Here is a 142,130-nt window from a genome sequence, read left to right on the forward strand (position 1 = left end):
TGTCAAATAAATAAATAAATAAATACAATAAATAAACACTCTGTCAAATAAATAAAATAGTTTTAAAAAAATAAAATAAATGGAATCACACAATACTTGTCCTTCTGTGTTCTGGCACATTCCACCGAGTATAACATTTCTTAGGTTCATCCATCCTGCAGCATGTATCAGCCCATAACTCCTTCTTAAGGCTGGATAATATTCCATTACATAAATATACTACATTTTGTTTGTCCATACAGGGATCAATGGACCTTTGAGAACAGGCATGCAAGGAGCCTTTCTAGTTACTCCTTTCAACACTTTGGGGTATATACCTGGAAGTGGAATTGCTGGATCATATGGTAATTGTTTCGTTTTTAAAGATTTTATTTATTTATTTGAAAGAGAGAGAGCGTGAGTAGGGGGAGCGGCAGAGAAAGAAGGAGAAGCAGACTCCCCGCTGAGCAGGGAGCCCAACGCAGGGCTCTATCCGAGGCCCCTGAGATCATGACCTGAGCCGTAGGCAAACGCTTAACCGACTGAGCCACCCAGGCGCCGCCATTTGATACCTTCCTTATGGAAATGTCTATTCAAGTGCTTTGCCCATTTTTGAATTTTTTTCAAATTTTTTTTCAAGTTGGCTCCTTGTCTAATGTGGCACTTGAACTCACAACCCTGAGACCAAGAGTCTGGCACTCCACCTACTGAGCCAGCCAGGTGTCTCCCTGCCTGTGTATGTGTGTGTGTGTGTGTTTGTTTTTAAGTGGGCTCCACACCCACTGTGGAGCCCAGTGCCGGGGTTGGAATCACGACCCTGAGATCAAGAGTCTGACGCTCAAGGGACTGAGCCACCCGGGCACCCCTCCCTGTTTGTCTTTTTGTTGTTGAGGCATACGAGCTCTTTCCTCTCTTCACTTATAACTGTGTCTTCGAGCAGATTCCATAACCCCACTGTGCTACAGCTTCCCCAACCATAATAACAATTGTTTTCACCTATTACTTCCTACTTCCAAGAGCTGTCGTGAGCATTCAGTAAGCTAGCAAGCAGAAACCAACCATCAGTGTGTCCGATGGTTAAAACAACAGCTAACCTTCACTGAGCATTTGCTGCAAGCTGGGCACTGGGCAAAATTCTTCATATATATCAACTCATTTAATCCCCGTAACACTCCAATAGAGCTCTGAGGACTAATACTGCTTGCACTTAGGGCCTGAACCCTAACTATGGCTGCTTCCTCCCTGGACTGGCTAAGCACACATGTTCGGGAGTGGCTGCTAGTCTGGAGGCAAGGCAACCTTTGACCTCGCTGATGCCAGGCTTTATCAGAACCCCCTACACAAATCTCCAGAGATCACCCTGCACTGCCACTGTGCCTGGCCCAGTGAAACGTCTCTAATACCTGCCTAGCAGGCTTCCAGCCTTCTCTAAACCAAGGGACTTCACACAATCACCCACATATCCCATCTTGAATCTGGAAACCATATCCTCTACCCTGGGTGGCCCAGCCTTCCCCTGGCTCTTGTCAAGCTGGATTCTGTTTAATCATCCTGCCAAGTTGGCTGCCTTGGGAAAATCCTGGACTCTGTTTTCCCCCTATCCAATGACTGGAAGAGGAAGCTGGATTTCCAGATGCCCACAGCTGGCCCCAAGCACCAAACTGGCTCCAATGATCTCCCTGAGAGTCAGCCTGCCTGCCCAGCCTGGCCTGCTGGCACTCCAGACACCTGGAAAGAGGCTGGGGCGAGTCGCTAGGCTCTGCCTTTCCCTCTGGCGTGAGAATGAAAATAGCAGCAGTTTAGAATTAATTCTGCAGATGGACATTTTCAGTTTCCCAGATTTGGCAATCATGCTCCCCCCCCCCATCTCATTACGCGCCTTTTCTTCCACTGAAGTAGAGAAGTTGAGGAAGATGCATGGTTTTCCCCCTTATGCAGGCTAAGCGGGGACTGGATAGAGCGCAGGTTCCTGACTGGGGTACCTGCCTGACTCCTACCAATCTCTGCACCCTCATTTCCTGCCCCTTCCTCCATGGACATGCACCCCAAGCAGCCATGCATTTTCCTGTTGCCAAGTGCAGTCATGTTCCCACCACTTGGAATGTCTCTGGCTCCTGGACTGCCTAGCAAGCTCCTATTGATCCTTCAAAACCCAGCTCAAGTATCATCTCATGGGACAAACTTTCCTCCATTCTCTTCCTGCTCCCCAAACAGATTTAATTGTTCCTACCTTCTGCTACTATTAAAAAAAAATATTTTGGGGCGCCTGGGTGGCTCAGTGGGTTAAAGCCGCTGCCTTCGGCTCGGGTCATGATCCCAGGGTCCTGGGATCGAGCCCCGCATCGGGCTCTCTGCTCGGCGGAGAGCCTGCTTCCTCCTCTCTCTCTGCCTGCCTCTCTGCCTACTTGTGATCTCTGTCTGTCAAATAAATAAATAAATAAATAAATAAATAAATAAATCTATCTTTAAAAAAAAATATTTTATTTATTTGCTTAGAGAGAGGGCAAGCATGGGGAAGGACAGCGAGAGAGAGAGAGACAATCTCCAGCAGACTCTGCAGAATGTGGAGCCTGACACAGGGGTCGATCCCACAGCCCTGAGAGTATGACCTGAGCCGAAACCAAGAGTCAGACACTCAACTGACTGAGCCACCCAGACGCCCCTGCCTTCTGCTACTTTTGGGTTGGAACATTATTTTCCTATGCTTCTATCACATTCTGTTCAGATGGGGCTTCTGAAAACTCAGATCTGGCTGTAGTAATGGTCAATAACCATTAACCTCTTTATTTTGTCAACGAAGCTGTAAAAGGCTTGGGGATAAGTATCATCACATCTGTACATCAGGAAAATAGAAACTTCTTTCATTTCATGCCATAGCATGGCCGACTTCAGCTCTCGGTTGTATTCTCGGTCTTCTTGAGTCAAGGTGTCAGGAAGGTTCCAGTAAGTAAATGCAAACACCCCCCTCCACCCAGGCCAACAGTCCCTGCTGTGCGCACCCGTAGTGCCACTGGCCTTCTCACACTTAAACTTACTTCTCTCGTGGCTGTCCCTTTGCTAGAGAGTGAGCTCTCAATAGCAGCGATCATGACTTTCACATTCAGTGCTGGGTGCCCCGTACCCAGACTGAGCCTGGCACATAGGAGGCACCCCATATATGGAGGGATGGATGTTGACTGAGTTCCCGAGTGTAACCCTACTCTGGCAGATTTGGGGGAACACTACCTGGACAGGTGGGACTCCTCCACCATGCAAGGTTTTCTGGAAACCCTGCTCTTAGAACACCTAAACACCTCTCTTTGGCACTGTAGCTGGGGAATGCGGGAGAAGGCAGCAGTGCTGTAGGGCTTTCATCCAGGGAAACAATTGCCTTGGCTCAAAACCCAGTTCTGAGACCTTAATTGAGTCACTTCACCTTCCTGAGCCTTGATTTCTCTCATCTGCTTGGGGATGACGGGAGTTTCAATATTCCAGCAGAGCCGTAAGGTGGAAAGACCGAGCCCAGTACTGAACACAGAAGATGATCAGTAAACAGGGTCCTCTTCCCTTCAGCAATTCCTCATACCTGGGGTTTGCGAGGACTCTGTTCTCTGGACTGCCATTCCTGACGCGAGGGCAACCTGGGGCGGAAGGTAGCCCAGTTGCACAACGGAGTGGGTAAAGCCCAGGTCTGGGGTTAGACCCAACCTGGGTTTGAAGCTCAGCTTTGCCACTCCCTAGCGAGGCCACTTTTCCTCTCCCTCCCGTGCCAGTGTCCCAGGAGGAAGCACGAGACGTCTATCCACCAGGTAGGATTCCAGAATTCCAGGGAATACGCAAAGTGCCCAGGATGGGGCCAGAGCCAGAGAAGCCGCTGGCGAATGGTGAGTCCCTCCCCGCCCTCCGGCTGGCACTCGGCCCCTCCCCGCTCTGGCACGGCCTGCCAAGTCCCCAAGTGGCTGCTGCAGCTGTCATTCTGAAAACGCATTCCCTGGCTGCTTTTGTCTCCTCATCCAAGTCTTCCCCAAAGCCTTAGACATTCCCACATCAAGGGTTTAAGAAGACAAAAAGCCAGAGCTGACCTATCCACGCTGCTGGTTGGCACATGTCCCAGAGGATCTGGCTCTGCCAGTCACTGAGCTCGACATTCGGTTCCCTCAGTCAAATTCGCTCACATCCGACAAGATCAATGAGAAAAATAGAGAGCGATGATCAAAAGGGCCGACAAAGGCTCTTGGGGCAGCTCTCCCAGCAGGACCGCACACCACACAAAAGTGCATGCAGGGACTATTTCATAAAAACTCCTCCACGCACAGGCATCCCTCGGGCCCGGAGACCAAAATCCGGTTCCCATGACAACGCCGCAGCAAATGTTATATATAAATGTGTGTGTGTACACAGCCACACGGAGACGCACAGAAATAAACTCTTGGCAAAATTCTTTCCTGTTCCAAACACGAAATAACCTGCGAGGATTGATTGCTGGAAGAGAAAGCAAGGAAGCTTTTGAACAAACATGCTTCCCACGGGCTGGCTCTCTGTGGATGACACCTGTTTTGATGCGGGTTTGTTTAGTTTCTGCACCTGGAACATAGTCGTTACCCAATAAATACGCAATTGTTGAATGAACAAATGCGTGATGGTTAAATGGAAGAAAGAAAGAAGTGGGGGGTAGCAGGGAGGGAGATCGAAGCAGCCTGGAACATCAGGACTGAAAGGGCTCCTGCTGAGTTAACAGTCTAATCCAACTGCCCATTTTTTCTGTTGGACAAACTGAGGCTCAGAAAAGGGAAGGACTCCCCCCATCCAAAAAAAAAAAAAAAAAAAAAAAAAGAAAAAAAGAAAAGAAAAGGGAAGGACTCTTGCTGAAAGCCACTGAAGGAATTACTAGCAGAGCCCCAGTCCTGGAGATTCAAGTAAGCACCGAAATGAGTGTGAGTCCAGTTTCTAGCTGGATAATAAGCGTACACTGAACAATTACTATGTGCCAGCAACTGTGCTAAGTACTTAGGGACATTATCTCACTATGCAACTATGCAAGGGATGTGTTAGGGTTCTCAGTTAACAAAGATGGAAATTGGGACTCTCAGGATCTGAAGTCACTTAACCGGGGTTAGCTTGGCTAATTTGTGGTTAGAATGGAAAATAACCCCAGGTGGCTCAGACACCAGGTTCTGAGCCCCAACATGGCACAGCCTCTCTCTGAAATGAAGGCCTGGGCCAGACCGGGAAGCAAAAGGGGAAATAGGAGCAAAAATTATCTCCGTTCTTGCAGACACCGGCCTTGGTGATGTAACTTGGCTAAGTCAGGGAGTGGCGGGGAAGGGGCTAGAACTTGACTTTTGAGGATCCCAGCCCAGCATTCCTTCAGCTTAATCACTGCTTTCTCACAAAACACCCTCGGGACTGAAGTCTGGTTCCTGTCAACCCTAGAATCAGCCATCTAACTGGACAAGGAGAGGGGTCCACGTGTGGCTGCCCAAGTCCTAGGACGCAGTCCCGGGCGTTGGACCCAGCTCTGAGCCCAAGCGTCTCGTTAGGGTTTTGCGCCCTCTGGTGGTCATATGTTAAAACTAGCAAGAAATGGCGCTCTTCGACTCCTCTGGAACCAGTTTTTTTCCTTCTGGGTGCTGGAGGGACACGGAAATGGTACACAGGGTCCAGGTACAGGCTCTCTGCTGCCCTGGATCTGCCATGCGCCCCCTTTTTTCTCTGCTTCCTGATTGGTCTCCCTGCCTCTGCTCTGGCCTTTACACAACCCGTTTTCTGTACATCAGCAGAAGAACTTTTAAAAACCCCAAATTGATCATATAGCTCCCTGCTTGTACTCTCCAATAGTTCCCATTGTTCTCAGGATAAACCCCAATCCCCCTTATGGCTGGAAGGACACTGCTCGTTGACCACTGTGTGTGTGTCTCTCTCTCTCTGCAGTTTTTCTGGCCTTCTTACACTTGCTTATGTTCAAAGGAATCCAACAAGCCAGACTCAGAAATGATTCAGTTGTTAAAACAATTAGACAAAGGAATTGTAAAAAAAAAAAAAAAATCTTTTTTAATTTTTAAATTAAAAATTAAAATTAAAAACAAATTTTAAAGATTTTATTTATTTATTTGACAGACAGAGATCACAAGTAGGCAGAGAGGCAGGCAGAGAGAGAGGGAGGAGGAAGCAGGCTCCCTGCTGAGCAGAGAGCCCCATGCGGGGCTTGATCCCAGGACCCTGAGATCATGACCCGAGCTGAAGGCAGAGGCTTCAACCCACTGAGCCACCCAGGCACCCCTAAAATTTTTTAAATTATTTATTTATTTGTCAGAGAGAGAGAACGCACAAGCAGGCAGAGTGGCAGGCAGAGGCGGAGAGAGAAGCAGGCTCCCTGCCGAGCAAGGAGCCCGATGTGGGACTCAATCCCAGGACCCTGGGATCACGACCTGAGCTGAAAGCAACGGCTTAACTGACTGAGCCACCCAGGTGTCCTCCCCCCCAATTTTTTAAAAAATATTTTATTATTATTATTTATTTATTTATTTGTTAGAGAGAGTGAGCACAGGCAGACAGAGTGGCAGGCAGAGGCAGAGGGAGAAGCAGGCTCCCCGATGAGCAAGGAGCCTGATGTGGGACTCGATCCCAAGATGCTGGGATCATGACCTGAGCCGAAGGCAACCGCTTAACCAACTGAGCCACACAGGCGTCCCCCACAAAATTTTTTAAAGTAAACTCTGTACCCAATGTGGAGCTTGAACTCATGACCCAGAGATCAAGAGTGGCATGCTCAACTGATTAAGCCAGCCAGGTGCCCCTAGATAAGGGCTTTTATTTATTTTTATTTATTTTTTAAGTAGGCTCCATGTTCAGTGTGGAGCCTTACATAGGGACTGAACACATAACCTTGAGATCAAGACCTGAGCTGAGATCAAGAATCAGACACTTAACCAACTGAGCCACCCAGGCACCCTGATAAGAGCTTTTAAATATAATCATGATTTATGTTAAAAGTGCTAGTAGGAAAGATGGACCACATGCATAAACAGATGGGGAATTTCAGCAGAGATGGAAGGTGTAAGAGTCAAATGAAAATTCTAGAAATTAAAAAAGAAAAAAAAATCATAGTAGCAAAGATGGAAGGATGCCTTTATGGGCTCCTCAGTAGACTCAACAAAACTAAGGAAAGAGTCAGTAAACTTGAAGATAGGTCAACAGAAACTATCCAAACTGAAACACAGGGAAAAGTAGTGTAAAATAAGAAAACAGAATGGAGCATCCAAGAGCCACAGGACAATATCACATTATCTAATATACATGTAATTGAAATCCCAGAAGGAAAAGAGAGAGAGAGAATGAGCAGAAGAAATATGTGAACAGATATTGGTTAAGAATTTTCCAAAAATGGTAGAAGACATCCCTGTAAGTCTTAAGAATCAGAAACACCCAAGTAGGACAAATTACCCTCCAGCAAAAAAAAAAAAAAGGAAAAATAATATCACCTAATACATCATAGTCAAAGTACTGAAAACCAAAGAGAAAATCCTGAATGAGCCAGAGAGGGGGGAAAAAATCACTACTCACAAATGCACAAAGATAAGAATTACAGAAGACTTCTACTACTGGGTATTTAGCCTAAAGATACAAATGCAGTGATCCAAAGGGCATGTGCACCCGAATGTTTATAGCAGCAATGTCCACAATAGCCAAACTCTGGAAAGAGCCTAGATGTCCATCAACAGATGAATGGATAAAGAAGATCCGGTATATACATACAATGAAATACTATGCAGCTGTCAAAAGAAATTAAATCTTGCCATTTGCAATGATTGGATGGAACTAGAGGGTATTATGCTGAGCAAAATAAGTCAATTAGAGAAAGATGACTATCATATGATCTCCCTGATATGAGGAATTTGAGAGGCAGGGCAGAGGGTTTGGGGGGTAGGGAAGGAAAAAATGAAACAAGATGGGATTGGGAGGGAGACAAACCATAAGAGACTCTTAATCTCACAAACAACTGGGGGAAGGTGGGTAGGGAGAGGGTGGTGGGGTTATGGACACTGGGGAGGGTATGTGGTATGGTGAGTGCTGTGAAATGTGTAAGCCTGATGATTCACAGACCTGTACCCCTGGGGCAAATAATACATTATATGTTAATAAAAAATAATTAATAAAAAAATAAAGAGAAAACAACAACAAAAAAAGAATTACAGCAGACTTCTTATCAGAAACTATGTAAGCAGAAGACAATGAATCAGCTTATTTGTTTGTTTATGGTTTTTTTCAGTAAGCCCTAGGCCCGACATGGGGCTTGAACTCACGACCCCAAGATCAAGAGTCTCATACTCTACTGATTGAGCCAGCTACTGCTGAAGAAACTGCCAACCCAGAATTCTATATACAGTAAAAATATCTTTCAAAAATGAATGTGGTGGAGGTGCTTGGCTGGGTTAGTCAGCAGAACATGCAACCCTTGACCTCAGGATCATGAGTTTGAGTCCTACATTGGACATAGAGTTTACTTAAAATAAATGAAGGCGCTGGTGACATGAATCTATATATCACTGCGTGCAAATACACACACCATACAAGTGAGTGCAAAAACTGGTGAAATCTAAGTAAGATTCGAATAAGTCTGCTTCATAATATTGCCATAATGTTGAATTGAGAATAGGCTTTGATATTGTACAATAGTTATATACGATGCTACCACTGGGCAAATCTAGGTGAAGAGTAAGCAGGATTCTATGCTACTTATTTTTTTTAAATATCATATATTTATTTATTTGACAGACAGAGATCACAAGTAGGCAGAGAGGCAGGCAGAGAGGGGGGGAAGCAGGCTCCCCGCTGAGCAGAGAGTCGGATGTGGGGCTCCATCTCAGGACCCTGGGATCATGACCTGAGCTGAAGGCAGAGGCTTTAACCCACTGAGCCACCCTGGCACCCCAGTTTTTTTCTTTTTAAATGAAAGCACAACTATTCTGTATCCTGATTTTGGTGATTATATGATTTGACATGTCTCGAAACTCAGAGTTCTACACAAACTCAATTTTACTGAATATAAATTTTTTAAAAAAGAAAGACTTTTTCAAATCAACAAAAGCTGAGAATTCATTACCAGCAGAACTGCACCATCAGATCTTCAAGAAAGTTTTTCGAATGGAAGGATACGATACCAGACAGGTACCTGGAGCTACACAAGGACACATTAATTTTCAGAAATGGTTATTAAAGTGAAAGTAAATATAAAAGACATGTTTAAATTATTTTTAATCACCCTAACAGGGAATTAACTACTTAAAAGAAAAATAATAGCACCATAATGGAGATTTATAGTGTATGGAGAAACAGAGGTATGGGCTAGCTCAGTCGGAAGAACATGCAACTCTTGATCTCAAGGTTGTGAGTTTGAGCCCCACACTGGGTGTAGAGATGACTTAAATAAGTACAACTTTTTTAGAGGGAGTAGGGACTGAGGAGCAGAAGGAGAGGGAGACAGAGAATCTTAGGCAGGCCCCATGCCCAGCACAGAGCCCAACATGGGGCTCCATCTCAAAACCCTGAGATCATCACCTGAGCTGAAATCAAGAGTTGGATGCTTAACCAACTGAGCTACCCGGGTGCCACTAAATAAACAAAACTTTTTAAGAAGTTTATATAGTGTATAGAAAAATAAAATGTGTGACAATAATACATAAAAGGTGGGAGGGAAGAATTGTGAGTATACTGTTGTGAGGTTCACTATATGGGAAATAGCATGGTATTGTTTGAAATCAGGTTGAGGGGCTCCTGGGTGGCTTGGTGGGTTAAAGCCTCATCCTTCAGCTTGGGTCATGGTCTCAGGCTCCTGGGATCGAGCCCCGCATTGGGCTCTCTGCTCCGCGGAGAGCCTGCTTCCTCCTCTCTCTCTGCCTGCCTCTCTGCCTATTTGTTCTCTCTCTCTCTCTCTCTCTCTCTGTCAAATAAATAAATAAATAAATAAATAAATAATATTTGAAATCAGGTTGAGATTGATGAAAGATGCATATTGTAAGCCCTAAAGCAAGGATTGGCAAATTATGTCTATGGACCAAATCTGTCCCACTGCTGTTTTTGCACAACTGGTAAACTAAGAATGTTTTTACATTTTTTACACGGCTGAGAAAAATCAAAAGAAGAGTTCTATTTCATGATTCATGAGCTATAGGAAATTCAAATTTCAGGGTCCATAAAGAAAATGTTATCGGAAAATGCTCTCATTTGCAGATCGTCTAGGGCTGCATTTGTGCTCCAGGAAGAAAATCACCTAGTTCTAACGGCGACAGATGGGTCTGCAAAGCCGAAAGTGTTTCTGATCTGGCTGTCTACAGAAAATGTTTGACAACCTCTGCTGTATGAATCCATGGAACAAATATTCTGGATTTAGTGTTTTAGCACAAGGAATTAATAGGACTCTGCAGTTGGGTTGGTTGAGTGAAACAGACCCGAAGTAGTCCCATCCCAGACAAAATGAAGTTGAAAACGCCAGAGCTGCCTTAATATGCGGCAGAGAATAGTATCCGGAGGCTTAGGGAGATCTGACTGTCAGGGTGGATTGTCCCAAAGGCTTACTTACCCACCAAGGGAGGGTCCAGGGGACGTCCCTTTCACCACTGTGGCAAACACATTTGTGAGAGGAGCTCTAGCAGCTGTGGCCTCTTTTCTCTTTGGGTCAGAAACTGCAGTGGGAATTTCTACTCCTGAACTTGGATCTCTAAATACATGGAGATAGGGACGCCTGAGTGGCTCAGCTGGTGATGCGTCTGCCTTTGGCTCAGGTCAGGATCCCGGGGTCCTGGGACGGAGTCCCGCATCGGGCTCCTTATTCAGCCGGGTTCCTGTTTCGCCCTCTGCCCGCTGCTCCCCCTGCTTGTGCTCTCTCTCTCTCTCTGACAAATAAATAAGTAAAATTTAAAATAAATAAATACATGGGGCTGAGATCCTGGAGTGGCAGGGGTCTAGTGGTGGTATCTACTCACCGAAGACAAGGTGCACCATGGTTACTGTGATGGACGGCATTGTTGGAGCAGCAGTCAAAACAGTCTGATTTACAGAACCATCTGCATTGGCTGGTCGATCACAGTGCCCCTGGAAGAGAAGAAGGTGGGCCATCTATGAAATCTTTTCTGGATCTGTACAAGCAGATTTCCAGATTTCAAATTTCAATTTCCAGATTTCCAGATTTCCAATCTATTTGAATCACAAAAACAGAGAGTCATGGTCTCTTGATCAACTCGTAGTCTTGAACCAGTTTACAGACCCAGAACCGCTTGAATAAAGGGGAGGATGGTGTCCCTTGAAGGAGGATCTGCTAGGGTGACAAAATTTTATACCAGTGATCTTTCTCCCACCATTCGGCAAGGGACCTATGGATGTTTGCCAGAATGACTGTGTACTGGGGGAGAGGAAATAATCAGTCTTTCCAGAAATTCCCAGATACTGGCTCTGAACTGATCCAAAATGTCCCTGGGTTCCATGAGTCAGACTAGGGACCGTGGAGGTCAGGTGATCAATGGATTGTTAGCTCAGGTCTGACTCATAGTGTCCCCAGTGTTTGCTCAGATCCATCCTGGGGCTGTTTTCCCAGTTCTGGAATGTACAGCTGGAACAGAGAGACTCAGCGGCAGGCAGAATCCCCACCTCCTAATACCATCACGTTGGGGCTTAGGATGGGCAACATATGAATTTGGGGGGATTAAGACATTCAGTCCATACTATCCTGGGACCTGGTATACAGCTACTGACCTGGCAGATGCTTTTTTTCAATACATGATAGCAAAGAGCACAGGAAGTAGTTTTCTTTCCACTGGGAAGGTCAGCAATATATTATACCCCCACTGTCCCTCCTCAGGTGCCTCTCAGCTCTCCAGGCCTATGTCGTGATTTAGTCCCCAGGAGTTTTGATTGCCTTTTTTTTTTTCCTCTCAAGACATCATGCTGATTGATTACTGATATTAGGTGGATCGGCCCCAGAGAACAGGACTTCACAGCTACTCTAGACATTGGTTAAAAACATTTGTGATTTGTGCCATCAGGGGCACCTTGCTGGGTCAGTGGGTAGAACCTGACTCTGGATTTCGAGGTTATGAGTTCAAGCCCCAAGTCGGGTGTAGAGATGACTTAAAAATAAAATCTTAAAAAAAAAAAAAAAGATATTTGTGTACCAGAGAGTGGGGGGAGATAAATCCCACAGAAAGCAGTCTACCACTTCAATGAAATTCCCAGAGGTCCAGTAGCTTGACTTTGTCAGATAAGCCTTCTAAAGTAAACGACAAATTCTTGCATCTGTCCCATCCTATAACCAAAAAGGCATAACACCTAGCAGGTCTTTTTTGGATTTTGGAAGCAACGTATCCCTCATATAGGTTTGTGACTTAGGGCCATCTACCACGTGACCTGATAAACTATTAGACTTGAGTGGGGCCCAGGGAAGTCTCTTCAACAGGTCTTGGGTGCTGAGCCCGCTGCCCTGCCACTCAGGTCACGTGATCCGGCAGATTCCCAGGCTGCCTCAAGGGTCACCGGCAGAGAGAGATGGAGCCTTTGTCAGGTCCCTTAGCACAGACCCTTAGGGTTTTGGAACAAAGCCCTCCCACCCTCCGTGGATATCTACTCCTTTTTTGAGAAACACCTTTTGGCTTGCTATTGGGCACGTGACCACGGACCTCCAAGTTACCATGCGATCTGAGCTGTCGTCATGGAGAGGGTGTTGTCTGACCCCCAAATCCACAAAAGCACACTCATTATCAAATGAGACTGGTGTAGGGGCGCCTGGGTGGCTCAGTCGGTTGGGCATCCGATGCTTGATTTCAGCTCAGGTCATGATCTCAGGGTCCTGGAATTGGGCCCCTCGTTGGACTCTGCGCTCAGCACAGAGTCTGCTTGTCCCTCTCCCTCTGCTTCTCCCCCCACTCGCTTGCGCGCTCTCTCTCAAATAAATAAATAAAATCTTTTTAAAGAAATGGGATTGGCATATTTGAGATTGGGTTTAAGGAAGCCCGGAAGACACAAGTAACTGCATGAGGAAGTGGCACACGTGCCTGTGACCTCTACTCCCACTACATTACCTCCTCTCTCCAAGCCCATGATTACAGCCTTCTGGAATGTTCTCTGCACCATGCTGACAGAGGAAGAGAAAACCTAGGTCTGACTTACAGAGGGTTCTGCACAAAGTGGTAATGTGTAGCACGATAACCCGTTTCTGGGACATCCCTGAAGGGCAGTGGTGAGGGGAAACCCTCCCACTGGGCAGAACTTCAAGTGGCGCGCCTGACTGTTCATTTTGTCTAGAAGATGAACGGCACAGAGGCCTGATCTATAAGGATTCGTATGCTCTGCCCAATAGTTACCTGGATGGGAAAGGACATGAGAAGAACATGATTGGAAATTGGTGACAAGGAGGTCTGGGGAAGAAGTATGTGGACAGACTTCCCTGAGTGGGCAGAGTCTGAAGGTATTTGTGTCCCTGTGGATGCTCACTATTGTCTGTTTTAGGTAGGGGACTGATGTGTCATTGGGTGCACAGATCTTTGTCACTGTTATATCTCATTGTGAAATGTGGTTTTTAAGCATTCTAACATGTCTGTCTTTGCCTCAATAAATGTTTTCTTTTGGTTGAATTCTGGTATCAGGGGCTGCAGACTCCGCTTTTTTGTTTCCATTTGTCTCATAAATCCGTGTCCCTCCCTTCATTCTTCATCTTTTTGAATCACTGTGTTTTGGTAGTGTCTCTTGTAGACACCTCAGAACTGAGTTTTATGAGTCAATTTTTTTTTAAGTAGGCTCTACGCCCAATGCAGGGTTTGAATTCAGGACCCTGAGATCGAGTCCCATGCTCTATCGACTGAGTCAGCCAGGTGCACCCCCCTTTTTTTAATTAAAAAAAATTTTTTTAAAGATTGCATTTATTTGACAGACAGAGATCACAAGTAGGCAGAGGCAGGCAGAGAGAGAGAGGGGGAAGCAGGCTCCCTGCTGAGCAGAGAGCCCGCTGCGGGGCTAGATCCCAGGACCCTGGAGCTGATCCCAGGACCCTGGGATCATAACCTGAGCCGAAGGCAGGCTTTAACCCACTGAGCCACCCAGGCACCCCTAGGTGCCCCTTTATCAGCCTATTTTATTTTACAGACAGCTTTCTTTTTTAGAATATTTTATTTATTTATTTGACAGTGAGAGAGCATGCTGGAGAGAGCACAAGCAGGGAGAGCAGCAGAGGGAGAGGGAGAAACAGGCTCGCCACTGAGCCGAGAGCCTGATGTGGGGCTCCATCCCAGGACTCTGAGATCATGACCCGAGCTGAAGGCAGACGCTTAACCCACTGAGCCACCCAGGTGGTCTTATGAACCAATTTTAAAATAACTTTCAGGGAGACCTGGCTGTCTGGGTTGGTACAGCGTTCGACTCTTGATTTCCGGGTTGTGAGTTCAAACCCCACATTGAGTATAGAGATTACTTAAAAATCTTAAAAAATAATAATAATAGTTTTCTTCTAATAAGTGAGTTGGTTACTAGGTTTTTCAAGTTTTATTTATTTAAGTAATCTCTACACCTAATGTGGGGCTTGAATACACAACCCCCAGATCTGGAGTCTCACGCCCTGACTGAAGCAGCCAGGTGCCCCTATACTCCAAACATTTATCATCCCTGACAACAACTCTGAACACATTTAACAATGACTACCTCTTCCCCCTTCTCCAGCCCCTGGTAATCTCTACTCTAGTTTCTGTCTGGGAATTTGCCTGTTCTAGGCACCTCATACAATGCAATTTATATTTTAAGTCTGACATTAGCCTTTATTTTATTTCACATTTTTGCCTGAAGGCCCTGATTTTCTATGTTTAAAGTGCATTAGCTTTACTTGGATATATCTTAGGATTGATGACTCAATGTCAGTTTCATAGAGTAGCTGGCGAGCCTTTTTGATGTGTATGTGGAGTCAGACAGACCTTTTATTTCTGGAAAGTCTGCTTAGATTATGGTCTGAGATGTTAACTCTTTTCCATTTTTACCTCTTTATCTAGCTTTCATTCTCTTGCTTGCTTCTCTGCTTTTTCTTCAGTGTCCTCTGTAAACTTTTCACTGGAATCTAGTCTTCCTTGGGCACTTGGGCCTTCCATGTTTAAAGTTCAGCTACAAAATAATTTTGTTTTTTCTTCTCTGAGATCAATTCTCGCTTCCTTCCCTTCCCCCTTTTTTAAAAATCTGTTTCTCTTGTTAGTTTTTGTATTTTTTAAAAAGATTTTATTTATTTACTTGACAGACAGAGATCACAAGTAGGCAGTGAGGCAGGCAGAGAGAGAGGGGGAAGCAGGCTCCCTGCTGAGCAAAGAGCCCGATGCGGGGCTCGATTCCAGGACTCTGAGATCATGATCTGAGCCCAAGGCAGAGGCTTAATCCACTGAGCCACCCAGGCCCCCTAGTTTTTGTATTTCTGATTTGAGGTGTTTTCCCATATCCCCAAATCGTTATTTGAGAATATTTCATTCAGTCTAGAGTATCGTGTTACGGTTTTCTTCAGCTTTATGCTCGACTTTGAAATATTCTGAATTGTATTTCTTTTTTCTTTTCTTTTTTTAAGACTCATTTATTTTTTTGGAGAGAGCGCTTGCATGTGAGCCAGGGAGGGGCAGAGGAAGAAGGAGAGAGAATCCTCAAGCCGACTTCCTGCTGAGTGTGGAGCCCGACTTGGGAATCCATGCCAGGATTTTGAGGTCATGACTTGAGCCTAAATCAAGAGTCAGCTGCTTAACTGACTGAGCCACCCTCATGCCCCTCTTTGTCTTTTCCTTTCTTTTTTGTTTTTTTTTGAAGATTTTTTTTTAAGTATTCTGTACACCTCATGTGGGTGTCAAACTCACATGCTGCCCTGGCTGAGACAGCCAGGGGCCCCTATTTGTCTTTTTTTTTTTTTAATTTTATTTATTTATTTGACAGATGGAGATCACAAGCAGGCAGAGAAGCAGGCAGAGAGAGAGGAGGAAGCAGGCTCCCTGCTGAGCAGAGAGCCTGATGTGGGGCTCGATCCCAGGACCCTGGGATCATGACCTGAGCCGAAGGCAGAGGCTTTAACCCACTGAGCTACCAGGCACCCCCCTATTTGTCTTTTTAAAGATGGCTGTGCCAAAGCTATAAACACATTGTGTTATATTTTATCTAATACTTCAATGATTTTTATATGCTTAGGTCTCTGGTATATGTAGTATTTATTGCTGTGACCCTGTGTGAGAATTGTGTGAGGAATGGGAGGTCGAGATTCATTTTTTCCCAAGTGGATATCCTAACACCACTTGTTACCTGGCTCATCATTCCTTGACTGATTTAAAGGGTTTCCTTTATCCTACACTAATACCCACATATCCACAGAATTGCTTCCGGCTCTCTAAAAAATTCCATTTGTTCAGTCCCCTTCTCTGGAGACCAGCCCCACACACCATTATTTTTTAGAGCTTTGTAACAGATTCTGATGGCGCCGGCTCCCACATTGTTCTTTTTCTAAAGACTTTTTAAAAATTTTTATTTGTCAGAGAGATAGAGAGTGTGTGCGTGCACGAGCAGGGGGAGCAGCAGGCAGAGGGGGAAGCAGGCTCCCCGCTGAGCAAGGAGCCTGATGCGGGACTCAATCTCAGGACCCTGGGATCATGACCCGAGCCAAGGGCAGAAGCTTAACTGACTGAGCCACCCAGGCGTCCCTTATTCTTTTTTCAAACTTGTCTTGGTCATGGTGTGTTTTCTCTTCCACGTGAATCGACTTATAAAGTTCCATGAAAAACTGTTTTGGTTGAGAGAATACTGACATTATAGATAACCTGGGGAGAATCAGCTTGGATTACAGCGAACCTTTCCATTCGTGACCAGGGTGTCCGTGTGTGTTTGTTCCTTCAGTGAAGTGTCCTAGCTCTTTCTGTAAAGGTCTTGCCCATTTCAAATTGGGTTCATTATTGCTCTAGACTCTTTGAAGTTCAGTATCTTCTCCAGTGCCTCCTTTTTGCGGTTTCTCAACGCTTCCCAGGAGCCTCTGCTGAACCCCTTTGCTTCCGCAATGACTTCTCGCTAGAAGTCCCATATGGCGTCTGCTTGCGTTCCACTGGCATCTGGCAAGTGTTTCCTCACCTCAACTGTAGGGTAAACTCCTAAAGGGCTGGGCTGGGGTTTTCATTCCTGCTCAGGGCCCCAGAGCTCAGAGCAGGGGAGAGGAAGGGGCCTGTTCACTTGGTCATTGGGGAAGGCATGAGGTTGGGCGTGACCAAGGTAGCCCTTGGCGGGGAAAAAATGGTGTCTACACTCTTAGGTACCTCAGTGTGCATACGTGTGTGTGTGTTCTCCGGGCCATCACTGGAGCCTCTCATGCTTTCCCCAGCAGCAACTTGCTAGCAGCCTGGTTCAGAACTCGGCTCTGCCACTGCTCCCCGCTGAGCTGCGTGATAGAGTAGCTGTCTCGGAAATTGGCCATGAGCATTCAGGGAGAGGTTGTGTGGGCACACAGCACACAGTCTGATCAGCAGGAGGCACACAGTGTGTGGGAACTTTTTTTTAAGATTTTAGTTATTTATTTGACAGAGATCACAAGTAGGCAGAGAGACAGGTGGGGGCGGGGAACAGGCTCCCCGCTGAGCAGAGAGCCCGATGTGGGGCTCGATCCCAGGACCTGAGATCATGACCTGAGCCGAAGGCAGAGGCTTTAACCCACTGAGCCACCCAGGCGCCCCAGTGTATGGGAACTTTAAGAAAAAAAATACATGTAGTCACTCATTCATCCCTTGGCGAGGGTGTGTGGAGGACATTCCAGTCTGAAGGCAGGGAAGGACATGGACTGTGTAAGGTGCAAAAAGAAGGCTCAAGGTGGCAAGAGGGGGACCTCCCGTGGGGGCAGTTCGGGCAGAGTCCAGGTCCTAGGGCAGGTAAGTGCAGTGGGGAGCTGGGGAAGGGGAGTGATGTGATCTTTGAACAGGCTGCTCGCCCGAGGGCCAGCTGGTTGGAGGGGGTGAGCTTGAGTTGATCAGGTGAGAAGTGCCGTGCTATGAGCTCATGCCCACACCCAGGGTGGAGGTTCTGAGGGGTTCAAAGTGCACCACTGTCCCGAGCATCCTTCTATCTCCCCAGACATTGTGGGTCACAACAAAGAGAAGACAGAGATAAGTGTCCATTTTATAGCTAGAGAAACTGAGAAATGATTTACTCCTTTTAAAGCAAGGGAGGGTGAGTTTTGCCCCTTGAATAGGTGCTTGCTCAGGTCATCACTCTGTCCAGTTCAGAGTAGGAACCCTGATTCTCCCCCTTCTGTCAAGGATCAGCTGAAATCTCTGTCCTCAAGGAAGTTTTCCCTGGTTACCCCAGCCCACTGGGCTCATTCTCTCTGACATCGGTGTGTTTTGGGATGGCTCTCTTGATGATGCATTACTTATGGCTAACTGTCCATTCAGCCATCGCTCCATTCATCACTGACCCATCCACCCATCCATTTACCTATCTATCTATCAACCTATCCATCTACTCACCCATCCACCATCATCCATCCATCCATCCATCTACCCATTCCTCTACCCATCCATCCATCCATCCACCCACCCACTCATCCATTTGTCTACCCACCCACCTACTTATCCAGCAGTCACTGAGCTCTACACTGTGGCTGGTCTGTGCCAGGCACTGGGCTGCTAGAGATGGTACGGGCACTTTCACAGCCTAGGGAATTGGAACCTCTGCGTCACAGGTTGAATTATGTCTCTTCAAATTCATATGTTGAAGTAGTAATGCCCAGCGCCTTAAGAGTATGACTTACAGGATCACTGCAGATGTCATTAGTTAAAATGAGGTCATCAGGGTGGGCCCTGATCCAATATGACTGGTGTCCTTATATAAAGAGGGGGACTTCGGACATGTACTGGATACGCACACAGGGAGAACACATGTGTGAAGACGAAGGCAGAGACCGGTGATGCTCCTGCAAGCCAAGGAGCGTCAGAGATGGCCAGCAGACTGCCTGGATCTAGGCAAGATGCCCAGAATAGATTCTTTCTCACATCCCTCAGAAGGAATCAACTTGGTCGACACCTTGAACTTGGGACTCTAGCCTCCAGAACTGTGAGACAATAAATTTTTATTGTGCGAGCCACCATGGTCGTGGTACTTCGTTACGGTAGGCTGGAACTAGTATACTCTGGTAGGAGAGGGAAGCCTGTGTGATGGCCCCGATCTGGAGGTCAGGAAGGGCTCCCTAGGAGAGGTGATGCTATGCTGGGCATGGAAGGACGAGTAGGAGTTTATCAGGCAGAGGAGTCGGAGAAGAGCATTCTAGGCAGAAGGACGAAGATATGCAAAACCCAAGGGGAGGCAGGAGTGCACGTCAGACACTTTTCCTTGAACCTCTTTGAATTCACCTACTCCCGTTGGCCCTGCCAAGCATCGGAGGCCCGGCCACCCACTGCTGACACCCTTGGCTCCAACACCATGGAAAAATAGCTTTTACCAGGATGCTCCCTGGACACAGCTGGCACGCCTCATTCTCCCCAGAAGGGAGTGCTCGGGTGATCATACCGATGAAGGAAGAATGGCCCAATGGGCACAGGCCCTGAGTCACCTTCCGGCATTTGTTGGGGTCCAAGGCCTCTGCAATGGGGAGCTGGGGAGGGAGCAGTGAGCCCTGCTGCATGGGCAAGGATGGGGCGCTCTGTGTTGGCCAGGGCTCCCCAACCCCCCACAGCCGCACAGGATGCACACCAGCCCCAGGAGGACACACACAGTCACACACCACTTGGTACAATATTTTATTTGAGTTACAATAGTGCCACACCAAAACTACAGTAGCACAGAACATAATAATACAAACACAGATTCCCAGCTCCGAAGCGCATGTCCGTGTACCCGCAGAGAAGCCAGCCCTATGGCTCCCTGGGCCTGAGGGGGATGGGCGTCTTTCCGAGGACAGCTGCCTATGCCCTCGGCCTTTTTTTAAGCTCTGGAGGAGTAGGGACAGTGGGGGCAGCTCACTTTGCTTCCATCTCTGTTGGGCCTGAGCCCTCCTCTGCCCTGGCCCTCTGTCGTTCCTAGGGCACCCCCTCCGGCTGAACCCTCAGCCTGGGACACTTGCTTCTGGTGGGGAGGCTCCAGGCTGTGGTGCCATCGGACTGTCTTGAGGACTGTGAGTTCCATGGGGAAGGCGGGATGGAAGGGGGCGCAGCGGGCTGGGGAAGCCTACCTCTGTGTGGCGGGGTGCGTGCGCCAGCCCCTGACTCTGGCTTCTTCTCTGGCTCCTGTCCTACCTTCCTTCTGAAGAGCTACCAGGCCTGGTGAGGACCGGGGGCCTCATCTGGAGCCCATCCTGCCTCAGTTCTGACACGGATGTGGCTGGTCCTCTTGGGCAGGGAGGATTCTGGTTGCCGGGCCGAGGCGAGTGCCGTGAGGGAGCACGGCCAGACCGCGGGAGCCATGAGACGACTGGCTGCTCTGGCCTCGGCTACAGGGGCCTGCTTCCCCCAGACGGAGCTCCTGAACCGCGGCCTCGGAGAGGGACGCCATTCCTGGTTCCTGACACCACAGGCTGGACCGACCGTGTTGGGGAAGCCTTTCCCTCACAGTCTTCCTTGGCTGAAAACACCTCCAAGTGAGGAGTCCGTCTAGCTACAAGTATTGTCTTGATCCAACTGAAGAGGCTGAGGGTGGGATGGGGCTCAGGACAAGTTCAAGGGTTTGTCAGATTCCCGACCTTGGTGCCCCAGACCTGCAGGCTAGAGCTCCCGGGCTGCCGTGCAAGGCCGCTCTGTGGACACCGGGAAGAGGGGTACGGCCTTGTGTTACAGTTAGGACACTTGAAGGCTTCACTGAGGAGGCAAAGGGGCACCTGGCGGACAGCTGTCTCCTTGGCGTGGATCCTGGGCTGCAGCCTCAGCTAAGGCACTAAAAGATGGAGGGCGGGCAGGCGGGCCCGGCTGTGGTCCTGGGAGCCAAGCCCAGGCCTGGGGTGCAGGATGGAGCCCAGAGGGAGGATCCGGGCCCTGTAGGGCGGGAGTGGTCTTCCCTTTTCTTCTTCCCCTGGGGAAGAGGGTCCGTAAGGCAGACCCCGGAGTTGCTGAGATGGGAGGGTTGCTGGGCACACGCCACACAGGGAGCGGCCAGGAGAGGGATGGAAAGAGGCCAACTACGGCATGGCAGAGCGCATCTGATGGAGGGCTAGGTCTCTCAGGGCTCCTGCCCTCCAGGTCCAGGGTGTTGGGTGCCCCGGGGCTGGGTTGGAAGGCCACGAGTTGGCCTCACCCTGCCGCAGCCATCAATTTCCTGCTGCGACTTTGGGGATCAGACCGTCCTTGTTGGGGTTCCCACTGTTGGACTCCGGGGACGGAGGCAGGCCAGCTGTGAGGGGCAGTGTCTGGGAGCTGGCCTCTGCCCCTTCCTGGCCTCCACACCTCCTCTCTTTATGCCCTGTGACCACAAAACCAGCTGACAAAGGCTGAAATTGCAGACACCGAGAGCGGGGGCAGCTCTCTACTTGGGGACATGCTCAGTGGCGGGAGATGGCTGCCCCAGCCGACCCCACAGCAAGTGAGGAAGGAAGGGGTCAATCAGTGGGGCTTCCCTTATCCACAGGTTATTTAGAAAAACAGAATATAATAAATATACCAATCCTTTCCTTAAAAAAAAAAAAGTGTTTTAAATGCATTATTTCCCTGAAGACTTCCAGTGTATTCCACAATGTTTAAAAAATAGTTTCCCCAAAAATATATCTTTAAAGCATTCGACACAGTGGTATTTGTGGTGTTTCTGACGCTGGATATGGGCAGGCGGTGCTGTGTCCCACCGCCCTTGTCGGTGCGGGGCCCAGGCCTGGTAAGCCACCGGCCTGACACCCAAATGCCCATGAGAACTGACGCGTGTGCCTAGGATGACAGGGTCTTCACAGGGGATCAAATCTCGGATTGTGTTGAGAACCCACATCAGAGGCTCAGTTCCGGCTGGAAACCCTCCAGTGCGGGGTAGGGGGCCCTGGGCGGCCAGGGGGCGGGGCGACACCCCAGAGCCGGATGGCAAGGCGGCCTGCCGGGCTCCACCTGGGCTCATCGTCGGTCCTGGCTCACGGTGCTTTCACCCTCACCAGACCTCACACTTGTGCTGAGGGTTCATGGGGGAGCCGGGCGGGCAGTGGAAGTGTTCTGAGAACTCCCTGGAGTTAGAGACGGAGCCAATGACCCGGAAGCGGGAGGGGCTGTGAGGATCGGTGATGAGGCCTTCGTGGGAGCTCTCGGGCGTGCGGACAGAGCACCAGACCTTTACGAGGCGACAAGGGAGAAGCTGGGTCACTGTGGGGCCCTTAGACCACCAGACCACCCCCATCCAAGACAGCAGGGGAATGAGCCCTCACCTGGTTCTGAGACCCTTGGGAGTCCCGAGGGGGACTTGGTGGGTAGGGAAGAGACCGTGGGCTAGTATGTCCCCCATCCCAGCATCCCCTGCTGAGGTCACCTCTGTCTGTCCTGGGCCTCTGCATTAGGTTTCCTGAGAATAAAGTGTTCTGCCCCCAAACCAGTCTGAAAACCTTGAACTGAGTCCAGGTCACTCACTTCCTGGACAGAACAAAAACTGTCTAATGGCCTGGTGGCTCTGGGCACTAACAGAAGACTACACATGAATGCCAATTCAAGGGACATCCCGGAGCACCTTGAGTTTAGGAAATTTCTAGAAACCCTGAACAAGAGGGCCCTTAGCACTCACTTGGCCTCTCATCTACCTGACACAGGAAACTTTTCACAGTCTCCATGGCCCTTAATCAGATTTCTCTACCGGCAGGAAGCTCGCCTTCGTACAGAGTAGATGCCCTACGGACAGTCCAATGAGCTAGAAGGTTCTCAATTGAGGGGAACTTGCCTTTTGGCTCTCAGAGCTCCTGGAACAGTCAGACGGCAGAAATGTGCCTAAGCTTGGTATATTCTCTACAACGAACTCACCTGCGCAAAGCCCAGGAAGAAGAGCTGGTTATTGGTGAGGCCCAGCGTAGGCAGCGTCTGCTCAGCCCCGTTCTTCTTCACCCAGTTCTGGTAGGCCTGGGAGCAGAGAAAACAGAGTCAGGGGCTCCCACGACACAGGAGCGAACAGGGCAACAATGGGGGCGCAGGGTGGGAGGTCTCAGAAGCTCAACCCTGTTGCGGCAGGGACTCGTTTGGGTGAGTCTGGGCCCCCCTTGAGGGACCTTCTTCACCAGCACTCGCTCCGAAGGGCTTGAAACACCATCTGCATGGCCACGGCTCTCAGGTGCCTACTCTGTACACTCACGGCTTCAGCTGGACTTCCAAGATGTATCCAGACTTAATACGGCACAGACAGAACAAGGGGTTACATACACACACGCACACACCCGCGCACGTGCTTTCCGACCACGGTAAATGGCACAACCAACCACTTAGTTCCTCTGGCCCTGACCCCAGAGTTTCTCTTTGAGCTTCTCTTTCTTTCCTTTTTTTTTTTTTTAAGATTTTATTTATTTATTTGACAGAGATCACAAGTAGGCAGAGAGGCAGGCAGAGAGAGGGACAGGGGAAGCAGGCTCCCTGCCGAGCAGAGAGCCTGATGGGAGGCTCCATCCCAGGACCCTGAGATCATGATCTGAGCCGAAGGCAGAGGCTTAACGCACTGAGCTACCCAGGTGCCCCTCTTTTTTTTTTTTTTTTTAAAGATTTTATTTTTAAGTAATCTCTACACTCAACACAGGGCTCGAACTCATGACCTAGAGATCAGGAGCCACACACTCTTCCGATTGAGCCAGCTGGGCGCCCTGAGCTTCTTGTTCAATTATCCAAACCACCTAAATCTGGCCACTTCTCACCCCTGCCGTGGCTTCATCCCTTCTCTTGCCTGGACAATCTCACAACAGCTTGCTAACTAGACTCCTTGACTCGAGCTGGTTCAATTCCAGTTCCCTCCGACACAACATCTTAAGTCATCCTTGTAAAGCTGGAGTTGGCAGACCTTCCCGCGAAGGGCCAGAGAGTAAATATTATCAGCTTTGAAGGCCAAGCAGTCTCGGAGCAACTCCTCTGTGCTGGCACTGTAATGGGAAAACAGCAGGGGAGAGCACGGAGCCCAGTGGGCCTGGCGGGGTCCCCCTACATTTTTATTTACAAAACCAGGCTGAGGGCTGGATTTGGCCCACAGGGTGTCTGTCGGTTTGCAGACCGTTGGGTTTTTTTGTTTTGTTTTTTTGAAGTTTTACTTATTTAAGTAATCTCTACACCCCATGTGGGGCTCGAACTCACGACCCCAAGATGAAGAGTCGCACATTCTTTCCCACTGAGCCAGCCGGGCGCCCCTGCTGACCCTGGTTTTAAAGGATAAATCAGATCATATCATTATTCTATTGAAAATCCTGTGGCAGCTCCCACTATACAGAACAAAACCCAAGCTCCTTGATCAGCCGACGCAGGCCCGGCGAGCTCTGGCCCCAGCCCCTCCTCTGACCTCTCCTCCTTCCACTTCACCCCTGCCCAAGAATAGCAAGTGGAGGTGGACACAGTCTGGCAAGGTCAAAGCCAGGAAGACCAGCTTGCCCTGCCTCCTCTTCCTCCTCAGGTCTCAATTCAAATGTTATCCCCTTCAGAAGGCCTACACTGGCCTCCCCACCTTTTTGTTCTGTATTAACTTGCCCTCCTTTATACTCTTCATCCTGTCAGTACCTGAAATGATCTCCCTTATTTGTCTGGGTATGTGCTGGCTTTCCTCCCTCCGCCCCAGCCCCACGCAAACTGAGCTGGTGAGAGCAGGACCCCTGTCTGTTTTGGCACAAAGTCTCCACTGCCCGAGACAGTCCGTGGTTGCTAGAAGGTTCACAGTGCAGTTTCACCGACTCATGGCTTCAGGTAGGTTACCCAGTGTTTCTGGCCTCAGTTTCCTCACCTGCCAAATGGGGGTTGTAATACCTAATGGTAAAGTTGTGGGGTACAGAGCAGAGCCTGGCACGTAATAAGGTCTCAACCAATGGCATTTCTAAGCTCTTCCTGTCACAATGAGGAGGCGCCTCTGTCTTGCTCTGATAGACACCTCCTTCTCCTCTCATGGGCTCCGTTCTCTCTCCCTTACAACTCAGCTAACCTTTCTGAGTGTCCCCCTTGCCCAGGCTCTGTGCCCAAGTTGTGTGTCATCCTTCTGACAGCCCAGGGACACAGGGAGTGGGTGTTTACAGCCAAGCTTGCTATGGCTCAAGGAGGCTAAGTGACCTTCTCCAGCACCAGGACTAGAACCCGGAACTGGCTCCCTGACCAGTGTCCCTCCCTTCCTTTGCCCTCCCCTCCCGGGCCCACTGCTGCCTGATTTAGTGATGCCCATCCCTGCCAAGGTAGAACCCGCAGATCGTCAGGTGACTCCAGCCTAAGCCCTTTCCTCTGTCTATCGGGCCGGACTCAAGCCTGGAAAACCCTCTGCGCGCCACGCTCCATGCGAGGGACTTCCGCAGACCTCTCCGTCGGCCCCCCCTATCCCCCCATTTCGCAGATGAGCAAACAGGTCACGTAGCCACTGCAGCTGGTCCCAGCTTGTCCGTAAAGACCTTTCCGGAGCAGGCCCCTGCACAGACCCAGGCCCGGGCCGGGCCGTGTGCTCTTACCCGATAGGCCGCCTTGAGCCCCCCGTTGTCGGCAATGTTCTCCCCCAGCGTGTGCCGGCCGTTCACCGGCTCCCCGTTCACGCTGTAGTTGCCGTACTGCTCCACCATGCACTCCGTCTGCTGCTTGAAAGCCTCCACGGACGAGTTCTTCCACCAGGGCCGAAGGTTCCCGTCCTTGTCATACTCTCGTCCTGTGGGTTCCGAGGGAAGCGTCAGGCCAAGGGGGAGAGGGCGAGGAGGAGGCCGCGCTCACTGCACCTCACCTCTTGGTGAGAAGCGAAGTCACTTACCCATCCCCCTCGGGCTACCCCGCCCATCCCCCCCCCCACCTCTACGCAGCAGCACCCAGTCGCACCGGGGAGATGATGCCGGTCTGGATGCCAGAGGGGCTGGGAGAATGAGCCAGGCAGCTGGGGGGTGGATGGGGGAGAGAGGATGGACAAACGTGAGGCAGGGAAAGGGTCAGCATGTTCATGGTTTTGGTGGAGCTGGATTCATTGTCAAGGCTGGCTGAGCGCCTTGGACCCTGAGCCCAGGAAGGGGGAAATGGGAGTCAGCCACACTGGGCTCACAGGACAAGCCATGACCTCTAAGGTCCCATCTCCTCCTTCTTGGCCTTGGAGTCCCCGCAAGGTGGAGGGAATGAGGATTCTGAACGTTCTGGTGAGGAGGCAAATGACTTCAACTCCTCTGACGGCAGGTGGCCCAGAGAAGTCTCTGGAGTGCCGAAGCAATGTGAGCTCCCTGCCGACTACTGACACCCACACCTGAGTATGGGACACCTTCCAGGAACCCTCTGTGTCTAACACAGTCCCACAATCAGCATGAAGCTGCACTCATCATGCCCATTTTACAGACAAGGATGAGGAGGCCTGGAGAAAGGACAGGACTTGTCCTGGGAATTCAGTGGGCAGAGGCAGGGCCAGGACTGAAGCCAAATCCATCTGTCCCCAGACCTCTGGAAGAGATGAGAGCAAAGCAGAGGCAGTAGGGCCAGGAGCCGATGTGCCCCGTCTGAAGGGGATCCCAGGAAGCAGTACCTTGATCATCGAAAGCATGAGTCAGCTCATGGCCCACGACAACACCAATGCCACCAAAGTTTAAGGCCCTGGGGAAGAGAACACAAAGGTGAGGGTGATCCCACAAGGGGACATCACTTTTCAGGTCCAGAGACACAGCAGGGTCTCAGGGGCTCTATGGGGACATGGCCGCAGCCTGAGCCTCCAGCCAGACCCCAGAGGCTAGTCAGAGGCTAGGCAAATGGGCTGTGGTCGGCCTGTATGCCCCGGAGGCCAAGCACTATGCAAGACACTCCACCGAACTTCACTGTCCTCTTTGGTCCCCTCAAAAGAGTTTGGCATCAGTGACCCACTGTAGAGATAAGCAAACCGCGCTGCGAACAGTTCAATCACTTTGCCCAAGTGTCATGCAGTCAGCGAAGAGGAGACCTGGGATTTAAACCCGCACTTTCTCACACTTTCCACCCATCCCCAGCTGCGACTATTCTAAAACACTGCCAGAGGGGCATGCCCCTAGATAGGGTACCCGACTTCACGGCACGCCCCCAAGTTCCCACTGTGCAGGGGCTTCTGGGCCCCGGAGACCCCAGAGGGAAGCATGGGGAGTGAGGATGTGGTTTTCTCTGCGACATCTCTGAGCGTCCCAAGCTCTCTGGGCTAGTGGGACAAAAAGCCCTCAGGGAGACCAGCTGGCTCACGTGGTCAGCTGCGGGCCCCGGGGCTGGGCTGGGTGTCCACGGAGGGGCGGGGAGGGGGACAGGGTGGGAGCACCACAAGCATCCTACTTGGGCGAGGAGCGGGTGTAGAAGGGCGCCTGCAGGATCCCGGCAGGAAACACGATCTCATTCTTGGTGGGCGAGTAGTAGGCGTTCACCATGGGCGGGGTCATGCTCCACCTGCAGGCAAACACGCGTGAAACCCAGGCCCGGCTGGTGGGGAGACAGGTGGGGCCCGCCCATCCGGCAGGTGTTGAGGGCCTGAACCCCAGCCCCAAGGCACGGGAGGACAAGGACATCTTTAGCAGCGGTGTTTTGGGGGGAAAACCAGAGAACACCCACGTGTCGGCAAAGAAAGGGATCCGCTGAATCCAAGGTGCACAAGGTGGAACAGCAAGGCGCTTACGGACCGCCAAACGGACCATTATGTAATGAAGAGGCCACTGCTGCAAGCGGTTCTCAAAGTGTGGACTGTGGACATCTGGAGGGGCCCCCAAGTCCCTTTCAGGGGGTCCGTGAGGCCAAAACTATCTTATTATCTTCTATAATAATACTAAGACATGAGGTGTCTTTTCCACCGTGGTGACGTTTGCCCTGACGGTGGAAAAGCAATGTCGGGTGGAGCTCCCTGAGCCCGTGTGTGAATCAAGGTGGCAGCCCCAACTGTTCCGCTGGTCCCCGCCTTCCTCACCAGGAAAAACAAGCCCATCTCATTGAGGAACATCACTGATGAAGTAGCACAAGTACTTCATGTTCTTTTACGTTTTATTTATTTACGTCATCTCCACACCCAACGTGGGGCTAGAACTCACGATCCCAAGATCAAGAGTCATGTGCTCCACTGACTGAGCCAGCCAGGAACCCCATGATTACTTAATGTCATTAAATCTAGACCCTTGAGTAGAAGTGTCTTGATAGTCAGTGCGACCAGATGGGAAGTCCACATAAGTGCTTGTGTTTTTCTCATGGGACCCCGTTGGTACTGGTGAGGGTGCCTGGCAGAGTGGCATTTCAGACGCGGCTGACGTCTGGCACCCGGCAGACATCTTGAAAATGAAGTGAGCTTATCACCTCAAGAGTAACCACTGATGCCATCTGTATGTCATCTGTTGCCAGAGATAAAAACTCAAGGTTTAAAAAAATTTGGGGGACACCTGGCTGGCTCAGTTGGTAGAGCATGTGAGTCTTGGTCTCTGGGTTATGAGTTCAAGCCCACACTGGGCACAAAGTTTACTTAAAAAAATAAGAATAAAAAAAATTTTTAAAGAAATTTGAAAATTACAGGCACATAGGTGACTCAGTCAGTTAAATGTCTGACTTTGGCCCAGGTAATGATCTCAGGGTCCTGGGATGGAGCCCCAGCTTTGGGCTCCCTGCTCAGTGGGAAGCCTGCTTTTCCTTCTCCCTCTGTCCCTTCCCCTGTTTGTGCTTTCTCTGTCTTTCTCACATATGTAAATAAAATCTTTAAAAAATTTTTTTAAACTAAAAAAACTTAAGTTTTAAGTTTAATTAAAATTAATTAGTAAAATTAATTACAAGAACTTGTATTGGTCACCATAAACTAGATAGCTTCCTGACACTGAAAGATTTTTTCTTTCTTTTTTTAAAGATTTTGCTCATTTATTTGACACAGAGAGAGAGAGAGCATGAGAGGAGAGAGGTCAGCGGGAGAAGCAGACTCCCCATGGAGCTGGGACCCCCCCCCCCCGATCCAGGACTCCATCCCAGGACTCCAGGATCATGACCTGAGCCAAAGCCAGTTACTTAACCAACTGAGCCACCCAGGCGCCCAACTTTTCTCTCTTTTTTTAAAATTTAAATTCAATGAGCCAACATATAGTACAACATTTGTTTCAGATGTGGAGTTCAATAATTCATCAGTTGCTAAAGACGTCTCTCAGGAGGTCAGCAGCGGTAAGAACAAAGGTGGATTTTCTTGGATATGGTATAATGAAAGTGTCACTCTCCAGAAGTATATAAAAGTCAGCAAGCCTTGTCCCAAATGACAATGTACAATGTTCCAAATCATGGCTAAATAAAAGACCCATTCAAGGTGCAAGACAGACTGACGGACTTCAGTGCGACAGAGCAGGAAGAGTTCATGGCTATGTGTTCAGACTCCATGGTGAAACTGACCATTAAGAAATCACTACTCATCAGGCCCCTGGGTGGCTCAGTGGGTTAAGGCCTCTGCCTTCGGCTCAGGTCATGATCCCAGGGTTCTGGGATCGAGCCCCGCATCGGGCTCTCTGCTCAGTGGGGAGCCTGCTTCCTCCTCTCTCTCTCTGCTTGCTTGTGATCTCTGAGTGTCAAATAAATAAATAAAATCTTTAAAAAAGAAATCACTACTTATGGGGCGCCTGGGTGGCTTAGTGGGTTAAGGCCTCTGCCTTCGGCTCAGGTCATGATCTCAGGGTCCTAGGATGGAGCCCCGCATCAGACTTTCTGCTCAGCAGGGAGCCTGCTTCCCCTCTCTGCCTGCCTCCCTGCCTACTTGTGCTCTCTCTCTCTCGCTCGCTCTGTGTCAAATAAATAAATAAAATCTTAAAAAAAAATTACTACTTGCTGAGTTTTGGTGTAGTTATCAATGAAGGATGTGCATGAGTAACAGAAAAGGCTTCTAAAGCATCTCTCCCTTTTCCAACTTCATATCTGCATGAGACTAGATTTTCTCTGGAGGGGAGGGGCAGAGGGAAAGGAAGAGGGAATCTTTTCTTTTTTAAAGATTTATTATTTTAGAGAGAGAGAAAGATAGAGTGCGTGCGAGCATGCAGGGGGGAGGGGCTGACAGAGAGAGAGAATCTCAAGGGGACTCCCCGCTGAGCACAGAGCCCAACAGGGGGCTCAGTCCCTCCACCCTGAGATCACAACCTGAGCTGAAATCAAAGAGTTGGAAGCTTAACTGACTGAGCCACCCAGGCATCCCTGAGAGAGAATCTTAAGCTGGTTGCACACCTAGCGTGGAGCCTGATGAGGGGCTCGAGAAGATGACCTGAACCAAAATCAAAAGTCAGATGCTGGGCACCTGGGTGGCTCGGTTGTTAAGCGTCTGCCTTCGGTCCAGGTCATGATCCCAGGGTCGTGGGATCAAGGCCCACATCTGGGCTCCCTGCTCGGCAGGAAGCCTGCTTCTCCCTCTCCCACTCCCCCTGCTGGTGTTCCCTCTCTCTGTCAAATAAAGAAATAAAAATCCTTTAAAAAAAAAAAAAGTCAGATGCTTAACCGACTGAGCCACCCAGGAGCCCCCAGATTGTCCTTATATATTTCAAAACAACATATTGCAATAGATTAAACACAGAAGCAGATATGAGAATCCAGCTGTCTTCTATTAAGCCAGATAGTAAAGAAACATGCAAATAGTAAAGTGATACTTTTTTCACTAAAATGCTTTTTTAAAAAAAGTCATTTTTCATAAAACTTACATTAAATTAATATAACCTCCATACACAAAGAGACTCTTTGGGGTCCAGTAATTTTTCAAGAGTGTAGAAGGGGGTGCCTGGCTGGCTCAGTCAGAAGAGCACGCGATTCACGGGATTGTGAGTTCGAGCCCCACGTTGGATGCAGAGATGACTTACATAAATAAAACTTATTAAAAAAAAGAGTATAGAAGGGACCCTGATGGTAGAAACATTTGTCCACTCGATAATTTTTCTGGCGTGAAGGGGAAGGCCAGTGATGAGTGGAGTGAGACAGAAAGGACATTTTCTCCAAGAGCTTAGACAGTCACTTTGTCTCCCCCAGGTGAGCCTCAAAGAGATGTGTTGTGGGGTACTGAAGCCATGGGAAGATTCAAAAACATCATATTTATATTCAAATAATCATGGCTCCATACATTAATCGGCAGGAGGCAGAATTTATTTTTTTAAAAAGATTTTTTATTTATTACAGAGAGAAAGATCATGAGCGGGGGGAGGGCAGAGGGTGAGAGAAAAGCAGACTCCCTGGTGGGCAGGGAGCCTGATGTGGGCCTCCATCCCAGGACCCTGAGATGACCTGGGGATCAATCCCAGGACCCCCGAGATCATGACCTGAGCCAAAGGCAGACGCCTAACCGACAGAGCCACCTGGGCAGCCCCAGGAGGCAGAGTTTAAATGCAAAATTTTAAGCTAAGTTAAAAGACTTTGATAAACTCAGAATGTTCTGGCAGTACCTGTGCCATATTCTGGAGATTAAAAAAACGCCTTCTGGTGCATTTAGGGGAAGGAGTTCCTCTGTAGGAAACAGCAATCTTAAGAGGAGATGTTCAAACCCTCATTGGCCACGAGGGGGCGCCAGAAGCAAAGAGAATTCTTGCCTCCACCTTTTGGTAAGATTTATTCTGCAAAACGTTTTAGGCGTGGAGGAAGCCTATTTTGAGAGCTAGAGCTGGGGTGACAACATATGAGTTCTCTGAGGATACTGCCCAAAAAAATGACAGAAATCTCATTCCAGATTATTTTAAGAAGGTTTGAGGTCCAGGAAGAAGCTGTATTTTAAAAAACTTCCCCCAGGGTGTGCCTGGGTGGCCTAGTGGGTTGAGCCTCCCACTTCTGGTTTTGGCCTGGGTCGTGATCTCAGGGTGGTGGGATCGAGCCCCCTCTCGGGCTCCATGCTCTGTGCAGAGTCTGCCTGAGATTCTTTCTCCCTCTCACTCTGCCCCTCCCACTTGTTCTCTCTCTCAAATAAATAAATCTTAAAAACAAACAAAAAACCCTCTCCAGAGGGTCCTGATGTGCAGTACGGTTTGGGAATCACAGCTACCGGGGGCCCATTCGGGATCTTCGCTAGCTGAGGGCCTCCTCTGGGCCAGACACTCCCGCTCACACTTGACTGTCACACGCTCCTCCAGTCTTATCTGCAGAGAAGGAGCCAAAGGCTCCCAACTCTGAAGCAGGTGAGGCCAGGCCACTCTGGCCACCAGAGGGGTATCAGGGGCACGTGGACCTGGGCCACTCCCAGCTCCTGGCTGGGCACATCTCCTCGGTCCCTGGTTTTTTCATCTGAGGAGTGGGAAGGCAATGGTACCCACTCGTCAGATGGCACTCACGACAGCTATGTCTGGCATCTGGTGTGTGTGACAAAGGCACGCTCCGCCCAGAGCAGCCCCGTGTCCCAGGAGCCAGCGCCCTCCCAGCAAGGCCCCAGGGACTCACTGGTCTCTGTTGGGAGCTTTCCTGAGCTGGTCGGCAGTGACCCTCCAGGAGAAGTTAAAAAACCGCATGGCGTTCTCAAAGTAGAGGTCCGGGACGGCCGTGTACTGGACAAGAGGAAACAGAGTCACGAGATGAGAGTGTGCCCAGGCTGGCGGCCCCTCGGCTCCCCACGTGCAAACCCCTTGTTCTAACGCGGAGGAAGCTGAAACTCCACGAGGTTAAGGGATTGGTCCACAGGTCAGAGGCTGGAATGGAGGGCTCGGGACTACAGGCTTGGGTTCTTGCTTGGCTCTGACCTCGCTGGGGCCTGGTGTCCTCTCCTATTTGAGGCCACACCAGCAGCTTCACGGGGCTGCTCAGCACCCAGCAGTGTCACAGGAATGCACCAGGGCCTGGGCCTTAGACAGCGAATCTCCCCAGTGCTGTCCAACAGAACTTTCTGCGAAGACAGGTGTGTTCTACACCTGTGTGACCCACTATGGCAGACACTGGCCACATGTTGCTACTGAGCATTTTGAATGTGGCTGGTGTGACTTTTCAATTTAGTTTTAATTAATTTCGATTTCAACTAATTGAATAGTAGTGGCTAGTAGCTACCACAATGGGTAGCACACAGATTAAGCGTGGGTCGATCTCTGAAATGGCAGGAGACAGGCATCATCGCACACTTTCCTCAGCACGGCCCAGTTTTTCAGCTCTTTTCAGGGGCAAGGTTCTCCATCAGATCTGCTCCAGGGCTTTCTGGCTTTCTGTCAGGGCTCTGGTAAAATACTGGGCCCTTGGGGACAGGACTGTGACCCTGTGGGCTGTGCCTGGGCTGTCCCCAGGAGCCTCCGGGTCTCGTGTCATGATGCCTCAGAGCATCTTAAATTATTCTCAAGGAAAAAGGCTGTGGAATGAGTCACTCCCATATTCTCAGAAGTAATTTTAATATTCTTGGGTTTTAAATAGAGCCTTGACAAGAGGTTATTATAATTGCAAAAATGCCTGAATTTCACAAACTTCAATCACAAGAAAATATAAGACTATCCTTCTGGGCAGAAGCACAATCCCTTTACGGGGATAACCTGCCGAAAGTTCTAACCACCAGGAATATATCAAGTATCCTTGTTGCCTCAGTTAAGCGTAAACGTGCATTTGGGATTCACACTTCCTTTTTCCCATTAGCATTTCAAGATCCAAATGAAGTCCAGGTTTCTCTGGGAAGGTGGGGGAAGACCCTGGGGAGAGGAGGCAATCTGGGGGTCCAGGAAGGAAGAGGTGACCTGAGGGGCTCTACTCCTCATTCCCCTCCTGCTGTTTCAGAGCCTGCTCACCTCCATTAGCTGGAGCGTCTAGCAGGGCACACATGGCACCATTTGGTCCAGACTGCTGGGCACTGACAGTGGCCCCAGGGAGGCAGAGGCCTCAACCGGGCCCAGGAGAGAAGGGGCACAGAAGAGCTCCCTTGTGCCTGATCCATCCCCATACCCCACACTGCTGCATCTCGAGATGCCCTGACAGTCGAGGTACCTCTCACATCCCAGCCTGTCTCTGCTCTTCTCCACGTGGGGACCTCAGGGACATTTGGGAACACAAGGGGGCAGGGTGGGAGCCACTCACGTCATTGAACACTTTGTCGAGCTCCTTGGGGTCCATGATAAAGTTGGGGTAGCCTATCATGTTGTAGATTGCGTCTGCCTGGACAGGAGAGATACAGAGGACACTGAGTGCCCAGCAGGCCTGGCTGGACTCAGGCTCTGGGCCAAAAGGAAATGGCCAGTCCCCCACCCTCGTGGCTTCTGCCTCTCTTCCTGGAAAGATCCTTCTCTGGCCTGACTTCTACTTACCCTTTGGTTCTCTGCTTCCCCAGAGGGAAGCCTTTGCTGGCTGCCACCCGCTGGACTATATCAGATCCTTCGTTCTCCGTTAGACATGTCACATCTCCCTGCATTTGGCCCTCACACACTCAACACAGTTTATTTTTATGTTGTCATTAATGCAATCGTGTATTCAAGGCTATCCCTCGATCCTGCTGAAATATTCACCTGTCTAAAGGCAGGACAGCTTCCATGCTATGCTCCCCACATGTGACCGGTCTCCTTTCATGCACCCCCCTCCATCTGTGGCCACGGCCTCTAAGTGGAAAGCCTCAGCCACCCCTTCCGGCACCGGGCCAGCCTTACCTTTTCCTTGGCTGATCTCCGAGTTTCTTCGTCCATCCACTTCAGGGTGCTCAGGCTTTCCTCAAATGCCTTCTTGATCTCTAGGATTATCTCGCTGGCCTGAGGAGACAGAAGCTGACCAGTGAGGTCTGGGAACTGGATGGGTACACCATGTGGAAGGAGGCCAGAGTCTAAACTCAGGAATCAGCTCAAAGCCTCAGGCTCCTCAGTGCCCAGAACGCTTATGTCCTCCAAGGTAAGACTGGACTTCCATAAACCGGGCATCCATGCCACAGATGCTTAGGACAAGATTTGGGAAAGTTGGAAAAGTCTCTCCTCTGCAGGACTTTTCAGAGCCTTTAGTGTGTGACACGAACTTCGATTCTTTTGGAAAGTGTAAAATTTTTGTAGCCTTTTTCAGACTTACTAGACCATAGGATCCCTTTTTGATAGAATAGGCTTTAAAATCTAGAGAACCCGAGTTCTGACAAGCAGTTTCAGGCTGGAGATGAACAGCTGTTCTCGAGGACAATAACGTCACAGGCAAACTTGGAGCCCAAAGATTCTAGAGCAGAGGAAGGAAGTCGCACAGCAGAAAGAGCAGAGGGGCTGACAGCTGACAGAATTAGACAAAGACTCTTTATCAGCCACTGACAGGCCAGTCTCATAAGGAAAGTCTCCGTTTGCTAGCATTCGACTGCAGATAATAGCTACGTAATTCAAGTAAGTAATAAAAACTGTAAAAAAAAAAAAAATAGCTACCATTTACCAAGCCCTCATTTTCTGTTGGGCTTTCTCTGTGTGTAGCATTAAAAAAATATTTTTAATTTATTTATATGACAGAGAGAGAGAGAGTGCGCACAAGCAAGGGGAGTGGCAGGCAGAGGGAGAGGGAGAAGCAGGCTTCCACTGAGTGGGGATCCCGATTTGGGGCTTGATCCCAGGACCCCAGGATCATGACCTGAGCCGAAGGCAGATGTTTCACCGACTGAGCCACACGGGTGCCCCAGGTGTAGCATTTCATTTCCTGTCCTGCTATAGGATGGAGAGCCCCGCTTCCAAGTCAGCCAGGAAGGGAGAAAACTGTCTCAAATCACCCAACCAGGAGATGATGGACCCAGGATCTGAACTGGGGCCTGGCTGTCATCATGTACCTAGCCATGATGTTCCTCTAGGGGTCCGGACATGGGATTACCCCCTGGGGTAAGGAAGATGTCACCTGTTAGGCCAGAGCTGCTCTGCCAACAGGATGTCGCTGGGCCCTTTGCTCCCCGTGGGGGTGGAGGTGGAAACAGCTGGGAGGGGCTTGCAAGGTTTGTGATAATGTAGTTCAAGCAGCCCACGCAACACAGTAGCTCACGGCAGTCATTAGAAAACAGGACAGGACCTTTGAGTGAAGGCTGGAGCCCTGGCCTGGAGCAGGAAAGGTCTAGAGAAGACCAGAGCCTGGGCTGCCAAGTTCACGAGAGGGAGTGCAGGTGCACCGTCCCACAGGGAGGTACTCACTATGTTCTTGCTGTCTTCGGCAAAGGTCGCTTTGACAAACATGGGGCCCAGGGCGAAGCCCAAGTTGTTCTCTGTGTCGCTCACGCAGAACTTCCACCGAGGAAGACAGGTCTGGAAGCACAAGGGAGAGGGGTTACCGGCCCCGTCCTTCTCCCCAACCCCTGTCCATCTGGGGGGAAGCAGCAACAGCTGGGTCCCGTACTTCCTTTGAGAACCTCAGGGAGACTTTTTGGACACGGTAGAAGTTATTTTAGACACTGGACTAAGAGGCCACTGAACATTGCTTATCGCCACCATCTACTATTTCCTGAACGCCAGGCTCTGCGCAGGACATCAGGAATGGAATCTTCCAGAGCCATCGATATGAACCTGGAAGGCAGGGCTGTGGGCCTCGCCAAACGAGGATGCGGACAGACACTCAGCAAGGGGCTGTGTGGGGGGGGACAGCCGTGGGACTCTGACCTGCCTGACCACACACCCCCACCCCCACCTCGCCCTGGCCGCTGGGGAAGTGGAGGATACTGGTGGCAAAGACTTGAGAAGTTACCTTGTCTACCCTCGTGCACCAGGAAACCCTTCCCAGAAGGCCAGGACCCAACCCCATTGAAGGCCTTGCAGAGGAAGGGCCCAGTGCTGCAGGGTGTGGATGTCATGGTCACCCGGGGTCTCACCCACAAGCTCGCCAGCCCGCCCCACACCACGGTGGAGCTGGACGTGGGCGCCCCGCAGGCTGCAGCCTCATGGAATGGGGCTCCGGCAAGCACACCCACGTGGGTTCCCATCCTGCTGGCTCACCTGCCCTCTGTGACCACCAGAGGTAGCCCTGCCCCCCACATCCCTAAATCCCCCATGGGGCCTCCTGACCCCGAAGAACAGGTGGTAGAATCCACCAGGTTCAGGGCAGCCTGATTCAGAAGTTTTCCAACTGAAAACAACCAACAGGTGGCTGAAGAAACAAAATGTGGTATTTTTATACAACAGCACGCTACTTGGCAACAAGAAAGAGTGAACTACTGAAAATCGCAACATGGTTGAAATTCACAGCCATTAGCAGAGAAGCCAGACACGGAGAGTTCCGGGGGCACAGCCGCGCCCCCGCCGGGCCACACCCACCCAGTGGACCTTCTGCTTCTCTATGGTGGAGGGATGATTGCGAGACAGGAATGTCTCTGTTTGGAGTGGGGTGTTGGTTTCCTTTGTCTGAAGGAACACATTTCCTTTGTGCACTAAACTGTGCACGTGGTGTATCCTGCACACTTTACAGTATGCAGATGACACCTCAGCGGGAGAAATTTCCTCCATGAAAGAAGGGAAGTAAAGGGCATCTCAGCTTTCCCTTAGTGGCCCAAGTTCTAAGTTTTCCCACCCATTTGTCCGTTTAGATGCCCTCCCCTCCCCACAACCCACCCACATCTGGCAGAGGCTGCCCACGCAGGAGGTCAGGACAGGGGGGACCTTGAACTCATGGCCCTGTGGGGGCCCCAGGCCCTGATGGCTGAGTCAGAGGCGGAGTGTCACCGCCTTCTCAAGAGAGCATTTGCATAAGCCCACTCACTCACTCACTCATTCGTTCATTTGTCCGTTCGTTCACATGGCCAGCGCCTTCTGGAGAGTTCTGCACCTGGACTGTGTTAGGTGTTTGGAACTGAGAGACAAATTGGCCCTGGGCCTTGCCTGTGAGGGGCTCAATGGAAACACCCAGGGCACCCAGTGGGAGCGACAGACACGTAATAACAGCAACAGTGACAGCCACAGTAGGTTGTGCTTGCTGAGTGTCTGCCGGGTGCAGGCCCTAACCCAGGTAATCCGCATTATAGCCCCAGGAGGCAGGTGCTCCCTGTGCGCCCGTGTGTGGATAAAGAACATGGCTTGGAGGGCTCTGCCTTTGGGACGGACTTTTGGGGATCCCTTCGTATACTCCCAGATGACCCCGGTCAGCAGGCTAGGGACTGGTTACTCCTTTGGAAACTTGGGAACACTGAGCCCTCTGCTCCAGGGAAGGGATTGGTCTAAGGCTGGAAGAACATTGCAAACACAGACCTTCTGAACCAAAGTTCCGTGCTGTTTCCTTACACCACGCACGGGGCACGTAGCGACTCGAGTACACAATCTCCCACCTCTAGGGTCTTCCAATGCCCTTGCTTCTGCCAAAGCCTCCCTGCCAGCTGGGAGCATCGCACTGGTTGGAGCAGACGGCTGCACCTGGAGCCTGGCCCAGGAAATCTCCCTTGCTTGCTCGCCCACCCTATCTATCATAGGAAAAGAGACCTGAGATTGAACATTCTAACTGTTGGTGGTGTCAGGCATATTCCTCCCGGTGTGCAAACAATCTCTCACTAACGTGAACCTCCACACCTATTAAACAACTCCCCATAGCCGCCTCCCTGCCCCTGCCCCTGCCCCCCACCCCCGCAACCACCAGGAGGCGCAATTTTAACTTCTGGCTCCTGCAGAGGCGAGGCTGATTGGGGCAGAACTCACGTGTGGGCGGTCGAATCAGATGTGCTGGGACTGAGAACACACTCCCTACTTACGAGCTGTGCAACTTTGAACAAGTCCCTTCCCTTCAGAGAGCCTCAGTGTCTTCATCTATAAAATGGGCTGGTGATAACAGCTCCTCACATAGAGCTGTTATAGGAACTCGGCGACATAATGCTTATAAAGGGCAAACAACTAACAATAATATCTTTCATCATCATCATCATCATCATCACTAGTGAGTGGCTGAAAGTGCCAAGTAGTCATGGCCATCCAGAGCTGGGTTTGAACTTGAGCTTGGCTGCGTCCTCGCTGGGTGACCTGGGAAACCCTTCACTGCCTGAAGCCTGTTTGCTCCTCTGCACCTGGGTGGGTAAGCAACGAGGCAGGCGCACACTCCACGCACACAGGTGTCTCTGTGACGCCCATCCCAAGTCCTGCTCACACTCCTCCCATATAAAGTCCCCTGGGAGGCCCTGTGCTCCAGGGGACAGAGTCATGCCTTGTCACACCTGTGACCCAGGGCTCACCCAGGCCCGGCCCACGGTAGGTGCAGGAGGAGCGGGAAGGCAGGCCCTCCCCTCGTCCTTCTCTGCAGGGCCAGGTGGCTTTCATGGCTTTGGCCCCGTGGTACCCTCAGAAGCGTCTCTTATGCCCAGCCACCCTCTCCCTCAGTCCCCTTCCTGCCACAGGTGCGTGTACATGCAGATGGGAGAGAAAAGGAGGACCCTTCGCAGGACAGACTCCGGGACCAGAGGCAGGAGCCCATATCCTGTCATTCTCTGCCAGCACTTATCTGGCTCTGTCCACTCCACTGGACTCCAGGAAGGGACGCAGGCGCAGGGTGTGTTGGGAGGGCTCTGCAGCTGGGGACCTGCCTGGGGCCCTGACTTGGTGTGTCCCATCAGCACATCTGAGGATCTCTGGCAGTGGACGCGGGCCCTGGGGGGCACAGACCCCACCTCACTTGTCTCTGTGTCCCTACACAGGACTCTTGTCCTGTTGGCTGCACGAATGAGAGGGGGACAGCCACCTTCTAGGGGAAAGAGCAGAAGTGGCCAGGAAGCTTCCTATCTGGGGTGGGGTCCTAAGGGAGGGAGTGAGGGTCCTGGAACCCTGGGACCTCTGGAAGAATGGACCCCCAGGGGTCATGGTGGGGGCACTGGAAGGAAGGTGGAGACCACCTGGTCGGCTGGGAGGGTAAGAGCAGGGAACACGTGTGCACTCTTACCATGAACCAGGGGCTACACCAAGTGTTCTGTGTTTATGGGGAAGGGGCAGTATTCCTTAAGGTCCCCTGTATAAAACAGGGATGATGATCCCATCCAGTTCACAGGGATATAAAGATCACATGAGTTACAGGAAAGTGTTTATTATCAACATCACTGAGAAGGGGTTGGGGAGAGAAAGAAAAGAAACCACCTTTTGCTGTAAAGAAGCTAAACATCTAAGTTTTTTTTTTTTATTTAATTAATCTCTATATCCAACTTGGGGCTCGTAACTCAGACCCTGAGAAGCATGCTTTTCCCACTGAGCCAGCCAGGCACCCCTCTAAGACTCCTCTTCATCCATTAAGACCCAGTGTAATCATCTCCTTCTAGAAGCTTCTGTCCATCTCAAACTAGCTTAGATCCAGTCCTGTGTGCCCTGGGACATCCGAGGGGACCCCTTCAGAGGCCCTCACCATTCTCTGCCTATCCTCCACCTCCCTCACAAGTTCCATGGCTCCAGGGGACACCGAGGTCGCATGAGCCTCCCACCCAGGGCCTGGCACACAGCAGGCACTCAGCAGGTGAATGGGAAAGCACAGTAACAGGCTCACCTTCTTGGTTCCGTACATGACTTCCATGAATTTCTCGTCGGCGTCCTGAAAGCGCTGATCAAGGAAGGAACTTGTCTTCCGCACTAGGTTCCAGATCATGTAGTTGTTTAGCAGGCTGGGGCAAGAGCAGATCGGACAGCTCAGAAGGGCCCAGAGCTGGGGGCATCACAGCACTTCCCACACTGACCTTTAGGGGGCGTGCAAACCTGGCCTTTGGCTTGCAGGCTCTTTCCACACCGCACCCCCCCACCCGACTTACCCGCCCTAGTTTGGCAGATTACTGCTTACTAAGCACAGAGAATGTCAGCTCTTCAAGACAGAACCCAGGTCCTCTTTGAACACCCCTCGGTGCCTAGTGCAGTGACTTGTGTTTGTCGCAGAGCTAGCTGCCTTTCGTCTGGGAGCCATGGAGTCACCGCATGGAGACCTTCCCCCGCCCAGCCCCCGACCGGGTAGGGGGGGAGCGGAGCAGTGCTACTGGACTGGAGCAGGGAGGAGCTTGGAGATGTCCCGACCAGAAGCCCAGAGATGGGAGAGGAGGTCTCAAAATAGGAGGGGCAGGAAAGAGAACTTAGCCACCATGCCAAGGTCTCCACGAAAGAGAGCTCAGTGCCCCCTCCCCTCAGGGCACAGAGAATCATCTGTGGCCATTGTCACCTTTGCAAAGAAGTCACTTGAGCACCAAGAGATGTTCACTGTTGTGAACATCTAGCCTCAAACTGGAACCACCCTAAATGTGTGACAGGAGGGGTGGGAGTGAGTCAATAATCCTACTACGTGTACTTGGTGGGAGGATGCACAGCCAGGAAGAATGGGGTCTGCAGGGAGTGCAGGATAACACGGGGAAATGCTCTTGATGAAGGTCAAGGGGAAAGCAGATTACCCACGTGGTCACAAAGATGGGGGGAAAAGGAACCATGTATTAGAAAATTCACTTCCCTCTCTCTCACACACACACAATCTTTCTCTCTCTTTCACACACACACACACACACACACACACACACCCATAGAATCAACAGTAGTGTCTGGATAATACTATTTTCTATTTTTTTTCTGTAGTTTTCAAAAACCTCCACAACAAGTCTTTAAAATTATAACAAAAATCATAAATATTACCTACAAATTCAGCGAACATTGAGCCCCATTCCGTGTCATTCCCTCACCCGGTTCTCACATCCCCACAAGGTAGGCGCTATTTCCACCCCCAGTTTAGGACAGGAGTGCGAACCAGAGAAAGGGCAAGAAACTTGCCCAAGGCTACAGAGCTGGTGGGCGGAGGGGTCAGGCTCTGAACCGGCTGCCTCTCCCCAGGGCCCACTCTCCCGAGTCCGTCTGTCCCCCGCTGCCCCCGCCTGTCTGGCCTGAGCAGAGCAGGGCAGTGTGGGACCCCAAGGGCTGGCTGCCACTGGCCATCCTTACCATTTGTCTGTGCTGCTGATGAGGGCGGAGACCTGCCCCAGGTACTCCTTGTCGTAGACAACAATGGGCTCGGACTCATTGATTTCCACCGGGTAGAAGATTGTATTGAGAAAGGGCAGCCAGTGGATGGCAGGTGCCAAGGCCTGGAAGGGAAAGAGACAGGGTGACTCCGGGGGGGCTGCCGCTCATCTGCACCCGGGGCCTCCCTCGTGCCTCCAAGGAGCTGGGCGCCAGCAGTGCACCGGGCACACACCACACTTTGGCTGCCTGACTTCTGTCAGAGAGGCCAGGGACAGAACTCTAAGGAGCCAAACAGCAACTTCAACTTGAAATGGAGCTGGGATGGAATACAGGGGACCCGAGGACAGCAGCGGTAGCTGCCGTGCAACAAGCCCTCCCATGACAGACACCCCTGCAAATGATTCCCATGTCCTCACTCAGTGGAACCTCAGAACAGGCCTAGGGGTAGGTACCATTATCCCCACTTTATGGATGAAGAGACAGTCCAGACAGGCCTATCATGGAAAACTGTGGAGCATCCGGAGCCAAACAGCCTGGGTATATGTTCCAGGGTTCTTCCCAGCTGAGCCACCTTGACTAAGCGGATCAATCTCTCTGGGCCTCGGGGTCTCATCTGAAAACTGGTTTCCTCATCATAATAGAACCCACCTCACAGGCTTGGTGTAAGGGTTAAATAGGTTAATAGTGTCTGTTCCACTCAGCACGTGCTTCTGTAATATCAGTTAGCTTCCATGCGACTTAGTCTACATGACCGGTAAATTCAAGAATGACAGCACTGTCTAGTGTCAACGCGGGACCCCTGGGTGGTGAGGTCAGGTAAGCCTTCGGCTCAGGTCATGATCCCAGGGTCCTGGGATCGAGTCCTGCATCGGGCTCCTTGCTCAGCAGGGAGTCTACCTCTCTTTCTGCCTGCCCTGCCTGCCACTCCCTCTGCTTGTTCTCTCTCTCTGACAAATAAATAAATAGAATCTTTAAAAAAAAATTAATAAGGTGCCAGTGCTTTGTCTCACAGGTGATTTTTCTCAGGCATGGGGTCTGAAAAAGCAAGCTCAGAAGGACAACCTTCAGCAAGAAAGGGAAAGCCCTCAGCTCAGCTGGTGTACAGGAAGCTGGCCAGTGCCATTTTTAAAAATAAGATTTTATTTATTTATTATTGGGGGAAGGGGCAGAGAGACAGAGAGAGAGAGAATTAGAGAATTCTAAGCAGACTTGGTGCTGAGCATGAAGCCCGATGCACGGCTCGATCTCAGGACCCCGAGATCCAGTCTGTGCTGAAATCAAGAGTTGGATGCTTAACCGACTGAGCCACCCAGAGGCCCTGGTCTGCTCGATTTTTTTTTTAAAGATTTTATTTATTTATTTATTTATTTGACAGTGAGAGAGGGAACACAAGCAGGGGGAGTTGGAGAGGGAGAAGCAGGCTTCCTGCTGAGCAGGGAGCCCAATGCGGGGTTCGATCCCAGAACCTTGGGATCATGCCCTGAGCCTAAGGCAGATGCTTAATGATTGAGCCACCCGGGCACCCCTGGTCTGCTTGATTTTAAGATAATTTAAAATGAGTGCCTGTGCCGGAGCTCGTTCCCCCAAGAGGCAGTGGTTGGCCTGGAGTAACTTGCAGCTTCGAACAGCCAGCTTGCTCTCGGCCCACTTGGTGGTGGCCCCACCGCCCAGGGCTCATCTGTCTGCAGAGTCTCTGTGTGCACAGTCAGCCTTTCCACTCCCCGCTGAGCAGCCTCCACTCACGCTGTGCTCTCTCCCCAGGTTTCAGTGACTGCTTTGATTACAAACTTGTACAACTTTTGGGTTTAATTGTGGTAAGACACACAAATGTACCCTCTTAACCATCTTTAAGTGCCCAGGGCAGTGGCCTTAAGTACATTCACGCTCTTGGGCAACCACCACTACCATCCATCTTGATTTCATCTTGCAAAACGGAAACTTCTACCTATTAAACGATAATCCGTCCGGCTCCCTCCCCGGAGCCCCCAGGAAGCATTATTCTTTTTGTCTCTGTGAATCTGATGGCTCTAGCTACCTCGTATAAATGGAACCATACCGTGTTTGTGTTTGTCTTTTTGTGAGTGGCTTATTACACTGAGCCTATTACACGGTCCTTAAAGTTGCCCAACTTTGAATCTAATTGTAAGCATTTATACAATTAACGAGAGCTTCATAAACTGTAGGCGCCTGGAATGAAGTCCTGTTTTTCCCATATGCTTTGTTATTTTTAGTTAATTTCTTGTCCTGTGATTCTCCAGAAGGCGGCGTTTTCCAAGCCACATGTACTGTGTGATACAGCAAAAGTGTTTCAGTGCGTTAGTTACTTAGAATGGTATCTGGTACGTAACGACCACTCAGTGCTCAGCCGATATTAGCTATTGTCATCATTCTCAAGGTCTCCCAAGAGTGGGTCTGGGCTTGAACGATTCTGAATTCTGTTCTCTATGAAAGAGAACTCTCTATGAAATTCTGTTCTCCATGTTCTCTTGAAAAAAGGCAAAAGGGATGGGGCGCCTGGGTGGCTGAGTGGGTTAAGCCTCTGCCTTCGGCTCGGGTCATGATCTCAGGGTCCTGGGATCGAGTCCCGCATTGGGATCTGCTCAGTAGGGAGCCTGCTCCCCCCACCCTCCGCCTGCCTCTCTGCCTACTTATGATCTCTGTCTGTCAAATAAATAAATAAAATCTAAAAAAAAGAAAAAGGGCAAAAGGGAAGACAAAGAAAGTGAAAGACACATTACACGTGACCTTCAGATGGGAAGATCTATCGATAATGTAAATTCAAACCACAACATCAGATGCATCTATGACCCGCTGGTGAATCCCTACGACGCCCTCAGTGAGAGAACAGTCACAAAACCCTCCACTTAACGATGCTGACTCTGCAGACAGCTAAGGTGACCATCCTGCGGTCACATAGTTAACCAGTGACCGTGCCTGTCCACCATCCAGGCTCACTCGTCTCTCCGGGTTCAAAGGGCAGCTCAGCTGCAGGCAGCAAGGACCTCAGAGGACGGAGAAGGGCAGCTCCCACAGGCAGCGGCGTGCTGGCTCTCGGGGGGCAACCCGAGTGGCCTCTCTCCCTAACCTGCCCGTTTGCTCTCTCTTCCCGGCACGAGCCCCTCAGGCGGGTCAACGTCTGGGGCTTCTCCATAACGTTTCCGGGGCTGTGAAACTGGGAGTGTCCAGGTGAGATGGTCAAATAGGGCTTGGCAGCTGCAGGACCTGCTGGCAAAGACGCCTGGGAAACTCACCAAGTTGACAAAATGTCATTGTTTATACAATTAACGAAAGCTTCACAGACTGCAGGCGACTGGGACACTCTCATCAGGGCACAGCCATCAGGTGGTGATAAATCCCTGTGTACTTATCACAAGCCTGTTTCTGTAGGGAGAGCAGGTGTTCTGTGCGGGTAAATTCCCATAACTCCAGATAAGGTGCGTGTCAAATACCAGAATTTTCACATTTTCTATCTTGCTTTAGTGAATGCCTAACTTAGACATGTGTGCCTCGATCTGTCTCCATGGAGATGGCGGTTTTAACTAACCAGGACATTCCACTTGTGACTCAAATCCTTTGGGGCACACCAGTCAGCTCTATTTTCCAGACCTGCAGCCAGAGGGTACTGATGGTCACCAACCAACCAGCCCAAGTAGGCTTGCAAATAAGAAAAAAGAAAGATGCTCTCAGATTTTATCTCAGCTGGAGAACTAAGAGCAAAGAATCAGGCTCATTCCCAAATAACTTTTGATGTGGAAGGTCCCAGAGAGGAATGAGAAGGTCCTCAGGCCCCCGAGAAAAGCAACGAAGGATGTCCGATTCATGGCTCTGAATTCAGACTCTGTTGGGGGCTGGCCTGGAGCCACTCTGTATTCTGAAGGGGCTAGCCTAGAACCATACTGTGAAGGTAGGCGCACTTTTCCCAGAGTCACCTGGGGTGTAGGAAGAGAACCAAATTTCCAGACACCAGGGAACACCAAGACAGTCTCTGTCCAAGACTGGAAGGATCAGACTGGTTAAGTGCTGGAACTGTGGGCTGTCACCAAGAAAGCAACATGCGAATAAGGCTTACTATAGGACATCTGACTTGTCCGTGTCTGTTTACACAGTGACATCCCAGGTAGAGATTCTTTTGGCTTCAGGGATCCAGGACTTAATCTTTAAATGTTAGACATAATTTCTATATCAACATATGCCCAGTTTCTCTGGGAAACACTCCATAGTTTTCAACTTGTTTTCTAAGAACGCTGTGGCCAGAGTGAAGAACCACTGCCCCTTATGGGGACAGGGGCTGCCCCCATCCCTCTCTGTGTTCTGGAACACAGCAGGAGCGAAGGAGTGAGTAGAGCCCCATTTTACAAGGAAGGAAGTCGAGGTGCAAAGAGGGGGGTCATGTGACTTGCCCAGGGTCACACAGCTCATCCCAGCTCATCCCAGCCAGAGCAGTCTTCTGACCCCTCGAGGGCGGCCCCATACACACCTGTTAGAAGGAGGGATGGACGCAAAAAAAAGGTAGGGACCTAGATGTTCTTCCTGAAAGGAGAGGAAATTTGCCGGGGCTCGTCCCTCTGCAGACATCGTCCCCACCCCAGCAGCTCTGCAGCGGCAAAGGAGGAGGAAAAGAGAAAAGCTGTGTGATAGGGTGCCCAGGGGTGGCAGCAGGAAGCCACGCTGGGCCGGATGTGCTCAGGGCCACCAAGTCTTCTCTGCCACTTTTGGGGTAGAGTTGGCTGGCACCATGGCCGCTGTGGGGGTTACTGGGCGGCTGCAGGCGGCCCGCCTGGGCTGAGAAGCCGGCCCCTGGAGCAAACCAAACTGCACGGCACAGACGGCATCTCCCTCGACCTCTGGGCCTTGGGGCGGAAAAACAGCACCAGATGGTAGCCAACAGCCTGGTGATCTCCGTAACAACCACACGGCCCGCTCACCCCGATGCCAACATCTCCGGGGACCTAATGGGAAGCTGGCACCCAGAAGCGGCCCTATCGCCCTCAGCCCCAGCTCTGCCTGGGCCACAGCTCCACCTGGGACAGCCGGCCAGCCTCCAGACTGCTGGCCCACTCAGCAGATCCCCTTCCCTGACTTGGCCCTATCCCTGCCCTAGGGCCCTCCTTTTCCCAAAGCACTCAGCAGCGAGTCCGGGATTGTCTCCTCGTTGGTGTGCTTCCCTGACCTGGAAGTACCTCCGGAGCAAGGCCTCGAGGGCGGCCCCATACACACCTGTTAGAGGGAGGGATGGAGGCAGAAAAAAGGTAAGGACCTAGATGTTCTTCCTGAAAGGAGAGGAAATTTACCAGCTCTAATGGATGGGAAGGACCTGGTTGGCCAAGGAGAGCAGGAGAAAGGAGATGCCCTGGTGGAACTCCAAGTGGCCTACCATCCTCCCCAGCGGGCAAGCAGTCCTCCCCGGGCATTCCTAGGCAATGGCAGGAAACAGGAAGACTAGCCAAGGCTACTTTGCTGATTCCTCTGTGACCCTGGGGACCTGGGATAAGACCAGATACCAACACATGGTGAACTGGAAAGATGAAACTGGCAGGTGATCACCTCAACTCACCACCTGCAGGTACCAAGGAGCCACCAGGGGGCAGCCTTTGGCAGAGGGGCTGCAGGCTTCAGAGCTGGGTTACACTCAGTGACAGGGAGCAAGCAATCCCATTATACCTCTAGGAGGTTGCCAAGGGTCATGTCAAGAGCAGAGATCCTGTGAGCCAAGCCTGAGTCCACTGTCCAGCTCCCTTGATACTTAGGGAGCCTCGGGGCCTTGAACATGTCATTCAACCTCCTGGCCTGGCAAAGGGAGAAGTGGCTACAAAACCACCCCTCACACCCCCTGCTGTACACCAGGCTCCACAGGACTGGGGCTTGAGACCAGAAATGCCCAATCAGTGTGGGTGATTATCATCATGACCCTAGAGCCTCCCCAGGTAAATGCTGTTACAGAAAAGCTGTGCGGCCTCTAGCAGGTAACTGAATGTCTCTGAGCCTCAGTTTTCCCATCTGCGAACTGGGGTAACAACCATCCCTGCTTCATAGGGTTGTTCTGAGGACCTGATGAAGTGGGTACAGAAATCCCGGCCCAGTGCTCTATGTCCTGAAGCCCTGGGTGTGTCCCAGCCTCCACATTACCTGCAACTCAGCAGCGGTCACTTTGTGGTAGATGAGCTCCTCATCCCGGCGCTTCTCCTGGGGGATGGTGATGTTGGCCAGCGCCGTCTCAAAGTCCAGGATCTGCTGCATCTGGGGCCGGATGGCGTCTTCATCCCCGCCACCCAACAGCTTGCCCAGCTGGACCATGTAGTTCAGGTACCCCGTCAGCACCTGTGGGCCCGGCCCCCGAGATACGTCAGTGCTGTCACCCACACACAGCCCGCTGGACAAGGGTGGAGGGTGGGGTGGGGCCAAGCCACCATGGGAAAGGTTCTGGCTCTGCGCTGCATTACTGGCTGCCCACAGCACTTAGGACAAAGACCACAGGTCCCCGGCAGGTGGGTCCCTGCAGTCCCAGCCCACAGCACTTAGGACAAAGACCACAGGTCCCCAGCAGGTGGGTCCCTGCAGTCCCCCCTCTCGGATGCCCGTCACATGAAAGTTACCAACAGACCGTCTTTCAGTTCTTAGAACACAGTTTTCTGAGCTGCACTTCTCTACTGTGTCCCCAGACTGGAATTAGGTTCCCGGGCTCAACTTTCTCAGCTCACCCTTGAGTGACCACAACTGGTCACTATGCCTGTTAACTGGGTGTTTAGTTAATGAACGCCCCCCTTCCCTGCTAGACCCCAAGCTCCGGGGGCGGGGACATGCTTGTCCTGGTCACCAGTATCCACCCAGCAGCAGGCACGGGGGAGCTGCCTGCTCAGTGCAAGTGGGCGGATAAAGTAGTGAGCGACGATGACCCGCAGGCGAGGTTTCCCCAGGACATCGTGAGACACATGGGTTTTGGAGTCAGTGGGTCTGGATGTGAATCTCAGCCTCACCGCTGTGGGACCTTGAGTGGGTCACTTAGCGTCTCTGAGCCTTGCTCGCTCCTCAGTAAAAGGCAAGGTAAAAATAATGGCCACCAGGCAGGTGGGGGGAATGAAGTTCAGAGACGTTCTGTACCTGCAGGGTTACTGGGAGGGCCAGAAATGAGTCTGTAAACGACAGTGGCCATTACTGCTGTCTCGCTCTACAGTCGGACAAAGGACACCTGTCCCCTGCCTCTTGTGCCCATGACACCTGAATGTGAAACAGCCAGTCTGGGGGGGGGGTCCCCTTCCCTGCCAGGGACTGCCTAGCACCCATCAGGTAAGTGACACATCTGTGCAACTCCAGCTTTGAAGACCCACGTAGGTGTGGACCCTCAGGAGACACTCAGCGGGTAAAACGCCATGGGTGTGGGCTGGGAGCCACTCTCTCGGCATTACACTCACCTTCTCATTTTCCGTTTTGTTCAGGTAATAGTCCCTTGAGGGTAAGCCCAGGCCAGACTGGTCGACCTGGAGAGGAAGGCAGGAGTGAGGGGGGCTCCTGTCACACGTGTACACTGTCCGCTGTGGGGAGAGCTGGCACATGGCAACACGGGACCACCCTGGGAGCCAGCAGGAGCAGGAGCTGGTGGCGGAGGCCACCTCTGGGGTGTGCCCACTCAGGGCAGGGGCAGGGACAGACACTTGTCTGGCGGCACACCTGCCCAAACACAGGGATTCTGGGCCCTTCTGAAGGGTCAGAGCCACCCTCCTCTCTTAGCCTCTCTGAGGCTTGGCACAGCGCTTCTACTTAACTAAAAACTTCCCAAGATGGTGTGGTGGTTAACAGCCACTCACACCCTGCCTGGCCTTCGTCAAGCTACCGAAGCTTCCCTCTGGGTCTTCCTCTGGAAAATAGGGGAACTAGGATCTCCTGCTGAGCTGGAGTGAGGATCAGAGGGGAGGTCGCGGGGAGAGGGTGTGCGGAGGGTGTGGCAGGTCGGGGAGCCTCAATTCCTGACCAGCAGTCCGCACAGCCTCATGGGTGCACCCAGGCCAACCTAGAGTCAGTGTTACTACAGTTCCTTTGATTGATAAGCAAACTGCGGCTCAGAGAGGTCACTTGCCGAGGTCATGCGATGAGGGAGAGACAGAGCTGGTTAGGACAGAGCTGGGTAGGAACCTCAGCCCAGCCTGGGCTCCTGCCTTCTGCATCGCAGGGTGGGCAGACTAGGGGCTTCCCTGGGTGCACTGACACCAAGGCTAGGCCAGGCTCCGGCAGGAAGAGCGGGACTCAGGGCCACAAAGGCCGGGAGCCAAGTATGGGGGACCCAGAAGTTGACATCACTCTTGGGGCCCACAGTGACCAGTCTGAATCTCAGAGATTCATCTGTGCTATGGTGACTGCCCCTACCCACCCCGATCCCGCACCTGAAAACAGCAGGCTGCACTTTCACGACTTCTCGCCTATACAAATCTCACGGTTCAGAGCCTCAGAAATAACCCCAGCTCTGAAACCTGGAGGCTGTCTCCCAGGGCAAGTCTGCCCTGAGCCCTGGCACTTGCAAAACTCAGAACAAGTCATGAGGTGAGACTCAGGACATGCCCATTCCTCTTCCTGGGGCTCCAGGCTGGCTCACCTGGATCACGTTGCTGTTGGAATTCTTGGAGTCGGCACTGACGTACACAGAGAAGAAGGGGGAGGTGCGGTAGTGAGAGGTGACTACCTGCAGCGTGTCCTGGAAGTTGTCTTTGTCCCAGGGACCGGTGATGTTCCAACCCCCTAGCTGTGGGGACCAGAGGGAACAGCGAGGTGATGAGGTGTCAGGGAGACCCTGGCATGAATTCTGCATCTACCACTCACCGGCTCCGTGACCCTGGAGCGGTCATCTGACCCCTGAGCCTCAAGAGCCCGGGCAAGGGACGGTCCTCACCAGAGTTTCTGACCAACACACAGGAGACGCCGCTGGGGCAAGACTGATCCTGACCAAGCACACCAATGACACACAGCACGAGTGAGAGAGAGAGAGAGAGAGAGAGAACACAAGCAGGGGCAGTGGGAGAGGGAGAACAGGCTTCCTACTAAAGCCCGATGCGGGGCTCGATCCCAGGACCTTAGGACCATGACCTGAGCTGAAGGCAGATACCTAACGACCAAGCCACTCAGATGCCCCAAAATCTTAAAAAAAAAAAAAAAAAAAAACCTAAAAAAAAAAAATAAATAAAAGGTTGATAAAGAAAAAAAAACTAAAATAAAGAAATAAATAAAAGGTTGATAAAGCAGTGGTCGCTAGTTTCTCTCAGAGCTAGGACTTTTTTTTTTTCAAGTAGGCTCCATGCCCAACATGGGGCTCAAACTTACAACCCCGAGATCAAGAGTTGCAGGCTCTACGGACTGAGCCAGCTGGGCGCTAAGGAGCTGGGATTTCTGTAATCTCCTCGGTCTCCTTGGCTTGGCACACACTGGCAGGTGGGGCCTGTGCCAGAGGGGAGGGCTGTCCAACCCCGGTGCCCACAGCTCCCGACCCTGCTGTGATACCTTCCCACAGCCAAGCTACGAGGAGGGGCACTGAGGGAGCATGGGACAGCCAGAAAACACGCACAGCCACCCTCTGTGGGTGCCAGGCAGCCTGGCCAGCCGTGGGCGGTCCCCCAAGAGTCCATCCAAGACTGGGAGATGCTCGGCAAGAACCTCCTTGCAGGAGGATGGGGAGGCCTGGGGTACGTGGGGCCTTCCTTACAGGGTGAGGTTCTGCCTCTGATCCAAGATTCTCTGTTGGTCCTTCTGGAACATACCCCTCCCTCACACACAGACATGCCCTCGGAGCAAGAGGAAGCAGCAAAGTAGAGAAACATTTTCTCTGTAAATACAGTCTATATTTCACCCAGAGGCATGGAGACACACGCACGTGACAGACATCCACAATGATGCTGACACACACACCCCCAATACAGAGATTCCCACCTGCAGACACGTGTGTGCACATGAGCACATGCACGAGCGTGCAGACACCCACACTCAGACACATGCAGCTCCAACAGGTTCTAAAGTCCAGCTGGGTGAGGCGGCTGGGGGTGTGAGGTAGCCGGGGGACCCACTGGTTCCGGAGGCAGGGGACAGGCAGGTGACACAGGCCAGAAGAGAGCCAGGAAAGCCAGCTCCAGGAACTCACCTTCTCAATCAGCTCCATCAAGGGCTTGGCTTTGAGCTCCTCGATCCTGGTTTCATTCATACACGCACGGTAGTATACTTGGGCCTTCCTTTCTGCCTCACTCACACTGGCTGTGGAATTTTCTGGAATGATAGGAGATAGCAGTTTGCAACCTGCCCCCATTTGCTCAGTGGGTGGCCTGGGGGAGTCCTTCCGGGAGCCTGGGTGTGCTCAGCTGTAAAAAGACCTAGGATTTCTGCCTATCAGGACAGCCGCAAGGCCTCAGCCACAGCAGGTATGTGATTGTCCTGGTCAGAGCCCAGCCAACTGAGGTGCTTCCTAATTTTTGCTAACTGCAAATAAGAAGAGCATACCATGTTTCTTCCCGTCCACCAGTCAGGTTTGTAGACGTGTCTCTTGGTTGGCAGCACAGGGCCACCCAGCAGGATGGCCTGTTTTCCCTGCTGGTCAATGCGGGGCCCAAACAGCCCCACCTGGTGTGCGGGACAGAGGCCTGTCTTGGCTCTCAGATCCCAGATGACCTCTCTCGTGATAGACTGGAGCCAAACGGAAGCTTCCAAGGCCTCGTGCACCCTTGCCCTTCCTCCTCTGAGGCGCCAGCCTTGTTCGTTAGATGTACAGTTGACCCGGAGTGCTGCTGCCATTTCTCTCCCTGACTCCGGAGTCAGCGTCTCCATCTTTGCACCAGGACACCTGAGAGACTTTAGTCATCCCCTTCTCCCTCTCCCTGTCCCTGGTGTCCTGGTCCAGGTGCCACCTGCTGAGGGCCACACTCCTGTATGTGCACCAACACAGGGCAGGGTCCTGCCTGTGCCCAGTGAAGGGGACCACATCCTGCTGTTCAGGCCACGAAGGACCTACTATGTGCCGGTTCAGGTCATGAAGGGCCTACTATGTGCTGGGGCTCCTGTGCCTGAGCCTTCATCTCAGAGCCCTGCTCCCGATGGTGCCTGGGTCCCTGGACCCCTCAGTTCTGTTTGTCTACCTTGCTTCCTCCCTGCTCCAGGCACTTTTCCTCATTTCAAGTTTGTTTCTTTTGGATCCAGAAACTCTTTCCTTTGCTTCCTTCAAAGACCACCCTGCTCCCCCCCCATCTTCTCCACCAACACTTTTCTGGCAGATAAGGGTCTGCCTTATCCATTCACCCACTAAACAGATACCAGATGCTTACTCTGTGCTAGGTACTGCGCCTGCTTCGGGTACACAAGAGACAACGTCCCTGTCCCCGTGGAGCTTCCTCCCTAGTGTGAGTACACAGACACCAAACAAGCAAACACATAAAGGAGAAGTTCACTCCAGCCTTCCCGTATGAGGTGCTGTCAAAACCCTAGAGCCTTCCAGGCCTTTCCCAGAGGCCATCTTTCCCGTGGAGCCTCTCCTGAGATGCTCCTTCATGAGGGCCCCAGCATGGAGCACCGACAGAGTGTCAGGCACCGGGCTGGGCTCAGGGTTTTATAGACATGAAAAAGACCTACTCACTCTCTGCCTCCTGGGCGCTCACAGCCTAATGGTGAACGCAGTCAAGCAAAGAAATGGCCCAGAGACACGAAAGTCCTTTAGTTAAGGCAAATGGCTATGGAACCTAGAGAAAAGTCACACCCTTCGATGATGTGAGGTAGGGTCTTGGTGGGGGGGCAGCTCTACCTCTGAGCCAGTTCTTTCATTTATTTTTTTAATTAAAAAAATTTTTTAGTAGGCTCTATGCCCAATGTGGGGCTCGAACTCATAATACCTAGTCTGGTGTTGCATGCTCTGTGGACTGAGCCAGCCGGGCACCCCAAGCTCGTTCTTTTAAAGGTAAGAAGTTGGGGCACCTGGGTGGCTCAGTCAGTTAAGCAGCTGCCTTGGGCTCAGGTCATGATCCTGGTGACCTGAGATGGAGCCCTACATCGGGCTCCTTCCTCAGGAGGGAGCCTGCTTCTCTCACTCCACCTGCCTGTGCTCTCTCTTTCTCTAGCCCTGTCAAATAAATAAATACAAAATCCTAAAAAAAATAAATAAAGGTAAGAAGTTATTCACCAGGTAGAAATGAGGGGAAAGTTGGAGAGTTTGAGGAAACACAAGCACAGAAGGGCATGCTGTCTGGAGAAAAGATACCCGTTCGATGTGGCCCATGGTGCAGAGGGCACGAGGTCACTTTGGCTCTCCCAGCCCTGTCCTAAGAGCCCACCTGCCCTCCCCCCAATTCTTTTTTTTTTTTTAATATTTTATTTATTTATTTGACAGAGATCACAATTAGGCAGAGAGGCAGGCAGAGAGAGAGGAAGGGAAGCAGGCTCCCTACTAAGCAGAGAGCCCGATGCGATGCGGGGCTCAATCCCATGACCCTGGGATCACGACCTGAGCCAAAGGCAGAGGCTTTAACCCACTGAGCCACCCAGGTACCCCCCTCCCCCCAATTCTTACGATAACCAGTATCCTGGTTTTCTTTGGGCAGAGAGCATCTACCCCCTTCTACCCCCAGCTGAAATCAGGGTGACAGCCCTGAAGAGGGCCTTGGACCAGCCTGGGATAGTCTGAAGGGAGATGCAGAGACAGGACAACCCTGAGAGGGACAGAGGTCCAGGGGCCTGAGTGATGAAGGGGGACCTGAGTGACAGCCCTGAGGACCACAAGCTGCCATGCTGTGGAGGCCTGGAAATACCAGTGTGTCCCCCCTGTCCCTCCAGAGCATGAGACGAGGCCTCCCGGAGGGGAGGGCAGAAATGGGGAGAGCTGGACGTCCCCCTGCTTCAGACTCAGGAAGCAGAACTGCAGGGAAAGCAAAGGGGAGCTTCCACTCCGCTCCCCGCCTAGCCTAGGAGCCTTGTTTCTCTGACAATGGCTCCCAGCAGCGAGGCACTTAGAAGGGGAAACACAAGAAAGTAATTGCTCTCCCGAGCCTGCAAGCGGCATCTCACCGTGCACAGGCAGCTCTGACCATGACCCTGAAATGCCAGGGCCAGCGTCGGGGGAGTGTGTTCTGTGCGCTCTGGCCCATGAGCGGATCTGGCATCTCCTTCTCCTATTGCCCAAGGCCACTGAGATAAGAGGCCTGAAGAGAGGCTGTGGAGGAGCGGCCTGGCAGTGCTCAGTAGAGGGAGTTCCAGGCTTCCATCTTGCCCCAACAGAATCCCTGCGTTATCACTTACAAGCGTCCTTCAAGCGCATGGCCACTCTCTCCTTCGCTGAGAGGCTGCTCCTGATGAGCTCAAACTTCCTTCCTCTGAGCTCCAAGCCCTGGATCACACATCCACTTGTTTTCCCGCAAAGGTTTATTGAGTTCCTACGGCCTGGTGGCTGCTGGGCTGGGGGAAGAATGCAGCAGGCCACATGGACTCAGGGCTGTCGCCGTGAGGCCTGTAGCCTGGGAGGTGGGACAGAGAGCAACAGGACAATCACAGAGCATCTGACCGCAGGGAGGGCAGGAGCTCTGAGGACCAAGTCCAGGAGGGCCTGAGAAAGGACAGCAGGGGAGGCCCAGGGAACCTTGTCTGGACTCTGGGCTCAGTGTGGAGTGGATGTAGGGAGCTGGGCCTGGGCTGCTTCAGGCCCCAATTCGCGTCCCAGTTATCTCTGTTTCTTCGCCTGTACCTGGAAAGCCCACAGTAGCCCTAAGCAGCATTTGCTGGAAGAACAGAACCCAGTGTCACTTCTGAAGAGGAAGGAGGCCTTTTCTGGATGTCGAGAGAATGATGAGGTCAGCGCCAGACAGAGACTGGCATGGGGAGGACGTGAGGCGGGCGGGGCAGGAAGGGACAGGAGCACAGGCCTCACCAGCAATGGGCGTTCACAGCCCCTATATTCCCACAGGGACACTGAATGGGGCAGGAGCTCTGGGAGGTCAAGTTCTGCCACTCCTCCCCCTGCCTCTCTCTGGCTCATGGAGCCCACTGGGATAACCCCCAGCACACACCCCCACCTCCTCTCCTCTGTCTTCTCCCATAGGACACCCATGGCCTGGCAAGCACTGGGCGTTCAAGGGCTGAAACCAGACGGCCAGGTGGGAGGCCACCATGCAGACGAGGTGAACGATGATGTGGGCTGGGGCCAGGGTGACGGCAGAGAGGGGGCGAGAGGCAGTTGGAGTGGGAGAGAAAGAGGAGTCATAGATGCCGAGTTTCCTGGACCGGAGCAAGGGCTTGCTGCTGAGAGGTGGGAGACTAGGTATGGGAGTGAGATAAGCAGTTCTGTTTCTGACATCTTTAGCTGAAATGTCTATTAGACACAGAAGTGGAACCTTGGGTGTGGAGATTATAGCACTAGTGTCTTGTGCCCTGGAGGGGGGCACCTGGATGGTGCAGTCAGTCGGGTGTCCAACTCTTGGTTTCAGCTCAGGTTGTGTTCTCAGGGCCGTGGGATGGAGCCCCACATCAGGCTCCATGCTCAGCGCATAGTCTGCTTGGGACACTCTCTTGCTCTCCCTCTACCCCTCCCCCGACAAAATAAATAAATAAATAAAACCCCACTAATGTGCTCTGGAATATACGAATGCCTTAAAATTACCTATAAGGCCCAATATTATGCATTTTCAACAGGGACAATATTGCCCCCAAAGGGGGAGAGAATTAGGGAGCAGAAACTTCGTACCCTTTCACGTATACATACATTACATAAACAGGTACATAGCATTATCTTTTGTATTCTTCTTGGACAACACAGAAGAAATGGGTAAACTCCCAGAAATACACAGCCTGCCAAGACAAAATCATGATGAAAAAGAAAATCTGAACATACCAACTAATAGTAAGGAGATTGAATCAGTCCCCAAAAATCTCTCAACTAATGAAAGTCTAGGACCAGACATGAGTGCTACCAAACATTCAACAAAGAATTAATACCAATCTTTCTCAAAATCTTCCCAAAGACAGAAGAGGAGGGAATTCTTCCAAACTTCTTTTTCAAGGCCAACATTACCCCGATACCAAAACCAAAGACACCACAAGAAAAGAAAACTATAGGCTAATATCACTGATGAACACAGATGCCAAAATACTCAACAGTATATGAGCACACAGAATTCAATAAGCCATTGAAAGGATCATACACCATGATCAAGTGGGATTTATTCCAGGAATGCAAGAATGGCTCAATGTCCATAAGTCAATGTAATTTACCACATTAAGAAAATGAAGGATAAAAATCATTTGATCCTCTCAATAGATGAAGAAAAAGCATCTGACTGCATAAAAGCAACATCCATTTATGATGAAAACTCTCAAAAAGTGGTTACAGTGGGAATGTATCTCAACATAGCAAAGGCCATATATGACAAGCCCACAGCTAACATCATAGTCAGTGGTAAAACTTGTCCTCTAAGATCAGAAAAAGACCCGGATGCCCACTCTTGCCACTTTTATTCAACATAGCACTGGGAGTCACAGTCAGAGCAATTAGTTCAGAAAAAGAAATAAAAGGCATCCAAATTGGAAAAGAAGAAGTAAAACTGTCACTATTTGCAGAGAACACAGAAAACCCTAAAGACTTCACCAAAAACCTGTCAGAACTAATGAACAAATTCAGTTGCAAGATACAAAATCAAGGGCGCCTGGGTGGCTCAGTGGGTTAAGCTGCTGCCTTCGGCTCGGGTCATGATCTCAGGGTCCTGGGATCGAGTCCCGCATCGGGCTCTCTGCTCAACAGGGAGCCTGCTTCCCTTCCTCTCTCTCTGCCTGCCTCTCTGCCTACTTGTGATCTCTGTCTGTCAAATAAATAAATAAAATCTTAAAAAAAAAAAGATACAAAATCAATACATAAAAATCTGTTGTATTTCTATACACTAATAACAAGCTATCAAAAAGAGAAATGAAGAAAACAATCCCATTTACAATTACATCAGGAAGAATAAAACACCCAGGAATAAATTTAACCAAGGAGGTGAAAGACCTGTATATTGAAAACTACAAAACTTTAGTGAGAGAAACTGGAGAAGAGGGTTGCCTGAGTGGCTCAGTCGTTAAGTATATGCCTTTGGCTCAGGTCATGATCCCAGGGTCCTGGGATCGAGCCCCACATCGGGCTCCCTGCTCAGCGGGAAGCCTGCTTCTCCCTCTCCCACTGCCCCCGCTGTGTTCCGTCCTTTGCTGTGTGTCTCTCTCTCTCTGTCAAATAAATAAATAACATCTTTAAGAAAAGAAAAAAGAAAAAAGAAACTGGAGAAGACACATAAATGGAAAGATATTCTGTGCTCACAGATTGGAAGAGGTAATTCTTTTAAAATGTCCATACTGCCTGAAGCAATGTAGAGATTCACAGCAATCCTTATCAAATTCACATGGCATTTTTTCCAGAAATAGAACAAACAGGGTCACCTGGGGGGCTCAGTCAGTTAAGCATCTGCCTTTGGCTCAGGTCACAATCTCTGGGTCCCGGGATGGAGGCCCATGTTGTCATGGGTGGGGCTGGGGGTGTCCCTGCTCAGCAGGGAGTCTGCTTCTCCCTCTGCCTCTGCTCTTCCCCCTGCTGGTGCTCTCTTTCTCTCTCTCAAATAAAATCTTTTTTTTAAAAAAAGATTTTATGGGGCGCCTAGGTGGCTCAGTGGGTTAAGCCTCTGCCATCGGCTCAGGTCATGATCCCAGGGTCCTGGGATCGAGCTCCGCATCGGGCTCTCTGCTCGGCAGGGAGCCAGCTTCCCCCTCTCTCTCTGCCTGCTTCTCTGCCTACTCGTGATCTCTTTCTGTGTCAAATAAATAAATAAAATCTTTAAAAAAAGAAAAAAAGATTTTATTTATTTATTTGAGAGAGAGAGAGAGAATGAGAAAGAGAGAGAGAATGAGAAAGGGGAGGGTCAGGGGGAGAAGCAGACTCCCCACTGAGCAAAGGGACCGATGTGGGACTCGATCCCTGGACTCCAGGATCCTGACCTGAGCCAAAGGCAGTTGCTTAACCAACTGAGCCATGCAGGTGCCCTCAAATAAAATCTTAAAAAAAAAAAAAAATACAACAAACAATACAAAAATTTGTGTCGAACCATAAGAGACCCTGAAAAGCCATAGCAATCGTTTTTTTTTTTTTTTAAGAGATTTTACTTATTTCTTGAGAAAGAGAAAGAGCACGAGCTGAGGGAGGGGCAGAGGGACAAGCAGACTCTCTGCTGAACATGGAGTCTGATGTGGGGCTTGACGTGGGGGGCGGGGTGTTGATCCCAAGATCCTGAGATCATGACCTGAGCCCAAGTCAGGCTTAACTGACAGACCCACCCAGGTGCCCCGAGGCACAGCAATCTTTTTTTTTTTTTAAGATTAATTAATTTATTTATTAGAGAGATGGAGAGAGAGCACAAGTAGGCAGAGCAGCAGGCAGAGGGAGGGGGAGAAGCAGGTTCTCTGCTGAGTAGGGAGCCCGCTGCAGGGATCATGACCCGAGCAGAAGGCAGCCACTTAACTGTTTGAGCAACCCAGGAGCCCCTAGGCATAGCAATATTAAGAAAGAAAAACAAAGCTGGCTTCACACTTCCTGACTTCAAGCTGTATTACAAAGCTATAGTAATTAAGACATTATGGTATTGGCATAAAAACAGACACAGAGATCAACGGAATAGGATAGAAAGAAAGAAATGCGTTGCTAATTAATATATGACACAGAAGCCAAGAATATTTGCTGGGGAAAGCACAATCTCTTCTGTAAGCGGTATTGGGAAAATTGGGACAGCCACACTCAGGAGAAGGAAGCTGGACCCCTATCTCACGTCGTACGTAAAAATTAACTCAAACTGGATTAAAGACTTGAACATCATACCTCAAGCCATAAAACTCCTGTAAGAAAACATAGGTGGTGAGTTCCTTGACTTCAGTGTTGCTGATGACTTTCTTAATCTGACACCAAAAGCAAAAGCAACAGAAGTAAAGATAAACAAATGGGACTACATCCAGCTAAAAAGCTTCTGCACAACAAAGGAACCCATCAATAAGATGAAAAAACAACCTAGTGAGTGGGAGAAAATATTTATAAATCATACATCTGCTAAGGGACTAGTATCCAAAATATATAAAGAACTCATACAACTCAACAACAAAGAAAAAAAATCTAATTAAAAGATGGGAAGATGATCTGATCATTTTTCCAAAGACATACAGATGGCCAGCAGGTACACAAGAAGATGTTCTGTATCATTAGTCATCAGGAAATGCAAACCAAAACCACGGTGGGGTATCACCTCACACCTGTTAGAATGGCTCATACCAAAAAGACAAGGAACAACTGTTGGAGAGGATGTAGAGGAAAAGAAACCCTTGTGCAGTGTTGGCGGGAATGTAAATTGCTTAGCCTCTATGCAAAGTAGCATGGAGGGGCGCCTGGGTGGCCCAGTCATCACACGTCTGCCTTCGGCTCAGGTCATGATCCTGGGGTCCTGGGATCTAGCCCTGCATGGGGCTCCCTGCTCAGCAGGAAGTCTGTTTCTCCCTTTCCCACTCCCCCAACTTGTGTTCCCTCTCCCGCGGTCTCTCTTTCAAAAAAATAAATAAAATCTTAAAAAAAAAAAAAAAAAAAGAGTAGGGGCGCCTGGGTGGCTCAGTGGGTGAAGCCTCTGCCTTCGGCTCAGGTCATGATCTCAGGGTCCTGGGATCGAGGCCCGCATTGGGCTCTCTGCTCAGCGGGGAGCCTGCTTCTCTTCCTCTCTCTCTGCCTGCCTCTCGGCCTACTTGTGATCTCTGTCAAATACATAAATAAAATCTTTTTTTAAAAAAAGTAGTATGGAGGCGCCTTGAAAAATTTAAAGTAGAACTTCCTATGATTCCTGCTGGGTACTTATCCAAGGAAACAAAAACACTAACTTGAAAACATATCCGCACCCCCATGCAGCAGTATTTACAACAACCAAGATATTGAACCAACCTAAGTGCCCACTGACGGATGAATAAAGAAAACGTGGCGCACACCCCCCCACATGCAGAGGACTACTATTTGTCCATAAAAAAGAAAGAAATCTTGGCATTTGTGACATCAAGGATGAACCTCAAAGATATTTTGGTAATTGGGGGAAGTTAGAGAAAGACAGATACTGTATAATCTCTCTTATATGTGGAATTAAAAAAATACATACGTATAAAAAATACATACATATACATATATATGTAACAAAAACCAAGCTCATAGATAAGGAGAACAGATTAGCAATTGCTGGAGTTGTTGGGGGGGGGCGGTTTGAGAGAAATGGGTGAACTGTTTTTATTTATTTAAATAAATTGAATTAGGGGCGCCTGGGTGGCTCAGTTGGTTAAGCAACTGCCTTCGGTTCAGGTCATGGTCCTGGAGTCCCAGGATCGAGTCCTGCATTGGGCTCCCAGCTCCATGGGGAGTCTGCTTCTCCCTCTGTCCTTCTCCCCTCTCATGTTCCCTCTCATTGTCTCTCTCTCAAATAAAAATCTTTAAAAAAAAATTGAATTAAAAAATTAGGTAAAACAGAAAAGAATTTTAGGCAGGGGGCAAGAATGAAAAAAAGCTGAGAAACCTCACCCTCACTGTGGGCCTCCAGCTCCCGTCTGCATCCTGCCCCCTCTCCCCCTTGTTCCCGTACTCCTGCCCCATCCATGTGGTCTATTCTCTCACAATTAATTCCAGTTTCTGCCCCAATGTTCCTGCTCTGAAGGCCCAGCCCTCTAGACTGCTGTGTGTGCAGCAGCCTCCTCCCTTCCCGGGCTTGTTTCCTACTCCACTCGTTTCAAAGCTCTCTTTGCAGCCGCCTTATTTATTCATTTATTTGTTTACGGTCTGTCTCCCCTGATGGAATGCAGGCCCCACAAGGAAAGGCTGTCTTATTCCTCACGCCATCCCGGCACCTAGTGATGGCTGGCACATAGCCAGTGTACCATACATAATTGTGGAATGAAGAAATGAATGATGGAATGTTCTGGGAGCTCCACAGAGAAAGATACCAATCACATCAGTCTGAGGAGGAGGCTTTGATTCAAATGGAAATCAGTCACATACAGTTTTCTTGTGAGGAAAACCCTCGTCTCCTTTGAGACTCCTTGCCTGCATTTACTTCCCAGAAGAAGGTTCCATGGAAGCAGGCCAGAAGTCATCAACAGCGCAGCTCCCAGGACAGAGCCAGGGGGCCAGTTTTGGATATGGTGGCCCTTCCAAGGTCCCCAAGGTATGAAAATAATTTGGCAGCCCAGGGCCAGACAGCAGGGCTCCCAATTGCCGGGGCTACTTCCTTCCAGGGTCCCTAAGTTCCAGAGACGTCCTCTGTCACTTCCCCAAAGTCCCAAAGAGGAAAAACAGCATACCCTCTAATTGACCCACTTCTTCCTCTGGGAGTTTTCACTGGAACACCCTCTTCCACACCACTCCCTGGGAGGAAAGGAAACACCCAGCAGCTGGGCAGGCTGCGGGGATGGAGCTTCCAGGGAATTCTGCGATCCCAGTGCGACCAATCTGGCCTGCAGCACGGGGGACTCCACATCAGGGTGAGACCAGCCCTTGTCTTAGATAAAACCATAGATTTGGTACGAGTAGTCGCAGGCCTCAGGAACCCCATCCTGTGAGAGGAAGTGGGGGTGCTGATAAATGAGGCCCCTTCTTTTGCAGAGGAACGAAAATAATGATAAGACCATCACCATTACTGGTGCCTACAATAGGCCCAGCCCGGGCTGAGCTCTTCTCAGTACCCCACCGGCACCCCAAGGTCAGACTATCACCCCATTCACAGGGAAAGAAAACAAGGCCCAGGGAGAGGAAGGAACTTGCCTGAGAGGTAACACTAATACGTCACATGCTGGAATTTGAACCCAAGCCTTCTCAGGCTTCCCTGAGAGAAGGAACTGCTTTCTCTGTGTGTGGGTGTGGCTGTGTGTGCATCGGGTCCTAACAGTTTCCACCTGCAAGTGCTATTAGTATCCGGCCCAATTTAGAGGCAAGAGCTTGAGTAACGTGTCCAAAGTCACACGAGTGAGTGGCGGAGGCTGAGACAGGGGCCTGAGCACTCTCTGTACCCCTTTCCTTTCCTGCAGGCTAGCTCGGAAAACTGGAGGTAGCACCCAAGCAGACCGGCCACCCCGGAGAAGCCCCGGACACCCCCTGCCTTTCCCGGAATGGGAAAAAGGGGCACGTGGCTGCAGACACCGTACTGAAAAGAAATCATGGGGTCACAGATCTTGTCCGGAGGGTTTCCTGTGTGCACAAGGAGAAGAAAAGAAGCTGGATAGCAACTACTAGAAAAATAAATCATAATAAAAGTACGAGAGATGGCACAGGGTGACAGGATTAGTTGCCAAGTCACTGACATGAACAGATTGAATGCCGATGGAATGATTCTGTCTCCATTTCTCCGGCAGACTGGCGCTGGGCTACACGGAAGGGAGACCATGAAGTCCTTGTGAAATCCATGATGCTCAAACTATTATAAAAACCAGGCATTAATTTTGCACGCATTCATCTTATAATAGAAATAGTACAGGCGCCTGGATGGCTCAGTGGGTTAAGTGTCTGCCTTTGGCTCGGGTCATGATCCTGGGGTCTTGGGATCAAACCCCACATCAGGTTCCCAGATCAGCGGGGAGCCTGCTTCTCCCTCTGCCTCTGGCTGCCACTCTCCCTGGTTGTACTATCTCTCAAATAAATAATCTTTTTTTTTTAATGAAAGAAAGCACAGTATGTAGGACAAACACATAAAACACAACTGTAACTCGAGCTCAGAGAAGCCCTTTGGTAGCCTCAGAGGGCATCACAGAGGAAGCAGGTTTGAGGAAAGTCCTACAGGACCAGAAGCGGCAAGGCAGGTAGTCTAGATGGCAGATCGGTCTGTGTTAAGAGCACAAGCTGGCGGGAAGGCCCAGCCTTGGGGTGAGAGGTCCCGCTGCATCCTTGCCCTGATGAAGTGAGGCCACATGCTTGTCTCCCCGAGGCCCACAAGGACAGCCCAAGCCGGCAACCCGGGGGGTGGGGGGCAGCAGAATGTCTCTAGGGTGAGTATCTCTGTTCGTGCAGCTGAGGTCACGCCTCCCAGCCAGCGGGCTGCAAGGAGGTGCCACAGGGGGGACTTGGAAGAGCTCAGCCCACCGGCGACAGATCTGCCCAGATTTCCTCTGAGGGGGCCCCTGTGAATTCACCTTTCAGAGAAAGGAGTGGCTTGTCCAAGGTCCTGCCCCCACAGCTGGTGGTTATAGCTGTTCTGCCTGGCCTGGTGACACAGTCCTCACCAGCACTCCAAACGTTCTCTCTTCTGCCAGAGAAGCCCACCCCAGGCCAGCTTGGACAGTCTGGGTACCCCCGGGCACACTGCAACCCCCAGCAGCTCCAGCCCTCCCCCCACCCCCGCGGGACCTGCTGGCTGACTCCTGTGTCTTGGGAAAGATGAAACCAGCCTGGCCTCGAGCCCAGGAATGCACTGGCATTCTGTTTGGCATTTTCTGTCACCCACTCACCTGCCTCCTGCCCCTTCAGGGGTTTCCCGGTGCCAAAGTCCCAGGTATCAAGGCCCAGAGGGGAGGCGATTTCCAGACTCGTTCCCAGGAGTGAGCCTGGCAGGTAGGGGACTCTGGGAAATGCCTTTTGGGGAAGCTCCTGGTCAGAAGGACCTGGGGCTGACCTCACCTACTATGTGCATCGGGCCCTGGCCAGATCCCATCTAAAGTGGAGACCTTCACCAAGCAACTCCTGGGGAAAGAAGCCTGGGGAACTGTAGCTCTGGGCCGCTCTGTGGCCTCCACATGGTCAGTCTGACTCAGGGGAGTGGGTGGAAAAAGAAGGCAGGTTTGACGTCCCCCAGCTCTGGGGCCAGATCTCAGCGAAGTGTCATCACTTCCTGAGCATCTGTGAGTCTCCTCTGTATAATGGGGATATTCATCCACAGCTTCAATAAAATAATCCAAGGAAACAGGCTAGTGTGGTCAGGGATATGCCCTGTACCTCATTCCCTGGTAAGTAGGTCCACATCAGGGCCTCCATGAGAAATACGTAATTCTTGGGTTTCTTCGATCACCTCACTAATACGTAGAACATCCCCCTCAATGCTCTTTGAGTTCAGGAGCCTGGGGATTCTGTCTGTGGTCCCACAGCTTGTTGGGAGAGGTCTGGGCTGGAGCTCACTCAGTACACTGAGCAGTACACTCAGTACGCTAGCTCTGCTCGGCTGGGTCCTCGTGAGGTGCCAGGATCTGTGCTGAGCACGGGGACCTAGCACACACGAGCCAGTACTCACAGCAATCTCGAGTCTGATGGCACCATTATCCCCATTTTACAGATAATAAGTTGGAGAGAAGCCAGGTCACTTGTCCAAGGCTATAGGAGTGATAAGCTGGTGTGCCAGGGTGGTCTGACTTTAAAACCCTGCAGTCTGGCCTCCTGACGCCACCAGGCCCCGGTCCCAGGGGCAGGGGCTTGAACACATGGTTCTGGCTGTTCCGTGCCCAGCTGAGCACAGCTCCCCACCTACACCTTGACTCTTGGGGACGGGATGGAGGTAAGGCCAGAGCCCAGGACCATAGCTCACTCCTCCCGGGCCCTGCCAGCTGGGGAGCAGGGCAGGGGGATGGACTCAGTCCTGGTGAAGGCCCAAGGTCCCCCTTGGAGCAGGATCCACAGGCGCCACACACAAGGACCAGTCCTGGGCCTAACTGGAAGGTTAGAGGACCCATCTGCCCGTCTTCTCCATCCCCTCTCAGCGCTGACTGCTCCCCCGGGCAGGAGCCCCTCTCCATGAAGGACTGGTAGTGTCTCCTCAGCAGGGTCACTTAACTTCTCTGAGCCTGTTTCCTTATCCACGACATGGGAACAACAGCCCCTAAGTCCCAGGGAGGCAGTGAGGATGAAGGAGGCAGGAGACAGAAAGAGCTGGTACAGAGCATGGACAGTGGCAGCCACTCAACAAACATCAGTTTCTTCCCCTCTTTCCTTCAGACGCCCCACGCTCCACACTGCCAGCAGGATAGGGAAGGAGCCATACGTGCCCATCCGTCTGAAGGAGGGGCTGTGAGGTGGGGAAAGGACACACGGCCCAGACTGAGTCGGACAAGTCCCATCTGTGCCACCTGCTAGACGGTCTCGAGGATGGCTCTGGACATCAGTGTCCTCATCTCTCAAATGGGATGAATGCTACCTTCCTCACTCCTGCCCTATAGGATCGAATAGGAGGACATCGACAAAAAGCTCCGTAAACTGTAAAGTGCTGTGCAAAGGTCAAAGGTGAATAATACCTATCACCCTCACACGCACAGCAGCCAGCACGATATGCCAGGCCAAGGCAATGCACCTTAAGTACATTTTTCTCATTTTATTTTCATAACCTGGAGGAGGCTCCACTGAATGAAGGTGTCCTGAGGGGTCATGTCATTGACCCGAGATCACACAGAAAGTGGTGGAGGCAGGGTTTGAACCCAGGTCCTGGTAACCGAAGGAGAGGCTCTGGCCCCTCTTGTCATCCTGCTTGGACTGTCCTCCTGCTTCGGTTGTTGGTCCCTGACAAGCCCTCGGCTGTCTTCAGGTGCTGGAGAAGGGACATCCCTGAGTTCCAGTCTGGCTACCCCAGACATATTTGCCTGTTAAGCTTCTAGTTCTGAAATGAAAGGCTGTGTCCCCTTTCAAAGGCACCTAGATAGCATAAAGCAGGGGCTTTGCTGTTCCAGACACACAGGGTTCCTTCGGCTCCCCCTTGCCTCCATGTACCACTGAGCTCTGATGCTCAGGGAGACAAGCCTGGGGGGTGGGGGGCAGGAATAGAGAGAATGGTGGGCGGGTCTCACCCAGCAGCGCGCCCCTCCCCCGCCCAGAAGGGGCTGGTGTCCGAAAGAAAGAAACGTCCCCTAACCTGGTTTGCCCATTTCCACTGTCATCTAAAAGACACAGTTGCCTGAAATTCGCGATTGTCAAGTTGGAATCTCTTGCTGTCTCATAGGAAGGTTTCTGTCCCTTTGAGCAGATGTGTCCCCTTTGGGGTATCTTCATATATTTTATGTACTTTTTTTTATTTTTTAAGATTTTTATTTATTTATTTGACACAGAGAGAGATCACAAGTAGGCAGAGAGACGGGCAGAGAGAGAGGAGAGGCAGGCTCCCCGCCGAGCAGAGGGCCCGATGTTGGACTCGATCCCAGGACCCTGAGATCATGACCTGAGCCAAAGGCAGAGGCTTAACTCACTGAGCCACCCAGGCATCCCTATTTTACGTACTTTTGAGTATCTTGCAGGTTTTTTAAAAACCTAGTTACATCTGCTCAGTCACTGATGGCTTTTCATGATCTCGCCTCTCCCAGCATTTGGGGTCCCAGTATGGGGCCGGTGTAGCAGGAGAGGGACAGAGGAGGTCTTGGCTGCAAAAAGGGCTCAAGCCGGGAGCCCTACATCTTGGGGTGGGTGTTGTGAATTCACGTGGCAGACGACGCCAACGGGCGGGTGTTCATTCAACCAACAATAACCAGGGATAACCCTGCAAACAAGATACACACAGGGCTCTAATCTAAGGATAAAACCACCCACACCAATGTCGACTAGGGGTGCCAAAGGCCTAACAAGGTACAGAAGAAGAACTTCAATTAGACGGTTTATCACGCAAGTCCAAGCAGCACGAGGCCAAGGGATGCTCCCGCCTGTGGTGGATAGCCCTCCCACAGATGTTGCTAGAACTTTCTTTCGCTCACAACCCTAAAACCTACCCAAGTGTGCTCAGCCTTCATTCCCTCAGCTCACAGCTTTCACAGCTCACTGCCCATGCCAGGCACACCTCAGTGGCAGCTTGAAGCCACAGCAGCAAGGACCACAGTGACCCATCCCCCAGGTCCCACCCTGGGCCGCACACGCCACACCAGTCCTTTACACGCGTGCTCCATGGTTCTCAAGACTCTCAACTTTCGGTAGTAGTAGTCCCTTTTAAAAAACATTTTTTTTTTTAATTGAAATATACCTGGCACAGCACGTTATGTTAGCTCCGGGGTACCACACAGTGATTCGACCAGTCTAGATGCCACACGGCACTCACCGTTAGCATCTGTCACCACACAATGCCATTACACCAGCACCGACTATGCCCCTCCGCTATGCCTCGCGTCCTGGTCTATGAGTCCCATCTTTGTAGAGCTTGAGGCTCAGAGACAAGTAACCCACTCAGGGCCACACAATGACTGACAGGGCAGACGGTCTAACCCGGGCTCACCTACTCTCAGCCCTCTGGTTTTCCCATCCTGTCAAGTTCACCCTCTCGCCAGGCCTGGCCAGGTGGGTCCGGCTGGCCGCTCTCCTCCGCGGCCCACTCAGGGGTCTCCCCGCGGGCTGCTTACCAAGGAGGTGCTTGATGATGGCTTGGTTGTGCTCCCAGAGGTTGCTGAAGGTCCCCCAGCGGGAGTGACCGTCAGGCACGGGGTTGGCTTTGATCCAGCCGCCACAGGCATAGGTGAAGAAGTCCTGGCAGGGGTCCACTGTGGGGTCCATGGAACTCAAGATGGAGCTGGTCACTGAGACACAGGCCTCACTGAGGCACACCGCGGGGGTTCCTGGCAGGGGTCAAGGACAAGAGGCCAGTAAAGGGCAGGAGAAGGCTGTGGGAATACAGTGCGGGTGGCAATGGGGTGCCATGTCCCCGCCCCAGCCCCGACCGAACAGAGCTGGAGCTGGATGGTCACCAGACTTCTACAGAGAAACGATTTCAGTAGATTTATAATTTCCTGGCTTGTAAAAGAAGACTTCTGTTTAGCGACCTAAAATCCTTTCTGTGGCTTGAAAAGTACCCAGAACCGAGGTGTTTCTCCTAATCAGTCCTTCCTTCCACAAATATTCATTTTTCTAAGTTATTATTCCCTGATGTTCCACAAGTTCATTCACTTGCTCATGCATTCATTCATTCAACAACATAATAACTGAGTCTCTTCCAGGTTCTTTACTGAGTGGTGATGTGTGTGTGTGTGTGTGTGTGTGCGCGTGCGCACGCACGTGTGCATATGTGTGGTTAGGGATATAAAAGGCATAGTCCTTTCTTTCAGGAGCTGATAATATAGCTGAAGATACAAACATTTTATAAGAAAAGTTAAATCACCACCAGAGGAGAAATGTTTGTCATTCTGGAAACAAACTAACTGTATTTAGTCCAAGACAAATGGGTGATGCAGACAATTTGGTACGAGGACTTAGGGCAAAGGACAGCCTGTAATGAACAGAAGAAACTGAAAAATAATTCCCTCTGAGTACGAGGCAGGAGAGTTATCTCACTGACTCTCAAAGAAATAAAAATGGAACAGACTGAACGAACCATTTTCTTACGGCCATTTTTATAGACAAGGAAACTGAGGCACAGAGAAGCTTAGTAGCTTGTTCAATGGCCAGTGGGGTACGAGCCCCATCCTCTCTCTGCTCCGTCTCCTATGGGCCTGGAGGGGCACGATGCCAGCGATGACGGGCGGGCCCCGGGGGGCCCCATCTGTTAGGTGCCTCCCAGAGGAGGGATGGTAGTCAGTGCAGGTGGCCAGTGGGGAGGGCTGCCAAACTACAAGAGCCTCCCATGAATCCACTTCCTCAGGGCTGGTTCTCACAGGACGTGGGGCAGAGGCGGGAGGGCTCGATGAAGGCCAGAGGTAAGAAGAGGGGCCAGACCCCTGCCTCGGGGTTGGGTGGTGGGCTCCAGCAAAGGAACCAAACTGGGAGGCCTTGATGGGGGCTCAGCCCAAGGTGGAGGGACATCCAGCCTCGTGATTAAGAATGCAGGCCCAGCCGGGTCCTCGGCTGACACAGGTGACAAGAGGGACTTGTCTCACATTTGTTATCTCATTCAGGCCTCACCGCAGACATCAGATACAGGCGTGATGCCCTGGCTAAAGAGGGGGGCGCTGCGGCTGTGTGTGCATGAATGGGGTACGGCCGCATGGCCAAGTGGGAGAGCCGAGGCAGAAGCAGCTCCAAGGCCGGGTTCCTTGTTTTCCTCTCCGCCTCTTTGCTGGTCCCATCGGGGGCTGGTATGGCCCTTCTGGCAAGTTCAGTGTTCCTACCGCACAGGGAGGAGTATGGCAGGGTGAGGACTGGAGGCTCTTAGACCTGGGTTCAGATCCCAGCTTTCTGATTCCGGCTCTGGGCCTTGTGCAGGTGACCTTGTCTCGCTGAGCCTCAGTTTCCCCATCTAGTAGCGAGGAAGCACAGCGGGCCTGATGTCACAGCGATGGTGGACATCTTTGTCTCTGGGCCTGATGTCCCCGGGCCAACCTTCAGAAAGCAGGAAAGGATGTGTGGTTCTGGCAGGGAAACAGGGCACCAGCCCGGGCTGGGGTGGCCTGTGGGCTTTCTCACATTGACGGCAGGCACATCTGGCAGGCTGACGAAAGGCTCAGAGGAGCCACACGGCAGCACAAAAACAAGGCTCACTTTATTTGAGGGGCTTACTTGTTTGAAGCGGACTGTACAACCATCACAAATTACTGACCTGGCAGGCACGAAAACGGAAAACAACTGGCAGGGGTGTGCTGTCACTGAACCATCTCTAGAGGAGGCCATCTCTACCAGAGCTGCACAGCCCACTCCCCAGGGGGGAAAACGTACCAGAATCATCGGGGTGCGGGTGGGGGAAGAGAAATTCTGTGTGGTTTAAAAAGCCTCGTCACTACTATGAGAGAACTTCATATTTGGGAAGGGAAAAGAATACCTATTGTTTTTATACAGCAAACTGCAGGAAGCTGGGCTTGACCAAACCGTGGCTGCTGGGAATGTCCCAGAGACAGACTGCAAGAGGGTGATGCCCCGGGAATAAGGCCTATCAGAAATGGCATGCCAGCGTGCGTGTGTGTGAGACAGGGAGATGAGGAGGGACGTGGGCGGGTTGATTTTTGACATTACCGTAAGGGGACTTGAGTTTAAAAACAAAACAGGAACCAGTCTCCCTAGAGGCCTGATGGGTCCCCACTCTGCTAAGAACAGAGCAAGGGCCCAAGGTGATGCCTAAGTGATATCAGGTTGTTTAACCACTTAGTGGTTTATAAATCCTTTAACCAGCAATTCCTGATCTGGCATAGTTGACCAATTACTTGTTTCTAGGCCTCCCTCATCAACATCAAGGTCAGCACCTCCAAAACTTGGCCTAGGCTCCAGCTCCTCAGGGAAACTTTCCCAGACCCTCATTCCTCGCTGGGCCCCTCGGCTGGCTGCCTGGCTGTGTGCTTTCTGGGCGCAGCAGACTGTGCTAGGTCATGGCTGTCTCCGTCTCCCTCCCCGACTGGGAACACGAGCTGGAGGGTAAGGCCAGCACCGTACCTGCATTCCTATCTCCTTCGCCCAGCATTGTACCTGGCACCTAGCAGCTGTCCAGTACGTGTGTGTTGAACGAATGAGTGAGTGAATGAGAGGAGCTTTGTCCAGCTCTTGGTCACCACCTGCGGAGGCAGAAAATATTTCTTCCTCTGAGGATGTGCGTGACCAGTCGAGAAGGAGGAACGGCCCCAGATCTAGTCCACAGATACTCTTCTGGACAGTGCTGTGTCCCGACACTGAGTAAGACACTGAAGAATCTTTTCTGGGAGAATCTGTGTGTTTTACTGCCAGTTTGTAAAGCGCCTGCAAGTTTCTGGAAAGCGGGTATGGCAGGAAAGTAGACAAAGAGGTATTTAGGGGCCCAGACATGACTTTGAGATGGATCTTTCAGTACCAGCAGAGCATGTGCTCTACCTAGCCTGATGTTTGCTCAGGTGTGGCCAATGCCGGCGGCTGCTGGCGATCGTGAGGTTACTGTCAATCTGGGGTGGCCCCTGCTGTCCCAGACCAAGGCAGCCAATGAAGATACATGGGTTGGCTCAGGGCTCATGAGATCCTGGCCCAGAGTCACCCTGGCAGGGGTATGGGGGAAGAGCTCCTTTCATCCTGGTCCAGGCTGGGGAATACTCTCTTGTGGCGCAGAGGGGGCCGGGATAGAGGCTGAAGCAAGGCTGCTTCCTGTGGACCCCATCCGTGGGCCTGAGCTCTAGGATCCAGCCCTCGGGGGTTCTCTTCTCATTTCTGGGAACTCCTGGGGCAGTCTCAACACTGGCTGCTGGAGTGCCTGACACAGGTGGATATAAGGATGACTGAGGGGATGTCCTGCCCTCTCTCCAGGCCCTCAAACTTCTTTCCCTACCCAGTCTAGCATGGCCACCCATGCAGGCCAGCAACTTCATAGTGGGGAAGGCACAGCGAAGCCTTCCTGGGTGAATGTTCCCAGGTCCTGGGAAGGGTCATAACCTCTCTGATGGGATAGGTGACCAGGTGACCAAGTTGGTGGGATTGGACCCTGAGCAAAGGCCCCAGAGGCGGCTCCTCCAGATGGACCACCTGCCACAGGAAAGCCAGCTGTTTGGGCACAAAGGTATGAGAGATCCTGGAATTGGCCAGACCCCCTATCCTTGTTGTTTAACTTGGCTCTGCCCTTTCCAGTTCCACAAGTGCTTACTGAACATCAACTCTGCACGAGGTACTCGACTGGATACTCTCAGCCAGACGCAGAGAGCCAGCCCTAGACCCCAGAGGGCAGGACGGGCCCGGCCCCACCATACTGCCCGACAAGACCGGACCCAGAGATGTGATGACAATGTGTACACATGAGGCCCATGGAGGCCAGCTGGGCGTGGCAGGTCTACTCTTCTGGGGGTTCTAACACACACAGGTGCGCCACAATGACAAAGGCAGGTGGGGCCGGCCAGCCTCGGTTGAGACCCAGCTGCCCCCTCCCTTGGTGCACCAGCCACGTAACCTTGAGCAAGTCACCTAGTCTCCCGGCCTCGGCTTCCTCAGATGTTAAATGGGGTCAAAAGTAACCACACCTCACAGGGTCGCTGTGAGGAGGAAACGAGATCCTGTTTGTAAAGAAGAGGTGTGGTATTTGGTTCATGGAAAGTATTAAGTCAACGGAAGCTATTATCGCTTTCTGTTGGAACTAAGGATGGCAGACAGTGCCAGACTGTGAGCCTCGTCAGCTCACATCCTAACAATGACAGTACCCAGAGCTAAGACTCAAGAAGTCCTTGTAAGCACCAGGTGTGTGACAGACATTGATCTCTAACCCTCAGGGCCAGCCCCAAATCGGGCCCCATTTTCCCCATTCACAGGAGAGCGGACAGAGGCTCTGGGAGATGAAGTGACTTGTCTGAGGTGACACAGACAAGAAATTGCTGGGCCAGTGTCTGTTTGGACTCCTGTCCCAAACCTCTGCACCACCCACGCTGTCCAGCTCCCACATCTCAGCCCAACTCAGCACCGAGCCGTCCGGGCCGAGCTCTCTCCTCGGCCCTGGAGGCCAGCCCTGGCTTGAGCAGGGAAGCCCTCTGGCCCCAGGGGACAGAGCTGAGGGCAGGAGCGAGTCAAACCCACGACGAAACACAGAGGCACCTACTTGTCCGGTACTGAATGCCCAGCGCTGCCAAGCAGGCCACCAGTCCTGCCGCCAGAAGCACCACCAGCACCACCAGCCGCTTCTCCACCTGGGTCCGCGCAGCCCAGCACCTCTGGCCACTCCGGGGGCTGCGGAGGTTCACCTGCAGGGAAGGAGGCAGGAGGGGTGGGGAGGATGTGAGCTCAGGGTCCCCCTTCCCCAGGAGCAAGGGGCTCCGAGGCAGGCCCGGGCCCCGGGGAGCCATCAGGGCCGCCCTCCTGCCTCAGGGGTGGTCCGGTTCCCACAGAATCAGTCCTAATCCAGGAAGGGAGCCGCCACCCTGCTCAGCAGCTCGGATTAGCTCCTAAACACCAGACTCAAGCCGCTCAACCCAGCCGGACTTGTGTTTTTTTGTGTTACCCGATACGGGTAGGGGAAAAAAAAAAAAAAAGAATAGCTTTTCCCGTTTCTCCAGTAAGGAGTTCAGAAAGAACAGGATGTTTGGACTTGCAGGCATCCAGTGAGCATCCAGCTGGGCTCTTCTCGGAGCCCCCACACCAGCAGGCCAGGATGACACGCACAGCTCACACTTTCCAGGAGTGCGGACATCCTTTGCTCATTACACCCTCACGGTCCCGTGAGGGCTGTGTTGCTAGTTCTCTTTTACAGATGAGGAAACAAGTTCACAGACGCGAGGCCCCTGCCTCTCATCATACAGCTAAATGAGGAGAGCTGGGGTTTGAACCCAAGTCTGTTGACTTTGGAGCCCACCAGAGGGTCAGAGACGGGTGTCTGGGAGATGTCAAGGGAGAGGCAATGGAGAGAGTGCTTCATTCAGGCAGGTCCTCAAAGGGAGGAGGAAAAATGTCCCCAGCCTAACAGTCTAGCTAAACAGGAAGGGAGGCACAATGAGGGGAAGTGGAGGGCGTGGTAGGGCCCTCCGAGCTAAGGAGGGACATACTGGGCAACCACACTGGGAGCCCTCAGCCCAGGCCTTCACACCTGAGGCCAAAGCGGGGCTCCCCTCCATCACAAGAGGTGCTTCCTGCAAAAGCCTGGGCCCCAGCATAGGTGGGGTCCCCTGAAGGTGAGGCTTGGCTCGGTGTCACTGCAGTCATGTGCTATCACGTTGGAAATACTGAGAGGAAGACAGACTCCCTTGCTTTCAGCTGCTCACAGTCCAGTAGGAAGGCAGATAAAGAAACAGACTGGGATGGAGGGTGGGGCGGGGGTCCAGTCAGGGAAGGCTTCCTGGAGATGGGGATACCTGGGCTGGGTCTTGAGGAATATGTAGGAGCTGGCCAGGTGAATGGGGAAGGAAAGGGGAGAGGAAGCAAGGCCTAGACCCTAAGGGGCCCTATAAGCCCCTTTAAAGAATGTGGACTTCATCTGGAGGGCAGAATGACATAGAGCGGATGTGCCCCTTTGGAAAGACCAAGGTGGAGGGAACGAGGCTTGTGGGGGCTGTGTGCATGCGACAGGTGGGGGGGACCCACAGCTGTCAGGGGGCGGGGAGTGGGGAGCTTTCAGGGGAGATGAGGAAATACAGACTCTGACCTGTGAGTGCTCCCCCAAAAGCTGAGGGGGTGCCTGTCCCCGGGAGCCAGGTCCCAGCCCTCAAGGCGCCTCATGCAGACATGTGGGATCTGAGGCTGGTCCCCTGAGGGATGGGCGCCATGAAGCCTCATGGTCATCACGGCGTAATTTCTGGGCAGGAAATGACTGGGAATTGCCGCACCAGAGAAAGGGGAACATGAAAACTTTTTGTGGAAAAAAAAGAATTATGTTCTAAAACCAACAAAAGGAACTCGGGGCCTAGTCATATTTCCAAGGAGGGCCGGGTGGCTCCAAGACCCAGATAGGAGGAAGGCTGCTGCTGCCCAAAACCCCTTTCTGAGGAACAGTTTTAAAAATGTGAGAAACAGGAAAAAAAAAAAAAAAAAAAAGGCGAGTCACAAAGCTTCTGACCACAGTACCACCGTGAAGTTAACACTGGGCTGGGAAGGCCAGGGAGGTGCTAACATGTTCCCAGCAGTGGCAGGTTTATAAAATGCCTCTTCCTCAGCATCCATTTTCTCACACAGCTCCTCTTGGGAACTGCTATTCAGAGGAGTCCCAGAGGATGTGAAGCAAGCGCTGACATTTCCCTCTTCCTGCCAGCCTGCCCATGGCCTGCCTCACGGGCTGCCTCCTCCTGAGGGCCCTCAGGCCCCCGTATCATGGCCCAGTGCAGGAGGAGAGGGGGCGACAGGCAAAGAGGCAGGGGGCACCCCTCTACCTGCTGTTGGCTCTCGGAAGCGAGGGAGCATAGCTGTCAGGCCTGGGGAAGCAGGCACACCTCACCATCCGGGTCTGTGGAGGGAGTGCCCCCACCTCCTGGGAGGTGGGGGTGGGGAGTCAGGTAAAAGAGAAGGAAAAAGGAAGGGAAGGGAGAAGATGAGAGAAACAGAGGAAAGGAAAAAGGAGTCATGAAGGTAGCTAACACTCGAGTGCCGTCTAGGGGCCCGGCCATCGATTAGTTCCATTTTGTTGCTGGGTGATGCTATTCTAATATAGAATATTATAGAATATTATAGATGCTATCCTATCTTCATGGCGTCCTGAAGAGCAGGCACTAGTAGCAGCTCCAGAAGAAACACAGGAAGTCGGGGGAGGAGGGGGAACAGTGAGAAAACTCATGTCTCTCCAGAACCCTCAGCCTCAGGCCCATGGCCACGCCACCGAGGAGCAGAGAGTTGAGCTGAGCCTCATTGTCTTGTGTCAACCAAACAGATGGTGTTCACTGGCAAACTGAATCAGAATTAAGTCCAAATTAAATTAGAAATTCAGTTCCAGGAAGAAATGGCAAACGGAATTTGAAAATAGGGTTTTTAACCTTTGTAATGTTCTTTGCTCAACTCAGTGTTGACTGGCTGAGCGCCTGCGGGTTGCTTGACAAGCCTCCTCTCTGAGGGCAGAAGGAATCCAGAGGCATCCCCCTGGGACAGGAGAAGTCGCCCAGAGTCCTCTCTGGGAGAAGCCATCCAATTCCTGGTGCAGTGGATGGGGCCAGGCTTCGAGGCCCTTCTCTCTGAGCCCTGTGGTCCCTGCCCAGCCTCCTTCAGACCATCCAGCAAGCTGAGGTCACAGCAAGGGGAGGACACAAGTGCTTTCTCACTTTCCTTTTGGAAACAAGAGCATGTTGCTCACCAGAGACTGGTCTGCAGCGGCTTGGTGGGTTGGGGGGGGGGGAGGATTAGTGGCAGGTAGCCCACTCCGTCTCGGGAGAGGTAACTGGGAGCGGCCATCAGCCAAGGAGCAGAGCTGGCACGTGGGAGATGGAGCGGAGAATTACTGTAAACGCTGTGCTCACGGGTGGGCTTAATATCCCATTTATTGTCATGGCGGGGGCAGAGGGAGAATGAGACCAAAGGAAAAGGATGCCCTCAAAGGAGCGAGGTGGAAACAGAGACAGAGGAGGAAAGACACAGACAGCCAAAACAACAGAGAGAGAGAGAGAGAGAGAGAGAGAAACAGTTGAGCTGTCCAACCTAGGGGTTCCCAAAGCTTACACAGCCAAGGGAACAAAGCCCTAATGAGGGATAAATATTCGGTTACAGAAGTGAGTGCTTGGCTCACCTAGGCTTACAGCAAGAACGAGTTCTGCAGGCAAGGACGGGACGAGGGACACGGATGCCTGGGGTCCAGGAGGCAAGCCAGCGGGAGAAGGGGTGGGAAGTGGGGCAGAGCCTGGTGTTTGGAGGAAGCAGGGTGTCCGGAAGGGAGGCAGAGGTCCTTGCTGAGTCCCCACCAGGTCCCCCAGTGACCTGGACTGCATAGAGAGGTGAACGGGAATCAGTCTGGCCAAGGGTTTGGCAGGGAGCCCACCCCCTGCAGCGCAAGAGCCTGGCTACCCAACGAGGGCTGGCAGGTGACCAGGCTGCCTCCTTCAAGTCAGCCTCTCAGAGCAGACAGACCCTGACAGCTCAGCTACCATGAAGGGGTTTGGTTGGGGGAGTTTCTTCCAGCGAAGTTTTTATACAGTGGACTTCCAGCTGAGGCCACTGGGGCCGGCCCAAAGCAAAACGGTATCTTCTTATTGTCCCCACCTCTTGCCTGAGCCCTACCTGTCCCCCAGGCCCGCATGCTGGACTCTCTTCCAATGACCCATAATAGCTCACACTAATGCCTGCTGTGGGGGAGGGGACTCTTGCCATCGACACAGGAACCACAGTATTTAGAAGCACTTTCCAGCTCTTTGTTTCCCCGGAAGGAACACCCAGCTGCCCATGGCATGGGAAAAGGGAGGTTAAAGGTCAGCTTTGACTTTATCAAGACCCTGTGCGTGTGTCGCTGGGCCATGTCTGGGCTACAGTCTCCTATCTTTATAATGAGGAAGCTAGATGCGGTCCCAGGTCTGACCATCTCAAACAAGTGGACTCCTGGTGAGCACAGAGGTCTTCTTAAAGTACGAAGTGGGCTTGTCCCTGAAATCACCCTCAAAGGACAGCCCTGTGTGTGGCATGTTTGGAGGGGTTGGGGGGAAGATGACAAAAGTCACCAAGAATGAAATATCTCAGCTTTCCCTTCTCTTGAAGAAACTGATTTTTAGAAGCAACAAGATGAGTTTCAAAGGCTTGGGTAGCAGTGTCAGGGCCGCCTGCTCCCTAGCTTAGACTGCGGGATCACTTTAGCTGACCCCCTTTGAGCCACCAAAATGGTGCGTGCTGGGGCATGGGGTCGGGGGGCAGGCAGCCTCCTCTGAGCAGAGGAGAGGCTCCTGAGAGCAAAGTGGTTACATTTAGAGCATCTCCATGACCTCCTGCCTAGTGAGGCATGGTAACAATGCAACCAAATCCACCGTCTGTGCACTATGCACAATGCTTTCACTTCACGGCCTCATTTCAATCTTTGCAAACACTGTGGACTAATAATATTAACCCTGGGATGCCCAGGTGGCTCAGTCAGTTAAGAATCTGCCTTCGGGACGCCTGGGTGGCTCAGTTGGTTAAGCAGCTCCCTTCGGCTCAGGTCATAATCCCAGCGTTCTGGGATCGAGTCCCACATCAGGCTCCTTGCTCGGCGGGGAGCCTGCTTCTCCCTCTGCCTCTGCCTGCCATTCTGTCTGCCTGTGCTCACTCTCTCTCCCTCTCTCTCTGACAAATAAATAAAATCTTAAAAAAAAAAAAAAAGAACCTGCCTTCGGCTCAGGTCATGATCCCCGGGGTCCTGGGATGGAGTCCCGCATCGGGCTCCCTACTCAGCAGGGAGTCTGCTTCTCCCTTTGCCTACTGCTCCCCCTGCTTGTGCCCTCTCACTCCTTCTCAATCACAAATACATACATAAATAAAATCTTTAAAAAATAGATTAAAAAAATAAAAAAATAATATTAACCCCATTGACAGAAAAGAACCTATTTCATGAGCTGCTTTCAGGTCTCACAGACCATCAGAGGCCAAGCTGAGGCCTTGGAGCCATCTGGCTTTAAATTCGGCCCTTAGTCTGCAGTGAGTAATTTTAGTGAATCACAATTACCTTGGGCCTAAACATGAGATAAAGGAAAAGAAAAAGCCTTTCAGCTGCGGTACCCATAGAATGCGGTCCAGTTAAATCTAGCACTTTGTTAGCATACTCAGTAACAAAGCTGTCAAGTTTGCTGGAGAGATGCAGGGTTTTACTTACTGGTATTGGTATGGGTAACTTTGGATTTCCAGAATCAGTGGGCTTCAAAATTGTGAAAAGTCAAGTAGTTTATTTTTATAGCTGCCCATCGAAGAGGGAGATTTGGGAGGAGGGGATGGGGCCATTTAAAAAATCTTAAATTCGGGGTACCTGGGGGGCTCAGTCATTAAGCACTTACCTTCGGCTCAGGTCATGATCCCAGAGTCCTGGGATTGAGCCCTGCACTGGGCTCCCTGCTTGGCAGAAAGCCTCCCTCTGCCCCTGCTTGTGTTCCCTCTCTCACTGTGTTTCTCTTTGTCAAATAAATAAATAAAATCTTTTTAAAAATAAGAAAAAATCTTCACTTTCAAGGAGCAATTGCAATTCTAGCATTGGCTCACAGGAAATTATCCAAAGGGCTGAGGAATGGTCACCTACAATAATGTTAGTTATTGGGCCTACTGTCCAACCTTCAGATGGGGTATAGGTAGTTTTATATACTGGTACCGTGAGGCATTATATTTTATGTATTGTGACTTTTATGCCCAACATGGGCTCAAACTCACGACTCCAAGATCGGGAGTCACATGCTCTACTGACTAAGCCAGCCAGGCGCCCCGTGGCGTTATAATTTTTAATGACAGCATGTTTTGGGAGTTTTTAAACAACAGGAAAAATGCTCATGGAGTGGCATTAAGTGAAACAAGCACAGCACAACATCGTGTACTTAGAGTGAGCTCAATTATGTTTATAAATATATGTGTACAAATGTGGAAAACCAGAAGGGGTTATCTCCAAGTGCTGGGATTATGGTTTCCTTTTAAATATATATTTTTTACACTTTTCTTTTCATAAATAAGCATGTAAAGTCTTTATATGGGGAGAAAAAACACTCCAGTGATTAAAAACAAAATTAGTAGAAAGCTTGGCTTCGTAAATTGAGCTGAACAAGTTCTCCATTCAAGCAGTAGCTCGTTCACACTTGCTTTGGGGAAGTCATGGGGGCTCAAGCGAAGCCGGACTGGGTACCCATAGAAAGGTCCCAAGTCCTTGGGGCAATCATTTGGCTTTGCCTCTATAAAAAGCAGACAATGTACCCAGTTTGGCAGATTGGTGTATGGGCAGCAACACTGCACTTCAAGACATAGCTCTGTGACCACAGGAATGTCCCCAACCTGTCTGAGCCTCCGCTTCATCATCTGTAACATAGCCACAGGGCCCTGACCTCACAGGTCATAAAAACAACAATAATCCTAGCAGGCCCCGTAAGAGGCATTGCCGACTTTCTCTAACCCCCATTGTACAGATGAGGGAATTGTGTTTTCAGGGGTTAAGCAGCTCACCCATGACCATGAGCGGAGTCAGAATTCACCCCAGGGACCCCAGCTTGAGAGACTGGGCTGCTTCCACTCTCCCAGGCAGCCCCAGGACAGATGAACACACTTTGTGGCCTGAAAAAGGCATGCGGGCTACTGTTATGTTATGGTGATGACAACATGGCCTATTATTTTGTTGTGAAGTCTGAAATGCTTTTGTTCTGATATATTTAGAACCTTCTGTGCAAGACGACACTGAAAAGATTGCTGATTAGATTCTGTTTTGATTTGTGAAGGGAAAAGTGCCTGCCACAGAAATCTAATTTCCTGCTGGATTTAGCCTCTCGAGAAGGGTCCCAGGGAAGAGGTTCCAGACAGATTGTGTTGATCTCTCTCTCCCAGATTTCTAGTTCTGCGACCTAAGACAAGTTGTATACCCACTCAGACCCTCAGTTTCCTCATCTGTAAGTGGGAACAGTAATCCTTACAGCTCATGGGGTGATCCTGAGAAGTTAAGTGGGATGATATGGGTAAGAGTGTCCCAGGGGGCAGACCACTTGGGAGTCATGAGTTTGGATCTCCCTGAGCCTACTTTCCCAGCCTGGAGGAAGGACTCCATCAGTGTTGTTTTTTTTACTGGTATTATTATTCCAGCTTCTAAAAGGTATCCTGAGTAGGGCCGGGCCTGGCAGCCCACATCTGCACGCACCCTAAGCTTGCCCTCTGGATGAGTTGTGATTTGGTGTCAGCTCACTGGGGGGCCCCAACCCATTCCCCAATGCCTCCCTTGGTCAACCTGGCGTAAGTTCTCCTGGACTGAGATGCCCCGTTCCTCTCTGTGGGCTGGTTTCTCAGGAGCCACATCAAGGGCCCCCCTGAGCGTCCCTGACACTTCCAACTTGCTCCCACCCACCTGCCTCAGTCCACCAGGGCTGAAGCCCTGTTCGATACTGTTCCAGCTCAGCCCTGCAGGGAGAGAAGAGCAGGAAGCAGCTACGCTTACTGCTCTGCCACAAGGAAGGGAGGTGGTGGGCATGTCTGAGACTCACAGGGACAGACCCTGGGGAGGGGAGGAATTGGGTTTCGTGAGCAGGCTGCAAAGGGACAGGAAAAGAGGAGGTAGAAGATGGGTTCCTCCCTGCAGGAAATTCAGGTATTGGGGGAAAGGGGAAGAATGGGGCCATGCCTACCAGATAGGGTGACCAACCATCCTGGTTTGCCCAGGACTGAAAGGTTTCCAGGGACACGGGGCTTTCCACACTAAAACTGGGACAGTTTTAAACTCTGCCGTTATTGGACTGTGTGACCCTGGGCAGGTCCCTCAGCACTCAGGGACTGCCTTTCCTGTGAAAAGTAACTGGTCCAGTTCAGTTATTTAGGGTGCTTCAACTCTGCCAAGGGGCTGTAGTGCCATTGGCAGGTGGCAGGAGGACTGGGGGACAGCCGGAGCTGGGGAGGAGCCCTGGGGGGAGGGAGCCCAGTGCCTTGGAGGCACTTCTGCCCCGGAAAGGCATCTTCCCCCACGGAGCCCAGAGCTGCCCTGAGCCACCAGGCTGGCATGGCCCCCTCTAGGGCAGGCAGGGTGGGGGCGGGGAGGCAGCAGTGCGCATGCCCGGCTGCCTGGGGGCTCGCAGGCAGCCGGCAGGGTTCCTACCTGCAGGCCGTTTGGGTACACTTCACCCTCGGACAGCGAGTCCACCAGGTCCTCCTCGTCCAACGTGGCCCGCTTGTAGGTCGACATCTGCAAAGCCAAGTGGAGCACGGACTCCCTCAGCGCCTCCATGGCTCTCGGGCGAATGGGGAGAAGGGGGAAGCGGCCCGGCGCCGCCGCGCGCCCCGCCCCGCCCGGGACACCGAGACCGGCCCACGGACCGGCCGGCAGCGGGGGGAGAGGGATCCCGCCTCCCCCGCCCCCTCCCCTCCCCGCCCCCGCTTATGCAACACGACGCCTCACCCCCGGCGCCCACAGTGCAGCGGCCACCAGCTCCTCATGCTGCGCCCCGGCGATGCCTGGTCCCCAATGTCACCGTGGCCGCCGCGCGACACACTGGCCGGGCGGGCCGGACAACGCGCCACCTTCGCGGGCGGGGCCTGACCGGCGCGCAGTTGCCGGTTCCCTTCATTGTCCCAGGGGTAAACCTGGCGTAGGTGGAGGCTCCCCACGGTCTCGCAGCCGCCCCTCCTCCTGGGAAGCCCCAAGTCACCCTTCAGGACGGGGGTTGCCAGATAGCAGGAGTGGAGGACTAGGAAGATGCCTCTAATCTGGACCACAACTGTCAAGAGAGGGGTTCCACCTCCCAGGGCCCCTTAGGTGCCTCAAGTAAGTCTCCCCATCAGAGCTAGAAAGATTGGGAAGCGGAAGGTGGAAGAGAAAAGGCAGGTGTCTCCCCTCTCATTTCCCCCTTCCTCTAGCTCAGGGATTTTAAGCCAGACAATTAATGAAAATTCCAGAGGCTTAGGGCTAGTCAAAAAACCAGGAAGGTGACCCATCCCTCCACCTTCAGTCTCAGGAGGCAAGAGTCGCAAGCAGGTGCTCCCTCCCCAGCCGGGGTGAGCTGGGCTGGAAAAGCAGGCTCCCTCAGATGTGGGGTGCTCAGGTCAGGACCCTAGGTACCCAGCACTATGCTTCCTACCTCAGAGAGGTCTAGCCCAGAAGTTTCCCAAAGGACCCGCCACTTCCAGTGGGACCTGGAATCCCCTGCATTTATACATTTTTCAGCTTCCCCTAGAGCAAGTCAATTCCCATATTCGGTTCCTATGGCCACACACGTGTGCGCAGGAACTGGCTCAGAGGGGTGGGGTGACTGCCTGGGGTCACAGCCACAGCTCCCGGCAGCCTCCTGCTTCTGCTCTGGCCCTCTCAGCACCCAGAATGAACTTTTAAAAGCAATTCTGAACTTGCTATTCCCTTGCTTGACACTCTCCAAAGACAGTCCCTTTGCCAGTCTGCCCACGGCCCCGCCTACCCTCATCTCATGCTGCCCCCACCTCACTCACTCAGGCCCCAACTTCTTCGGCCTTCACTCAGTTCCTCAGATTCTCAAGTTTCTCCCCTCCCTCCAGATCTTTACAGCTGCTTTCCCCTTTATCTGGAACATTCTTTCCTCATCTCTCCTCCTCCCATGGCCACTTCCGCTTCAGACCTTAGCTTAAATCGCCACCTCCTCCAGCGTCCTGACCACTCTAAGTAGTCCCTCAAATACTCTGTTACACACCCCATTTTTCTCCCTTTATGGTCTTTACTGCAGTCTGTTGTTATTTTAGTTTACATTGATCCCTCCCCTCCCACCCAGGGCTGGGACCTTCTTTGGCACAGAGAATCTCCATCACCTCGCATACGACAGGTGCTCAATAGATAATTCCAATCGATGGTGGAACAAGAGGAGGGGAAGTGAAAATTACTCTGGGGCAGTGCCGTTGTCCTTGACAAACGAATTTTGCAATGTCCAAGGACAAAGGAAACTATTGAACTGGCACAGGCCTGGGGGAGGTGGGTACTTGGGAAGAATTTTAATTCTGGAGTCTTCTGCCCCACTCCCAGTGGATGGGGGAAAGCACTTTACAGGTGGAAAGGACTCCAGGGCTGCTTCACCTCATGCTGAGTTACAGCTGGACTTTTTCTGAAGCCAGGACACTTGTTTGCACTAAGTAGCAGGTGTCAACCGCCCAAGGGAAAGACCCTTGAAAAAGAAGTTCAGTTCACCACACACCTTCCAAGCCCAGCACAGCAGCTACTGTTTCAGAGATACTTAGGGGTATGAGGCATTTGTCAGTTCTTTCACATCTATCATCCTTTTAAGCCTCTTGCCCTTCCCTCTGAGTAAGTATTATTGGCCCCTTTTACAGACCCTGAAACTGAGGCTCAGGCAGGTAATTTGCCTGGCTGGGTACAAAGGCGGTGGCTCCGCCTCCTTCTATCTCATTTCAGAGATCATTTCTTCGAGGAAGCTCTCCTCACCACCCTCCAGAAAAGGCGGCTTCTGGTCCCTTGCCCAGTGTCCCCCCCCCACCCAGGGCCCCACCTCATGCTTCCTTCTGTTCAAGCACACGGCACTCTAAATGGGAGGACCCTGAAGGCTGGGGCCAGGGTTCCTCAGGCCCTGTCTCCCCAGGGCCAAGTCTGCAGCTGGAGCCTCCTCAGCTGTTGGAGCAAAGGCAGGAGGCAAGGGAGGGAGGCTGGAAGCCCATCCTGAGGGCCAAGGCCAGGCCACCGGTGCCATCCGTCCCACTGCAGCCTGTCTGTGGATGTGCTATCTGACAAAATGTAGCGGTCCTGACCCCAAGATGTTCTGCAAGGCTCCCAGTGAGAAGACTGAGGATGAGGGAGGAGACACGACTCGACCCCCCTCCTCCCTTGCCGCCCAGTCACCTGGCTGGAGAGTGAGAGGCCCAGGATGTGAATGCGTGCCTGCCTAGCCTCATGCTGCTTCCAAGAACCTCAGCCGCATGCTAGGAAGTGGCCTTGAACCTGGGTCCCGCACTCTCAGTCCTGTGCTCTTTGTGAAAGGGGGAGCTGCGCCTTCAGGTGGGGCCCTCGCGGAGTCCAGTCACCGAGCTGGCTGGGTGGCCCACGCTCGTTCTAATTGTCTTGTTTGCAGTGCAGGGGTCACACCTGACCCCGCAAGCTTTGGGGAAAGGAGAACACAGATGCTTTGTGGTGAGTCTGCCCCGGTCCTCCTGTTCCTCCCCCTGCCCCTCTGCGCCTGATGCTCATGAGAAGGCAGAGACCAAAGACAGAGAAGTGGGAGCCACAGCTCATCCCCCCAGCCCCCCGCCCCAGACCTCCAGCTGCAGAGAAAAGGTGGTGGGAGCCAGAGGCGGGTGTGACGGTGCCCCGCTCTGGAAACCCCACCCTGTGGAAATCAAAGGCCTGGGGTGAACAGAAATAAGAAATACTAGAAACGCTCACATGCTTCTGACACCAAAGGCCTCTGGCCGGGTGACAGTCGGGCGGGATCCCATTTGGCTGTGACTGCGTTAGTCACTCAGAGGGTTCTCGCTGTTGGTTTGCCCAAGGCGGGGGATCTTCAAGGAACCTTGGAGCTGTCAGAGGCAGGAAGAGCAGTCCCAGTGAAATTCACAGGACTGGGACACCCTGGCCACACCCTCCAGGCTGTTTCCACATTCTTTCTGAGCCTTTGCTCCACCAGCTCCTGCCTTGGAGGCTCGTGATTGGCTGGGATCCGTGAAGTCCTTATAGGTCATCTCACACACACTCACATCATGTGTTAGTCCAGTAGTTATTCAACAGGCACAATGACAGACTGGGTAGAAGCTCTAGATCCAAGCCTCAGTTTAGATGCCTAGGGGGCCACTTCCCAGCTGTGTGACCTTGCGCAAGTGACAACCTCTCTATGCCTCAGCTGTCCCATCTGGAGAATGGGGATGATAATCACTGTACCCCTCGTTGCAGGACTGTTGTCATCCTTCAGGGAGTTAATACAGACGAAGTGCTTAGAGCAGTGCGAGGCACACGGCAGGTGCTCACAAGGTATCCTTTTTCCCTCCATCATTACTTATATGCTGCGACTCAAACAGCTTCTGTCGATCCCTACGGCCTAAAGAACCCCGAACTCCTCCCTCTCCAGGTCTATCCTCCATATACCCCTCGGGTGTGTGGTCATCACCCCAGCTCTGAGCCAGCCCCTCAGGGGTCGACCACCAACGGGAGTCCAAGAGTCCTTGACATACGTCAGGCCTGTGCTGCAAGGTGAGGGGGCAGCTCAGAGGAGGACTTGGTCCCCACCCCCGAGGGACCAGCAGCTGATACCCGTCTCCTAAGACTGGGCCCCCTCCCCTCCACTGCTCTCCATCTCTGGTCTATCTCCTCCTCCATGAAGCCCTCCCCACTTCCTTCCCCAAGGTTCCCCCCCTCCCCCAAGTGGCACCTGCATTACGTGCAGGCCTTATCTGGGCATCTCCACACCCGAGATGGAGAGGACCTGGGGGGTGGGCAACAATCCTCTTACTACTTTCCAGCCCTGGCACCCAGCACACAACCTGGTATATAGATAACTAGTTCACTAAAGATAACTAGTTAACTATAGATAACTAGATAACTAGTATCCCAGGTTTTCACAAGGGTATTAGTATCTGTGACTTCAACAAAGAAGAAAGAGTAGAGTTTAGTTGCTTGATGACAGTCATGTAAAATCAAATAGAACAATTTCAAGCAAGGGACAAGAAGCTAGTGAAAATATGGGTGTCACTCCTGAAGATGAGACTACATGACATTTATTACTATTATGTCATCTATTGCATTGCTCAGTCTTTTAGAAGGAAATTTCCATTTAATTAATTTATTTTTAAATTTACCACAATGTTCATATTTTGATACTAGGATCCTAGGAATTGGCTCAGATCCCTTTTTCCCTTGGCTGCCAGGAAACTGACAGTCAAATCAGACACTCATTTACGGGCATTTCCCTGGTCTTTTATGTTCAACCTTTTCCTTGTCCACATTTTTCAGTCTGTTTTCCCTGATTCTGATTTTCCATTTCAATTGCATATTATCTTACTGGATGAGTTTTGGTCATAACCCATCACAAATCCTTTGCAGAATAAAGTAAATTAGAAGCAATCTGTAGCAGGCACCTGGGTGGCTCAGTGGGTTAAAGTCTCTGCCTTCGGCTCAGGTCATGATCTCAGGGTCCTGGGATCGAGCCCCGAGTCAGGATCTCTGCTCAGCAGGGAGCCTGCTTACCCCCCCCCCCCCCCCCCCACCCCTGCCATCCTCTCTGCCTACTTGTTCTCTCTCTCCGTCAAATAAATAAACAAAATCTTAAAAAAAAAAAAAAAAGAAGAAGCAACCCATAGCAAAGACCGCTCCCCTTCCCTTAACCCCTCCCTGGGGAAGGCAGTGTCAAGGTGCTTATTCAGCAGTGGGGGTCAGGCAGTCAAGGTAGACCTGGGCCCAACCCCAGGATCCTGGGCCCACATCACTTCCCTTCTGGGACCTCATTTTCCTCATCTGGAGAAAGGGTTGTTGTGGACAGCCTGGTATACAGCACTGCACCCCAGCCCCAAGTGAACCCACTTCATACCTGCTTTTCTTTATGTTCTCCACCATCTTTCTTATTTACTTGGGATTTTCCCATCATCCACATATTTTTTCTTTTATAAATTTTTTATTTAAGTGTGCTCCACACCCAGGATGGGGCCCAATGTGGGACTTGAACTCATGACCCTGAGATGGAGACCTGAGCTGAGATCAAGAGTCAGACACCTAACTGAATGAGCCACCCAGGCGCCCCTACTCCCGCCCACATAGCTGAGCTTGGCCTTCGTTCAGCCAATGCTGGCCTGACTGTAGCTGGGCCACTGTGCTCGGGACAAAAATAACAGACTCCCTGCTGACTAAAGTCAACATGAACAGTGCTCTCCTGCGGAGACGGAGGTCAGCTGGAGGTCAGCCGTACTCTTGATAGGTGACAGAAGTGGCACTTTACCTCTGTGGTCTTCCTTCCCAACACACATTCCCCCAGTCTAATAAGGAGGAAAACAGCAGACAAATCCCAAGGAAGAAGCATTCTACAAAATACCTGACAGTACTTCTCAAAGCTGTCAAGGTCATCAAACAAGGCAAGTCTGAGAAACTGTCACAGCCAAGAGGAGTTAAGGAGACCGGACTCTAAACGTAATGCGGTGTCCCAGAGGGGATCCCAGAACAGAAAAAGGACATTAGATGAAAGTGAAAGAAATCTGAATTAAGTATAGACTGCAGGGGTGCCTGGGTGGCTCAGTGGGTTAAGCCTCTGCCTTCGGCTCAGGTCATGATCCCAGGATCCTGGGATCGAGCCCCGCATCGGGCTCTCTGCTCCACAGGGAGCCTGCCTTCACCTCTCTCTCTGCCTGCCTCTCTGCCTGCTTGTGATCTCTGTCTGTCAAATAAATAAATAAAATCTTAAAAAAAAAAAAGTATAGACTGCAGTTAATAATAATGTATCCATATCAGCCCGTTCATTGTGACCGCTATCCCACAGAAGACGTTAATAACAGGGGAAGCTGGGTGTGTGGTGTAAGGGAACTCTCTGAACCATCTTCTCAACGATGCTATAAATCTCAGCGGTTCTACAGTAAAATGTTTGCTTTTCTAAAAATCACAACCGCTGTCCCCAAACCCAAACCAGTATCATCCAGTGTCGTCAACCCGCACACAAGCCCAGCACTGTCCGGTTCTCAAGGCTCTATTATGCCGATTTTTTAAAAAAGAATTTACTTATTTATTTGAGAGAAAGTGAGTAAGAGAGCGAGCTGTGCACGAGTGGGTTAGAGGGGCAGAGGGAGAAGGAGGCTCCCTGTTGAGCGGGGATCCCACGATCCTGGGATCATGACCTGAGCTGAGCGCAGACGCTTAACCGACGGAGCTGCCCAGGCGTCTCTACACCTTGATCTTACTTGTGTCTCATGAGCACCCTGTGGAATAAGCCTGGGACCCCCATTTTATAGATATACAGACCAAGGCCGGAGAAAGGAAGCAGCTTGCCAGTTGGCGGCAGAACTGGAACTTGAACACAGATCTTCCTGACCCTCTGCTCTTGGGCCACCTCCCTGAGGCCTAGCTCCCTAGGCCAACCTCCAGCGGAGACTACAGGCTGCCTGGGGTTGGGTTGTGCGCTGGGACCACAGAAGTGGGTGGGGGCGGGGAGGGAGACTCCACTTTGTGCCACCAAGGGGGTCAGGTGGAGCTGGAGGCCGGACATGGAAAGTGGGGAGGCAGACAGGAGTTGGGGGCAAGGTATGCCTAAAGATGAGACTCAGAGGCAGAGAGAAGGCCAAGGGCACAGAGCATACATGGGAGACCAAGGCTGCTCGCGGCCTCCTCAGAGAAGGTGGTGGCCTTGCCAGTCCATGAGTCGATCACCCTGGTCTGGACCAGAGAGTCCCAGGCCGAGCTCCCTGAACGTGCTGGCCGATGAGACATGCCCACACATGCAGGGAGCTGGCAAACACTCCCCTACTTGGCCTGCTGCTGACTCACCTGCCTGGGGGCCCTGGGAGGCACTGAGAGCCTTACCTACTGCTGCGAACCAACACCCTCAGTGCTGCTGAGGCGGCCAGCCCACGCCCAAGCCCCAAACCTGGCCAGCAACCTCCTCCCTACTCCCTGACCCGGGCCACACATTACACTGCTGACCACACCTCTCTCCACCTCCCCCACTCCCGTGTGATAGCCTGTCTGTTACCTCTGCCCCTCTGGGGGGGTGGGGAGTGTCCTAGGCTCTGCCCCTCCTCCCCCTGGAAGCCTTCCTTGTTGGCCCCCTGACCCACTTGATCTCCCATTATCACCCTCCACCCCCCACCCCAGTCCCTCACCTCCCAGCTGGCTCTAAGCAGAACTTTCTAAACTAACTGATACGGTCCAGTCACTCTCCTTCACACACCAGCTCCCTGGAACTGGCAGAAAAAAGCCGGAGCCTTGGCACGGCTTCCAACCTGTCCTCCCTGCTGGGGTCTGGCTCCTGGCTCCCCTTGAGCTTGACTCACCAGTCCTCCCTCACATGCTCGAACCTCAGTCAAATACATAGGGTTTAGTCCCCTAGCCACACCGTGCTCCCTGCTGCCGGGCCTCTGCGAATCCACTGCCCTCTGCCCGTGAAGCCTCTCCTCGCCTCTTCCCCTGGCTAACTCATCAGCTCAGATGCTTCTTCCTCCAGGAAGCCTTCTCGGACTTCACTGTGACCTTTCCTCCCCTGCAGCACCCTGTATGACCTTCTAGCATCTCATCCCAACAGAGTGACCGCAGGCAAGTGCAGCCGTGTGACCCTGACAAAGTCACCCCACTTCCGGTGTGGGCTTTGCTTTTCTTGTCTATCAAGTGGAGAGGATAATGGTACCTACTCCATAGGGTCTTTATAAGATCAAATAAAATAAGACACATCAAGTCCTCAGTCCAGTGCTTGCAGAGAAGCTGCACTCAGGAAACGTTAGTGTGGGTGGCGGTGGGTTCAGAAAACACGGAATCCCATCCTACTGGGAACGACAGAAGATGGGACCTAGAACATGCCAGGTACGGGGCCGGCCCTTGTTGGCACCACAGTACCTCCTTGCCTCTTCGCCGCAGCATAGTACAGAACAACTGTAACACCGGCATGGTTAGCAACATGCCCAGAGTCACACACCTGGTGAATAACAAAGCCCAGACGGCAGCCCAGGTGTGCCAGTGCCCAAAGCCTGTGGTTTTGCCATGACAACAAACGAGATGGCAGCCCCAGACGGGTCCATCCTTCCCACTTCAGGCATCCCTTCCTGGCTGGATTAAAAGGCCAACTTGCTCTGGTCTTCTCCAAGCACCAAGTTCAAAACAGACCAGAAGCGTGCAGCTGGCCCCCACCCCATGCAGGATGACTGGTCTGTGTAAGGCCCAAGCTGAGGACACCACGTGTGCCTTAACAATTTGCTGATCTAATCACATAAAACTTAGGACAAAGTTAATCTCTCTCTCTTGATATTTAAGATGGTCATGCCTGAAATACCCCATAATTAGGCTCAGCCAGGAAGCACCTCATGGAAATGGTTGTAATTAGTATTTGTGTTATATAGGTGGGGTAGGTAGTAAGGGCCAGGAAGAGGGAGGAGGAAGCAGGTGAGGCAGGAAGCTTTGGGGACTCCTTGGATCCATGAACTGAGGTGGCTGGGGCCCTCACAGTTTGCACCAGACCCCATGCCCACCAACTTACGTGGCTGACCCTGTTCGACTTTCATGATGACTCTGTGATGTGGGCCCTGTTCCCCCTTTTCTAAAGTGAGGAGACAGATTCAGAGAGGTCCATTCACTTGTCCAAGGTCACACAGCCAGTGAAGAAAGAGCCGGGGTTCACACACAGCTGCTCATCTCCCCATCTGGCCTGGTGATATCATGGACAGCAGGTTTGGCCTTGGGCTGGGAGGCAGGAGATCTACATTTTGGCCCCAGGTCCCATGTTGCCTTCCGCTGGGCTTCAGCAAGTGCCTTCCCCTCCCCAGCACACAAACAGAAGGTGTGCCTATCAGGCCAGGAGTGGCTGAAAGCATGGACTGGGGAGCTGGGCTCCCAGGATTCCAACCTTGGAGCAAACCCTTCCATCTGAGCCGCAGCGCCCTCGGTATGGTGCAGACAATGGTGTGGCCCTCACAGGGGTGCGAAGGTCAAACACATTAAAAAACTTAGAACACTGCCTGAATGTTATTATCATTTCCGGGGAAAGCTTGGGCTTTGAAGGCAGTTTTTCCATCTGTAAAATGGGGAGGTAGTTTGTTGCTGGAGTCAAACGGTGGTTCATAAAGCACGTATATTCTTAATTCTATAGAGCCCTTCATATTACAAAGTTACCACGGCAACCCAAAATACAAAAGAGACGTAACTGGGGCTGCCCCTTAGGCACTCAATGACCCCATATCCTGACCTCAACCTGGCTTCCTCAAGGAATGGAGTTTGAAAATCACTCCTTTACGTTGCTTCCTGACAACTGATAGCTCTAAAGCGAGGTGGATACTGGGACTGGAGTACTGGGGCTGGGATGGTGCTTGCCCCACGGGGTGGGCACGGGGCGGGACGGGGGGGGCGGCTGGGCCACACCCATAGTGGAGTCCAGGGAAGGGGGGCTGCTGGCTGCTGCCATTCAAGCTGGACAGAGGCCTCCCCAGGAGGTGGCTGAGGAGCCGGGGAGGAGCCGGGGGAGGAGCACGGACCCATGTGGCCCCCAGGAGCTCACGTACCTGTCTGCCACCAAGGGGTGACACCATTCTCATCCAGCGACATCAGGACAACACTGAATCCCAGGCATAGAAAGCCTTTGCGACTGTGAAAGCCTGGCCCAAATTAATGTTTTTTGCATATTTCTAGTAGATGACTTTCTCTCCCTAAGAGCACAGAGTCTGGGGCCAGAGGACATGGGTTCAAGTGCTGGCCAAGTCCCCAGCACTCATTTACGGGGCTGTTACCTCCTGCGTGAGACAACAACTCAAAGGGCTTGGCCTAGAGCCTCAAACACAGCACTGCGGGCCGCTCTGGGCCTGGGGCAACACTAACCAGCTTGCTCAGTAGGGCCCTCATCTGGTGCAGACAGACGGCAGTTGAATCGGGCTGACTGACTCCTGATCCTCTAAAGCACGGGCTTCAGGCGAGGTAGTTGGGACTTTTCAGTTCTGTGCTCAATCCAGGACGGATCAAGCTAGATGGGGATCTGTCTGTCCTTCGACTTTAAAAGTCCCATTCAATTCGATAGCTGTTTCCTGGAGGTTCCGTGGTGCCTGTTCGCCAAGCACCCATCCTGTGCCAGGTTCTCACCACAACCCTGCCTGGTAAGCCACACTGTCCCCATTTGACAGATGAGCAAACCGAGGCTCAGAGAGGTGCTATGACCACCCCCAGGCCAGGCTGCCCCTTCACAATACACAGGATGTGCAGCCAGGCCCGGAGGGGTCCCCTGGTGTGGAGACTTCAAAAAGACTTGTGAGAGCCTAGGGTACCAGCCCCCGTTACTTGGGTCTTCTGGCAGGAGGTGACATCCTCCGAGTGAGGAGACCCAACCAGCATCAGGGCTTACTCAGGAAACAATCTTAACTCTAGGGGAACCAGGAGCCTGAGAGGCTGGGCTCTCCAAAGCCCAGCCCCATGTCACCTCCTCCGAGAGGTCCTCCTTAAGCAGTCCTGTTACTTCCTCCCCCCCTCCGGCCGATGGCCCACAATCTTTCGCTGAGCACCAGAATGGTGTGAAGCACTCTACAGACATCACTGGTTTACTCCTGCCGATGACTTTCGGCAATGATCTCTACCTCCCTGAGCCTGGCTTCCTTACTGGTAGGATGAGGGATATATGATAGCAACACATATTGCAAAGGTGGGTGGGAAGATCCAACTGGAAAAAAAACAAACACACTGGCAAACGCTGGTTTAGCACTTCCTGCCAGCCTGGCTTCGGTAACACAGAGCACAGCCAGAGGGGGAGAGGGTCTGGCCTGTCCCTGCCATTCCACTGAGGCTGCTGGGACACGTTCCTGCCAGGTACCCCAGACCCTCTTTCCCCACAACATCTGGTCCTGAGGGACACGGCCAAATGGAGTAGAAGGAGCACTGGAGAGGAAGCCAAGAGTCCGGGTTTGGGTTCTGGCTGTACCCTCACGGGCCCTGTTTCCTCCTGGGCCCCTTCCCCAAGGCGGGACGGGATGATAGAAATGCAGCATTGTTTTGCCTGATGATTCTTATCTTCCTCTGCCCAACCTTCCCTTAGAGATAGACTTGTCTGGACCAAGTGCAGCAGAGGGACTGAGGCTGGAGCTCCAACCCCAGCTCCCCCCGCCCCCGTGGTAGCAGCATCCTGGCCTGGCCCTGGGCCCCCCTGGGTGGCTGAGCCTTCCCTTCTCCCTTGCCTCCCTCCTGGACCTGGGCTCTCCCCCTGCCAAGTTCCTGCTCCTTCTGCCCCCACTTGCCCAGTGCTCCCGGAGAACTTCATCAGGCATCAGCCAGGCTGCTATCCTCCCGACCCCACCCCTGGCTGCTTTCCCAGCACTTCCTACAATCAGGACTCCGCCGACGGACAGCCGAGGTGTCTGAACTTGCACACTGCCTGTGCCAGGGCAGTGCCGGCGGGTGGGGCTGAGGTGCGCTCTCATCGCCTGTTCAGGGTGGCGGCACCCCCGGGAGCTGGCAAAGCGGCAACCCAAGTGGAGTGACCCACCCAGGCAGCCTCTCCAGCTGTGCTCACTCCCCAGGGGAGGACTTGCAGAGGTCACAAGCGTGGCCTCGGAACAGTCAAGAGTTCAAAGCCCAGCCAAGTCTTCACTCTGTAACCTTGGGCAAGTCCCCTAATCCCGCTCTCTGGCGGAGCTTACTCATCTGTAAAATGGATTTATTAATAAGTTGTTAGGAGGATTAGATGACTTAATAACATCAAACACTTAGAAGAGGACCTCGAACAAAGGAATCACTTAACAAAGTGTACTATTATTATTGCTAACAGTCTGATTAGCCCAAGGCAGAACTCACAACCTGGCAGCCCACAGGTCAAGTCTGGCCCACAGATGTGAGTTATTGGCCTGCAGCACTGTACTCAGTTTTGAAATGCCCACATTTAGGAGACTCTACATGAAGAGCAGTATTTTCAGCTTTTCTCAGGAGCCGAGGAGGGGCTGCCAGGGGACAGGACACAAGTCCCCAGGGCCCCACAGCCCTCCACCCCACCCCCATTTCTCCTTGGCTCCTTCTCGCTGCAGCCCAGGGTCGGCCTTCACTTGTCATCGTGCTAGTGCTCTGGTTTTTGTAACAAAGAGAAAAGAGAAGTATTTCTTGTTCCCTTGTCTTAGTCAAAGTGGGAAAATGATTTATGGGTAGTTGAAATAGGGCAAAATGAATCTGTGGGGACAGAAATCACAATAGCAGTTGCCTCTGAGGCTAGGACTTCCTGGAAAGAGGCCGGAGGGGACCTTCTGGGGGAATGGAAATGTTCTGGAAATGTCCCGTATCTTGATTCCCCTGTGTTTTCATGCGTGTCTATGTTTGTCAAAACTCATCAAACTGCTTCCGGCCTGTGCCTTTCACTGGATGTCACTTATACCTCGAGAAGAAAAAAAGAAGCCAAAACTGAAAGATGGGTCAGGAAGGTCTCATATTTCAAAGAAAACCGCGACTAACTCCTTCTTGGGTGTGAAAAGAATGACTGTGACTTTAATATATGGGAAAAAAGGCAGCCTGAGGTGCCCCTGGGAAATCGACCTGGTTCTCCTGCTCACATGTGAGATGGAGACCTAACGGTCTGAGGTCATGATTGATCTTCAAAGAACTGCACAGACCCATAATAACCAGCACAGTAGCCATTAGCCACACGGGGCTACTGAAATTAAAATTAACTAAAATTAAATTAAAATTAAAAATTCAATTCCTTCGGATGGCTGGGTGGCTCAGTCGGTTAAGCATCTGCCTTCAGCTCAGGTCATGATCCCGGGGTCCTGGGATCAAGTCCCACATCCGGCTCCCTGCTCAGTGAGAAGCCAGCTTCTCCCTATCCCTCTGCCTGCCGCTCCCCGAGCTTGTGCTCACTCATTCTGTCAAATAAATAAATAAAATCTTAAAAAAAAAATTCAATTGCTCATTTGCACCAGCCACATTTCAAGTGCTCAACAGCCACACAAGGTCATGGACAGCACACATACAGAACATCTGCCGATCACAGCAAGCTCTACTGAAGGGCATCAGCTGCAAAGCCCAGACTCCCTTCTGATCACCCGCCCAGGCAGGCACAGCAGTGCCTTCCACAAAAGAGGTGCTCAGTAAACATGAGCTGAATGAATGAATGGAGAGAGAAGCAGCACACAGCACGGCCTGGGTTTGAAACCCGACCCTGGTCCTTGCCAGCTGTGGGGCCTCCAGTGAATCTCCCCTCCAAGCCTGATATGGTCAGTAGAGATGAGAGCATTGCCCTCTCTCCCCGCCTCTCAAGCCCAGGCACATAAAGCAGTGTCCCCATGGGGTGGGGGTAGGGAGGTAACTAGTGCCAACTGCCAAGAAAAGGCCTGCAGGAGAACTAGTGTAGAGAAGGTGGGAGGCACAGGAGTGGTGGGAAGGGCCACTGGGGGCAGTTCTGTTTGTGAGTGGGTGGCAGTGCGGGGCCCAAATGTGCAGGTTCAGGAGGGAGGGCTGCTGAGCACAGGGAAAAATCTACGTTGGCCCCCATGCCTGGCCGCCTGAATTTGAGCTGAGAAACAGCGTCAGACACACACAACACTGCTATGGTCACAGTGGCTGGGCAGCCACCTTGATCCCCAGAGAGACCCCTCTGTCTTGTAGGGTGTGGACCCCCACCAGGGCAGGCCAGGATGGGGCCCATCATGGGGGCTGCTGGGGGTGGAGGGGGCACCTTGATCAGGGCCCAGCCCTGTCTTCCCAGCACCCACCCTTCTCCACCTCCAACCACACGGGGCCTCTTAGAAGAGGGGGCTCAGTCCAGTGCTCCTTCCAAAGCCACACATGCCTTTGGCATGAATGCTAAGGGCTGGGTAGTGAGGACTGAGAAAGCTTGGGCCTAGGATGGTCATGGATAGCTGAGGGACTGTCATCCCCCTGCAACCAGGCCGCCCCCTTCCTTCTAGGCCCAGGGCATCAGCTCCTGGACCACTCACTGCTCAGGACCCCGTCCACATTTCTGCAGCCAGGGCTAGGTGATACTGGCTGCCCACTTTCTCTCTCCTGGGGGGTGCTCACTCCCCTCATTTCACTTTTGTCTTCATAGCAACTCTGAGGGGTCAGAGTCAGGGTCTCTGTGTCACGGGTGGGAATGCAGATTTTGAAGATGGACACATTCAGCTCAGCCATTTGGGAACTGACATTGAGCAAATCACGCCACCTCTCGGGGCCTACTGGCTTCCTTGCTAGGTTGTTAGAAATGGCTTGTGAGACACTGTGGAAAGTGCCACATGCCACGGATGCCACAGAGTAAGTGCATCAGAAAAGGCACCCTTCCGGGCGCCTGGGTGGCTCAGTGGATTAAGGCCTCTGCCTTCGGCTCAGGTCATGATCCCAGGGTCCTGGGATCGAGCCCCGCATCAGGCTCTCTGCTCCGCGAGGAGCCTGCTTCCCCCACCCCCTGCCTGCCTCTCTGCCTACTTGTGATCTCTGTCAAATAAATAAATGAATAAAATCTTAAGAAAAGAAAAGAAAAGGCAGCCTTCAAACATCAGTACTACGCCTGCGGACAGGAGGATGTTGGGAGCACAGTGGCACCAGGAGACCTTTCCATGCACCCTAGAAGCCATTCTGGTCACTGTTCCCACTAGCCCTGGGACTCCAGTTCTCAAGACCTCCTGAGGAAAACAACCGAGGGCTCCCACTTCTGTGGGAGCTCTGGCTCATCAGCCTAGCCCAGCCCTGCTCGGAGGGGGGTGCTCCCTTAGGGGATGCTGTTCCAGACAGGAAATGGGAAGGGACAGATTAGTCTTTGTGGAAGGTGGCCAGGTACAGGGGAGGGCCCCCCTTCCCCACCCCACCAGCCTGAGCCTGACCTGAGCATCCTCGTGGGACAGAGGATGTGTCTGGGAGGAAGCTCTTGGCTCAGAAGAGAGAAAGAGCCTGGCTCACTGTTTTCCTAATACTCCAGTGGGTCATGTCTCTTCTGGTTCCCCCCAGAAGGTCCAGGACGGGTCACCTCTAGAAACCTGCCTGCCCCACTCATGCACGGAACCATAATCCAGCCCCAGCCACTCACATGGGAACTGCCGCCCTTCCCTAAAGCACACCTTCTACTCCTCTACCCCTGGACCTTTGCTTATGCTATCTCCTCCACCTGGAGAACCTTGCTCCCTGCTCTACTCACAGAGGCATAACCTTTTTCTTTTGAGGCTCAGCCGAAATGGTGTTTCCTGTGCCCCCACCTGAAGGGGCTCCTTCCTTGGCGCTTTACTTTTACAAGCATTTCTGGAGACTCTCAGGACAGGCTGGCCTCCTTTCTCACATATCCTGCCAGGGCCAGACACAGGAGCACAATCAGAAGCCTTGATCCCCTTGATCCCCTGCCCCAGATACCACGCATGGAGGATTCCCAGGGACTGCTGGGCTCCTCCCTTGGAGGAATGGGAAAGCACCCCCATTGGGGAAAAATTTCTTATGGGAATTGGAGATAAGATGAGGAAAGGTGGGACGCCTGGGTGGCTCAGTTGGTTAAGCGGCTGCCTTTGGCTCAGGTCATGATCCCAGCGTCCTGGGATCGAGTCCCATGTCGGGCTCCTTGCTCGGCGGGGAACCTGCTTCTCCCTCTGCTTCTGCCTGCCTCTTGGCCTACTTGTGATCTCTCTCTCTCTTTCTCTCTCTCTCTGACAAATAAATAAAATCTTAAAAAAAAAAAAAAAAAAAAGATGAGGAAAGGTGTCCTGTGGGAAGGGCTGGGAGATCTGAGCTCTGGTGTGTGTTCCTGAATCCCTAGGTCAGGACCAAGGCTAAAGGGGCAGGAGTGAGGCTGTTCAGAGCCTGTCGAGGACCTAGGAAATGCGGCTGTGAGACCTTGGACAAGTCGCTTAGCCTCAGCCTCCTCGTCTGAAAATAGGATTGATACTCCCTACCTCTGTTAACCAGAAGGGAGAAGCCCTTGGCACACAGGAGCTGCTGGAGCCTGAAGCAAGCTGAAGCCATGGGCTGATGTAGACGATCCCCAGGGATCCCCAGGGCTGCCCCACCACTCCCCTGCTGCCACCCAGGGGCTCCCCTGTCAGGAGCAGCTTTAAAACTCTCCAGTACTTGGGCTGGAAGCCAGAGCTTGTTTCCATTACTGACCTCCTGCCAAGGGCTTAGCCAGACCCAGCTGGAGCCCTTCATTCACTGTTTCTGGAGGTTATCAGAGCTGGAGAAACTGTGGCAGGAGCCTGGCCCTAGCTCTTGGCTAGCTGGGACTGGAACTGGGCCAGGGGGGCACCCCACTGCCTCTAAGAGAATCCACGGGACCCTCCTGCCCTCCCTTGCCCATCCCTAAGGCCCCACTGGGGCTCCGGGGTTCTGGGGCCACATCTCAGCCATGGGCATGTCTCATTCCCACTGGGGCACGAGGCACAGAGTTCCTGTGGGAAACAACTCTGGGATGGAGTTGGGGGTGGGGGGGTGGGGTCACTCCTACTCTGTGGTTAAGAAAATAAACTCTAGAGCCAAGCTGCTTGGGTTCAAATCCTGGCTCTGTTATTTAACAGCTATGTGACCCTGAGCAAGTTACTCAACCTCTCTGTGCCTCCATTTTCTCACCTGTAAAGTGGTGAAATCATAGTACCTATCTCGCTGGGTGGTTATAACGATGCCATTTGTTCTTTGTGACGGGTTCACTACAGGGCCTGGCACCCAGTTAGCACGGGACTGGTTAGTGGAATGGATGGGTGCATGGACGGATGAGCCTATACGTCCAAGCTTAGCCCCGTGGCTCACAAAGCCCATTACCATCTGTGTGGATGTCACCACCTGCTACCCCGGCCTAGGTCATGATCATGTCTCTCCCACCGGCCTGCTTTGCCTGGCAAAAACCTTGCCACTGCCGCTTGTCCCCAAAACTCCTTCAACACCTAGTTCAAATGCCACCCTACTCTCTGTAGCCTGCTGGGTCAAGACCCTCAGGGTTGTAAGTGACAGAAACCCATCTCCCGCTTGGGTTTCTAACAAAGCAAATGTCCTGACTTGCACTGCATGAAGGGGAAGGAGGGCCAGGCCTGGGACAGGAAAAGATTCAGGAGCTCAGAGGAAGCTACTGGGTTCTCTCCCCTCCCTCTCCTCCCCTTTGTGTTACCCTTGTTCTCACCTTCTGAGTTTAGCCTGGGTCAGGCTAACCTCCTGGCAGCTGCCAGCCCTAGAGAAATGAACGCTTCTTTCTCCCTCTGTTGAAATATAGTCTGGGCGGGGGGGGTGTGCCTGGGTGGTTCAGTAGGTTAAGTGTTTGCCTTCCGCTCAGGTCATGATCTCAGGGTCCTGAGATGGAGCCCTCCCTTTCCCCTGACCCCCGCATCCCACGGTCCGGCTCCCTGATTCTCCCTTTCCCCTGACCCCTTCCCTGGCTCATGCTTTCTCTCTCTTGCACATTCCCTCTCTCTTTCAAATAAATAAATAAAATCTTGGGGGGAAGAAAAAAATATATATATATATTCCTAGGTAACAGCTCTGATGGGCCAGGCCTGGCTCAAGTGTCCTCCCTGTGAAGAGGCAGAGGCAAGGTCCTGGGATGTGCACGCAGCTACCCCCAAAGGGAGGGGCTGCCGGCAGCAGCAGGAGAGAGAAGAGGAGCTGGACAGACACAATCTGTGTCCATGCCATTGCCCTGACACTCTGGCTCTGCGGCTTTCCCTCCCCTGTGCTCCCACGGCATCCTGCACACCCCGCCCCCCCAACAGATCCCATTGGGCACGTGGCTGTCCCACCCACTGGGCCAGGCAGTCTTAAAGGGCCACGGCTCCCATCATCTTGGCCTCCCAGCACTCAGCTCTGGTCCCTGGAGACAGTTCACTTTCAACAAACGAGGAAAAGAAAACAAGAAAGTAGAGGCAGGGCGTGCCTGGGTAGTGTAGGTGGCTGAGCGTCTGACTCTTGGTTTCTGCTCAGGTCATGGTCTCAGCGTCCAAGGATCAAGCCCCGAGTAGGGCTCTGTGCTCAGTATAGAGTCTGCTTGAGATTTTCTCTCCCTCTCCCTCTGCCCCTCCTGCACATGCTGTCTGTCTCTGTCTCTCTCAAATAGATAAATAAATCTTAAAAAAAGAAAGAAAGAAAGAAAGAAAGAAAGAAAGAAAGAAAGAAATCACTTCCATAAATAAATAAAGAAAGAAATAAGGGGTAGAGGCAGTTGCCCAAGGGGCCAACCAGGAACCAGGATAAGAATCTTAGTCTGGGTTCTTTGAATCCCACCCTGAGCCTACCTAGACCCTCTGCTTACAATAGTCAAAATCATCTTTTTAAAAAAACCTCTTTGAAATTTTATTCAAGCCATTCAAGTGGAAAAAAAAAAGAGATTTTCTTCCCCTCTTTGGAGCTGCCTTTTTGGGGAAATGGGTGATGGGGACATTTGAGCTGTGTTTACTAACCTGGAGTTCAGACTTGGAGCCTCTGTGTGTTTGGAAAAGAAAGCTTATCATAGGGCTGTGGATTGGTAAAAGGATGTAGTTTTAGTTCTGTTTTACAAAAGAATCCATTCTCCAGGAGTTCTAGGAAAGCTTTGACAATACCCAAGGGGCAATTACGTTACTTTTTTGCTGCTTCTCAAAGGAAGAATGAGGTTTTTCTCCTGTTGCTCCTTGTGTATTTCCTTACTAACATTCAGGATTGGGAATTTATCTTGTAACTATTCCAGTAAGTAATTCCATAAAGCTAATGACTTGGAAGATAAAACAAATATGTTTGCAATTTTGTGTTCACTTTTATGTAAATATTTAGGATGTGGATTACACAATTCTAATAAAACCTCATGCTTTTATTACCAAAAAAAAAAAAAAAAAAAAAAAAAGCCCTCTTTGAGAAGGAGAGCGGAACCCATCCCTCAGGAAGCGGGAGACAGGCCCCCAGACTGGTGCGTCTGGGGGAAAGCGCCCTGGATTTGCAGTCAGTTGGACCTGTGTTCCAACCAGCTTCCGAAGACACGTTATGATCTAGGGCAACCCCAGTGGTCGTGGGGACTGAACGAGAGAATATGGACAAAGCATGAGGCATGTGGTAGGGACCGGAAGAATGGGAGCTACTGCTTTCAGAGTCGGGCTCCCTGGCCCTCTCAGGGCCATGGCGGATCTCGCTGGCTGCCCAGAAGGCAAGGCCCACAGGTTCACAACCCTGGTGCCTCCTTCACCCCACGTGCAGGAATGTTCCCAACATCCGTCCACTCCTCCATTCACCCATCGATGTGACTGTCCCAGCATCTCAGCAGGCCCATCCCACATGCCACCAACAGCATAGGCTTTGGGGGCCAGCCGTCACCGCCAGTTTACACAGCACTGGGCCCACAGGTCACCACCCATGACACTAAGATGCGGGACAATGCAGCAGCAGAAGCGTGGTGGACCCAGGATCCAGGCAGCCTGGGTTCGAATCCCAGTTCTGCCTCCTACTACCTGTCTGACTTGGGCAAGTAGCATGGCCACTCTGTGCCTCAGTTTATCAGTAAAACAGAAAGGACAGGAGCACCATCCTCCCGGGAGCACTATCCTCCCAGGCGACACAAGAAAGAGCGAAAGGATGTGAAGCAGCATGAACTCGGGACTGCTGGTCCCTCGATCCTGTCGTGCGCCTGTGGGAGGTACCAGCATGGGCTCCCATTTTGCAGATGAGAAAATTGCACGGAGGCAGCACCAGACACCGAGTCTATCTGACTCTGAACTCCCTGTCATCTTTCCCCCACCCCTTGGCCCCCATATTCCCTCCTGGACTCCGAAATCCTGTCTTAGCATGAAGGGCTCGTCCCCACCTGCCACACTGCCCAGGCTGTGCGAGAGGACACCTCCCCACATCCAGCCCCGGCCAATCAGGGTGGCCGCTCGCCAAACCAGATGCTACTGAGCTGGCGTTGCCTCAGTGACCAGGAATGTCCGCCTACCAAAGCCCACCCCAGGCTCAGCTTCGCATCTGGTCCCCATTACCCCCCTCACCACACATGTGTCATGCTTGCTGGGGAGGCCGGGGGGAGCCTGGGAGGAAATGCCTAGCAGGAGAGGAGGCCCAAATTCTGCTGACGGGGGGGGAGCAGTGGTGCACTGGCTCACGAGGACACACGCTGCCCCATCTGCAGTCGTGGCCCACAGTGGGTCCCAGGCGCAGAGCAGAGCTGAATAGAGGGTAGAAAATAAGGGACCAGGGATGTGACAGGAAAGGGAGTGGAGGGACAACGAACGGAGGGAAGGTGCTAGGCCATGAATCCATGGGATGGGCTCTCGCCCCCATCTGCAGTGGGAAGAGCAAAGGTTGTGGAGCAGACAGACCTGGGCGTGAATCCCTGGAATCTACTGCTGTGTGACCCTGGGCAAGTGGCCTTGCCTCTCTGAGCACGTGTCCTCATCTATATCATGGGGATGTGCAAACCTACTTCATGGGTCTGTGGTGAGATTTAAGGAGATAAACCATGATGAGACAAAGGCGCAGGATTTCAAGTTCCTCTGCCTCCTGAGGGCACGGGCTGAGATGCTTGACACGAATGGGACAGCACAGCAACGTCCAGGTTCCTGGAGAGGCGGTGTGGCCAGAATGACCTCGGGGTTCAACCTGAGTGATGACATGGCCCGTGTTACGGAGGTGGCAGCAGCAACGGCCCCTCTGTGGCTGCTAACATGTAACAGCAGCCACGGTGGCAGGCACGAACACCATCTCCTGAGCAAGGACTTCATTCCAGGCCCAGTGCTAGGCAGTAGAGACAAAGAGAGGTTAAGTAACCAGTCCAAGGCCACACAGCTGGTGAGAGGCTGTGATTGAAATCAAAGTCTACCCAGCTCTTAGGTACCAGAGGATCCTACAGCACAGAGTGGGTCCTGGGCTGGGAGACGTCCCTGCCTGGGACAAGCACACAGTACCGAGCGGCATTCCCTAACCCCCTCCTGGGCCCCCAAACTCCTGGCTCTATAGCCCTCCAGTCCAGCTCCCTCCTCCCCACGCTGAGCTTGGCTCCTACTCAGCCAGCCCAGGAACCAATTTGCAATTGCACAATTAACAATTGGGAACAACTTTTCTTCTCTTCCAACAGAAAGAATAGCACAAGCCTTGGTGACAAGGACACAGCCGGGCTGCTGCCAGAACCCTTGAGATCTGTCCCTGCCAGGCTGCAGACACCCCTTTCTTAACCCAGTCCACCCAGGAAATCAAGTGTCAGGCGGCCCTCTCTGTCTTGTCTTCCTTTCTCATCGAAGTCCTACCCCATCACCTCCACCAGGAAGACTTCCCAAATGCCCCAGCCCAGAGTGTTCACATGTCCCTCTGCCCCTGGGCACCACTGGCTCTCAATTCGTCTATTTAGTGCCACTGGGCACCACTGATTTGTCTATTTATTCAGTGCCCAGCCTGCGCAACCTTCACGGCATCACGTATCTCTATCAAATCGTAAGTGACTAGCATTTGTGTTTGTTTTTGTAGGCAACAGGCAGGATATCCCTCTCAACAGTCTCTCAGTCTAATACAGGACACATGGAAGCTGCTTGACCCATAGCCTACTTCTTAGCTTGGAGAACTCTTACTCACCCTTCAAAACCCAGATCAGACGTCACCTACTCCCTGAAGTCCTCCTCTGTGTCCTAGGCTGCCCCCACTGTATGCACCTGTAGTGACCTGGACATATCTCTAGTTAGAATATCTTTGTCCCATAACGTAATTAATAACTACCTTCAGGGGTGCCTGGATGGCTCAGTTGGTTGGGCATCTGACTCTTGGTTTCAGCTCAGGTCATGATCTCAGGGTCCTGGGATGGAGCCATGTTGGGCTCTGTGCTCAGCAGGGAGTCTGCTTGAGGATTCTCTATCCCTCTCCCTCTGCCCTTCCCTCCCTCATGTGCACAGGTATGCACGTGCACTCTCCCCCACCCAAATAAATAAATACATCTTAAAAAAAAAAAAAAACCTACTTTCTGGGCACTGGGTTAAGGTTGTTTCACTCAATTCTTAAACTACCAATAACTCTGCAAGAGAGAGTCAATATCCTCATTTAACAGATGGGAGATGATAGAGCTTGAGAGACTAACCTACTATCACACAGCTAATAAGTGGCAGGCCAGAAACCTGAAGACAGTTCTGCTCATGCTCCAAGCAGATGACTGATTCCTCAGTTGGGTCCAGCTGCCTCCTGCACGACGGGTCTCTCCCACCAAGTGCACCTGGATCCTAAGCCTGTCGCGGTCCCAACCTTTGCAGTCCCCCCACAGATCAGCCCCAGAGGTAAGATGCCACTCGGCCCCAACCCCATGGCAGCATTCAGGCCACAGGGGACAACCAGCTGGTCCCGCCGCACTCCACCAGCCTCCGGGAGGACTCTGAAAGCCGTAAGCACTTGTAACCAGGCAACAAGGCATTAGAAGTGGCTCCTGCTGGCCCCATCTTCCAGGCCTCTGCGAATGTGCTCTCTGTCCACACAGGGGATACTTAGGCTGGGGGGAGAGTGCGGGCTCTGGAGTCAGCCAGCCAGGGGATGGTTTGTGGGACTTTGGGAGTGCCACCTCTCCAAAGCCTTAATTGGCTCAGCTACAGAATGGGAAGAACCGCTCCCCCCATCCTCACAGCAGCTGGTTAAGATCATGAATGTCAAGTGTCTTGCACCATGCTGGGCACATCCTCTCCCTCAGTGGACAAATATTCACTGTACGCCTACTATGTGCCAGATGCTGTTTTTAGCACTGTTCACAGCAGCAAACAAAACAGCAGCATTCCTGCCCTTACGAAGCCTTTCACCCTCACAACCTCATGGCTACCTCGGATTATTGGTCAGTTCTCTCAGCAAAGAGTCCTAAAATAAGGTGGCCTTATCTGATCCCAGGCCTTCACACAGATAACACGGACACACCTTGGAAGCTCTCCCGTAGCCACCACAGGACATGGACAAGGAAGCCCCCCCCACCTCCCGCATCATCTAAACAATCAAAGAGAAAAACCAAAATGACCCAGGACCCAGGCGTCCTGGTTTCCAGTTTTAAAGCCCGTGAGCAACACCGTGTATAGTTGCCGCGGGGGGGGGGGGGGGGGCAGAAGCATCCAGTCAAGACAGCAAGGCAGTCACTCAAGAAAGTAGTTTCTTGGGGCACCTGGGTGGCTCAGTGGGTTAAGCCTCGGCCTTCGACTCGGGTCATGATCTCAGGGTTCTGGGATCGAGCCCCGCATCAGGCTCTCTGCTCAGCAGGGAGCCTGCTTCCCCCACCCCCCACCTGCCTCTCTGCCTATTTGTGATCTCTGTCTGTCAAATAAATAAATAAAATCTTAAAAAAAAAAAGAAAGAAAGTTTCTTCTGGGAGGGGGGTGGTAGGGAAGGGGAGCAGGTGGGAACAGGTGGGGGACTGGACTGCATTTGTAATGTTTCATTCCTGAAACTGGATGGCTGGGTCTCCAATGTTTGTTTTTATTGAACGCAGTGCTTTTTATATATCTGAAATACTGTGTCACACACCAAAAAAAGGCATGGGCTGTGGAGGCGGACAGACTGTGATTTCAAGCCAGCCCGGCGCTTTGCTGTCCTATGAGCTCCGTTTTTGCCTCCGCGAAGTGGGGATCGTAATGTGGGGGCTCTTCTGAGAATCACAGGAGGTTGTGCTGGGGAGGCCCGTGTGCAGTCGGGTGGCCTGGCACACAGAGGCTGCTGTTGTTCTAGCTGTGAGGAGAATCTCCCAAAATGAGCCGCCAGAGGAGAAGCCCCAGTCCACAGGCTTCAGATCAAGCCAGGGAAGGGTTTACTTGTCCCACACCCAGGGCGGCCTTCAGTGATTTTTAACTGGTGACGCATCGGGGGCTCCGGAGATTAGCCAATCTTGGTCCCTTGACCAGGAGACATAAAGTCACAGGCCTGAGCTGGCTGGACTCCCTTCTCAGACTCTGTCCCTGGGCTTCTGGGGACCCCTCCCTGTTGGGAGCTGGGCGGGACAGCTGGGCTCCCTCCCTGCCCAGTTCTCCCTGGCCTCTCCTGAGACCCGACTTCTCATCCTCAAGGGCAAGTCTCAGCCATCTTACACCCAAACAATCCCTCTGGAGCAACTTCTACAAGTCCCAGGCTTCAGCAGCTGTGGCCCAGAGCATGGGGCCCAGGCGTCTGTCTCCTGGTTCAAATCCAGCCTCGGGGGTGACTTCAGTGTTCTCAACCCTAAACTGGGGTCACCACCACCTCTCTCTGCAGGCGGTGATGGAGAACACTGACAGCCGGGGTATGCACCTCAGAGATGCATCTCAAAGGCATCAAAGGCACGTCCCCCGGGTCAGTCTTACGGGTATCTAACGAGTTACGCATTTAAACCATTCCTCCCAGCTTTGGCACAACCTAAGTGGTAGGCCTGTTGGACTCAGAGCTGAACCAGGGTGAGGGTACATGTGTAGGAGAGGGTAGGGCAAGACCTGGGCAGAAGAGTGGCCGGAAGAGGGGAGCAGGGAGCCCCCACATGGCCTCTCAGACACCCAAGCCCAGGGAGGCTACGCTCACTGGCACCAGCCCATGAGTTTATCAGAGTCCCTGAGAGCCCAAGGGCATTTCTGGGGCACAGCTCCAAGAGGGTGGCCAAAGGGAGCAGGGGTGGCTGTGAAATTTGATTTCAGATTGTAACACATCTGGGGAACATTCTGACTTCATCCCTGCCCTGGCTTAACCTGGCCCCACTCCCCATTCATAAAGAGCAGCCTGGACCGAAAACACCTTCCCCACAGACTAGGCCCCACTCTGCCCCAGCCATGCTCGTGAATCCCCCGGGGGGCCGACCGCTCCCTTCCCCGGGCTTCCATTTCTCCATCTGAACATGGGTGGAATGAGAGCTAAGGTCTAGCCCATCCTGCAGACCCCCTCCGCACTCCTGCATAACTAGAGCCCGCCAAGACCCCAGTACTGGTAACGCGGCCCTCCTCTGCCCTGCCAGGCCTGCACACAGTGATGGGCTCCCAAGTCAACAAGGGAGATGATCACAGCCTAGGTGGACGCGACTCCGCAGGAAGGTGAGTTGGGGTCCCCACGGTGTACGTGAAGAGTGCGCCCCCAGCGGAGGAAGCAGCCCGGGGAACGCTGTCCACGCTCCGATTTCATACCCCTTCCCAGCACGGCCAAGTTGGCACACCAGCACGGAGCTGAGTCCGTCTGACTCCTTGGGCTCAGTTTTTCCAGTAGCTAAGTCCAAATAACACAACAGACGGGATGGGGCTGCTGTGAAGCCGTTGTAGGATGAGTGTGTCAGCGAGCCAGCATATACTAGCTGCTCAAGAAACGCTGGCTGCGGGCTGCCTCCCCGGCTGCCCTGGCACCAGGCTGGCACCCGGAGGCCCTGCTCACTGCTTCCCAGCTTGCTCTGCCCCCCCACCAGGCCAACAAGCAGTCCGGATGTTTACACTGGCCAGCCAGGGCCCCTGCCTGCGGGGGACAGGCCGAGTAAACACCTGTGGCCACATAGCTCCAGCCTCCCGCTTCCCACAGACCCCCCGCCTCCCGGGCCGGCCTCCGCCCCACTCCAGAGCCTCTGTTTACAGATTCTCCCCATGAACTGTGTCTGGCATTGGCTGTGTCCAGCAACTACCTGGCAAGATACCCTAAGGCAGTTACAACTCTCTCCGGAGCAGGGGCAAAGGGAGAGAGGCTCCGGGAGCTGTGCTGGCTTGGACAGGTCACTCTGCTTCTCAGAGGCTCGGCTTCCTCACCTACAAAAGGGGGACGACAGGGACGGGGAAGAACCAGTGGGGTGGCGTGAGGAAGGCACTAAGCACAGCGCCTGGCTGGTGGAAGGTGCTGAAAAATCAGCTTTTAAATTATGACTGTTTGATGGCTCCTTGAGGAATCTGGCCAACAAGCCAGTGGACCCTGAGAGCCCGTCTTAAAAATAAGTAATAGGGTGCCTGGGTGGCTCAGTCCCTTAAGCATCTGACTCTTGGGTTTCGGCTCAGGTCAGCATCTCAGGGTCCTGAGACTGAGCCCTGCATCAGGCTCCGTGCTGAGCGCGGAATCTGCTTGAAAGTCTTTCCCCCTTCTTCTCCCGCCCCCTCTGCTCATTCCCCTGCTCGCACTCTCTCTCTTTCCAAAATAAATAAATGAAATCTTAAAAAAAAAAAAAAAAAGGAACAAGAAATTCTTGGCCAGACCAAGCCAAGCACTTTTCAGCATCACCGCATCACGTCACACGGCGACTGTGGGAGACAGGGCGCATTATTATCCCCTGTTTCCCAGGTGGAGAACCGAGGCTCAGAGAGGTTGAGTCACTTATACAAGGTCACACAGCCCCTGGTAGGTGGAGGAAGTGTGTTCCTGATCCATGGCCTGTGCTCCTGACCTCCATACTCGCCCATGTCCCTGCGGGAGCCTCACTGGTGTCTTCCCTCCAGCCTTCCTCCATTCTGGGGATGCCTCTTCAAGTCCCAACTTCTTCCAGCCCATGGGAGTACTAGGAGCGGCCAGCAGCCTGGGGCCCAGCTGTCTGGGCCCCAAAGCCTGCGACAGACCGGATGCTACATTCTCTCGCCCTGGGTCGGAGCCTGTAGGGTCCTGCGGCTGCCAGGCCTCCAGGTCTGCAGAAGGCGTTGGGGAGCCATTGTGGACGTACCACCTATCTTGTGCCAGGTTCTGTTGGACATTTTCATGACCATCCTGCGCAGGAGGCGTTTTATAGAGGAGACCCAGGCTCGGAGAGCTGACGCCACGATCCATGAGCGGGCCACTCTGACTCACCAGGCTGCCCCCCCATCTCCTAACGGAGATAAGACATGACACAAACAACCTAACACAAACCAGAAATCGATAAGGGCCTTCAGGAAAGGCCAGATAACAGGCTGGGGCACTTACAGAGAGGGGCTCGGCCTTCCTGGGGAAGTCTGTGTGTGGATAATACAGGAGGAATTCCTCACAGGAGACGCAGGTCCTGGGGGCGCCCAGCAGCCATGCCCACGAGGGGCTCTGTTAGGGCCCTAAGCCTGGGCAGGCAGGGCTGACGACAGGAAACACGCCTCGCTGTGCAGCCGTGGCCAGTCAGTGCCTTCACTGGTAATCAGCACTTAATAAATACCTGCTGTATACTGGGCTGGGCACCAGGCTTGCTCGCTACCACATCTAATTCTGCTTTCGTAGCAGTCCTGTCACACAGAAAGAATTATTTTCATTTTAGAGACAGAGACACCGAGGCTTAGAGAGGGAAGGGCGCTTCCTCAAGACCATTCTGCTTAGGGCGGGTAGGGGGTGCCTGCCTGATCCCCACGTCCTAACGGAACAGAGGGGAGTCTCTGGGTACCTCTCTTTGATCTGGACCCACCCCTCTCCTCCTCCCCGAGGCTCCCAGGGAGCTTCCCCAGGCTCGCTGACCACTACCCCCGTGTGGCTCACAGGGACAGCTGGACAACAGCTGAAGTCGGCATCGTAGTTCCACTTACAGAAGAAGAAACTGAGGCTCAGAGCGTAGTCACAGGGCAGCTTCGTGCGAGATGGGATGGGGCAGGCATGTGTGTGGGTGAAACCAGGAGACCCATACCCTGGCATAGCTGAGAGCTGCTCCCCTCTCTAAGGCTGGAGAACAGGCCAGTGCCGCCCACCTCTGGCCTCCAGAGAGGTGCTTCCTGTCCATAGCTATGGACACCCTGTGGGGAATCTGGCGGACCTCTGCCCAGCAGAAGCTGAGGGAGCCTGGTTACTCAGCTGCCATGGAAACACAGAGGATGCTCCAACCACAGGAAACCAGCCGGCCTTGCTCACCGGCCCAGTGCAAAGGGCAGGCAGAGGGCACAATCTGGGGCTCCTCCCATGTACACGACCCCAAGGCCCCAGTCCTTGTGACACTGTTGGCCTAGGAGGCTGGGAGGTGGAGCCATTTGGCCCTGGGAGTTGGCAGCTGGCCTTAATAGCTAGGAGGGCCAAGAGAGAAAAACCCAGAGATGGTGAGGAGAATCCGAGGAGGAGGACAGACAGAGCTGGGAAGGAAAAGGGGGCTCAGAGTTAGGGAACATCTCCTGAGCCTGTGGGACACAGCTGCATCAAACTGGCACCTTCCTGGCACCATCCCCCCCACAAAAGATAAGCATGATTCCCAAGATTGCAGAGAAAAACTGACATCGGGGTGGGGGGTGATGGGCCCAGCCCAGGGTATGAGGTCAGGGGTGACAGAGGGACAGAAAAACAGTGGGAAGGGGACACAACAAAGCTGTCTAGGTGGAGGGGACAGTGGTAGACGGAAGGCTTCAAGGCCCCCAGGGCCCAGGCCCAGGGCTGGGGTGGCAGACATCCTCCCCCAGCCACAGGCCAGGGGCTCCTCTCTGTCCTTTTCCGCATCACAGGGAATGACAAGAGCACGGATCTATAGGTCCTGGGTTCAAGACTCATCCCTGATGCTCATTTGCTCTGTGACCTTGAGCAAATCACCTGCCTTCTCTGGGCCTTCTCTTTAAGACAGAGCACAAGCTCAGGGGCGCCTGGGGGCTTAGTCGGTTAAGCATTCGACTCAGGTTTTGGCTTAGGTCATTATCCCAGGGTCCTGGGATGGAGCCCTATGTCATTCCTCCATACTCCGAAGGGGATCTGCTGGAGAGCCTCTCTCTCTTTCTCTCCCCCTCCCTCTCTCTCTGCCCCTCCCCCAACTCATGCGTGCTCTCTCACTCTCTCAAACAAATAAATCAATCTTTAAAAAAATATATTAAAAAAAAATCAATCTTTAAAAAAAAAGATGGGGAGCCTGAGTGGCTCAGATGGTTGGGCATCTGCCTTTGGCTCAGGTCCTGGAATTAAGTCCCGTGTCCTGGGATTAAGTCCCATGTCGGGCTCCCAGCTCAGCGGGGAGTCTGCTTCCCCCCTCTCCTCTGCCTCTCCCCTTGCTTATGCTCTCTCTTGTCTCTCTTAAATGAATAAATAAAATCTTAAAAAAAAAAAAAAGAAGCACAAGTTCAAATGCTACTTCTAACTATATGTGTGATCTTGGGGAAATCACTTAACCTCTCTGACCCTCGATTTCCTCATCCATAAAAAGGGTCTATTAGTGGTACCTATATCTGACAAATTGAATGAAAATATGTAGGTTAAGCACTTAGCCCATATGAGGCCCTCAACATTAGCTGGTATTAACATGATTGTACCTTTTACTGGATTATCAGTGGGTCTCAACGGAGGCGATCTTGCATATATGTTGGAGCATTTTTGGTGGTTAGATGACTGGGGAGTCCTAGCATTTAATCCTGGGGGCCACAGTTGTTAAATTCCCACAGTGTGCATGACGGCGCTACAAAATAACACAAAACGCCTCTCTCAAATGCCAACAGCCCCTGCACCGGGTGCCTGCGGGGCTCCAACAGTGAAGCACCTGCCTAGAATAAGCAGGGAGCCTGCCTCTCCCTTTCCCTCTGCCCCTCCCCTCTGCTTGTGCGCTCTCTGTCTCAAATAAATAAATAAAATCTTAAAAAAAGAAACAAACAAACACAGGCTGCTAATCCCCAAAGACCATCCGAGTGTCCTGGATCTCCAGGTCCAACAGGAGGCAGTGCAGGGCGGTGGGTCTAAGTTACACAGTCCTGCTTTCAGTCCATCTCTGCCACCAACAAGCCATGAGAACCCGAACCTGGAGATACCATGTCACCTCTTTGGGCCTCGGTATCTTCATCTGTGAAAAGCGGACGCTGCCTGACCGGCACCTGATATGACTGGCCGGGGCTTGAACAGGGTGATGGCTACACAGCGTCTACCACAGGGCCCCTGGGAGATGGAGGCCATCGCCACTGCACAGTGAGTGACCAGGTGGGCCGGGTGGGGCAGATCGGCAAGTTACCAGAACAACCCTTCCACCCTGCCAGTCCCTGTAGGCTCCGGATCCCAGTGTCTTGCTGGTCAGAGCCTGAGGTGGGTCTGGTTTGGGACAACCGGGCACTGCCCTCCTTACAGGGCAGAGCCGGGGGGGGGGCAGTAGGAATAGCCCCGGCCTGCTGAGACCAAAGGGAAGAAGGGAAGCACGGGGAAGGACCCCGAGCCAAAGGGATGGCTGAGCTGTGAGCCAGGGCCTGTCAGTAGCTCTCTCGGCTCGCATGCCAGGGCTGGAAACGTGGTATTTATCAGGCAGCCAACTGTGCACCGTGACGGGGTAAAAGGCTTTGCATTTACCGCACTTCATCCCTGAACGACCCTGCAAAGTAGGAGGTTCTTCCCTCACTTGCACAGACAGTAGATGAGCTCATACAGTCTATAAGACTTGTACAGTTGCACAGTGTGGACACAAGGACACAATCACCATTCTTCCTCTCTGTCTTCTCCCTCCACCTCCCACTGTCCCCCCACCTCCACTCTCGCTCTAACTCCATCCAATGGCCCCCTACTGCTCCAAAAATAAAGATAAACTACAAGCACCCCAGAGCCCCTCCCATCCTGTCGAGCCTTATTTGAAAACGTCTGCAATCTCTCTACCCTAGGCCCCCCGGCCACTCTGCTTTTCCTTTAGTCCTTCCTGTTCCCTTAGGCCCCAGGGCCTTTGTACACACTGTTCCCTGTGCCTGGAACGTTCTTCCCCTCCCAGCCAGTGAATATCACTTCTCCTTCAGATCACAGTGAGTGATCTAAAGCCCCCTCTGACCTTTATAGGTCAAATCCTCCCCCTTACCTTTACCAGGTCAAATCCTCCAGCTACAAGCATAGCACCAGGACTTCCCAACATTAGTCACTGCCGCAACTTCATGCTTGTCTGAGTTTATCAGATAAAGAGGAACTCGCCCCATGCTCTCCTCCCATTAATTAACAGGTATCTATCAAGTGCCTACTATGTGCCAGACCCTGCCCACTGTACTGCGGGGGAAGTGGCAAACAAGCCAGATTAGGTCTCTACACTCGTGGAACTCACTTTCTAATGGCAGGAAAGGCACAGCAAAAGGCACTTGTGCAAAGGGGCGGAGGTGGAATGCAGTGTAGGCTGCCGCTGGGCAGGGGTGGGTACTGCAGTCTGTTCAGCTGAACCCAGGAACACAGGCCGGGGACAGCCAGAGATGTGGCTGGAGAAATACGCAAGGACCGGGCAAGGAAATAGGCCCGGAACACCCTAGAGTTCCTACAAAGGAGTCCGACTTGCTCCCAGGGTGATGGGGAGCAATGGAAGGGTTTGAAGCAGTACAGTGACGGGCTCGCTATGTGTTTCAGAGAGATGGCTGAGGCTGCAGTGAGGAGGAAAGGTAGGAGGGCAAGGCTGGAGGCAGGGAGGCCAGGTAGGAGGCTCTGACTTAGTCCAGGCAAAGGCGGCCGATAGAGGCCAGCAAGGATGAGGAGTAAGAGGAAGGGGGAGGGAGGCTGACTATCGATAGAACTAGGTCAAGGACGTGTCTGGGCGCCACCTCGAATTCCACTGAGGCCCCTGTGCTTGGCGGTGTCACTGACTGAGGCCAGCAAGGCAGGCAGGTTTGGGAGGCAGGAGGGGGCCTTCACCGGGGAAGGGCAGCACGGAAGCTGGAGGCCTGGCGGGCTCCGGGGCCAAGGAAAGAGGCAGTGGCCTTGGGGACCACTCCAACATGCAGCGGACAGGGAGGAAGGCATCACAGGTGGGCCGCAGCACAAACCCTACAGAATCCCTGCCCAGTGCTTCTCAAGACGGCCAAGGTCGTGAGAAACAATGAGAGTCTGGGGAACTGCCACAGATGAGAGGGAGCTAGGGCGACACAAGGACAAAATGTGACATGGTGCCCTACATGCTGCCCTCCCCGCCAAGGACTGCTGAAATCCAAGCAGCACGCAGGGCTCTGTGAACGGACACGGAGTGACTGGGGCCGCAGAGAGCTTCCTCCTCTCTCTCTCTGTCTGCCTCTCTGCCTACTTGTGATCTCTGTCAAATAAATAAAATCTTAAAAAAAAAAAAAGTTTCAGGATTCCTGGTCCCACGGATTCACTCGCCCAAGAAAAAGATAGGGGTACAAGGTGGTGGGCGTCGAGAAGGGGAGTTGGTAGCACCTGGGTGGCTCAGTTGGGTAAGCATCAGCCTTCAGCTCAGGTCATGATCCCAGGGTCCTGGGATTGAGCCCGCATTGGGCTCCCTGCTCAGCGAGGAGCCTGCTTCTCCCACTGCCTCTCTCTCTCTGTGTCCCTCATGAATAAATAAATAAAATCTTAAAAAAATAAATAAATAAAAGGGAAAGGGAGTCAATCTGCAGAGTGGATCTGCTCCCTGGTGGGAATCATCTGTATTTGCTGAAATCCCTGACAGAGGCTCTGAGGCTGGGGTCATTTCCAAATCCAGGGCTCCTCACTTTCCCAAAGGCTCCCAGAGAGAGAATCTGTACCCAGAGAGATCTCAGGACACAGATAAGAGCCTTCACCAAAGCCCCATGTTTTTTAATCCTAAAAATTCATGCCAGGGGATGCCTGGGTGGCTCAGTCAGTTAAGCGTCTGACTCTCGGCTCAGGTCTTGGTGTCAGGGTCCGAGTTCAGGCCCTGCTTTGGGTTCTGCACTAGGCATGGAGTCTACTTAAAAACAAAACAAAATAAAGTAAAATAAAATTAAAATTCATGCCAATTCTACATTCTATGCCAAGATAGTACCTTCTGATTTTGCTATAAGAGTACCCCACTATATTCCCCAGGGCAGTCTGTGTACTGGTATGAAAAGCCCAGATATGAAAATTAAGCATGGGGGCTCCTCTTGATCTCAGGGTCATGTGTGTAAGCCCCACATTTTGAGCAGAAGGTTACTTTAAAAAATAACAATAAAATAAACAGAAAGGAAGCCTGAAGCCTCAAGAGTGGATAAGCTACCAGGAGAGAAGGCGGAGGCAGGGGGACCAAAAGCTCTGTGGCCCTACAAGCAGGTAGACACTGTGCAGGGACCCACATTCATTCTTTTGACAAATATTTATGTGCCCCCCACGTGCCAGCGCTGTTCTAGGCAGACCCACAGGGAACAAGACAGTCCCAAATCCTTCTATGTCAATGGGAGGGGATGGAGGAAAATGAGTAAGTAAAACGGGGAGTCTGTAGAATGTGGTAAGTGCGACAGAAAAATCAAGTGGTGCGAGGATGGAGGTGGACAGAAAACGGGAAGGGAGGACATCTGTCACAGGGGTGGCTGGGAAGGTGACACCTAAGAAAGGAAATAAGGTTGCTTTGCAGATGGTTTCTCATTTATTTTTCACACCTCTGGGTGGTATTTCTTCGCCCTGTTTTATAGATGAGAAAACGAGCCTCAAAGAGGTAAAAACAGTTGAGTAAAAGTCACCTTGAAAAACATGGGCGCCCTGGGGGAGGGTATTAGACTGGAGGCAGGCCCCTCATTCCTGTCTGAGGAGGGTGGTTGGGGGCATCCCCGCCGCCCCTCCCTGGGCCCCGGCTCATTACTAACTGATCAAGCCCACCACTCACTCCCTTGCTGAAGCCGGATTTTCAATCCCTTCCAACTCCTCAGTAGGGGGTGCTGCCCCCCCCCCTTCAGGCACCTTCTTCACTTGATCAGCCTCAAGAGGTTAAGGGGTGAAATGGGCCAGCACACCATGGCCCCCTGCCAAGGTGCTGGGTGGGCAGAGGAAGGGGAAAGGGGACCAGCACTTGTCAAGTGGAGGGACCCTCCACCGGCTCAGCCCTGCACGGCTCTGTCTAGGGTGACCTGGACGGCTGAGGGGATGCGGTTTACTGAGTTAACCACGTCCAGCCGTCCCCACCAACAATCGCCCTGGGACCCCTCCATCCACAGCTAGGGCACTCCTCACAGCTGAGAAACAAGGTTGGAGGAGACTGAGGGGGGGTCTCCCCACCCCCGAACCCTTCCTCTCTCTTCCCACATAACGAGAAACATTTCAGGCTTGAAGAAATGACTCACATTTCCCCAGAGAGGCCGGGGCTGGGCTGAGTCAGGCTGGGGGAGCCGGATGGTCACTAATCAGCCTGCCTGCTCGGGCTGAGGAGGCTCTGGGCCCCAGGAAGGCAGGCGACAAACAGACACAGAGATGGCAGAGACAAATGGCTAGTGGCTCTCCGGACCCACCCTTGAGCGTGTCACTGGGTGTCGCCCAGTGTTGCTCACATGGAACTTGATGGAGAAGAAAATTCCTCTGGACTTTCCTGAACGAGCTTTATGGCTGACTCATGGCCACCTGTGGACAGCAAGCGAATTCACGAATCACCAAAGAAGGAAAAAGCGATTCCTATTAAGCAATCTCTTCAATGGATGGATCAGAGATCACCAGCATGAATGCTCACTTCCATCTTTGTTCTGGGTTTTGTTCTTTAAAGCAGCACATCCTACAAGAGCTGGGGGTTGGAACTGACGGCAAAGTGAAATTTTATATATTCAATGCTACTTCTCCATTAGCTGGCATTAGACACATAGAAATGTGTCCCCAGTGACAATACAAACCATCAGCTGGCCACAGGATGGCTTGGCCCCCATCCCGGGCCCCGCCTTATCTCAGCCCTGTGAGGCCCGCCCTCCTCCACTCATCCTCATCCTTCACTGGGCACGTGCTGACCACAAGTGTGCAAGACAGCAGTCTCTGCCCTCGAGGACTTCCCCTGCAGGGGAGAGAAGTAACAGTCAGAATGAAAGTAACGACATGAGGGCGCCTGGGAGGCTCAGTGGGTTAAAGCCTCTGCCTTTAGCTCAGGTCATGATCTCGGGGTTCTGGGATCGAGCCCCGCATCAGGCTCTCTGCTCTGCAGGGAGCCTGCTTCCCTTCCTCTCTCTGCCTGCCTCTCTGCCTACTTGCGATCTCTCAAATAAATAAATAAAATCTTTAAAAAAAAAAAAAAGAAAAGAAAGTAATGACATGAGTGTCTTGAGGACAGAACAGTGCCTGTTCTTTACGCTGCTCCACACGTGCTGCCAGCTGCCTGCTGTCCCCAAAAGGTGCCACCTGCTCCCCTCCAGGAGGACCCCTGCATGGGGCTCCAGGGCAACCTTCTGCCTGGCTGGCCACCTCTCGTCCCTGTCCCTGGCCCTTCTGAGCCCAAAGCACACCCCGCCTCCACCCTGATGTGGGACCCTTCATAGGAGCCAACAAGAAACTCTGATTCTGGAGTCAGCCAGAACACCGGCTCCGCCATCTCTAAGCAGTGTGGCCTCACCAGGCCTCAGCGTCCTCATCTGTTCAATGGGGACGCAACAGGACCCATCCCTTGAGAGTCGATTCCAACAAAATGAGTCAACACATGTGCTGTTCACCCCAGCGCCTGACTCAAAGTGGATGCTCACTAAACTGTGGTTCCAGGTCAGGGAACCCTGAGAACAGGTGTTAGAAAGAGTTATAAAGGGGTCCCAGTACTGGGAGCTCCTGGCTTCTCTGTGAGGCCGCTAGTGGCCCGTACACCAATCCACCTCATTTCCAAACCCGCTGCCCATTTCACGCCAGCGCCATGATTTCCAGAACTGAGCTCCCTACTGTGGGAAGAGTACCTTCTTAGACTTGTCCTAAACTTGCCTCACCCTGATGCACCAGGACCAGGGGGCTGAGCTGGTAGCACTGAATGTTTCCCCTGCCCCTTCTCAGCCCTCATCTTTCTTCCGTCTGATGTTCTGAGCCAACAACAGCGGCTTTCCAGGCTCAGCAGCCACACAGCACACTACTCCCTGAGCAAAAATACCCATGCGGGGGAGGGTCCCACCCAAGCCAAGGTGGGGGCCACAAAGCGGGGGGCCTGGGCTGGGTGGTGGGGGGAGGGGGTGTGGCAGGAGGAGGAGAGCACATCTCTTGAGTGCCCACTGAGTGGCAGGGTGAGAAAGAACGGGTTGCTGGGGGAGACACAGAACCCCAGGAGACTGTGGGGGCGGAGGGAGGGCTGGTCTCCAGGACAGCAGGGGAGCCAGTCCCCAGAGAGGGATCGGGCCCAGGTCCAAGGTCTGGGGCAATGCCCAGGGAGAAGAGTGAGTTGAGTGGGCTCTAGAACCTGGTAAGAAAAAAGGAGCCTGAACCCCAAAGAGATTCCAAATTCTAAGAAAAATGGGGGCTCAGATACAGAGGGGTTGAGTTTCATGACAGGGGACCCAGGGCTGTCTTGGATCCCAGGAGCCGACTGTTCAGGCCAGGGTGGGAGGCAGGGAGAGGCCTGTAGAGCTAGAAATTCCCTTCAGTGAACGTCTCCGTGGTCGTATTTGCCAGACAAGCTTAACTGGGGGAAGAAAACAGAAGCCTGCAAACGGCAGCTGACAGTTTCCACTTCAAGAGGTTTGGAGGAAGGGTTGTCACCTTGCTTCTGGGGAGATGGCACTGGGCAACGATGTAGACCCAGGCTTTCTCGTGGCTCCTTTCTCTCCACGGCAGGGCATCTCCTAAGAGCCCAGGGAAGGGCTGCTTGTGTGGAGTTGTTCCAACCACCACCCCCCAAGGCCTACTTCTGTGGACTCCTTCAAAGCCTGGGGAGGGCCTCAGTGCAGAGGTCACAGAGAAAGAATCTGGAGGTCAGAGTACAGCCCCTTCCCACCCCTAGCTGTTTCAAAGACAGAATGTGTGCACATGAAGCATCCCCCTCCCTAGAAGCCACCAGTCTTTGGGGGAGGGGGCCCAGACACCAGAAGGCCTGGAAGAATTCTGCAGGTGTGGCTGCGGGGAATCTGGGCCCCGAGTCAAGAGTTTCATGGGAGGCCTGGGATGTGAGTTTTGATACTGAGCTATGACCCAGACCCAGAGCAGCTCACACAACTTTGTACGCTCTGTTCTCACCTGTCAAAGCACTGGGCCAGGTCCCCAGCCCAGCCCAGTCAATCACCATCCGCTCTACCCCCTCAGTGTCTCTGCCTCTCCCTTGCCATTACCACCAGCCTGAGCTGAACCAGCCCCTCTCACCCACCGCTTTTAAGATTTTTTTTTTAAAGATTTTCTTTATTCATTTGACAGAGAGAAAGAGATCACAAGTAGGCAGAGAAGCAGGCAGGGAGAGGGGTGGAAGCAGGTTCCCCGCTGAGCAGAGAGCCCAAAGCAGGGCTCAATCCCGGGACAATGAGATCATGACCTGAGCTGAAGGCAGAGGCTTTAACCCACTGAGCCACCCAGGCGCCCCAAGATTTTCTTTTTATATTTTTAATATTTTAATATTTTTAATTTTTTTGTTTTTAATTTACTTGACAGAGATCACAAGTAGGCAGAGAGGCAGTCAGAGAGAGGGGGAGAAGCAGGCTCCCTGCTGAGCAGAAAGCCCGAGGTGGGGCTCGACCCCAGGACCCTGAGATCATGACCTGAGCTAAAGGCAGAAGCTTTAACCCACTGAGCCACCCAGGCACCCCAAGATTTTCTTTTAAATAATCTCTCCACCCAACGTGGGGCTCAAACTTACATCCCCAAAATCTAGAGTCACACATTCTACCGACCAAGCCAGGCTGGTGCCCCCGGTCCTGTTACTCTGAAGGTTTAGATAATACTTTAGACAGACTGGTTACCAGTGTCTTCATTAGGACTGACAGAAATGTCTTTCAGGACTCCTTGACTCCTTTTGCCTCAGTTTCTACCCAGCGATGTTCTGATGGCTGACGCAACAAAAGAAAATCCCATGACAATGCTGAGCCCAGAGCAGGTATGTAATAAACCAGGATTTCCAAAGTGTGAGCCGTGGCCCACCAGCATCAGAATCAGGGAGTCTATCGGAAATGTAGGTTCCTACACCCCCTCCAAACTTACTGAATCAGAAAGTCTGGGGCAAGGGCAGTGAAATTGGCATTTGCAGAATCTCTGATGATTTTCATGCACACTCAAGTCTGAGAAGCACGGCAACCAATGCAATCTTATTGCCGTTGCCACTAACCCATAGGTCCTGGGCACCCTGACTCTAAGCCCAGAGGTTATCTGGATGGGGTCAGGGCATCTGTCTCCAGAAAGGCACATGGTTCATCATAAACTGATATGCTTCCTAACAGCTTCAAAACATGAGCCCGGGAAAGACAGGGAAAGACAAATACCCTCTGATTTCACTCAAATGTGGAATTTAAGAAATAAAACAGAGGAACATAGGGGAAGGGAAGGAAAAATAAAATAAGATGGAGACAGAGAGGGAGGCAAACCGTAAGAGACTCTTGACCAGGGCGCCTGGGTGGCTCAGTGGGTTAAGCCTCTGCCTTTGGCTCAGGTCATGGTCCCAGATTCCTGCGATCGAGCCCCGCATCGAGCTCTCTGCTCGGCAGGGAGCCTGCTTCTTTCTCTCTCTCTGCCTGCCTCTCTGCCTATTTGTGATCTCTGTCTGTTAAATAAATAAAATCTTTAAAACAAAAAAAAAGACTCTTGACTCTAGGGAACAAAGGAAGGTGGCTGGGAGGTGGAGGGGAGTAACTGGGGGATGGGCATGAAGGAGGGCACGTGATGGAATGAGCCCTGGGTGTTCTATGCAACTGATTAATCACTAAATTCTACCCCTGATACTACACTATATGTGAACTAATTTGAATTTAGATAAAATCTTGAAAGAAAAACAAAAACAAAACACACAAAAAACATGAGCCTAGGCCTCGGGATTTGCCAAATCAAAGTATAAATTCTGGTTCTTGCACGCATTTGCTTAGCTGTGGGACCTCAGGTAAGTGGCCTGACCTCTCTGAGTCACCTTCCTCAATTTTAAAATCGTGATAAACAACCTCCACCGGCCAGGGTTGTTGGGATAATCTGAGGAAGTGCCTTATGCAAACTACATTTCAGGTGCTAGGTGGGAGAAGGGGGGAGGGTGAAAACCCCAACAGGAAGCGTCTCACTGTCTCCCCGTGCTGCCTCTGCTGCCACAAGGGCTCTGGAGGCGGAAGGTGTGTGTCATCCTCACACACCACAACTCCTGGCCACCTAGAGAAGGGGGAGACCCTCTCTGAGAGGCCGGCCAACCCCCCGGGGTCCTTGCTATCAGCCAGGTTTACGAGGAGCAGAAGTAAGGGTTACATGGTGAGAACACAGACTCTGAAGACAAGACTGTTCGGTTAAAATTCTGGCTCTGCCACTACTGGCTCCACCTGGCTGGCAAACTCCTACCCATCCTTCAAGACCCAACCAAATGGGGAGCCTGGGTGGTACAATCGGTGGAGTGTTCCGCCCTTGATTTCGGCTCAGGTCCTGATCTCAGGGTCATGAGATCGAGCCCCATGTCAGGTTCTGTGCTCAGTGCAGAATCTGCTTAAGATTCTCTCTTCCTCTCCCTCTGCCTCTCTCGCTCATGCTCTCTCTCTCTCAAATAAATAAATCTTTAAAAAAAAAGACCCAAACTTCAGTATCATCTCCTGGGGCCAACTTAGTCATCTGTTTCTCTGGGCCCTCAAAGGCTCCTGCCCACACACTCAAATACTATTCAGGAATTTACCTGTTGACTTGTCTATCTTTCCCACAGACCTGGGAGCTCCTGGAGGGCACCCTCACATCTGCCACAAAGAATGTACTCAGCTAAATGTTGATTCAGTCTGAATTCCAACTTTCTCAACCCTCTTGGTTCCCTTCCCTTCCCCCACTAAATGCCTCCCACTCTACTCCCTGTTCCTCTCCCGGATAGAGACCCTTTATTCTCTAGGAGTTTAACTTCCAGATGTCTCTCCCCTGAAGGCCTGAACCTGCTCATCCCAGAGCTGATGTGTAAGGAAGGCTGTACAGAAAGACCTAATATTCACTTCTCCACCTGTGCTGGCTACAAAGACTCCCACGGAAGGTGAAGTGCTCAGAGACTGTGAGCCTGCCTGGTCCTAAGGACTGTGGGGAAAAGTCAGTTCTAAATAATGATTTTTTTTTTTTTTTAGGATTTTATTTATTTATTTGACAGAGAGAGATTGCAAGTAGATTACAAGATCACAAGAGGCAGGCGGAGGCGGGGAAGAAAGCAGAGAGCAGGCTCCCCGCTCAGCAGAGAGCCTGATGCGGGGCTCGATCCCAGGACCCTGAGACCATGACCTGAGACAAAGGCAGAGGCTTAACCCACTGATCCACCCAGGCGCCCCAAAAGTCAGTTCTAGATGAAGCAATTCCAGTGTAGTCAGTAAGAACCTGGGCTCTGTGACCAAACTGCCTGGGGTTCAAATCTTCCTCTGCAATGACTGACTGAGCAATACATTGCCTCTCTGTGCCTCAGTTTCTCCCTGTAAAACAGGGTTAATAATAAGTACCTCGTAGGGTTGACGTGAGGACTAGGTGAATTTATAACATAAAACATTTAGCTCTATTCCTGACACACAGCAAATAACGCCACGAACACCGTTATCATCACGTAATAATAGCTAAGCCTGGGAAACACCGCTGGCAGGAAAAAATAAAAAGATTATTGAGAAAACCCTCTTGTGGGCAGAAGTGAATATATCCTCTCCCCCCAAGGAATCATCGGGTGTCAGTGGCCCCAGAAAGTCCTCGGAAGCAGCATGCCCAGCCCTGTGCTGATTACGCTCTAACCACAGCAGAGCCCCGTTTCCCGGGCTCACCATGGACTGTGGGCTGGCTCAGAACAGCTCTGTGTGCACGTTCTCCCAGCACAGGCTGACACAGAGCGGAGTGGCGGGAATGTCTTCCAAATAAACAAGCTCGCAATGTAACCTGAGTCTTTGACCGAGGCTCCAAGCACAGTCCTTCCGGGGAGGCCCCTTTCACTGGTAAGGTAAGTACCTATTGCCCAAAGCGTACATCCCTAGAGACCCCCCAAATCCCTCCCGATCCCACCAGGAGCTGGGAATACGGAGAGGAAAAGGCAGGGGCTCTGCCAGAACTCCCATCTAGAAAGAAAAATCAGCTCACAGACACTAGGCCCTCCCCATACGGCAGGCATGGATCCTACACTTTACAAGAATTACATTGCTTGTTTAAACAACCCTATGAGGGGTGGCTCAGCTGGTTAAGCAGCTGCCTTTGGCTCAGGTCATGATCCCAGGGTCCTGGGATCGAGTCCTGCTTCGGGTTCCTCGCTCAGTGGGGAGACTTCTTCTCTCTCTGCCTCTGCCTGCTGCTCCCCCCGCTTGTGCTCTCTCTCTCTCTCTGTCAAATAAATAAATAAAATCTTAAAAAAAAAAAAAAACAACTCTATGAGTTTTGGTACTATTATTGTCCCATTTTCCTCAGGCAGAGGCAAAGGTGAAGAATTAAGGACTCTGCGTGAGGTTGCTTGGGTAAATGGCAGAGCTGGGATTCAGACCTACACAGGCTGGTCCCGGAGCTCTAGCTCTGGATCCGTGCTCATGCAGGGAGGCGTGACAGGGTGGGAAGTCTCACCTAAAGTGACTTGTGCCCTGACAGAAGGCAGTCCGGGGTGGGAAGTGAAGGCGGCTGGGGCAATGCAAGACAGACAGGCGGAAGTTGGTCAAGAAATGTCTAAGAAGAGCTGTGGAAAGAGGAGCCAGTGTGCTGCTGTTATCAGTGACTCTCCACCTCTAGGAGTCGAGCCCTGAATGTGCACCCGACAGGCTCCAATCACATTAGCTCTCATTTTAGTGATCACCTAGGCAGGTGGTTGTTACCCCCACTTCACAGATAGGAAGCCAAAGCCTCAGAGAGGAAAATTTCCCTGCTAAAAGGTTCTTTACAGGACACCTAAGTGGTGGATCCTGGGTTCAAGTTCAAGTCAATACCACAGCCTCCGCTCTTAAGCCTCAGGCCACACTGGACAAACAGGAGTCAGTGAGTGTAGGGACCTGAGGCAGAAGGTGGGGAGTCAGGCAGCATTCCCTGCTAGGCCTGCCTTTACTGTCTCTCTGCCCCTTACTCGGGCTGGAGGCAGACACTATCGCTCCAGCCCACCTGAGCCACACGCGTGTGTGTGTGTGTGTGTGTGTGTGTGTGTGTTGGGGCTGGCAGTTAAGGACCTTGTTTAAGGGTCTCCCAACTATCTGGGGAAGTAAAATAAGCAAGCAGCCATGGGGCGGGCTGACGAAGGCAATTTCCTCACCTCCCCGGCTCCGGCACATTCACCAGAACCAGAAATCAGCACAAATGAAGGCTAGTCCCAGATATTCTTTCCAGCACGACACAAGGCTTAGAACGACAGAACCACAACAGTAATAATGTTGATGACGGCACCCGTTACCGAGGACCTACTGTGCACACCCTCCTATGAGCTTTACACAGCCTTACAAGAATCATTTCAACATAACACCATCATGAGAAAGATGGTACTATTATCCCATTCTGCAGGGGGGGAAACGGAGGCTCAGAGAGAGTCACTGGCCCAAGGTCATGTAGCTGCGACAAGAACCCAGGTCTGTTTGGCTCTGAAACCCACATCTTAACCAGAAAGAACACTCAATCAACGGGTCCAGGAGACCAGGGTCTAAGTCCCGCTTCTACTCTCACTGTGGCGTCAGGCAAATTTCCTTTCCTTTCAGAGGCTTTGTCTTCCCGTAACAGGTTGGTCTAGATGACATCTAAGACGTACTTCCACTTCAGCCTTCTGTGACTCTGAGAACTGCCATGACCTCTTGCCCTCTCCCCACCCACCACTCCGGGAAGCCCTGCAGGATGCCGGAGAGCCTCCCACTCCACGCCCGAAGAAAAACACGAAGTATTGCCTTCTTCTGGCTGCCTCGTGATCCCAACCAGCCAGGACACCCAGAACCACAAAGCCACAGGATTCCCTCGAGCCGGGCCATGGGAGCAGGAGCCCAGAGGGCAGAGGGGCCGGGCAACCCCTCGCAGCCACCACTTCCTCTGCCCTCACTTCTCCAGGGTGTGCGGAAGTAGGGGAAGCAGGCTTTGGCTCTGTGCCCTTCTGGCCCATTTCTCTGGGTCTCCGTGGCCTGGGGTGGTGGGAATGTGGTCACTTTGGGGGAATCCCGAGCTCACTCTGCAAGGTCAAGTTCAAGTGGAGGTTTTAGGACAAAAACCTTTGCTGGGCTCCAAAGGCAATTTTCGCCCACCATGCTCTGTGGCCGGAACCTCCTGTGGCATCTGGGATGTCCTGTCTCCCTCTCTCCCATCCTCTGAAGTGGCTGCTAACATCCCAGATCCTGGAGTGAGACAAGCCTCCCCCTCAGGACAGGTCAAAAGCACTAAGATCCCGCTCCCCCTTCACCTGCCACCAGCCTCCCTGCCTCGCTCCTGCCCCCTGCAGTTCATCCTCTGCACAGCAGCCAGAGCCTTGGCAAAACCTAAACCAGTCATCGCCCTGCTTGGAGCCCTGTAGCGGCTTCCCATCACTCTCAGACCAAAATGCAACTCCCCCAGCCCCTGTCCCCATGACTGACAAGGACCTGCAAGACCTGGCCCCTTTTCCTCTTGCTCCCTCTGTCCAGCCACAGCAGCCTTCTTGCTGCCCAAAACGTGCCAAACCCCACATCCCTCTCTCAGGCCCTTTGCATTTGCTGTTCCTCTGCTCAGAACTCTCCTGCCCCACATCTTTGCCCAGCTGCCCTCTCCTCATCCTTCAGGACTCGGCTCAATGTCACCTCCTTCCTTGCTGACCCATTTGAGTAGTTCCCTCTCTACCTCTCAGCTAACTCACCACTACATCACTTGGTTTTCTTTCCTTTCTCTGAAGTGATCCTTCTGGTTGGCTGGGTTGCCTGCACAGTCCCTCTCTTCCAGGGCATCTCCTCAAGGGCGGGGATTTTGCTGCTCCATCCATTTTGGTTCCTACAATGAGCTGGGACCTCATTTTGTCCTTACAACTCTGCAGGTGAGGATGCTGGAGTTCAGAGAGGTATACTGACTTGCCCAAGGTCACACAGCAAGGAAGTGGCAGGATTGAGACCCAGGTCTGCCTGATACCCAGGCCATTTCTGCCAGGCCTCCATGGAAGAGACTCCCACGGCCAGGGGTCCACTTCAGGGGGCTCTCGCCCAGAGAGGACCGACTCACAGTGAGGCTCTTAGCAAGGGTACCAAGAAGGAAGGGCCTGTCTTCTTCCTCAGTGCTCCCTCCTCAAAGATACAGGGCAGCTGGGGCTCACCAGTGGGGCAGGCACAACCCTAGAGGTGAAGAAGCACAACCTTCAATCCACCCAATGTTGTGCAGAAGGGGAAACTGAGGACCAGGGCAAAGGAGGGATTTACTTGAAGTCGCACAGACTGGTAAAGCCTCGTGGCCTGGGGTCTCCAGATCCAAGAACCCTTCCTTGCCCCGAGAAATGACAAGTGAGACCCAGAGCGCAGGTTCTAGGAAGAGTGCCAGTCCCAGAGCTGCCAGGCCCCAAGGGCAGGGGCAGGGCCGGCAGAGTGCATCTGAAGCCCTAAGACAAAGAAGTCTCAAATTTCTTCCTTCTTTCAGAAAAGATTCATCAGGAGTCTACTCGAGGCTAGACCTTGGGCCTGTCGGTAGGGGTGAGCAATTTTCCGAGCAATACTCGGAAAATGGACACCTCCCTGGAGAAACACCTGGTAGTTTCTCTGAGAGTGAAAGACACACAGACCCTCAGACCCAGCAGGCCCCCCTCCCCAGACCCACCTGTGAGAAATGTGTGCGTAGGCCCACCAAGAGACCCACGGGAATGTCACAGCTGCCCAGACAGGAATGTCGTCCATACGTGTGCATCTGCCCAGTGGGACACCTGCAATGGAGCACATTCTGGAACACACAACGACGTGGGCCAACGGAAAACTGTTCACTGTTGACTGAAGCTGAAGGGAACCAGACCCAAGAGGACATACTTTGAATTCATCCAGATAAAGTTCAAAACCAGGAGAAACCAGGGTGACAGAAAGCAGATCAGCAGCCACCTGTCGCAGACAGAGATGGAAGGGGGCTCCGGGAACTTTCTGGGGAAGTGGAAGTGTTCTACGTTTTGCTCTAGGTGGCGGTTATACAGGGCTATACATTTGTAAAAACAGCAGCACAAGACGTGTGCATCTTACCTAAGGAAATTACACGACTTAGAAGATGCCCCGTCTTGTCCCGAGGAAGCCCACAGCCCTGCCAAACAGGACGATCCAACAGGACGATCGTGAGAACAGCTGGTGTCGCTGGGGCCCCGCTGTGTGTCAGGGACAGAGCCGGCTTCTTCGGGAACAGCAGGTGACTAATGCTTGCAATCACCGTCCAGAAGAGGCCCCAATATCTCCACGTCAGAGGGAGGAAAACTAAGCTCAGAGAGGGGACAGCATCCAAAGGGACATGGCAGAAAGGGAGGGAGCAGTCCCCACCTCCCTGCCCTCCTTGCCCCACACTGCGAGGTCACTGGTCCCCACGCAGCCGCCGCCTCCCCAGGGCCTAAGGGAACAGTGAGCGTGGGCTGGATTTCTGTGAAAGAGCTGCTTAGGAAATGCCTTCTTCCTCCGCCTTCCGCCCCCTCCACCCCCTCACCGCCACAGATCTCTGAGGTCACTGCAGCCCTGGCCTTCCACCCAACCAGAAGGAGCCCCAGAGGCCAGGCAGCTGTGTGCTGGGGGGAGAGGGGTAGGGGTGGTGCTGACCAAGGGGCTTTCTCCGCTCCTGGGCTCCCCTGACCCAGCCCGTGGCCCCAGAGGGCCAGGAGGGCTTGAGGTTAGAGACCCCACCCTTGGCTCCAGCTCACACGTGACGTAACCCAGTGTCTGGACTCGGAGAATCATAAAATGTTTATTTGGAATAACAACCACCACCATTACCGCGGCTTACTGCGCCAAGAGCTGGAGTTTGATCCATGGCTCCTCACCAAGTCCCCCCAAAGTAGGCACAGTTGGGATCTCATTTTACACAGGAAGAAATGGAAGCTCAGGGGGCTTCAGTGACTTCCCATAGCCTCACAGTGAGAAAGCAGCAGCACGGGGATTCGAACCCAGATCTGCCCCGCTTCAGGCCCGTGTTACACACCACAGTGCTGTGTCTGTAACCCCGCATGTTATTGCTGAAAGTGCCCCTGAGTAGGTCTGTTCCAGCCCCACGGGGCTACAGATGGGAGAACGAAGGCCCTGGAAGCTCTTTCTCGGAGCCACACATAAAGTTCATGGTAGGGCTTGGCCGGGAAGCTACGTTTGTCCCCTTGGCCTGGCTTTCGGTGACCAGAGCCTCGGAGCGGGCCACATGCACCTGGATGGGCAGTGCGTGGGAGGCAGGGAGGCCTGGTTCCAGGCAGAGGTAAATATTGACATGATGGTGTTTACACTGTAACCCTACCCCTCCTGGCTGGGCCTCAAACCCGTCCTGTCCTCCTGTCCTCGCCAAGGAGGAAAAGGAGCTTATGGGGAGGAGAATGGGGGGAGGAGGCTTCTGGGCTGGGGCTGCTCCTCGTGCTCCCAGGGGCCAGTGGGCAGGAAGCCTGGGACATCTACAGGCAGGGGGTTGCTGCAGTCCTGGGCTGCGGCCCACAGGGCAACGCCAGGAGCCAGGGAGATGGTGTCGGAACTGGGAGTCGCAGGCCTGGGTTTCAGTCCTCGCTCTGCCACGGATTGTTGGTGGGACCCAAAAACAGTCGGTGACCGGGGAGGAAAGGGCTGGGGTAACTGTCAGGGGCTGTGCAAAGGTGAAAAATAACATTTCAGCCTGGTCAACGTCCGGCCCCAGTCACCTTCCAATGCCTCTGGCCGCTGCCCGGCAGTCCTGTCCCTGTCCCCAGGGGGGCTTTCCTGGGATAGCAGAGTTTCTGCTCAAGTGGGTGGCAGCTTGGGACTAAAGCCAGGATCCCGAGGAATCAGGAGTTCACTGCCTGGTTCTAGTCCCTAGTTCCCAAAGTGATCTGTGAGTGTCAGCTTCCACAGCTCTGTGCTGGGGATAAACCTACTTCCTGGGGTTCCCATGAAGGTCAGAGAGATTTGCTTTTAAGTCCCAGGCACATGGTAGGTTGTCGTTTTGCCCCTCAGTTTTCCCACCTATGAAATGGGGAAGGTGAATCAGATGTTCAGAACACAAGCACGCTATGGTTTTAAGCTCTAGTAGCCAAGGCCTCACTGTCTCCAAGCCCTGAAGTTAGATCCTCCCTTAGCTAATTTCCCGAATGTTCTCCAGAAACTTGTTCCTCTGTTTACATCTCCCCCAAGGATCCCCCACCACCACCAAGGGCTCTGTGGGGAGGAGGGAGCTGTTCCAAGGCTTGTCAGTGAGCTAAGACAGGCCTGTGGATCTTTCTGCCACCTCTGCTCTTGGGGACCCCTGGGGAAGGGGAGAACTCCGAGGCCCTAGACCCAAAGTGCCACTCACTGATTGTGTGGTTTACTTAGCGTTGGTTGTTCATTAAACTCCCCCCCCCCACAGATTATAATTCCTTAAGGACAGGAGAGTATCTTCATATTTTTATTTCTCTAAAACTTGGCTCCTAGGAAACATACCATTTCACTAACTTGCCATAGGAAGCACAAATGCCATCTCTTCTGGGAAGCCTTCCCTGATACATACTCATGGCAAGGATGACTCTAGAGCTGTATCCCCAGGTTGGCACCATCATATTTTACCCGGTTTTAGAGCCATGTGGGAATTTCATTCTTCTCATTAGATTGAAGTTCCTTGAGGCCAGGAGCCCCACTATTGTTTGTATGAAAATATGTGGAGGACGGTCAGTGTCCACAGGGAATGGGCTTTGTGCAACCTCCAGGGCCACTGCCTCCCCTCTCTTCACTGCCCATGCTGGGCAGCATGATGGGGCTGTTGGGTGGGGTAGAAGGGGCAGTAACTAGTGTCTAGACCACCATCATCTCTCCTAGGACCACTCCACCTGCTTCCTAACTGGTTTTCTGGCTCCTGGCCTCACCCCTGTTGACTATCGCAAAACACAACTCTGACCACATCACTTCCTGCCTCTGAACTCCAGAGTGGCTCCCCAATATCCTTAGGATAGAGGCCCCAGATCTTTAACAAGCCCCTCCCTGCATGCACCTGCTCGGGGCCGCCTCCCACACATCATCTTCTCAGCCTCCAGACCCAGTGACTGCTGAAGGCTCCGTGTCTGGTCCCATCTCTCACTTACGGCTCCCTCCACCTGGAACCCAGTCACCCTTCAGACCACGCATTCTTGAGACCACAGCTTTTATGCCATGTCCTCGGGGAGCCTCATCTGATCCCCAAGTGAGGTTCTCCTCTCTGCTCCCCAGCACCCCACACGTCTCCTTGGTGACTACAGTTGCCCTTTTCATTTCCTGCTCCTTATCTGCCTGTCCGCCTGACTGTGGAAGAGAGATCTGTCCCTCTCCTTCAGGCTGATGGCCGCCCCGACGCCTGGTCCCATGCCAGGTAGACTTGTTTGCTGAATGAACGAGTGAACGCAGCACTGTGACTATGGCCGGGGTGCTTACCTAGCTGACAAAAAAGAAAAAAAAATGGAGTGGGAACACAAAAAGTCATAAACCTTTGCCGATGGCTCCTCCCTCACAGTAGACATCAAAGTGTGGACTTTAGCCAAGCGGGTTATGTCGTGGCCAATGCCTGAAACTTTCTGCTGAACCCACCTGTGGACAGTCCTCTGACTACTAAATCTTGTTGCTCCCCGCAGGGTCTGGTCTCTCCCATCCTGCCTAAGAAACCATCTACCTTGTTGTTAACAAAGATTAACAACATGCCTGTTTTCCACAAATCTCAGCATTGTCAGGAAAGCTGAGTGATCCAGGTACCAGCATAGATGCTAACCCGCAGAGGGAAGGGTACTGCGGGGCTCTGGGAAGCCGGGAACGGACCTCCGAGGGGACAGGTGCAGGGGGCATGTGGCTGGCCTCCCATCTTCAAAGAGTAACACCTTCTCAAGTTCTTAAGCTTTTCTACACTGGATCCTAGGTTGTATCCTTATGATACCCTGCCAGGGAAGCAAATCTGGCCCGCTTGGTAGGAAAAGAGGTGCAGAGAGGGGGAAAGAGTTGACCCAAGGTCACACAGCAAGCTGATGGTACATCAGTGTTCAAACCTAGGCAGTGGCCCCTGTCCTCAACTCAGCCACTTACTTGACTCCCAAGCCTTGGCCGTGGTTTTAAGCTCAGCCCCTAGGTTGGAGTGTGGAGGAACATTCTCAAGACGCCACAACAGCAGAGACGGAACACTGGGTTGGGCCTCCTTTCCCCCAACCTGTCTTCCTGGTAACCCTCTAAACATACTGGAGGCTTGGGCCTGCTCTGACCTTCTCTTGCTGTGTGACCCTGGGCAATCTCCTTCACCTCTCTGTGCCTGTTGTTGGGTGGTATGAGGACAACTGAAGACAGGAGATACAAAAAGCCTTCTCAGAACCCTCATCCCAAGCCTGCACTGGGGGGTCCACTTGAGGCCTTTAAGAACTGCACTGACTCCCCACCGAGGGGTTAAGAGACCTGGATGGGGGCTGGGGACCATAGGGGACATTCAGTCAGGACATGAGAAAATAGCCCACCTCCTCTCCAAAGGAACCCTGTTCGGAGCCTGGGGGCCAGGGGAAACTTGGCCACGCTGGAAGGGAGCGAACACGGGATTTGTTTAAAACCCACCAAGCAGGAGATCCGAGGAATGAACTCTTTAGCAACCCGGAATCACCCCCACCTCAGGAATAAGCACAGGGACTAGTGTTTAGGGGAAACCAAAATGACAGGGGCCAAGGAAGCCTGATGTCACCCTCCACCCCACCCACCCACCTCCACACACGGGGGGGTCAACAATCCCCAGTGGGGCTCCAACACCTCAGCCTAAGCGTTCGGCCATCTGGCCCCAGGCATGTCCCTTGCCTACTCTCTCTCCTGTTTTCTGGCTCTCTCATACCCACATGCCAGGCAAGCCCCATTTCTGGCCTTTCCAAGTGCATTCCTTGTTGCATTCATGCCCCTGGTCCTCTGTTCACAGAGGTTCCCCTGCCTGGAAGTTCTTTCCAATTCAGATGTCACCCGCTCAGTGACACTTTCTCTCATCTCTCCAGTCAGGAGGAACTCCTCGCCTGGTATGATACCTCTGACTCTCCCAGAGATATGCCATCTGGCCTGAGGATCCTTATAGACATTTATGAACTGGCAGAAGCTCCGCGAATGCTGTGTTGATGACAGTTTTCCCTCCTTAGCATAGGACATATAATAAGTGTTCAATAAATCTTCGTTGACTGATGAACAAAGGAATGGTTCTCTAAGTGTCACTGTCCCCTTCTTCTCCCCTCACGATAACCTGTAATCCTTCTTCCCAACTAGCAAACAGGTAAGATGTCACACAGAGCATCCCAACTCAAGCTTAAGATTGTAGGGAAAGGAAATAAAGCTGTGTCGGAGTGAGCACTCTCACCGGGTTATCTCACCAAACCCCACATCACCCCTGCAAGCCAAGACCTTTCTCTTCTCACAGATGAGGAAACTGATGGTCAGAGGTGAGGGTTCGACTTGATCCAAGTCCCCACGGGGACATGGGAGAGCCAGGCTTCGAACCTGAATCTCTCTGATGCTAAAGTGTGGAAGGTTTCTCAGGTTATAAGCCTCTGAAAAGTATCTCCAAGGCAAGGTGCCCTCTCTTTTTTGGTAGTTTCTAAGGAGAAAAAAGTTGTCTTTCTGAGTAACTTAGATCAGGGTGGCTTTGAAGGCAGAGTGAAGGATATGACTTCTATGTCTCAGCCCCTTTTACTGCTCCTGTGAAGAGACCTTAAATCAAGGGCCAGGCCACAGGGTGTGAACTCCCTGCCACCGGAAGTGTCCAAGTAAAGCATTCCAGGGGAGAGATTCTTGACCAAGGAGGCAGGTTGGCTCCAGTTGTATCTCTAAGACACAATTTCATTATTACTGACTCTGGGCAGGCAAATGGCAGAGGAGGAGGCAGAAATTGGTGGGGAGAGGAGAGAGGAGGAAAAGTGATGTTGGGAGGGGATGCCCGCTCTGGGTAGAGCAGAGTTCAGTCCTGGGACACCCGTGGGGAACTCTTCATGCCTACAGGGGTCCCATCTTGTCCCGGCCTGGTCCCCTTCAAGCTTGACAGCATCATTACAGAGAAATGGAGGTGGCAATCTCCCTGAGACTGGCAGCCATCATCACTGGCACATGCCGTCCTCAGGCCCTCCCTGGTGACCTGTACTCACTTCACCGGGCACAGAACAGGACTAAGAGAGAGAATCAGAAGGGCCTGTCCAGGGGAAAGCAAAGAGAAGTAGGTGGCTTCCACCCCCATGATGCAGAAGTGATCATCAGGCCCTAGAGAGATTACTGAGAGGTCCAAGCTTTCCTTCCAGAGACAACACCCCACCCTAAAACAGCCCCCAACAAACCCAGCCTCAACCAAAAGGGTTTCTTTCCTGGGGTTCCAGAAACCCCCATGAAATCCCCCTGCAAGTCCCTTCTCCCTGGTGTCGCCTGCCAGCCCCCTCAGCAACCCCCTCCTCTGAGGACCCATTATTGGGAGATGCTGGGGAGAGCGGATCACCGAAAGCAGGGTCCCCAAGCACTCCCTGGTCTCTGACAGCCGCCAACCTAGCTGCCTCCACCCGCTCGGGCCATAGGGGGACCGGCAGCCCCGAGAGCTTCGACCCCCTACCTAGCCCTCCGAAATGCGCTGGGCTCGGCCACCCACGACGCCCCAAACCCAGTCTCAGCCCCAGACCGACCTCGGCGTCCCGGGACATTTAGGTCTAACTGGACCCAGCCGCTCCGCGATTGTGCCCGACCTCCGTATCGGACCCAGCCCGGATGCCCGGGGTCTCCACTCCCTGCTAGGACTTCCGGACGCCCCAGACGAGAACTGCACCAACTGTCCCCGAACCGAATCGGCCAGCCTGAGCCCTCCAAACCTGGCCGGGGCCAGCTGCCCAGACCCAAGCTGAGCGCGGCCGCCCCCGACGGAAGCTCGGCGGTGCTGCCCGGCCAGTGGAGTCTGGCCCGCGCGCCCCCCGGCTCCCCCGCCTTCAGAGCCAGAGCCGCAGCCCGCGCCCAGCCCCCCGCGAACCCGGCCGAGTTCCCCCGCCGCTTGGCCGCCGGGGCAGTCGAGGCGGGGCCGGGCGCGGCACTCACCATTGCTCGCGCGCTCCGCTCCGCTCCCGCACCGCTCCGCTCCCCCGGCTCGGCCCCCGCTCTCGGCTCCCCGCCGCACTCCTCCGACCGCGCGGCTGCTCACTCCGGCCGCGCGCTCGGCTCCCCGCGGGCGAGCGCGGCTCCGGCGCCTGGCCCGGGGGAGGCGGGCCCGCCGAAGGCCAATGGCGGGACGCGGGGGCTGGGCCGCGTAGCCAATCACGCCCCGAGCCCGGCCTCGGCCCCGTCCCTTAGCCTCCTTAACCCTCGGCGCGCCGGGCAGGGAGAACGGGTGCGTGGGGACCCCGAGGCCTGCGCGGGCGGGGCCTCGGGCTGAGGGGTGCGGGGTCGGGACCTGGCCGAGCCCCGCTTCGGGGGCAGGCGGAGCCCGGGGAGCGGCTCGGCTGCTTCTGGTGCGCGGCGCCGGGAGCCTCGGCGACCTTTGTCTTTTGCCTGGCGCCTGCTCCGGAGTGTGACCCAGGGCGCTGCAGCTGCCCGTGTGTTTATGTGGGGTGTGTGCGTGTGTGCGTGTGTGCGTGTGTGTGTGTGTGTGTGTGTATGTGCGCGCGCGCGCGGAGGGGCGCGCGCGGGAGGGGAGGAGGACAGAGAAAAAGCGGGGGAGGCATGGATCCCGCGTGCCTGTGTGTTTATTTGTTACGGAAAGGCAGAGACTGACTATATTTGGGTTTTGTTACTTGGAGCTTCCGTGTGTGCTTCCGTGCGTTCCGTGTATATGTGTGTGTCTATGTCTGTGTAAAAGAGAGGGGCAAGAGGAGGCGGTGGGAGGGAAGCATAGAGATGTACCATGGCTCTCCATGCCTGTGCGTTTTGTGTGTTCTGAGTAAAACTGTCTCTACTGTGTGTTGTGTTAAGAGGGCGAAGGAGGAAGAGGGCGCAAGGGTGTGTGTCTGTATTTGTATGTGTGTGACCTGTGCATTATGGGCCTGTTGTACATGCGTGGCCATGTGGTAGAAAGAGACTTTGCTTCCCTGTTACAGACACCAGATTCCTGTGGTGTTGTGATGTTGTGGGTGCTTGTGTTCTTGTACACACACAAGGGAGCATGGCTGTGATTTGGTACACTGTGGATGCAGCCCAGTTTGTGAGAAAGAGAGATGAAAACCTTGTGTGTATTGTGGAAGTGTTTTATTTGTGTGACTTTGGGATCACTTATATTTGTACTGTGTCCAGAGGTATGATGGGTGTATTTTCAGGAGAGACAAAGCCCTCCGGGAGGAGATGGGTGGGGTTTGGGCTTTGAAGGAGGTATAAGCGTCCATAGGGCAAGAAGGAATGAGGTGGGGAACCTTGCCTATCAGCCGTGGAATTGGGGGCAAGGGAGTTGAGTTGGTGGGGGACAGGTGTGGATTCTGGAAGAGAGGACACCTGCTGCCAGGAGGGGGAGTAGGAACCGCTGACAGCAGCCCCTGCTCAGAAGCTGGCTGGCGTGACTCTGGGCACAGAGTGCCAAGTTCCAAAGGGGACCGACAGTTCCTGGGCAGTGTATGTGGCAACCTGCAGGTGGCTGGGGGCTCTGTGGAAATAGATCTCCCCCCTTCCATTCAGCAGCACTCTGAATTCCTTAATGGGGAGGGAAGGACATATGGAGGAGAGTCACTTGTCAAAATTCACAAATTCATTGAGTGCAGCAGACAGGAAGCAGGGTAGAGCTGGGAGGGTTGGGCCTTATCCTAAAGGTGACAAGACCTTCTCTGTCCCAGACACTTTCTCCATTCTGAAGGTTGGGTAACACACCATCAGCTGCTCAGGCCTAGGCCAGTTTCAGATTCCTGGCCAAGTGTCTTCCTGGGAATTGTAGCCTGATGCCTGGTAGGACATTCTGAGATCCAGGGAGACACAAAAATGGAACCCATTCATCCCGCCTCCCCTTGACAGCAGCGTGATCGTGGTGGATTCCCTTCTCTTCTCTGAGCCTCAGTTTTCTCCTCTGTAAAATGCGATTCGTAATTCCTGTTCCCTCCCTGTACTGCTGTGAAGGCTTTACAAGTTAATGTACATGCAGGTCCCTTGTAAGTTACAAACCACTGGAGAATATTAAGCATTTTTCCACCTATATAAAGGTCAGCAATAAGCAAGTGAATCTGTGCTGTCAGGAGGTCAGACTAGTGTTACCTTTGGGGAGGGAGTAACTGGCAAGGGGAAAGCAGGGGCTCTTCTGGGTGCTGGAAAGGTGGTTTCAGAACCGAGGGGCTGGGGAGGGGGATGTGCTCGGTTTGTGAAACTTCCTGAGGGTCTGTGAATTCTTCGTACAGGCATACCTCAGAGACATTGCAGATTTGGTTCCAAACCACCACAATGAAACGAAAACCATAATAAGGCAAGTCAAGTAAATCTGCTGGTTTCCTAGTACATAGAAAAATTATGTTTACATTATACTATACTATACACTATACTACAGTCTATTAAGTGTCCAATAGCATTACATCTACAAAAAAAAAGTTATGTACTTTAATTAAAAGATACCTTTGGGGTAGACGCCTCAGTGGTTCTGTTGGTTAGGCTACCGATTTCGGGTCAGGTCCTGACTTCAGGTCATGAGATCGAACCCCATGTCAAGCCCACATCGGGCTCCATGCTCGGCACAGAGTCTGCTTGTCCCTCTCCTTCTGCTCCTCCCCCAGTTTGCACTCACTCTCTATCTCTCAAATAAATAAATCTTTTTTTTTTAAGTAAATTTTTTAAAAAAGATACTTTTGGGGTGCCTGGGTGATTCAGTTAGGCCTCTGACTCTTGATCTGAGCTCAGATGTTGATCTTGGGGTGATGAGTTCAAGCCCTGGATGTTGATCTCAGCGTGGTGAGTTCAAGCCCTGCGTTGGGCTCCACACTGGGCATGGAGCCAACTTAAAAAAAAAAAAAGACACTTTATTACTTTATTGCTGGAAAATGCTAACCATTACCAGAGATTTCAGCAAGTCATCATCTTTTGCTGGTGGAGGATCTTGCCTTAACGTTGATGGCTGCCCACTGATCAGGGTGGTGGGTGCTGAAGGCTGGGGTGGCTGGGGTGATTTCCTAAAACAAGACAATGGTGAAGTTTGCTGCATTGATTGGCTCTTCCTTTCGTGAACGATTTCTCTGAAGCACGCGATGCTGTTTGATAGCAAGTTACCCACCGTGGAACTTCTTCCAGAACTGGAGTCATTCCTCTCAAACCTGCCACTGCTTTGTCAACCATGTAATATTTCTGTACTCTTCTAAATCTTTTGTTGTCTTTTCAACAATCTTCCCAGCACCTTCACCAGGAATAGATTCCGTCTCAAGAAACCACTTTCTTGGGGCGCCGGGGTGGCTCAGTGGGTTAAGCCTCTGCCTTCAGCTCAGGTCATGATCTCAGGATCCTGGGATCGAGCCCCACATCGGGCTCTCTGCTCAGCAAGAAGCCTGCTTCCCCCTTCTCTCTCTGCCTGCCTCTCTGCCTGCTTGTGATCTCTGTCTGTCAAATAAATAAATAAAATCTTAAAAAAAAAAAAAAACACTTTCTTGGCTCATCGGTAAGCAGCAACGCCTCATCTGCAGGAGTTTTCTCATGAGCTCGCAGCCATACGGTCCCATCTGCAGGCACCACTTCCTGTTCTAGCTCTCCTGCCGTTCCCACCACATCTGCAGCTACATGCTCCGATCAAGTCCTGGACCCCTCACGGGCATCTGTGAGAGTGGGAATCAGCTTCTTCCAAACTCCTGTGAATGTGGACATCTTGACCTCTTCCCGTGAATCACGAATATTCTTTTTTTTTTTTTAACTTTTATTTATTTATTTATTTATTTATTTATTTTAGTTTGACAGAGAGAGTTCACAAATAGACAGGCAGGCAGAGAGAGAAGGGGGAAGCAGGCTCCCTGCCAAGCAGAGAGCTCGATGCGGGACTCGATCTCAGGACTCTGGGATTATGACCTGAGCTGAAGGCAGAGGCTTTAACCCACTGAGCCACCCAGATGCCCCTCCCCTTGCACTTTCATGCTATGGAGACAGCTTCTTTCCTTAAACCTCACGGATCAACCTCTGCTTGCATCAGGCTTTTCTTCCACAGCTTCCCCCCCACCCTCACCCTTCACAGAACTGAGAGTTGGGGCCTTGCTCTGGATGAGGCTTTGGCTTAAGGGAATGTTGTTGATCTTCTATCCAGGCCACTCACCCTTTCTCCTTATCAGAAATAAAGCTGTTTCACTTTCTCATCATTCATGTGTTCCCTGAAGGAGCACTTTTAAGTTCCTTCAAAAATTTTTCTTGGGGGGGCGCCTGGGTGGCTCAGTGGGTTAAAGCCTCTGCCTTCGGCTCAGGTCATGATCCCAGGGTCCTGGGATCATCCCGCATCAGGCTCTCTGCTCAGCAGGGAGCCTGGTTTCCCCTTCCCCTCTGCCTGCCTCTCTGCCTACTTGTGATCTCTATCTGATGAATAAAAATTAAAAAAAAAAAAAATCTTAAAAAAAATTTTTTTTTCCTTGGGCATTCACAATGTGGCGACCATGTGCAGGAAGCCTAGCTTTCAGCCCATTTCAGCTTTCAACCTGCCTTCCTCACTGAGCCCCATCATGTCTAGCTTTTTATTTAAAGTAAGAGACATGTGACTCTTCCTTTCACTCAAACACTTGGCCTAATTTCAATATTGTTGTGTCTCAGGGAATAGGGAGGCCCATGGAGAGGGAGGGGGACCAGGGCAATTGTTGGTCAGTGGAGCAGCGAGAACACACCCAATGTTTACTGATAAATGCTGCTGTCTTATAAAGTTTGCTATCTTATATCACACAGTTCATGGTACCCCAAAACAATTACAATAAACATCAAAGATCATTGATCGCAGTTCACTATAACAGATGTAATAATGAAAACGTTTGGAGCACCTGGCTAGCTCAGTCAGAAGAGCATGCGACTCTTGATCTTGGGGTCCCGAGTTTGAGCCCATATAGGATGTAGAGATTACTTAAATAAATAAAACTTTAGAAAAAATAGGGGCACCTGGGTGGCTCAGTGGGTTAAGCCTCTGCCTTCAGCTCAGGTAGTGATCTCAGGGTCCTGGGATCGAGTCCTGCATTGGGCTCTCTGCTCAGCAGGGAGCCTGCTTCCTCCTCTCTCTCTCTGCCTGCCTCTCTGTCTACTTGTGATTTCTCTCTCTCTCTCTGTCAAATAAATAAATAAATAAGTTCTTTAAAAAAAAAAAAACACTTTAAAAAAATATAGGGGAAGGGGCGCCTGGGTGGCTCAGTCGGTGAAGCATCTGCCTTTGGCTCAGGTCATGATCCCAGGGTCCAGGGACTGAGCCCTGTGTCGGGCTCCCTGCTCAGATGGGAGCCTGCTTCTCCCTCTCCCTTTGCCCCTCCCCCTGGCTTGTGCTCGCTCATGCTCTCTTGCTCTTTCTCTCTCAAATGAATAAATAATTTCTCAAACAATAAAAATAAAAAAATACAGAGGCATTTGGGTGGCTCAGTCGGTTGAACATCCAACTCAGTATTGGCTCAGGTGTTGATCTCAGGGTCATGAGTTTAGACCCTGAGTTAAAAATTAATTAGCTAGGGGCGCCCAGGTGGCTCAATGGGTTAAGCCTCTGCCTTCAGCTCAGGTCATGATCTCAGGGTCCTGGGATCGAGCCCCGCATTGGGCTCTCTGCTCAGCAGGGAGCCTGCTTCTCTTCCTCTCTCTCTGCCTGTGTCTCTGCCTACTTGTGATCTCTGTCAAATAAATAAATAAATAAAATCTTTAAAAAAATTAATTAGCTAATTAATGAATGAAAAAGTTTGAAATCTTGCAAGAATTACCAAAATGGGACACAGAGGCACAAAGTAAACAAATACTGTTGGAAAAATGGCGCTGTAGACTTGCTCGACACAGGATTGCCACAAACCTTCCATCTGTTAAAAAACAAAACAAAACAAACAAAAACGCAGTATCTTCAAAGCACAATAAATGGAGGTATGCCTGTATGTTATATTGTGACAACATGTTCCAAAAACAAAACAGAAAGGTTGTGTGTCCTGACCACATTTTCTCCAGTCATGCAATGGGCATTCTGAAAGGCTCTATCAGTGAGTCAGGAACTGGGTTAAGCTGTGGGAAGACAGCAGTGAACAAGATGGGATCCCAGCAGATTCACTCCCCAGGCTGGCAGCCGCGGAACCAGGACCAGAAACGGAGCTGCCCGATGCTGTGGCCAAGTCCTTTCCATTCCACCGAGAGAGGCAGTCTCTGGTCTTAGGCTGCTGCCAGGGGAGAACAAGGAGAAAGGTTTGTGAGAGCTCTGACCCTAACCCCCAACTCCTTAGGGATCCCCAGAGCTCACCTCCTCTAAACAGCCTTCTTGGAACAATTCTACGGAGTAGATGCTATGATTCCCACTCCACCCCACGTTGCAAATGAGAAAAATGAATGTTCAGAGAGGGAAAGTGACTTCCCCAAGAAGGCACAGCTAGTCTGAGAGGATTTGTTTCTTTGCCAACATTGTGCTGCTTCTTTGGCATTTGTGGGCAGAGAAATGGGTGTTTGCATGCAGGAGAGCATGTTTCCCTTGTTAGATTCCTATAGATTGAGAGGTGAGAGGTGTTTCCTCCAAATATTCAGGTGTCTGGACACTGTGATGGCTTAGCCAGAGCCTCAGGAATCAAAACCCTGGCAGAAAACCCAGCTTAAACTAGAATACAGAGGTAGAGCTAGCTTCAGGCATAGATGCACTGAGGAACTCAGATGACATAGCCAGGATTCAGTGTCACCACCCATCTCTTAAGACTCTTTTCCTATCTGCCTGCTTCATTCTCTTTCTTCATTATCACAAGATGGCTGCCAGCAGCACCAGGCATGCATCCTAGTCCCTCAGCAACTCCAACAGAAATAAGGACTCTAGGGGCGTCCGGATGGCTCAGTCGGTTAAACTTCTGCCTTTCGGCTCAGGCTCAGGTCATGATTCCAGGTTCCAGGGATTGAGTCATGATTCCAGGTTCCCACATTGGGCCCCTGCTCACTGGGAAGTCCGCTTCTCCCTCTCCCTCTACCCTTTCCCCCTGCTCTTGATCTCTCTGTCCCTCTCTCTCTCTCAAATAAATAAATAAATAAATAATCTTTGAAAAAGAAAGAAAGGGGGCACCTGGGTGGCTCAGTGGGTTAAAGCCTCTGCCTTTGGCTCAGGTCATGATCCCAGGGTCCTGGGATCGAGCCCCGCATTGGGCTCTCTGCTCAGCAAGAGCCTGCTTCCTCCTCTCTCTCTGCCTGCCTCTCTGCCTACTTGTGATCTCTGTCTGTCAAATAAATAAATAAATCTTAAAAAAAAAAAGAATAAAAGAATAAAAGACTAGATGTTCAGTAATGTCTAGTATATGGTTGATGCCTGAAGAATCCTCAGGGGTTGACTGATTCCGTGTGTGTGTGTTTTCATTGATATCAGGGACCAAGTCAAATAGGGTCTGGACAAAATGAATAGACCACAGGCATGCAAACAGAATGAGACTCGTTATAAGGGCTTTTAAATTTTTACTTTTTTTCTTCTTCCATAACTGAACAGATACTACAGTCTAGAGCTCCCAGAGAAGAACATCAAACTCTCCAGGAACAGACCCTCCTGACAAACTCACACCAGCCTGTCAGACGTCTCTGACAGGGTCAGGAACACACTGGAAGGAGCCCATTGGGATGCTGGCAGGGGAGGGGGCAGCTCGAGCTTGTCAGACCCAATTAAACTATTTCTTAACTCATCTAACCCTGCAGAGAGGTTGTTTGGGGACAAGGATGTCCCAGCCTGACCCCTTCCCCTTGGGCCACCAGCTACTCTAATTCAGCTGGGCAGTTTGAGTTTCTGCGAGGAATTGGAGGTCCATTAAGACCTGACCAACAATGGGTGCTATTTATCAAGTGTCTGCCGGGCCCCCTACTGGGTACTTTCCCTGATTGAAATACAGGACCAACAGAGTATCTATTGGATACTCACATTAACTGTGCGTTGGCTTTACTTTTTCTACTATTTTCTCCCTTCGCCCTGATTTCCTCCCTTAATTTCAAAAAATAAAATTTATCTTTTTTTTCTGATTTCAAAACGAATTAACACATGCTCATTTTAAAATAATGCAAATAATACAGACATGAACACAGTAGAAAAAGAAGTTCCCCATTTGCCACTCCGCAGATATCAACCCCTGCTAATTCCTTGATGTGACTCTTGCCTTGAGCTGTATTAACAGATGCTCGTCCATTTTGTGAAAGGAAACACGTTATCGACCTGGTCACAGCCTCCCCTCCTCCCTTGCTTTGAGGAAGGAAACTGCAGGTTAGGCAGCTGCATTATCC

General features: G+C 52.2%; 2 protein-coding genes across 3 annotated transcripts in view; both read right to left on the reverse strand.

Moving 5' to 3' along the window:
* EIF4G3 (eukaryotic translation initiation factor 4 gamma 3) overlaps positions 1-3,566 on the reverse strand; it is a 338,175-nt gene extending 334,609 nt beyond the window's left edge. For both annotated transcript variants that reach the window (XM_032863666.1, XM_032863668.1), the window contains exon 1: positions 3,545-3,566. The gene's annotated coding sequence lies outside the window, so the exon portion shown is untranslated. The remainder of the gene's footprint in view (positions 1-3,544) is intronic.
* A 16,141-nt stretch (positions 3,567-19,707) lies between these two features.
* Positions 19,708-81,906, reverse strand: ECE1 (endothelin converting enzyme 1). The gene is made up of 18 exons (XM_032863670.1): positions 81,763-81,906; positions 73,174-73,315; positions 68,117-68,329; positions 51,924-52,045; positions 50,391-50,537; positions 49,216-49,281; positions 47,933-48,124; positions 41,786-41,928; positions 40,365-40,479; positions 36,065-36,175; positions 34,580-34,678; positions 34,017-34,094; positions 32,415-32,518; positions 27,348-27,458; positions 26,584-26,651; positions 25,544-25,734; positions 22,896-22,991; positions 19,708-22,218 (listed from the first exon to the last, which is right to left on the reverse strand). Exons 1-18 carry the CDS (start codon positions 81,889-81,891, stop codon positions 22,042-22,044), a joined length of 2,304 nt encoding a protein of 767 aa, XP_032719561.1. The 5' UTR covers positions 81,892-81,906; the 3' UTR covers positions 19,708-22,041.
* Between the last annotated feature and the right edge of the window lie 60,224 nt (positions 81,907-142,130).

This window comes from Lontra canadensis, unplaced genomic scaffold, assembly GCF_010015895.1.
Source record: "Lontra canadensis isolate GAN:19392208 unplaced genomic scaffold, GSC_riverotter_1.0 scaffold25, whole genome shotgun sequence".
Classification (NCBI taxonomy): domain Eukaryota; kingdom Metazoa; phylum Chordata; class Mammalia; order Carnivora; family Mustelidae; genus Lontra; species Lontra canadensis.

Excerpts from the sequence above, each read along its gene's own strand:
- ECE1 (XM_032863670.1), bottom strand. The coding sequence starts at position 81,891 with ATGGAGGCGCTGAGGGAGTCCGTGCTCCACTTGGCTTTGCAGATGTCG. Across the intron at positions 50,538-51,923 it reads TGATGGAGCTGATTGAGAAG|CTAGGGGGTTGGAACATCAC; the intron begins GTGAGTTCCTGG and ends TGGTCCCCACAG. Across the intron at positions 25,735-26,583 it reads TCATGCTTTCGATGATCAAG|GACGAGAGTATGACAAGGAC; the intron begins GTACTGCTTCCT and ends CGGAACCCACAG.